General features: G+C 45.6%; 1 protein-coding gene and 1 long non-coding RNA gene across 2 annotated transcripts; both read right to left on the bottom strand.

The window, feature by feature from the left end:
• Positions 1-82,189: 82,189 nt before the first annotated feature.
• LOC106563380 (ephrin-B2) lies at positions 82,190-143,623 on the bottom strand. The gene is made up of 5 exons (XM_014128888.3): positions 142,574-143,623; positions 108,267-108,562; positions 87,797-87,889; positions 87,117-87,173; positions 82,190-87,001 (listed from the first exon to the last, which is right to left on the bottom strand). The coding sequence occupies exons 1-5, from the start codon at positions 142,720-142,722 to the stop codon at positions 86,580-86,582; spliced, it is 1,017 nt and encodes a 338-aa protein (XP_013984363.1). The 5' UTR covers positions 142,723-143,623; the 3' UTR covers positions 82,190-86,579.
• Positions 129,953-138,675, bottom strand: LOC106563381 (uncharacterized). The gene is made up of 3 exons (XR_001319244.3): positions 133,933-138,675; positions 133,312-133,433; positions 129,953-130,845 (listed from the first exon to the last, which is right to left on the bottom strand). It is a non-coding gene; the product is annotated as an uncharacterized LOC106563381 (long non-coding RNA).
• Positions 143,624-144,179: the final 556 nt, after the last annotated feature.

The following is a 144,179-nucleotide window of genomic DNA, read 5'->3' as shown; positions in this document are numbered from 1 at the left end:
CTACCACTACAGTCACTATCTACCCCCCACCACTACAGTCACTATCTACCCCCCACCACCACAGTCACTATCTACCAACCACCACTACAGCTACTATCTAGCCCCCACCACTACAGTCACTATCTACCCACCAACACTACAGTCTCTATCTACCCACCAGCACTATAGTCAGTATCTCACCACCACAACTACAGTCACTATCTTCCCAATACCACTATAGTCACTATCTACCCACCACCACTACAGTCACTATCTACCCACCACCACTACAGTCACTATCTACCCAATACCACTATAGTCAGTATCTACCCCCCCACTGCAACAGTCACTATCTACCCACCACCACTACAGTCACTATCTACCCCCAACCACTACAGTCAGAATCTACCCCCCACCACTACAGTCACTATATACCCACTACCACTAAAGTCAGTATCTACAACCCCACTGCAAAAGTCAGTATCTACACCCCCACTGCTACAGTCACTATCTACCCACCACCACTACAGTCACTAACTACCCACCACCACTACAGTCACTATCTACCCACTACCACTATAGTCAGTATCTACACCCCCACTGCTACAGTCACTATCTACCCACCACCACTACAGTCACTATCTACCCCCAACGTCTACAGTCAGAATCTACCCCCAACCACTACAGCCTCTATCTACCCACCACCACTATAGTCAGAATCTACCCCCCACCACTACAGTCACTATCTACCCACCAACACTACAGTCTCTATTTACCCACCACCATTTCAGCCTCTATCTACCCACCACCACTATAGCCAGAATCTACCCACCACCACTACAGTCACTATCTTCCCACCACCACTACAGTCACTATCTACCCCCCACCACTATAGTCAGTATCTACCCACCACCACTACAGTCACTATCTTCCCACCACCACTACAGTCACTATCTACCAACCACCACTACAGTCAGTATCTACCCCCCCCCCCCCAATACAGTTACTATCTACCCACTACCACGACAGTCACTATCTACCAACCACCACTATAGTCAGTATCTACCCAGTACCACTACAGTCAATATCTACCCCCCAACCCTACAGTCACTATCTACCCACCAAAACTACAGTCACTATCTACCCACCAACACTACAGTCACTATCTACCCACCACCACTACAGTCACTATCTACCCCCAACCACTACAGTCAGAATCTACCCCCCACCACTACAGTCACTATATACCCACTACCACTAAAGTCAGTATCTACACCCCCACTGCAAAAGTCAGTCTCTACACCCCCACTGCTACAGTCACTATCTACCCACCACCACTACAGTCACTAACTACCCACCACCACTACAGTCACTATCTACCCACTACCACTATAGTCAGTATCTACACCCCCACTGCTACAGTCACTATCTACCCACCACCACTACAGTCACTATCTACCCCCAACCACTACAGTCAGAATCTACCCCCAACCACTACAGCCTCTATCTACCCACCACCACTATAGTCAGAATCTACCCCCCACCACTACAGTCACTATCTACCCACCAACACTACAGTCTCTATTTACCCACCACCATTTCAGCCTCTATCTACCCACCACCACTATAGCCAGAATCTACCCACCACCACTACAGTCACTATCTTCCCACCACCACTACAGTCACTATCTACCCCCCACCACTATAGTCAGTATCTACCCACCACCACTACAGTCACTATCTTCCCACCACCACTACAGTCACTATCTACCCACCACCACTACAGTCAGTATCTACCCCCCCCCAATACAGTTACTATCTACCCACTACCACGACAGTCACTATCTACCAACCACCACTATAGTCAGTATCTACCCAGTACCACTACAGTCAATATCTACCCCCCAACCCTACAGTCACTAACTACAGTCACTATCTACCCACCAACACTACAGTCTCTATTTATCCACCACCACTATAGTCACTATCTACCCACCACCACTACAGTCACTATGTACCAAATACCACTATAGTCAGTATCTACCCCCCACCACTACAGTCACTATCTACCCATCAACACTACAGTCTCTATCTACCCACCACCACTACAGCCACTATCTACCCACCACCACTACAGCCACTATCTACCCACAACCACTACAGCCACTATCTACCAACCACCACTACAGTCAGTATCTACCCCCCACCACTACAGTCAGTATCTACCCCAACCACTACAGTCAGTATCTACCCCCCACCACTACAGTCACTATCTACCCACCAAAACTACAGTCAGTATCTACCCCCACCACTATAGACAGTATCTACCCCCACCACTACAGTCACTATCTACCCCCCACCACCACAGTCACTATCTACCCACCACCACCACAGCCACTATCTACCGCCCACCACTACAGTCAGTATCTACCCCCCACCACTACAGCCACTATCTACCCACCACCACTACAGTCAGTATCTACCCCCCACCACTACAGTCACTATCTACCCACCACCACTACAGTCACTATCTACCCACCACCACTACAGTCACTATCTACCCACCACCACTACAGTCACTACCCCCCAACACTACAGTAACTATCTACCCCCCCACCACTACAGTCAGTTTCTACCCCCCACCACTACAGTTACTATCTACCAACTACCACTACAGTCACTATCTACCAACCACCACTATATTCACTATCTACCCACCACCTCTACAGTTACTATCTACCCACTACCACTATAGTCACTATCTACCCACTACCACTACAGTCACTATCTACCCCCCACCACTACAGTCACTATCTACCCCCCACCACTACAGCCACTATCTACCCACCACCACTACAGTCAGTATCTACCCCCCACCACTACAGTCACTATCTACCCACCAAAACTACAGTCACTATCTACCCATCAAAACTATAGTCACTATCTACCCGATACCACTATAGTCACTATCTTCCTAATACCACTATAGTCACTATCTACCCACCACCTCTACAGTCACTATCTACCCCGAACCACTACAGTCAGAATCTACCCCCAACCACTACAGCCTCTATCTACCCACCACCACTATAGTCAGAATCTACCCCCCACCACTACAGTCACTATCTACCCACCAACACTACAGTCTCTATCTACCCACCACCACTACAGCCTCTATCTACCCACCACCACTATAGTCAGAATCTACCCACCACCACTACAGTCAGTATCTACCCACCACCACTACAGCCTCTATCTACCCACCACCACTGAGTCAGATCTACCCACCACCACTACAGTCAGTATCTACCCACCACCACTACAGCCCTATCTACCCACCACCACTAAGTCAGATCTACCCCCACCACTACAGTCACTATCTACCCACCAACACTACAGTCTCTATTTATCCACCACCACTATAGTCACTATCTACCCACCACCACTACAGTCACTATCTACCCACTACCACTATAGTCAGTATCTACCCCCCCACCACTACAGTCACTATCTACCCACCACCACTACAGTCACTATCTACCCCCAACCACTACAGTCAGTATCTACCCCCACCAACACTACAGTCACTATCTACCCCCACCACTACAGTCACTATCTACCCACCACCACTATAGTCAGAATCTACCCACCACCACTACAGTCACTATCTACCCACCACCACTACAGCCTCTATCTACCCACCACCACTACAGTCAGTATCTACCCCCCACCACTACAGTCACTATCTACCCACCAACACTACAGTCACTATCTACCCACCACCACTACAGTCACTATCTACCCACCACCACTACAGTCAGCTATCTACCCCCCACCACTACAGTCAGTATCTACCCACCACCACTACAGTCACTATCTACCCACCACCACTACAGTCACTCACCACTAAGCATATCTACCCACAACCACTACAGTCACTATCTACCCACCACCACTATAGTCACTATCTACCCACCACCACTACAGTCACTATCTACCCCCCACCACTACAGTCACTATCTACCCACCACCACTACAGCCTCTATCTACCCACCACCACTATAGTCAGAATCTACCCCCCACCACTACAGTCACTATCTACCCACCAAAACTACAGTCACTATCTACCCCCCACCACTAGAGTCAGTATCTACCCCCCACCACTACAGTCACTATCAACCCACCAAAACTACAGTCAGTATCTACCCCCACCACTATAGTCAGTATCTACCCCCACCACTACAGTCACTATCTAACCCCCACCACCACAGTCAATATCTACCCACCACCACCACAGCCACTATTTACCCCACACCACTACAGCCATTATCTACCCACTACCACTACAGTCAGTATCTACCCACCACCACTACTGTCACTATCTACCCCCCACCACTACAGTCACTATCTACCCACCAAAACTACAGTCACTATCTACCCACCAAAACTACAGTCACTATCTACCCCCCAACACTACATTCTCTAACTACCCACCAAAACTACAGTCACTATCTACCCACCACCACTATTGTCACTATCTACCCACTAGCACTACAGTCACTATCTTCCCAATACCACTATAGTCACTATCTACCCACCACCAATACAGTCAATATCTACCCACCACCTCTACAGTCACTATCTACCCACTACCACTACAGTCACTATCTTCCCAATACCACTATAGTCACTATCTACCCACCACCACTATAGTCACTATCTACCCACTACCACTATAGTCAGTATCTACACCCCCACTGCTACAGTCACTATCTACCCACCACCACTACAGTCACTAACTACCCACCACCACTACAGTCACTATCTACCCACTACCACTATAGTCAGTATCTACACCCCCACTGCTACAGTCACTATCTACCCCCAACCACTATAGTCAGAATCTACCCACCACCACTACAGTCACTATCTACCCCACACCACTACAGTCACTATCTACCCACCACCACTATAGTCAGAATCTACCCCCCACCACTACAGTCACTATCTACCCACCAACACTACAGTCTCTATTTACCCACCACCATTTCAGCCTCTATCTACCCACCACCACTATAGCCAGAATCTACCCACCACCACTACAGTCACTATCTTCCCACCACCACTACAGTCACTATCTACCCCCCACCACTATAGTCAGTATCTACCCACCACCACTACAGTCACTATCTTCCCACCACCACTACAGTCACTATCTACCCACCACCACTACAGTCAGTATCTACCCCCCCCCAATACAGTTACTATCTACCCACTACCACGACAGTCACTATCTACCAACCACCACTATAGTCAGTATCTACCCAGTACCACTACAGTCAATATCTACCCCCCAACCCTACAGTCACTATCTACCCACCAAAACTACAGTCACTATCTACCCACCAACACTACAGTCACTATCTACCCACCACCACTACGGTCACTATCTACCCCAACCACTACAGTCAGTATCTACCCCCCACCACTACAGTCACTATCTACCCACCAAAACTACAGTCAGTATCTACCCCCACCACTATAGACAGTATCTACCCCCACCACTACAGTCACTATCTACCCACCACCACTACAGTCACTATCTACCCACCAACTCTACAGTCTCTATCTACCCACTACCACTATAGTCACTATCTACCCACCACCACTACAGTCAGTATCTACCCACCACCACTACAGTCACTATCTATCCCCCATCACTACAGTCACTATCTACCCACCACCTCTACAGTCACTATCTACCCACCACCACTACAGTCACTATCTACCCACCACCACTACAGTCACTATCTATCCCCCATCACTACAGTCACTATCTACCCACCACCACTACAGTCACTATCTATCCCCCATCACTACAGTCACTATCTACCCACCACCTCTACAGTCACTATCTACCCACCACCACTACAGTCACTATCTACCCACCACCACTACAGTCACTAACTACCCACCACCAATTCAGTCAGTATCTACCCCCCACCACTACAGTCACTATCTACCCCCCACCACTACAGTCACTATCTACCCACCACCACTACAGTCACTATCTACCCCCCACCACTATAGTCAGTATCTACCCCCCACCACTACAGTCAGTATCTACCCCCCAGCACTACAGTCAATATCTACCCACCACCACTACAGCCACTATCTACCCACCACCACTACAGCCACTATCTACCCACCACCACTACAGCCACTATCTACCAACCACCACTACAGTCCGTATCTAACCCCCACCACTACAGTCAGTATCTACCCCAACCACTACAGTCAGTATCTACCCCCCACCACTACAGTCACTATCTACCCACCAAAACTACAGTCAGTATCTACCCCCACCACTATAGTCAGTATCTACCCCCACCACTACAGTCACTATCTACCCCCCACCACAGTCACTATCTACCAACTACCACTACAGTCACTATCTACCAACCACCACTACAGTCAGTATCTACCCCCCACCACTACAGCCACTATCTACCCACCACCACTACAGTCAGTATCTACCCCCCACCACTACAGTCACTATCTACCAACTACCACTACAGTCACTATCTACCAACCACCACTATATTCACTATCTACCCACCACCTCTACAGTTACTATCTACCCACTACCACTATAGTCACTATCTACCCACTACCACTACAGTCACTATCTACCCCCCACCACTACAGTCACTATCTACCCCCCACCACCACAGTCACTATCTACCAACCACCACTACAGCTACTATCTAGCCCCCACCACTACAGTCACTATCTACCCACCAACACTACAGTCTCTATCTACCCACCAGCACTATAGTCAGTATCTCACCACCACAACTACAGTCACTATCTTCCCAATACCACTATAGTCACTATCTACCCACCACCACTACAGTCACTATCTACCCACCACCACTACAGTCACTATCTACCCAATACCACTATAGTCAGTATCTACCCCCCCACTGCAACAGTCACTATCTACCCCCAACCACTACAGTCAGAATCTACCCCCCACCACTACAGTCACTATATACCCACTACCACTAAAGTCAGTATCTACAACCCCACTGCAAAAGTCAGTATCTACACCCCCACTGCTACAGTCACTATCTACCCACCACCACTACAGTCACTAACTACCCACCACCACTACAGTCACTATCTACCCACTACCACTATAGTCAGTATCTACACCCCCACTGCTACAGTCACTATCTACCCACCACCCCTACAGTCACTATCTACCCCCAACGTCTACAGTCAGAATCTACCCCCAACCACTACAGCCTCTATCTACCCACCACCACTATAGTCAGAATCTACCCCCCACCACTACAGTCACTATCTACCCACCAACACTACAGTCTCTATTTACCCACCACCATTTCAGCCTCTATCTACCCACCACCACTATAGCCAGAATCTACCCACCACCACTACAGTCACTATCTTCCCACCACCACTACAGTCACTATCTACCCCCCACCACTATAGTCAGTATCTACCCACCACCACTACAGTCACTATCTTCCCACCACCACTACAGTCACTATCTACCAACCACCACTACAGTCAGTATCTACCCCCCCCCCCCCAATACAGTTACTATCTACCCACTACCACGACAGTCACTATCTACCAACCACCACTATAGTCAGTATCTACCCAGTACCACTACAGTCAATATCTACCCCCCAACCCTACAGTCACTATCTACCCACCAAAACTACAGTCACTATCTACCCACCAACACTACAGTCACTATCTACCCACCACCACTACAGTCACTATCTACCCACCAACTCTACAGTCTCTATCTACCCACTACCACTATAGTCACTATCTACCCACCACCACTACAGTCAGTATCTACCCACTACCACTACAGTCAATATCTACCCCCCATCACTACAGTCACTATCTACCCACCACCTCTACAGTCACTATCTACCCACCACCACTACAGTCACTATCTACCCACCACCACTACAGTCACTAACTACCCACCACAAATTCAGTCAGTATCTACACCCCACCACTACAGTCACTATCTACCCCCCACCACTACAGTCACTATCTACCCACCACCACTACAGTCACTATCTACCCCCCACCACTATAGTCAGTATCTACCCCCCACCACTACAGTCAGTATCTACCCCCCAGCACTACAGTCAATATCTACCCACCACCACTACAGCCACTATCTACCCACCACCACTACAGTCACTATCTACCCACCACCACTACAGTCACTATCTACCCAATACCACTATAGTCAGTATCTACCCCCCCACTGCAACAGTCACTATCTACCCACCACCACTACAGTCACTATCTACCCCCAACCACTACAGTCAGAATCTACCCCCCACCACTACAGTCACTATATACCCACTACCACTAAAGTCAGTATCTACACCCCCACTGCAAAAGTCAGTCTCTACACCCCCACTGCTACAGTCACTATCTACCCACCACCACTACAGTCACTAACTACCCACCACCACTACAGTCACTATCTACCCACTACCACTATAGTCAGTATCTACACCCCCACTGCTACAGTCACTATCTACCCACCACCACTACAGTCACTATCTACCCCCAACCACTACAGTCAGAATCTACCCCCAACCACTACAGCCTCTATCTACCCACCACCACTATAGTCAGAATCTACCCCCCACCACTACAGTCACTATCTACCCACCAACACTACAGTCTCTATTTACCCACCACCATTTCAGCCTCTATCTACCCACCACCACTATAGCCAGAATCTACCCACCACCACTACAGTCACTATCTTCCCACCACCACTACAGTCACTATCTACCCCCCACCACTATAGTCAGTATCTACCCACCACCACTACAGTCACTATCGTCCCACCACCACTACAGTCACTATCTACCCACCACCACTACAGTCAGTATCTACCCCCCCCCAATACAGTTACTATCTACCCACTACCACGACAGTCACTATCTACCAACCACCACTATAGTCAGTATCTACCCAGTACCACTACAGTCAATATCTACCCCCCAACCCTACAGTCACTATCTACCCACCAAAACTACAGTCACTATCTACCCACCAACACTACAGTCACTATCTACCCACCACCACTACAGTCACTATCTACCCACCAACTCTACAGTCTCTATCTACCCACTACCACTATAGTCACTATCTACCCACCACCACTACAGTCAGTATCTACCCACTACCACTACAGTCAATATCTACCCCCCATCACTACAGTCACTATCTACCCACCACCTCTACAGTCACTATCTACCCACCACCACTACAGTCACTATCTACCCACCACCACTACAGTCACTAACTACCCACCACCAATTCAGTCAGTATCTACCCCCCACCACTACAGTCACTATCTACCCCCCACCACTATAGTCAGTATCTACCCCCCACCACTACAGTCAGTATCTACCCCCCAGCACTACAGTCAATATCTACCCACCACCACTACAGCCACTATCTACCCACCACCACTACAGCCACTATCTACCCACCACCACTACAGCCACTATCTACCAACCACCACTACAGTCCGTATCTAACCCCCACCACTACAGTCAGTATCTACCCCAACCACTACAGTCAGTATCTACCCCCCACCACTACAGTCACTATCTACCCACCAAAACTACAGTCAGTATCTACCCCCACCACAATAGACAGTATCTACCCCCACCACTACAGTCACTATCTACCCCCCACCACCACAGTCACTATCTACCCACCACCACCACAGCCACTATCTACCGCCCACCACTACAGTCAGTATCTACCCCCCACCACTACAGCCACTATCTACCCACCACCACTACAGTCAGTATCTACCCCCCACCACTACAGTCACTATCTACCCACCACCACTACAGTCACTATCTACCCACCACCACTACAGTCACTATCTACCCACCACCACTACAGTCAATATCTACCCCCCAACACTACAGTAACTATCTACCCCCCCACCACTACAGTCAGTTTCTACCCCCCACCACTACAGTTACTATCTACCAACTACCACTACAGTCACTATCTACCAACCACCACTATATTCACTATCTACCCACCACCTCTACAGTTACTATCTACCCACTACCACTATAGTCACTATCTACCCACTACCACTACAGTCACTATCTACCCCCCACCACTACAGTCACTATCTACCCCCCACCACTACAGCCACTATCTACCCACCACCACTACAGTCAGTATCTACCCCCCACCACTACAGTCACTATCTACCCACCAAAACTACAGTCACTATCTACCCATCAAAACTATAGTCACTATCTACCCAATACCACTATAGTCACTATCTTCCTAATACCACTATAGTCACTATCTACCCACCACCTCTACAGTCACTATCTACCCCGAACCACTACAGTCAGAATCTACCCCCAACCACTACAGCCTCTATCTACCCACCACCACTATAGTCAGAATCTACCCCCCACCACTACAGTCACTATCTACCCACCAACACTACAGTCTCTATCTACCCACCACCACTACAGCCTCTATCTACCCACCACCACTATAGTCAGAATCTACCCACCACCACTACAGTCAGTATCTACCCACCACCACTACAGCCTCTATCTACCCACCACCACTGTAGTCAGAATCTACCCACCACCACTACAGTCAGTATCTACCCACCACCACTACAGCCTCTATCTACCCACCACCACTATAGTCAGAATCTACCCCCCACCACTACAGTCACTATCTACCCACTACCACTATAGTCAGTATCTACACCCCCACTGCTACAGTCACTATCTACCCACCACCACTACAGTCACTATCTACACCCAACCACTACAGTCAGAATCTACCCCCCACCACTATAGTCAGTATCTACCCACCACCACTACAGTCACTATCTACCCACCACCACTATAGTCACTATCTACCCACCACCACTACAGTCACTATCTACCCCCCACCACTACAGTCACTATCTACCCACCACCACTACAGCCTCTATCTACCCACCACCACTATAGTCAGAATCTACCCCCCACCACTACAGTCACTATCTACCCACCAAAACTACAGTCACTATCTACCCCCCACCACTAGAGTCAGTATCTACCCCCCACCACTACAGTCACTATCAACCCACCAAAACTACAGTCAGTATCTACCCCCACCACTATAGTCAGTATCTACCCCCACCACTACAGTCACTATCTAACCCCCACCACCACAGTCAATATCTACCCACCACCACCACAGCCACTATTTACCCCACACCACTACAGCCATTATCTACCCACTACCACTACAGTCAGTATCTACCCACCACCACTACTGTCACTATCTACCCCCCACCACTACAGTCACTATCTACCCACCAAAACTACAGTCACTATCTACCCACCAAAACTACAGTCACTATCTACCCCCCAACACTACATTCTCTAACTACCCACCAAAACTACAGTCACTATCTACCCACCACCACTATTGTCACTATCTACCCACTAGCACTACAGTCACTATCTTCCCAATACCACTATAGTCACTATCTACCCACCACCAATACAGTCAATATCTACCCACCACCTCTACAGTCACTATCTACCCACTACCACTACAGTCACTATCTTCCCAATACCACTATAGTCACTATCTACCCACCACCACTATAGTCACTATCTACCCACTACCACTATAGTCAGTATCTACACCCCCACTGCTACAGTCACTATCTACCCACCACCACTACAGTCACTAACTACCCACCACCACTACAGTCACTATCTACCCACTACCACTATAGTCAGTATCTACACCCCCACTGCTACAGTCACTATCTACCCCCAACCACTATAGTCAGAATCTACCCACCACCACTACAGTCACTATCTACCCCACACCACTACAGTCACTATCTACCCACCACCACTATAGTCAGAATCTACCCCCCACCACTACAGTCACTATCTACCCACCAACACTACAGTCTCTATCTACCCACAACCACTACAGTCACTATCTTCCCCTCACCACTACAGTCACTATCTACCCATCAACACTACAGTCTCTATCTACCCCCAACCACTACAGTCACTATCTACCCACCAACACTACAGTCACTATCTACCCAAAACCACTATAGTCAGTATCTACCACCCTACCACTACAGTCACTATCTACCCATCAACACTACAGTCTCTATCTACCCACCACCACTACAGTCACTATCTACCCACCACCACTACAGTCACTATCTACCCAATACCACTATAGTCACTATCTACCCACCACCACTACAGTCACTATCTTCCCAATACCACTATAGTCACTATCTACCCACCACCACTACAGTCACTATCTATCCACTACCCTTATAGTCAGTATCTACACCCCCACTGCTACAGTCACTATCTACCCACCAACACTACAGTCACTATCTACCCAAAACCACTATAGTCAGTATCTACCACCCTACCACTACAGTCACTATCTACCCATCAACACTACAGTCTCTATCTACCCACCACCACTATAGTCACTATCTACCCACCACCACTACAGTCACTATCTACCCACCACCTCTACAGTCACTATCTACCCAATACCACTATAGTCACTATCTGCCCACTACCACTACAGTCACGATCTTCCCAATACCACTATTGTCACTATCTACCCACCACCACTACAGTCACTATCTACCCACCACCACTACAGTCACTATCTACCCACCACCACTACAGTCACTATCTACCCACTACCACTACAGTCACTATCTACCCACCACCTCTACAGTCACTATCTACCCACTACCACTACAGTCACTATCTTCCCAATACCACTATAGTCACTATCTACCCACCACCAATACAGTCAATATCTACCCACCACCTCTACAGTCACTATCTACCCACTACCACTACAGTCACTATCTTCCCAATACCACTATAGTCACTATCTACCCACCACCACTATAGTCACTATCTACCCACTACATCTATAGTCTGTATCTACACCCCCACTGCTACAGTCACGATCTACCCACCACCACTACAGTCACTAACTACCCACCACCACTACAGTCACTATCTACCCACTACCACTATAGTCAGTATCTACACACCCACTGCTACAGTCACTATCTACCCCCAACCACTATAGTCAGAATCTACCCACCACCACTACAGTCACTATCTACCCACCACCACTATAGTCAGAATCTACCCCCCACCACTACAGTCACTATCTACCCACCAACACTACAGTCTCTATCTACCCACCACCACTACAGTCACTATCTACCCCCCACCACTACAGTCACTATCTACCCATCAACACTACAGTCTCTATCTACCCCCAACCACTACAGTCACTATCTACCCACCAACACTACAGTCACTATCTACCCAAAACCACTATAGTCAGTATCTACCACCCTACCACTACAGTCACTATCTACCCATCAACACTACAGTCTCTATCTACCCACCACCACTACAGTCACTATCTACCCATCACCACTACAGTCACTATCTACCCAATACCACTATAGTCACTATCTACCCACCACCACTACAGTCACTATCTTCCCAATACCACTACAGTCACTATCTACCCACCACCACTACAGTCACTATCTATCCACTACCCTTATAGTCAGTATCTACACCCCCACTGCTACAGTCACTATCTACCCACCACCACTACAGTCACTAACTACCCACCACCACTACAGTCACTATCTACCCACTACCACTATAGTCAGTATCTACACCCCCACTGCTACAGTCACTATCTACCCACCACCACTACAGTCACTAACTACCCACCACCACTACAGCCTCAATCTACCCACCACCACTATAGTCAGAATCTACCCACCACCACTACAGTCAGAATCTACACTCCACCACTACAGTCAGTATCTACCCACCACCACTACAGTCACTATCTTCCCAATACCACTATAGTCAGTATCTACCCCCCACCACTACAGTAACTATATACCCACTACCACTATAGTCAGTATCTAACCCCCCACTGCTACAGTCACTATCTACCCCCCACCACTACAGTCACTATCTACCAACCACCACTACAGCTACTATCTACCCCCCACCACTACAGTCACTATCTACCCACTAACACTATAGTCAGTATCTCCCCACCACCACTACAGTCACTATCTTCCCAATACCACTATAGTCACTATCTACCCACCACCACTACAGTCACTATCTACCCACCACCACTACAGTCACTATCTACCCAATACCACTATAGTCAGTATCTACCCCCCCACTGCAACAGTCACTATCTACCCACCACCACTACAGTCACTATCTACCCCCAACCACTACAGTCAGAATCTACCCCCCACCACTACAGTCACTATATACCCACCACCACCACAGTCACTATCTAACCACCACCACTACAGTCAGTATCTACCCCCACCAATACAGTAAATATCTACCCACCACCACTACAGCCACTATCTACCCACCACCACTACAGCCACTATCTACCCACAACCACTACAGCCACTATCTACCAACCACCACTACAGTCAGTATCTACCCCCCACCACTACAGTCAGTATCTACCCCCACCACTATAGTCAGTATCTACCCCCACCACTACAGTCACTATCTAGCCACCACCACCACAGCCACTATCAACCCCCCACCACTACAGCCATTATCTACCAACTACCACTACAGTCAGTATCTACCCCCCACCACTACAGTCACTATCTACCCCCCACCACTACAGTCACTATCTACCCACCAAAACTACAGTCACTATCTACACACCAAAACTACAGTCACTATCTACCCAATACCACTATAGTCACTATCTTCCCAATACCACTATAGTCACTATCTACCCACCACCACTACAGTCACTATCTACCCACCACCTCTACAGTCACTATCTACCCAATACCACTATAGTCACTATCTGCCCACTACCACTACAGTCACTATCTTCCCAATACCACTATTGTCACTATCTACCCACCACCACTACAGTCACTGTCTTCCCCGAACCATTACAGTCAGAATCTACCCCCAACCACTACAGCCTCTATCTACCCACCACCACTATAGTCAGAATCTACCCCCCACCACTACAGTCACTATCTACCCACCAACACTACAGTCTCTATCTACCCACCACCACTACAGCCTCTATCTACCCACCACCACTATAGTCAGAATCTACCCACCACCACTACAGTCAGTATCTACCCACCACCACTACAGCCTCTATCTACCCACCACCACTATAGTCAGAATCTACCCACCACCACTACAGTCACTATCTACCCCACACCACTATAGTCAATATCTACCAACCAAAACTATAGTCAGAATCTACCCACCAACACTACAGTCTCTATCTACCCACCACCACTACAGTCACTATCTACCCCCCACCACTACAGTCACTATCTACCCACCACCACTACAGCCTCTATCTACCCACCACCACTATAGTCAGAATCTAACCCCCACCACTACAGTCACTATCTACCCACCAACACTACAGTCACTATCTACCCCCCAACACTAGAGTCAGTATCTACCCCCCACCACTACAGTCACTATCTACCCACCAAAACTACAGTCAATATCTACCCCCACCACTATAGTCAGTATCTACCCCCACCACTACAGTCACTATCTAACCCCCACCACCACAGTCACTATCTACCCACCACCACCACAGCCACTATTTACCCCCCACCACTACAGCCATTATCTACCCACTACCACTACAGTCACAATCTACCCACCAAAACTGCAGTCACTATCTACCCACCAAAACTACAGTCACTATCTAGCCCCCAACACTACATTCTCTAACTACCCACCAAAACAACAGTCACTATCTACCCACCACCACTATTGTCACTATCTACCCACTACCACTACAGTCACTATCTTCCCAATACCACTATAGTCACTATCTACCCACCACCACTACAGTCACTATCTTCCCAATACCACTATAGTCACTATCTACCCACCACCACTACAGTCACTATCTATCCACTACCCTTATAGTCAGTATCTACACCCCCACTGCTACAGTCACTATCTACCCACCACCACTACAGTCACTAACTACCCACCACCACTACAGTCACTATCTACCCACTACCACTATAGTCAGTATCTACACCCCCACTGCTACAGTCACTATCTACCCACCACCACTACAGTCACTAACTACCCACCACCACTACAGCCTCAATCTACCCACCACCACTATAGTCAGAATCTACCCACCACCACTACAGTCAGAATCTACCCACCACCACTATAGTCAGTATCTACCCACCACCACTACAGTCACTATCTTCCCAATACCACTATAGTCACTATCTACCCACCACCAATACAGTCACTATCTACACACCACCACTACAGTCACTATCTACCCAATACCACTATAGTCAGTATCTACCCCCCACCACTACAGTAACTATATACCCACTACCACTGTAGTCAGTATCTAACCCTCCACTGCTACAGTCACTATCTACCCCCCACCACTACAGTCACTATCTACCCACTACCACTACAGTCACTATCTTCCCAATACCACTATAGTCACTATCTACCCACCACCAATACAGTCAATATCTACCCACCACCTCTACAGTCACTATCTACCCACTACCACTACAGTCACTATCTTCCCAATACCACTATAGTCACTATCTACCCACCACCACTATAGTCACTATCTACCCACTACCACTATAGTCAGTATCTACACCCCCACTGCTACAGTCACTATCTACCCACCACCACTACAGTCACTAACTACCCAGCACCACTACAGTCACTATCTACCCACTACCACTATAGTCAGTATCTACACCCCCACTGCTACAGTCACTATCTACCCCCAACCACTATAGTCAGAATCTACCCACCACCACTACAGTCACTATCTACCCCACACCACTACAGTCACTATCTACCCACCACCACTATAGTCAGAATCTACCCCCCACCACTACAGTCACTATCTACCCACCAACACTACAGTCTCTATCTACCCACCACCACTACAGTCACTATCTTCCCCCCACCACTACAGTCACTATCTACCCATCAACACTACAGTCTCTATCTACCCCCAACCACTACAGTCACTATCTACCCACCAACACTACAGTCAATATCTACCCAAACCCACTATAGTCAGTATCTACCACCCTACCACTACAGTCACTATCTACCCATCAACACTACAGTCTCTATCTACCCACCACCACTACAGTCACTATCTACCCACCACCACTACAGTCACTATCTTCCCAATACCACTATAGTCACTATCTACCCACCACCACTACAGTCACTATCTATCCACTACCCTTATAGTCAGTATCTACACCCCCACGGCTACAGTCACTATCTACCCACCAACACTACAGTCACTATCTACCCAAAACCACTATAGTCAGTATCTACCACCCTACCACTACAGTCACTATCTACCCATCAACACTACAGTCTCTATCTACCCACCACCACTATAGTTACTATCTACCCACCACCACTACAGTCACTATCTACCCACCACCTCTACAGTCACTATCTACCCAATACCACTATAGTCACTATCTGCCCACTACCACTACAGTCACAATCTTCCCAATACCACTATTGTCACTATCTACCCACCACCACTACAGTCACTATCTATCCACTACCCTTATAGTCAGTATCTACACCCCCACTGCTACAGTCACTATCTACCCACCAACACTACAGTCACTATCTACCCAAAACCACTATAGTCAGTATCTACCACCCTACCACTACAGTCACTATCTACCCATCAACACTACAGTCTCTATCTACCCACCACCACTATAGTTACTATCTACCCACCACCACTACAGTCACTATCTACCCACCACCTCTACAGTCACTATCTACCCAATACCACTATAGTCACTATCTGCCCACTACCACTACAGTCACGATCTTCCCAATACCACTATTGTCACTATCTACCCACCACCACTACAGTCACTATCTACCCACCACCACTACAGTCACTATCTACCCACCACCACTACAGTCACTATCTACCCACTACCACTACAGTCACTATCTACCCACCACCTCTACAGTCACTATCTACCCACTACCACTACAGTCACTATCTTCCCAATACCACTATAGTCACAATCTACCCACCACCAATACAGTCAATATCTACCCACCACCTCTACAGTCACTATCTACCCACTACCACTACAGTCACTATCTTCCCAATAATACTATAGTCACTATCTACCCACCACCAATATAGTCACTATCTACCCACTACCACTATAGTCAGTATCTACACCCCCACTGCTACAGTCACTATCTACCCACCACCAATACAGTCACTAACTACCCACCACCACTACAGTCACTATCTACCCACCACCACTATAGTCAGAATCTAGCCACCAACACTACAGTCTCTATCTACCCACCACCACTACAGTCACTATCTACCCACCAACACTACAGTCACTATCTACCCACCACCACTACAGTCACTATCTACCCACCAACTCTACAGTCTCTATCTACCCACTACCACTATAGTCACTATCTACCCACCACCACTACAGTCACTATCTACCCATCAACACTACAGTCTCTATCTACCCACCACCACTATAGTTACTATCTACCCACCACCACTACAGTCACTATCTACCCACCACCTCTACAGTCACTATATACCCAATACCACTATAGTCACTATCTGCCCACTACCACTACAGTCACGATCTTCCCAATACCACTATTGTCACTATCTACCCACCACCACTACAGTCACTATCTACCCACCACCACTACAGTCACTATCTACCCACCACCACTACAGTCACTATCTACCCACTACCACTACAGTCACTATCTACCCACCACCTCTACAGTCACTATCTACCCACTACCACTACAGTCACTATCTTCCCAATACCACTATAGTCACAATCTACCCACCACCAATACAGTCAATATCTACCCACCACCTCTACAGTCACTATCTACCCACTACCACTACAGTCACTATCTTCCCAATACCACTATAGTCACTATCTACCCACCACCACTATAGTCACTATCTACCCACTTCCACTATAGTCAGTATCTACACCCCCACTGCTACAGTCACTATCTACCCACCACCACTACAGTCACTAACTACCCACCACCACTACAGTCACTATCTACCCACCACCACTATAGTCAGAATCTAGCCACCAACACTACAGTCTCTATCTACCCACCACCACTACAGTCACTATCTACCCACCAACACTACAGTCACTATCTACCCACCACCACTACAGTCACTATCTACCCACCACCTCTACAGTCACTATCTACCCAATACCACTATAGTCACTATCTGCCCACTACCACTACAGTCACAATCTTCCCAATACCACTATTGTCACTATCTACCCACCACCACTACAGTCACTATCTATCCACTACCCTTATAGTCAGTATCTACACCCCCACTGCTACAGTCACTATCTACCCACCAACACTACAGTCACTATCTACCCAAAACCACTATAGTCAGTATCTACCACCCTACCACTACAGTCACTATCTACCCATCAACACTACAGTCTCTATCTACCCACCACCACTATAGTTACTATCTACCCACCACCACTACAGTCACTATCTACCCACCACCTCTACAGTCACTATCTACCCAATACCACTATAGTCACTATCTGCCCACTACCACTACAGTCACGATCTTCCCAATACCACTATTGTCACTATCTACCCACCACCACTACAGTCACTATCTACCCACCACCACTACAGTCACTATCTACCCACCACCACTACAGTCACTATCTACCCACTACCACTACAGTCACTATCTACCCACCACCTCTACAGTCACTATCTACCCACTACCACTACAGTCACTATCTTCCCAATACCACTATAGTCACAATCTACCCACCACCAATACAGTCAATATCTACCCACCACCTCTACAGTCACTATCTACCCACTACCACTACAGTCACTATCTTCCCAATAATACTATAGTCACTATCTACCCACCACCAATATAGTCACTATCTACCCACTACCACTATAGTCAGTATCTACACCCCCACTGCTACAGTCACTATCTACCCACCACCAATACAGTCACTAACTACCCACCACCACTACAGTCACTATCTACCCACCACCACTATAGTCAGAATCTAGCCACCAACACTACAGTCTCTATCTACCCACCACCACTACAGTCACTATCTACCCACCAACACTACAGTCACTATCTACCCACCACCACTACAGTCACTATCTACCCACCAACTCTACAGTCTCTATCTACCCACTACCACTAGAGTCACTATCTACCCACCACCACTACAGTCACTATCTACCCATCAACACTACAGTCTCTATCTACCCACCACCACTATAGTTACTATCTACCCACCACCACTACAGTCACTATCTACCCACCACCTCTACAGTCACTATATACCCAATACCACTATAGTCACTATCTGCCCACTACCACTACAGTCACGATCTTCCCAATACCACTATTGTCACTATCTACCCACCACCACTACAGTCACTATCTACCCACCACCACTACAGTCACTATCTACCCACCACCACTACAGTCACTATCTACCCACTACCACTACAGTCACTATCTACCCACCACCTCTACAGTCACTATCTACCCACTACCACTACAGTCACTATCTTCCCAATACCACTATAGTCACAATCTACCCACCACCAATACAGTCAATATCTACCCACCACCTCTACAGTCACTATCTACCCACTACCACTACAGTCACTATCTTCCCAATACCACTATAGTCACTATCTACCCACCACCACTATAGTCACTATCTACCCACTTCCACTATAGTCAGTATCTACACCCCCACTGCTACAGTCACTATCTACCCACAACCACTACAGTCACTAACTACCCACCACCACTACAGTCACTATCTACCCACCACCACTATAGTCAGAATCTAGCCACCAACACTACAGTCTCTATCTACCCACCACCACTACAGTCACTATCTACCCACCAACACTACAGTCACTATCTACCCACCACCACTACAGTCACTATCTACCCACCAACTCTACAGTCTCTATCTACCCACTACCACTATAGTCACTATCTACCCACCACCACTACAGTCAGTATCTACCCACTACCACTACAGTCAAAATCTACCCCCCATCACTACAGTCACTATCTACCCACCACCTCTACAGTCACTATCTACCCACCACCACTACAGTCACTATCTACCCACCACCACTACAGTCACTAACTACCCACCACCAATTCAGTCAGTATCTACACCCCACCACTACAGTCACTATCTACCCCCCACCACTACAGTCACTATCTACCCACCACCACTACAGTCACTATCTACCCCCCACCACTATAGTCAGTATCTACCCCCCACCACTACAGTCAGTATCTACCCCCCAGCACTACAGTCAATATCTACCCACCACCACTACAGCCACTATCTACCCACCACCACTACAGCCACTATCTACCCACCACCACTACAGCCACTATCTACCCCCCACTGCAACAGTCACTATCTACCCACCACCACTACAGTCACTATCTACCCCCAACCACTACAGTCAGAATCTACCCCCCACCACTACAGTCACTATATACCCACTACCACTAAAGTCAGTATCTACACCCCCACTGCAAAAGTCAGTCTCTACACCCCCACTGCTACAGTCACTATCTACCCACCACCACTACAGTCACTAACTACCCACCACCACTACAGTCACTATCTACCCACTACCACTATAGTCAGTATCTACACCCCCACTGCTATAGTCACTATCTACCCACCACCACTACAGTCACTATCTACCCCCAACCACTACAGTCAGAATCTACCCCCAACCACTACAGCCTCTATCTACCCACCACCACTATAGTCAGAATCTACCCCCCACCACTACAGTCACTATCTACCCACCAACACTACAGTCTCTATTTACCCACCACCATTTCAGCCTCTATCTACCCACCACCACTATAGCCAGAATCTACCCACCACCACTACAGTGACTATCTTCCCACCACCACTACAGTCACTATCTACCCCCCACCACTATAGTCAGTATCTACCCACCACCACTACAGTCACTATCTTCCCACCACCACTACAGTCACTATCTACCCACCACCACTACAGTCAGTATCTACCCCCCCCCAATACAGTTACTATCTACCCACTACCACGACAGTCACTATCTACCAACCACCACTATAGTCAGTATCTACCCAGTACCACTACAGTCAATATCTACCCCCAACCCTACAGTCACTATCTACCCACCAAAACTACAGTCACTATCTACCCACCAACACTACAGTCACTATCTACCCACCACCACTACAGTCACTATCTACCCACCAACTCTACAGTCTCTATCTACCCACTACCACTATAGTCACTATCTACCCACCACCACTACAGTCAGTATCTACCCACTACCACTACAGTCAATATCTACCCCCCATCACTACAGTCACTATCTACCCACCACCTCTACAGTCACTATCTACCCACCACCACTACAGTCACTATCTACCCACCACCACTACAGTCACTAACTACCCACCACCAATTCAGTCAGTATCTACCCCCCACCACTACAGTCACTATCTACCCCCCACCACTACAGTCACTATCTACCCACCAACTCTACAGTCTCTATCTACCCACTACCACTAGAGTCACTATCTACCCACCACCACTACAGTCACTATCTACCCATCAACACTACAGTCTCTATCTACCCACCACCACTATAGTCACTATCTACCCACCACCACTACAGTCACTATCTACCCACCACCTCTACAGTCACTATCTACCCAATACCACTATAGTCACTATCTGCCCACTACCACTACAGTCACTATCTTCCCAATACCACTATTGTCACTATCTACCCACCACCACTACAGTCACTGTCTTCCCCGAACCATTACAGTCAGAATCTACCCCCAACCACTACAGTCACTAACTACCCCACCACCACTACAGTCACTATCTACCCACCACCACTATAGTCAGAATCTAGCCACCAACACTACAGTCTCTATCTACCCACCACCACTACAGTCACTATCTACCCACCAACACTACAGTCACTATCTACCCACCACCACTACAGTCACTATCTACCCACCAACTCTACAGTCTCTATCTACCCACTACCACTATAGTCACTATCTACCCACCACCACTACAGTCAGTATCTACCCACTACCACTACAGTCAAAATCTACCCCCCATCACTACAGTCACTATCTACCCACCACCTCTACAGTCACTATCTACCCACCACCACTACAGTCACTATCTACCCACCACCACTACAGTCACTAACTACCCACCACCAATTCAGTCAGTATCTACACCCCACCACTACAGTCACTATCTACCCCCCACCACTACAGTCACTATCTACCCACCACCACTACAGTCACTATCTACCCCCCACCACTATAGTCAGTATCTACCCCCCACCACTACAGTCAGTATCTACCCCCCAGCACTACAGTCAATATCTACCCACCACCACTACAGCCACTATCTACCCACCACCACTACAGCCACTATCTACCCACCACCACTACAGCCACTATCTACCCCCCACTGCAACAGTCACTATCTACCCACCACCACTACAGTCACTATCTACCCCCAACCACTACAGTCAGAATCTACCCCCCACCACTACAGTCACTATATACCCACTACCACTAAAGTCAGTATCTACACCCCCACTGCAAAAGTCAGTCTCTACACCCCCACTGCTACAGTCACTATCTACCCACCACCACTACAGTCACTAACTACCCACCACCACTACAGTCACTATCTACCCACTACCACTATAGTCAGTATCTACACCCCCACTGCTATAGTCACTATCTACCCACCACCACTACAGTCACTATCTACCCCCAACCACTACAGTCAGAATCTACCCCCAACCACTACAGCCTCTATCTACCCACCACCACTATAGTCAGAATCTACCCCCCACCACTACAGTCACTATCTACCCACCAACACTACAGTCTCTATTTACCCACCACCATTTCAGCCTCTATCTACCCACCACCACTATAGCAGAATCTACCCACCACCACTACAGTCACTATCTACCCCCCAACCACTACAGTCAGTATCTACCCACCACCACTACAGTCACTATCTACCCCCCACCACTATAGTCAGTATCTACCCACCACCACTACAGTCACTATCGTCCCACCGACCACTACAGCCACTATCTACCCACCACCACTACAGCCACTATCTACCCACCACCACTACAGCCACTATCTACCAACCACCACTACAGTCCATATCTAACCCCCACCACTACAGTCAGTATCTACCCCAACCACTACAGTCAGTATCTACCCCCCACCACTACAGTCACTATCTACCCACCAAAACTACAGTCAGTATCTACCCCCACCACTATAGTCAGTATCTACCCCCACCACTACAGTCACTATCTACCCCCCACCACCACAGTCACTATCTACCCACCACCACCACAGCCACTATCTACCCCCCACCACTACAGTCATTATCTACCCACCACCACTACAGTCACTATCTACCCACCACCACTACAGTCACTATCTACCCACCACCACTACAGTCACTATCTACCCACCACCACTACAGTCACTATCTACCCACCACCACTACAGTCACTATCTACCCACCACCACTACAGTCACTATCTACCCACCAACACTACAGTCACTATCTACCCACCACCACTATAGTCACTATCTACCCACCACCACTACAGTCACTATCTACCAACTACCACTATAGTCAGTATCTACCCCCCACCACTACAGTCACTATCTACCCACCACCACTACAGTCACTATCTACCCACCACCACTACAGTCACTATCTACCCACTACCACTACAGTCACTATCTACCCACCACCACTACAGTCAGTATCTACCCCCCACCACTACAGTCACTATCTACCCACCACCACTACAGTCACTATCTACCCCCCACCACTACAGTCACTATCTACCCCCACCACTATAGTCAGTATCTACCCACCACCACTACAGTCACTATCTACCCCACCACCACTACAGTCACTATCTACCCACCAACACTATAGTCACTATCTACCCACTACCACTACAGTCACTATCTTCCCAATACCACTATAGTCACTATCTACCCACCACCACTACAGTCACTATCTACCCCGAACCACTACAGTCAGAATCTACCCCAACCACTACAGCCTCTATCTACCCACCACCACTATAGTCAGAATCTACCCCCCACCACTACAGTCACTATCTACCCACCAACACTACAGTCTCTATCTACCCACCACCACTACAGCCTCTATCTACCCACCACCACTATAGTCAGAATCTACCCACCACCACTACAGTCAGTATCTACCCACCACCACTACAGCCTCTATCTACCCACCACCACTGTAGTCAGAATCTACCCACCACCACTACAGTCAGTATCTACCCACCACCACTACAGCCTCTATCTACCCACCACCACTATAGTCAGAATCTACCCACCACCACTACAGTCACTATCTATCCACTACCCTTATAGTCAGTATCTACACCCCCACTGCTACAGTCACTATCTACCCACCACCACTACAGTCACTAACTACCCACCACCACTACAGTCACTATCTACCCACTACCACTATAGTCAGTATCTACACCCCCACTGCTACAGTCACTATCTACCCACCACCACTACAGTCACTAACTACCCACCACCACTACAGCCTCAATCTACCCACCACCACTATAGTCAGAATCTACCCACCACCACTACAGTCAGAATCTACCCACCACCACTATAGTCAGTATCTACCCACCACCACTACAGTCACTATCTTCCCAATACCACTATAGTCACTATCTACCCACCACCAATACAGTCACTATCTACACACCACCACTACAGTCACTATCTACCCAATACCACTATAGTCAGTATCTACCCCCCACCACTACAGTAACTATATACCCACTACCACTGTAGTCAGTATCTAACCCTCCACTGCTACAGTCACTATCTACCCCCCACCACTACAGTCACTATCTACCCACTACCACTACAGTCACTATCTTCCCAATACCACTATAGTCACTATCTACCCACCACCAATACAGTCAATATCTACCCACCACCTCTACAGTCACTATCTACCCACTACCACTACAGTCACTATCTTCCCAATACCACTATAGTCACTATCTACCCACCACCACTATAGTCACTATCTACCCACTACCACTATAGTCAGTATCTACACCCCCACTGCTACAGTCACTATCTACCCACCACCACTACAGTCACTAACTACCCAGCACCACTACAGTCACTATCTACCCACTACCACTATAGTCAGTATCTACACCCCCACTGCTACAGTCACTATCTACCCCCAACCACTATAGTCAGAATCTACCCACCACCACTACAGTCACTATCTACCCCACACCACTACAGTCACTATCTACCCACCACCACTATAGTCAGAATCTACCCCCCACCACTACAGTCACTATCTACCCACCAACACTACAGTCTCTATCTACCCACCACCACTACAGTCACTATCTTCCCCCCACCACTACAGTCACTATCTACCCATCAACACTACAGTCTCTATCTACCCCCAACCACTACAGTCACTATCTACCCACCAACACTACAGTCAATATCTACCCAAACCCACTATAGTCAGTATCTACCACCTTACCACTACAGTCACTATCTACCCATCAACACTACAGTCTCTATCTACCCACCACCACTACAGTCACTATCTACCCACCACCACTACAGTCACTATCTTCCCAATACCACTATAGTCACTATCTACCCACCACCACTACAGTCACTATCTATCCACTACCCTTATAGTCAGTATCTACACCCCCACGGCTACAGTCACTATCTACCCACCAACACTACAGTCACTATCTACCCAAAACCACTATAGTCAGTATCTACCACCCTACCACTACAGTCACTATCTACCCATCAACACTACAGTCTCTATCTACCCACCACCACTATAGTTACTATCTACCCACCACCACTACAGTCACTATCTACCCACCACCTCTACAGTCACTATCTACCCAATACCACTATAGTCACTATCTGCCCACTACCACTACAGTCACAATCTTCCCAATACCACTATTGTCACTATCTACCCACCACCACTACAGTCACTATCTATCCACTACCCTTATAGTCAGTATCTACACCCCCACTGCTACAGTCACTATCTACCCACCAACACTACAGTCACTATCTACCCAAAACCACTATAGTCAGTATCTACCACCCTACCACTACAGTCACTATCTACCCATCAACACTACAGTCTCTATCTACCCACCACCACTATAGTTACTATCTACCCACCACCACTACAGTCACTATCTACCCACCACCTCTACAGTCACTATCTACCCAATACCACTATAGTCACTATCTGCCCACTACCACTACAGTCACGATCTTCCCAATACCACTATTGTCACTATCTACCCACCACCACTACAGTCACTATCTACCCACCACCACTACAGTCACTATCTACCCACCACCACTACAGTCACTATCTACCCACTACCACTACAGTCACTATCTACCCACCACCTCTACAGTCACTATCTACCCACTACCACTACAGTCACTATCTTCCCAATAACACTATAGTCACAATCTACCCACCACCAATACAGTCAATATCTACCCACCACCTCTACAGTCACTATCTACCCACTACCACTACAGTCACTATCTTCCCAATAATACTATAGTCACTATCTACCCACCACCAATATAGTCACTATCTACCCACTACCACTATAGTCAGTATCTACACCCCCACTGCTACAGTCACTATCTACCCACCACCAATACAGTCACTAACTACCCACCACCACTACAGTCACTATCTACCCACCACCACTATAGTCAGAATCTAGCCACCAACACTACAGTCTCTATCTACCCACCACCACTACAGTCACTATCTACCCACCAACACTACAGTCACTATCTACCCACCACCACTACAGTCACTATCTACCCACCAACTCTACAGTCTCTATCTACCCACTACCACTATAGTCACTATCTACCCACCACCACTACAGTCACTATCTACCCATCAACACTACAGTCTCTATCTACCCACCACCACTATAGTTACTATCTACCCACCACCACTACAGTCACTATCTACCCACCACCTCTACAGTCACTATATACCCAATACCACTATAGTCACTATCTGCCCACTACCACTACAGTCACGATCTTCCCAATACCACTATTGTCACTATCTACCCACCACCACTACAGTCACTATCTACCCACCACCACTACAGTCACTATCTACCCACCACCACTACAGTCACTATCTACCCACTACCACTACAGTCACTATCTACCCACCACCTCTACAGTCACTATCTACCCACTACCACTACAGTCACTATCTTCCCAATACCACTATAGTCACAATCTACCCACCACCAATACAGTCAATATCTACCCACCACCTCTACAGTCACTATCTACCCACTACCACTACAGTCACTATCTTCCCAATACCACTATAGTCACTATCTACCCACCACCACTATAGTCACTATCTACCCACTTCCACTATAGTCAGTATCTACACCCCCACTGCTACAGTCACTATCTACCCACCACCACTACAGTCACTAACTACCCACCACCACTACAGTCACTATCTACCCACCACCACTATAGTCAGAATCTAGCCACCAACACTACAGTCTCTATCTACCCACCACCACTACAGTCACTATCTACCCACCAACACTACAGTCACTATCTACCCACCACCACTACATTCACTATCTACCCACCACCTCTACAGTCACTATCTACCCAATACCACTATAGTCACTATCTGCCCACTACCACTACAGTCACAATCTTCCCAATACCACTATTGTCACTATCTACCCACCACCACTACAGTCACTATCTATCCACTACCCTTATAGTCAGTATCTACACCCCCACTGCTACAGTCACTATCTACCCACCAACACTACAGTCACTATCTACCCAAAACCACTATAGTCAGTATCTACCACCCTACCACTACAGTCACTATCTACCCATCAACACTACAGTCTCTATCTACCCACCACCACTATAGTTACTATCTACCCACCACCACTACAGTCACTATCTACCCACCACCTCTACAGTCACTATCTACCCAATACCACTATAGTCACTATCTGCCCACTACCACTACAGTCACGATCTTCCCAATACCACTATAGTCACTATCTACCCACCACCACTACAGTCACTATCTACCCATCAACACTACAGTCTCTATCTACCCACCACCACTATAGTTACTATCTACCCACCACCACTACAGTCACTATCTACCCACCACCTCTACAGTCACTATATACCCAATACCACTATAGTCACTATCTGCCCACTACCACTACAGTCACGATCTTCCCAATACCACTATTGTCACTATCTACCCACCACCACTACAGTCACTATCTACCCACCACCACTACAGTCACTATCTACCCACCACCACTACAGTCACTATCTACCCACTACCACTACAGTCACTATCTACCCACCACCTCTACAGTCACTATCTACCCACTACCACTACAGTCACTATCTTCCCAATACCACTATAGTCACAATCTACCCACCACCAATACAGTCAATATCTACCCACCACCTCTACAGTCACTATCTACCCACTACCACTACAGTCACTATCTTCCCAATACCACTATAGTCACTATCTACCCACCACCACTATAGTCACTATCTACCCACTTCCACTATAGTCAGTATCTACACCCCCACTGCTACAGTCACTATCTACCCACCACCACTACAGTCACTAACTACCCACCACCACTACAGTCACTATCTACCCACCACCACTATAGTCAGAATCTAGCCACCAACACTACAGTCTCTATCTACCCACCACCACTACAGTCACTATCTACCCACCAACACTACAGTCACTATCTACCCACCACCACTACATTCACTATCTACCCACCACCTCTACAGTCACTATCTACCCAATACCACTATAGTCACTATCTGCCCACTACCACTACAGTCACAATCTTCCCAATACCACTATTGTCACTATCTACCCACCACCACTACAGTCACTATCTATCCACTACCCTTATAGTCAGTATCTACACCCCCACTGCTACAGTCACTATCTACCCACCAACACTACAGTCACTATCTACCCAAAACCACTATAGTCAGTATCTACCACCCTACCACTACAGTCACTATCTACCCATCAACACTACAGTCTCTATCTACCCACCACCACTATAGTTACTATCTACCCACCACCACTACAGTCACTATCTACCCACCACCTCTACAGTCACTATCTACCCAATACCACTATAGTCACTATCTGCCCACTACCACTACAGTCACGATCTTCCCAATACCACTATTGTCACTATCTACCCACCACCACTACAGTCACTATCTACCCACCACCACTACAGTCACTATCTACCCACCACCACTACAGTCACTATCTACCCACTACCACTACAGTCACTATCTACCCACCACCTCTACAGTCACTATCTACCCACTACCACTACAGTCACTATCTTCCCAATACCACTATAGTCACAATCTACCCACCACCAATACAGTCAATATCTACCCACCACCTCTACAGTCACTATCTACCCACTACCACTACAGTCACTATCTTCCCAATAATACTATAGTCACTATCTACCCACCACCAATATAGTCACTATCTACCCACTACCACTATAGTCAGTATCTACACCCCCACTGCTACAGTCACTATCTACCCACCACCAATACAGTCACTAACTACCCACCACCACTACAGTCACTATCTACCCACCACCACTATAGTCAGAATCTAGCCACCAACACTACAGTCTCTATCTACCCACCACCACTACAGTCACTATCTACCCACCAACACTACAGTCACTATCTACCCACCACCACTACAGTCACTATCTACCCACCAACTCTACAGTCTCTATCTACCCACTACCACTATAGTCACTATCTACCCACCACCACTACAGTCACTATCTACCCATCAACACTACAGTCTCTATCTACCCACCACCACTATAGTTACTATCTACCCACCACCACTACAGTCACTATCTACCCACCACCTCTACAGTCACTATATACCCAATACCACTATAGTCACTATCTGCCCACTACCACTACAGTCACGATCTTCCCAATACCACTATTGTCACTATCTACCCACCACCACTACAGTCACTATCTACCCACCACCACTACAGTCACTATCTACCCACCACCACTACAGTCACTATCTACCCACTACCACTACAGTCACTATCTACCCACCACCTCTACAGTCACTATCTACCCACTACCACTACAGTCACTATCTTCCCAATACCACTATAGTCACAATCTACCCACCACCAATACAGTCAATATCTACCCACCACCTCTACAGTCACTATCTACCCACTACCACTACAGTCACTATCTTCCCAATACCACTATAGTCACTATCTACCCACCACCACTATAGTCACTATCTACCCACTTCCACTATAGTCAGTATCTACACCCCCACTGCTACAGTCACTATCTACCCACCACCACTACAGTCACTAACTACCCACCACCACTACAGTCACTATCTACCCACCACCACTATAGTCAGAATCTAGCCACCAACACTACAGTCTCTATCTACCCACCACCACTACAGTCACTATCTACCCACCAACACTACAGTCACTATCTACCCACCACCACTACAGTCACTATCTACCCACCACCTCTACAGTCACTATCTACCCAATACCACTATAGTCACTATCTGCCCACTACCACTACAGTCACAATCTTCCCAATACCACTATTGTCACTATCTACCCACCACCACTACAGTCACTATCTATCCACTACCCTTATAGTCAGTATCTACACCCCCACTGCTACAGTCACTATCTACCCACCAACACTACAGTCACTATCTACCCAAAACCACTATAGTCAGTATCTACCACCCTACCACTACAGTCACTATCTACCCATCAACACTACAGTCTCTATCTACCCACCACCACTATAGTTACTATCTACCCACCACCACTACAGTCACTATCTACCCACCACCTCTACAGTCACTATCTACCCAATACCACTATAGTCACTATCTGCCCACTACCACTACAGTCACGATCTTCCCAATACCACTATTGTCACTATCTACCCACCACCACTACAGTCACTATCTACCCACCACCACTACAGTCACTATCTACCCACCACCACTACAGTCACTATCTACCCACTACCACTACAGTCACTATCTACCCACCACCTCTACAGTCACTATCTACCCACTACCACTACAGTCACTATCTTCCCAATACCACTATAGTCACAATCTACCCACCACCAATACAGTCAATATCTACCCACCACCTCTACAGTCACTATCTACCCACTACCACTACAGTCACTATCTTCCCAATAATACTATAGTCACTATCTACCCACCACCAATATAGTCACTATCTACCCACTACCACTATAGTCAGTATCTACACCCCCACTGCTACAGTCACTATCTACCCACCACCAATACAGTCACTAACTACCCACCACCACTACAGTCACTATCTACCCACCACCACTATAGTCAGAATCTAGCCACCAACACTACAGTCTCTATCTACCCACCACCACTACAGTCACTATCTACCCACCAACACTACAGTCACTATCTACCCACCACCACTAGAGTCACTATCTACCCACCACCACTACAGTCACTATCTACCCATCAACACTACAGTCTCTATCTACCCACCACCACTATAGTTACTATCTACCCACCACCACTACAGTCACTATCTACCCACCACCTCTACAGTCACTATATACCCAATACCACTATAGTCACTATCTGCCCACTACCACTACAGTCACGATCTTCCCAATACCACTATTGTCACTATCTACCCACCACCACTACAGTCACTATCTACCCACCACCACTACAGTCACTATCTACCCACCACCACTACAGTCACTATCTACCCACTACCACTACAGTCACTATCTACCCACCACCTCTACAGTCACTATCTACCCACTACCACTACAGTCACTATCTTCCCAATACCACTATAGTCACAATCTACCCACCACCAATACAGTCAATATCTACCCACCACCTCTACAGTCACTATCTACCCACTACCACTACAGTCACTATCTTCCCAATACCACTATAGTCACTATCTACCCACCACCACTATAGTCACTATCTACCCACTTCCACTATAGTCAGTATCTACACCCCCACTGCTACAGTCACTATCTACCCACCACCACTACAGTCACTAACTACCCACCACCACTACAGTCACTATCTACCCACCACCACTATAGTCAGAATCTAGCCACCAACACTACAGTCTCTATCTACCCACCACCACTACAGTCACTATCTACCCACCAACACTACAGTCACTATCTACCCACCACCACTACAGTCACTATCTACCCACCAACTCTACAGTCTCTATCTACCCACTACCACTATAGTCACTATCTACCCACCACCACTACAGTCAGTATCTACCCACTACCACTACAGTCAAAATCTACCCCCCATCACTACAGTCACTATCTACCCACCACCTCTACAGTCACTATCTACCCACCACCACTACAGTCACTATCTACCCACCACCACTACAGTCACTAACTACCCACCACCAATTCAGTCAGTATCTACACCCCACCACTACAGTCACTATCTACCCCCCACCACTACAGTCACTATCTACCCACCACCACTACAGTCACTATCTACCCCCCACCACTATAGTCAGTATCTACCCCCCACCACTACAGTCAGTATCTACCCCCCAGCACTACAGTCAATATCTACCCACCACCACTACAGCCACTATCTACCCACCACCACTACAGCCACTATCTACCCACCACCACTACAGCCACTATCTACCCCCCACTGCAACAGTCACTATCTACCCACCACCACTACAGTCACTATCTACCCCCAACCACTACAGTCAGAATCTACCCCCCACCACTACAGTCACTATATACCCACTACCACTAAAGTCAGTATCTACACCCCAACTGCAAAAGTCAGTCTCTACACCCCCACTGCTACAGTCACTATCTACCCACCACCACTACAGTCACTAACTACCCACCACCACTACAGTCACTATCTACCCACTACCACTATAGTCAGTATCTACACCCCCACTGCTATAGTCACTATCTACCCACCACCACTACAGTCACTATCTACCCCCAACCACTACAGTCAGAATCTACCCCCAACCACTACAGCCTCTATCTACCCACCACCACTATAGTCAGAATCTACCCCCCACCACTACAGTCACTATCTACCCACCAACACTACAGTCTCTATTTACCCACCACCATTTCAGCCTCTATCTACCCACCACCACTATAGCCAGAATCTACCCACCACCACTACAGTGACTATCTTCCCACCACCACTACAGTCACTATCTACCCCCCACCACTATAGTCAGTATCTACCCACCACCACTACAGTCACTATCTTCCCACCACCACTACAGTCACTATCTACCCACCACCACTACAGTCAGTATCTACCCCCCCCCAATACAGTTACTATCTACCCACTACCACGACAGTCACTATCTACCAACCACCACTATAGTCAGTATCTACCCAGTACCACTACAGTCAATATCTACCCCCAACCCTACAGTCACTATCTACCCACCAAAACTACAGTCACTATCTACCCACCAACACTACAGTCACTATCTACCCACCACCACTACAGTCACTATCTACCCACCAACTCTACAGTCTCTATCTACCCACTACCACTATAGTCACTATCTACCCACCACCACTACAGTCAGTATCTACCCACTACCACTACAGTCAATATCTACCCCCCATCACTACAGTCACTATCTACCCACCACCTCTACAGTCACTATCTACCCACCACCACTACAGTCACTATCTACCCACCACCACTACAGTCACTAACTACCCACCACCAATTCAGTCAGTATCTACCCCCCACCACTACAGTCACTATCTACCCCCCACCACTACAGTCACTATCTACCCACCACCACTACAGTCACTATCTACCCCCCACCACTATAGTCAGTATCTACCCCCCACCACTACAGTCAGTATCTACCCCCCGGCACTACAGTCAATATCTACCCACCACCACTACAGCCACTATCTACCCACCACCACTACTGCCACTATCTACCCACCACCACTACAGCCACTATCTACCAACCACCACTACAGTCCGTATCTAACCCCCACCACTACAGTCAGTATCTACCCCAACCACTACAGTCAGTATCTACCCCCCACCACTACAGTCACTATCTACCCACCAAAACTACAGTCAGTATCTACCCCCACCACTATAGACAGTATCTACCCCCACCACTACAGTCACTATCTACCCCCCACCACCACAGTCACTATCTACCCACCACCACCACAGCCACTATCTACCGCCCACCACTACAGTCAGTATCTACCCCCCACCACTACAGCCACTATCTACCCACCACCACTACAGTCAGTATCTACCCCCCACCACTACAGTCACTATCTACCCACCACCACTACAGTCACTATCTACCCACCACCACTACAGTCACTATCTACCCACCACCACTACAGTTACTATCTACCACCTACCACTACAGTCACTATCTACCAACCACCACTATATTCACTATCTACCCACCACCTCTACAGTTACTATCTACCCACTACCACTATAGTCAATATCTACCCACTACCACTACAGTCACTATCTACCCCCCACCACTACAGTCACTATCTACCCCCCACCACCACAGTCACTATCTACCCACCACCACCACAGCCACTATCTACCGCCCACCACTACAGTCAGTATCTACCCCCCACCAATACAGTCACTATCTACCCACCACCACTACATTCAGTATCTACCCCCCACCACTACAGCCACTATCTACCCACCACCACTACAGTCAGTATCTACCCCCCACCACTACAGTCACTATCTACCCACCAAAACTACAGTCACTATCTACCCATCAAAACTATAGTCACTATCTACCCAATACCACTATAGTCACTATCTTCCTAATACCACTATAGTCACTATCTACCCACCACCTCTACAGTCACTATCTACCCCGAACCACTACAGTCAGAATCTACCCCCAACCACTACAGCCTCTATCTACCCACCACCTCTACAGTCACTATCTACCCCGAACCTCTACAGTCAGAATCTACCCCCAACCACTACAGCCTCTATCTACCCACCACCACTATAGTCAGAATCTACCCCCCACCACTACAGTCACTATCTACCCACCAACACTACAGTCTCTATCTACCCACCACCACTACAGCCTCTATCTACCCACCACCACTATAGTCAGAATCTACCCAGCACCACTACAGTCAGTATCTACCCACCACCACTACAGCCTCTATCTACCCACCACCACTATAGTCAGTATCTACCCACCACCACTACAGCCTCTATCTACCCACCACCACTACAGTCTCTATCTACCCACCAACACTACAGTCTCTATTTATCCACCACCACTATAGTCACTATCTACCCACCACCACTACAGTCACTATGTACCAAATACCACTATTGTCAGTATCTACCCCCCACCACTACAGTCACTATCTACCCATCAACACTACAGTCTCTATCTACCCACCACCACTACAGTCACTATGTACCAAATACCACTATAGTCACTATCTACCCACCACCACTACAGTCACTATCTACCCACTACCACTATAGTCAGTATCTACACCCCCACTGCTACAGTCACTATCTACCCACCACCACTACAGTCACTATCTACCCCCAACCACTACAGTCAGAATCTACCCCCCACCACTATAGTCAGTATCTACCCACCACCACTATAGTCACTATCTACCCACCACCACTATAGTCACTATCTACCCACCACCACTATAGTCAGAATCTAGCCACCAACACTACAGTCTCTATCTACCCACCACCACTACAGCCTCTATCTACCCACCACCACTATAGTCAGAATCTACCCCCCACCACTACAGTCACTATCTACCCACCAAAACTACAGTCACTATCTACCCCCCACCACTAGAGTCAGTATCTACCCCCCACCACTACAGTCACTATCAACCCACCAAAACTACAGTCAGTATCTACCCCCACCACTATAGTCAGTATCTACCCCCACCACTACAGTCACTATCTAACCCCCACCACCACAGTCAATATCTACCCCACACCACTACAGCCATTATCTACCCACTACCACTACAGTCAGTATCTACCCACCACCACTACTGTCACTATCTACCCCCCACCACTACAGTCACTATCTACCCACCAAAACTACAGTCACTATCTACCCACCAAAACTACAGTCACTATCTACCCCCCAACACTACATTCTCTAACTACCCACCAAAACTACAGTCACTATCTACCCACCACCACTATTGTCACTATCTACTCACTACCACTACAGTCACTATCTTCCCAATACCACTATAGTCACTATCTACCCACCACCACTACAGTCACTATCTACCCACCACCTCTACAGTCACTATCTACCCAATACCACTATAGTCACTATCTGCCCACTACCACTACAGTCACGATCTTCCCAATACCACTATTGTCACTATCTACCCACCACCACTACAGTCACTATCTACCCACCACCACTACAGTCACTATCTACCCACCACCACTACAGTCACTATCTACCCACTACCACTACAGTCACTATCTACCCACCACCTCTACAGTCACTATCTACCCACTAGCACTACAGTCACTATCTTCCCAATACCACTATAGTCACTATCTACCCACCACCAATACAGTCAATATCTACCCACCACCACTACAGTCACTATCTTCCCAATACCACTATAGTCACTATCTACCCACCACCACTATAGTCACTATCTACCCACTACCACTATAGTCAGTATCTACACCCCCACTGCTACAGTCACTATCTACCCACCACCACTACAGTCACTAACTACCCACCACCACTACAGTCACTATCTACCCACTACCACTATAGTCAGTATCTACACCCCCACTGCTACAGTCACTATCTACCCCCAACCACAATAGTCAGAATCTACCCACCACCACTACAGTCACTATCTACCCCACACCACTACAGTCACTATCTACCCACCACCACTATAGTCAGAATCTACCCCCCACCACTACAGTCACTATCTACCCACCAACACTACAGTCTCTATCTACCCACAACCACTACAGTCACTATCTTCCCCCCACCACTACAGTCACTATCTACCCATCAACACTACAGTCTCTATCTACCCCCAACCACTACAGTCACTATCTACCCACCAACACTACAGTCACTATCTACCCAAAACCACTATAGTCAGTATCTACCACCCTACCACTACAGTCACTATCTACCCATCAACACTACAGTCTCTATCTACCCACCACCACTACAGTCACTATCTACCCACCACCACTACAGTCACTATCTACCCACCACCTCTACAGTCAGTATCTACCCCCCACCACTACAGTCACTATCTACACACCACCACTACAGTCAGTATCTACCCCCCACCACTACAGTCACTATCTTCCCAATACCACTATAGTCACTATCTACCCACCACCACTACAGTCACTATCTTCCCAATACCACTATAGTCACTATCTACCCACCACCACTACAGTCACTATCTATCCACTACCCTTATAGTCAGTATCTACACCCCCACTGCTACAGTCACTATCTACCCACCAACACTACAGTCACTATCTACCCAAAACCACTATAGTCAGTATCTACCACCCTACCACTACAGTCACTATCTACCCATCAACACTACAGTCTCTATCTACCCACCACCACTATAGTCACTATCTACCCACCAACACTACAGTCACTATCTACCCACCACCTCTACAGTCACTATCTACCCAATACCACTATAGTCACTATCTGCCCACTACCACTACAGTCACGATCTTCCCAATACCACTATTGTCACTATCTACCCACCACCACTACAGTCACTATCTACCCACCACCACTACAGTCACTATCTACCCACCACCACTACAGTCACTATCTACCCACTACCACTACAGTCACTATCTACCCACCACCTCTACAGTCACTATCTACCCACTACCACTACAGTCACTATCTTCCCAATACCACTATAGTCACTATCTACCCACCACCAATACAGTCAATATCTACCCACCACCTCTACAGTCACTATCTACCCACTACCACTACAGTCACTATCTTCCCAATACCACTATAGTCACTATCTACCCACCACCACTATAGTCACTATCTACCCACTACCACTATAGTCAGTATCTACACCCCCACTGCTACAGTCACGATCTACCCACCACCACTACAGTCACTAACTACCCACCACCACTACAGTCACTATCTACCCACTACCACTATAGTCAGTATCTACACCCCCACTGCTACAGTCACTATCTACCCCCAACCACTATAGTCAGAATCTACCCACCACCACTACAGTCACTATCTACCCACCAACACTACAGTCTCTATCTACCCACCACCACTACAGTCACTATCTACCCCCCACCACTACAGTCACTATCTACCCATCAACACTACAGTCTCTATCTACCCCCAACCACTACAGTCACTATCTACCCACCAACACTACAGTCACTATCTACCCAAAACCACTATAGTCAGTATCTACCACCCTACCACTACAGTCACTATCTACCCATCAACACTACAGTCTCTATCTACCCACCACCACTACAGTCACTATCTACCCATCACCACTACAGTCACTATCTACCCAATACCACTATAGTCACTATCTACCCACCACCACTACAGTCACTATCTTCCCAATACCACTATAGTCACTATCTACCCACCACCACTACAGTCACTATCTATCCACTACCCTTATAGTCAGTATCTACACCCCCACTGCTACAGTCACTATCTACCCACCACCACTACAGTCACTAACTACCCACCACCACTACAGTCACTATCTACCCACTACCACTATAGTCAGTATCTACACCCCCACTGCTACAGTCACTATCTACCCACCACCACTACAGTCACTAACTACCCACCACCACTACAGCCTCAATCTACCCACCACCACTATAGTCAGAATCTACCCACCACCACTACAGTCAGAATCTACACTCCACCACTACAGTCAGTATCTACCCACCACCACTACAGTCACTATCTTCCCAATACCACTATAGTCAGTATCTACCCCCCACCACTACAGTAACTATATACCCACTACCACTATAGTCAGTATCTAACCCCCCACTGCTACAGTCACTATCTACCCCCCACCACTACAGTCACTATCTACCAACCACCACTACAGCTACTATCTACCCCCCACCACTACAGTCACTATCTACCCACTAACACTATAGTCAGTATCTCCCCACCACCACTACAGTCACTATCTTCCCAATACCACTATAGTCACTATCTACCCACCACCACTACAGTCACTATCTACCCACCACCACTACAGTCACTATCTACCCAATACCACTATAGTCAGTATCTACCCCCCCACTGCAACAGTCACTATCTACCCACCACCACTACAGTCACTATCTACCCCCAACCACTACAGTCAGAATCTACCCCCCACCACTACAGTCACTATATACCCACTACCACCACAGTCACTATCTAACCACCACCACTACAGTCAGTATCTACCCCCACCAATACAATAAATATCTACCCACCACCACTACAGCCACTATCTACCCACCACCACTACAGCCACTATCTACCCACAACCACTACAGCCACTATCTACCAACCACCACTACAGTCAGTATCTACCCCCCACCACTACAGTCAGTATCTACCCCCACCACTATAGTCAGTATCTACCCCCACCACTACAGTCACTATCTAGCCACCACCACCACAGCCACTATCAACCCCCCACCACTACAGCCATTATCTACCAACTACCACTACAGTCAGTATCTACCCCCCACCACTACAGTCACTATCTACCCCCCACCACTACAGTCACTATCTACCCACCAAAACTACAGTCACTATCTACCCACCAAAACTACAGTCACTATCTACCCAATACCACTATAGTCACTATCTTCCCAATACCACTATAGTCACTATCTACCCACCACCACTACAGTCACTATCTACCCACCACCTCTACAGTCACTATCTACCCAATACCACTATAGTCACTATCTGCCCACTACCACTACAGTCACTATCTACCCAATACCACTATTGTCACTATCTACCCACCACCACTACAGTCACTGTCTTCCCCGAACCACTACAGTCAGAATCTACCCCCAACCACTACAGCCTCTATCTACCCACCACCACTATAGTCAGAATCTACCCCCCACCACTACAGTCACTATCTACCCACCAACACTACAGTCTCTATCTACCCACCACCACTACAGCCTCTATCTACCCACCACCACTATAGTCAGAATCTACCCACCACCACTACAGTCAATATCTACCCACCACCACTACAGCCTCTATCTACCCACCACCACTATAGTCAGAATCTACACCCCACACCTACAGTAACTATCTACCCACCAACACTACAGTCTCTATTTATCCACCACCACTATAGTCACTATCTACCCACCACCACTACAGTCACTATGTACCAAATACCACTATAGTCAGTATCTACCCCCCACCACTACAGTCACTATCTACCCATCAACACAACAGTCTCTATCTACCCACCACCACTACAGTCACTATGTACCAAATACCACTATAGTCACTATCTACCCACCACCACTATAGTCAGTATCTACACCCCCACTGCTACAGTCACTATCTACCCACCACCACTGCAGTCACTATCTACCCCCAACCACCACAGTCAGAATCTACCCCCACCACTATAGTCAGTATCTACCCACCACCACTACAGTCACTATCTACCCCACACCACTATAGTCAATATCTACCAACCACCACTATAGTCAGAATCTACCCCCCACCACTACAGTCACTATCTACCCACCACCACTACAGCCTCTATCTACCCACCACCACTATAGTCAGAATCTAACCCCCACCACTACAGTCACTATCTACCCACCAACACTACAGTCACTATCTACCCCCCAACACTAGAGTCAGTATCTACCCCCCACCACTACAGTCACTATCTACCCACCAAAACTACAGTCAATATCTACCCCCACCACTATAGTCAGTATCTACCCCCACCACTACAGTCACTATCTAACCCCCACCACCACAGTCACTATCTACCCACCACCACCACAGCCACTATTTACCCCCCACCACTACAGCCATTATCTACCCACTACCACTACAGTCACAATCTACCCACCAAAACTACAGTCACTATCTAGCCCCCAACACTACATTCTCTAACTACCCACCAAAACAACAGTCACTATCTACCCACCACCACTATTGTCACTATCTACCCACTACCACTACAGTCACTATCTTCCCAATACCACTATAGTCACTATCTACCCACCACCACTACAGTCACTATCTTCCCAATACCACTATAGTCACTATCTACCCACCACCACTACAGTCACTATCTATCCACTACCCTTATAGTCAGTATCTACACCCCCACTGCTACAGTCACTATCTACCCACCACCACTACAGTCACTAACTACCCACCACCACTACAGTCACTATCTACCCACTACCACTATAGTCAGTATCTACACCCCCACTGCTACAGTCACTATCTACCCACCACCACTACAGTCACTAACTACCCACCACCACTACAGCCTCAATCTACCCACCACCACTATAGTCAGAATCTACCCACCACCACTACAGTCAGAATCTACCCACCACCACTATAGTCAGTATCTACCCACCACCACTACAGTCACTATCTACCCAATACCCCTATAGTCACTATCTACCCACCACCAATACAGTCACTATCTACACACCACCACTACAGTCACTATCTACCCAATACCACTATAGTCAGTATCTACCCCCCACCACTACAGTAACTATATACCCACTACCACTGTAGTCAGTATCTAACCCTCCACTGCTACAGTCACTATCTACCCCCCACCACTACAGTCACTATCTACCCACTACCACTACAGTCACTATCTTCCCAATACCACTATAGTCACTATCTACCCACCACCAATACAGTCAATATCTACCCACCACCTCTACAGTCACTATCTACCCACTACCACTACAGTCACTATCTTCCCCACACCACTACAGTCACTATCTACCCACCACCACTATAGTCAGAATCTACCCCCCACCACTACAGTCACTATCTACCCACCAACACTACAGTCTCTATCTACCCACCACCACTACAGTCACTATCTTCCCCCCACCACTACAGTCACTATCTACCCATCAACACTACAGTCTCTATCTACCCCCAACCACTACAGTCACTATCTACCCACCAACACTACAGTCACTATCTACCCAAACCCACTATAGTCAGTATCTACCACCCTACCACTACAGTCACTATCTACCCATCAACACTACAGTCTCTATCTACCCACCACCACTACAGTCACTATCTACCCACCACCACTACAGTCACTATCTTCCCAATACCACTATAGTCACTATCTACCCACCACCACTACAGTCACTATCTATCCACTACCCTTATAGTCAGTATCTACACCCCCACTGCTACAGTCACTATCTACCCACCAACACTACAGTCACTATCTACCCAAAACCACTATAGTCAGTATCTACCACCCTACCACTACAGTCACTATCTACCCATCAACACTACAGTCTCTATCTACCCACCACCACTATAGTTACTATCTACCCACCACCACTACAGTCACTATCTACCCACCACCTCTACAGTCACTATCTACCCAACACCACTACAGTCACTATCTGCCCACTACCACTACAGTCACGATCTTCCCAATACCACTACTGTCACTATCTACCCACCAACACTACAGTCACTATCTACCCACCAACACTACAGTCACTATCTAGCCCCCAACACTACATTCTCTAACTACCCACCAAAACTACAGTCACTATCTACCCACCACCACTATTGTCACTATCTACTCACTACCACTACAGTCACTATCTTCCCAATACCACTATAGTCACTATCTACCCACCACCACTACAGTCACTATCTTCCCAATACCACTATAGTCACTATCTACCCACCACCACTACAGTCACTATCTATCCACTACCCTTATAGTCAGTATCTACACCCCCACTGCTACAGTCACTATCTACCCACCACCACTACAGTCACTAACTACCCACCACCACTACAGTCACTATCTACCCACTACCACTATAGTCAGTATCTACACCCCCACTGCTACAGTCACTATCTACCCACCACCACTACAGTCACTAACTACCCACCACCACTACAGCCTCACTATCTACCCACCACCACTACAGTCAGAATCTACCCACCACCACTATAGTCAGTATCTACCCACCACCACTACAGTCACTATCTACCCAATACCACTATAGTCACTATCTACCCACCACCACTACAGTCACTATCTACCCACCACCACTACAGTCACTATCTACCCAATACCACTACAGTCACTATCTACCCCCCACCACTACAGTAACTATATACCCACTACCACTGTAGTCAGTATCTAACCCTCCACTGCTACAGTCACTATCTACCCACCACCACTACAGTCACTATCTACCCACTACCACTACAGTCACTATCTTCCCAATACCACTATAGTCACTATCTACCCACCACCAATACAGTCAATATCTACCCACCACCTCTACAGTCACTATCTACCCACTACCACTACAGTCACTATCTTCCCAATACCACTATAGTCACTATCTACCCACCACCACTATAGTCACTATCTACCCACTACCACTATAGTCAGTATCTACACCCCCACTGCTACAGTCACTATCTACCCACCACCACTACAGTCACTAACTACCCACCACCACTACAGTCACTATCTACCCACTACCACTATAGTCAGTATCTACACCCCCACTGCTACAGTCACTATCTACCCCCAACCACTATAGTCAGAATCTACCCACCACCACTACAGTCACTATCTACCCCACACCACTACAGTCACTATCTACCCACCACCACTATAGTCAGAATCTACCCCCCACCACTACAGTCACTATCTACCCACCAACACTACAGTCTCTATCTACCCACCACCACTACAGTCACTATCTTCCCCCCACCACTACAGTCACTATCTACCCATCAACACTACAGTCTCTATCTACCCCCAACCACTACAGTCACTATCTACCCACCAACACTACAGTCACTATCTACCCAAACCCACTATAGTCAGTATCTACCACCCTACCACTACAGTCACTATCTACCCATCAACACTACAGTCTCTATCTACCCACCACCACTACAGTCACTATCTACCCACCACCACTACAGTCACTATCTTCCCAATACCACTATAGTCACTATCTACCCACCACCACTACAGTCACTATCTATCCACTACCCTTATAGTCAGTATCTACACCCCCACTGCTACAGTCACTATCTACCCACCAACACTACAGTCACTATCTACCCAAAACCACTATAGTCAGTATCTACCACCCTACCACTACAGTCACTATCTACCCATCAACACTACAGTCTCTATCTACCCACCACCACTATAGTTACTATCTACCCACCACCACTACAGTCACTATCTACCCACCACCTCTACAGTCACTATCTACCCAATACCACTATAGTCACTATCTGCCCACTACCACTACAGTCACGATCTTCCCAATACCACTATTGTCACTATCTACCCACCACCACTACAGTCACTATCTACCCACCACCACTACAGTCACTATCTACCCACCACCACTACAGTCACTATCTACCCACTACCACTACAGTCACTATCTACCCACCACCTCTACAGTCACTATCTACCCACTACCACTACAGTCACTATCTTCCCAATACCACTATAGTCACTATCTACCCACCACCAATACAGTCAATATCTACCCACCACCTCTACAGTCACTATCTACCCACTACCACTACAGTCACTATCTTCCCAATACCACTATAGTCACTATCTACCCACCACCACTATAGTCACTATCTACCCACTACCACTATAGTCAGTATCTACACCCCCACTGCTACAGTCACGATCTACCCACCACCACTACAGTCACTAACTACCCACCACCACTACAGTCACTATCTACCCACTACCACTATAGTCAGTATCTACACCCCCACTGCTACAGTCACTATCTACCCCCAACCACTATAGTCAGAATCTACCCACCACCACTACAGTCACTATCTACCCACCACCACTATAGTCAGAATCTACCCCCCACCACTACAGTCACTATCTACCCACCAACACTACAGTCTCTATCTACCCACCACCACTACAGTCACTATCTACCCCCCACCACTACAGTCACTATCTACCCATCAACACTACAGTCTCTATCTACCCCCAACCACTACAGTCACTATCTACCCACCAACACTACAGTCACTATCTACCCAAAACCACTATAGTCAGTATCTACCACCCTACCACTACAGTCACTATCTACCCATCAACACTACAGTCTCTATCTACCCACCACCACTACAGTCACTATCTACCCATCACCACTACAGTCACTATCTACCCAATACCACTATAGTCACTATCTACCCACCACCACTACAGTCACTATCTTCCCAATACCACTATAGTCACTATCTACCCACCACCACTACAGTCACTATCTATCCACTACCCTTATAGTCAGTATCTACACCCCCACTGCTACAGTCACTATCTACCCACCACCACTACAGTCACTAACTACCCACCACCACTACAGTCACTATCTACCCACTACCACTATAGTCAGTATCTACACCCCCACTGCTACAGTCACTATCTACCCACCACCACTACAGTCACTAACTACCCACCACCACTACAGCCTCACTATCTACCCACCACCACTACAGTCAGAATCTACACTCCCCACCACGTACAGTCACTATCTTCCCAATACCACTATAGTCAGTATCTACCCCCCACCACTACAGTAACTATATACCCACTACCACTATAGTCAGTATCTAACCCCCCACTGCTACAGTCACTATCTACCCCCCACCACTACAGTCACTATCTACCAACCACCACTACAGCTACTATCTACCCCCCACCACTACAGTCACTATCTACCCACTAACACTATAGTCAGTATCTCCCCACCACCACTACAGTCACTATCTTCCCAATACCACTATAGTCACTATCTACCCACCACCACTACAGTCACTATCTACCCACCACCACTACAGTCACTATCTACCCAATACCACTATAGTCAGTATCTACCCCCCCACTGCAACAGTCACTATCTACCCACCACCACTACAGTCACTATCTACCCCCAACCACTACAGTCAGAATCTACCCCCCACCACTACAGTCACTATATACCCACTACCACCACAGTCACTATCTAACCACCACCACTACAGTCAGTATCTACCCCCACCAATACAGTAAATATCTACCCACCACCACTACAGCCACTATCTACCCACCACCACTACAGCCACTATCTACCCACAACCACTACAGCCACTATCTACCAACCACCACTACAGTCAGTATCTACCCCCCACCACTACAGTCAGTATCTACCCCCACCACTATAGTCAGTATCTACCCCCACCACTACAGTCACTATCTAGCCACCACCACCACAGCCACTATCAACCCCCCACCACTACAGCCATTATCTACCAACTACCACTACAGTCAGTATCTACCCCCCACCACTACAGTCACTATCTACCCCCCACCACTACAGTCACTATCTACCCACCAAAACTACAGTCACTATCTACCCACCAAAACTACAGTCACTATCTACCCAATACCACTATAGTCACTATCTTCCCAATACCACTATAGTCACTATCTACCCACCACCACTACAGTCACTATCTACCCACCACCTCTACAGTCACTATCTACCCAATACCACTATAGTCACTATCTGCCCACTACCACTACAGTCACTATCTACCCAATACCACTATTGTCACTATCTACCCACCACCACTACAGTCACTGTCTTCCCCGAACCACTACAGTCAGAATCTACCCCCAACCACTACAGCCTCTATCTACCCACCACCACTACAGCCTCTATCTACCCACCACCACTATAGTCAGAATCTACCCACCACCACTACAGTCAGTATCTACCCACCACCACTACAGCCTCTATCTACCCACCACCACTATAGTCAGAATCTACACCCCACACCTACAGTAACTATCTACCCACCAACACTACAGTCTCTATTTATCCACCACTACTATAGTCACTATCTACCCACCACCACTACAGTCACTATGTACCAAATACCACTATAGTCAGTATCTACCCCCCACCACTACAGTCACTATCTACCCATCAACACAACAGTCTCTATCTACCCACCACCACTACAGTCACTATGTACCAAATACCACTATAGTCACTATCTACCCACCACCACTATAGTCAGTATCTACACCCCCACTGCTACAGTCACTATCTACCCACCACCACTGCAGTCACTATCTACCCCCAACCACCACAGTCAGAATCTACCCCCACCACTATAGTCAGTATCTACCCACCACCACTACAGTCACTATCTACCCCACACCACTATAGTCAATATCTACCAACCACCACTATAGTCAGAATCTACCCCACCACACACTACAGTCACTATCTACCCACCACCACTACAGCCTCTATCTACCCACCACCACTATAGTCAGAATCTAACCCCCACCACTACAGTCACTATCTACCCACCAACACTACAGTCACTATCTACCCCCCAACACTAGAGTCAGTATCTACCCCCCACCACTACAGTCACTATCTACCCACCAAAACTAAAGTCAATATCTACCCCCACCACTATAGTCAGTATCTACCCCCACCACTACAGTCACTATCTAACCCCCACCACCACAGTCACTATCTACCCACCACCACCACAGCCACTATTTACCCCCCACCACTACAGCCATTATCTACCCACTACCACTACAGTCACAATCTACCCACCAAAACTACAGTCACTATCTAGCCCCCAACACTACATTCTCTAACTACCCACCAAAACAACAGTCACTATCTACCCACCACCACTATTGTCACTATCTACCCACTACCACTACAGTCACTATCTTCCCAATACCACTATAGTCACTATCTACCCACCACCACTACAGTCACTATCTTCCCAATACCACTATAGTCACTATCTACCCACCACCACTACAGTCACTATCTATCCACTACCCTTATAGTCAGTATCTACACCCCCACTGCTACAGTCACTATCTACCCACCACCACTACAGTCACTAACTACCCACCACCACTACAGTCACTATCTACCCACTACCACTATAGTCAGTATCTACACCCCCACTGCTACAGTCACTATCTACCCACCACCACTACAGTCACTAACTACCCACCACCACTACAGCCTCAATCTACCCACCACCACTATAGTCAGAATCTACCCACCACCACTACAGTCAGAATCTACCCACCACCACTATAGTCAGTATCTACCCACCACCACTACAGTCACTATCTACCCAATACCACTATAGTCACTATCTACCCACCACCAATACAGTCACTATCTACACACCACCACTACAGTCACTATCTACCCAATACCACTATAGTCAGTATCTACCCCCCACCACTACAGTAACTATATACCCACTACCACTGTAGTCAGTATCTAACCCTCCACTGCTACAGTCACTATCTACCCCCCACCACTACAGTCACTATCTACCCACTACCACTACAGTCACTATCTTCCCAATACCACTATAGTCACTATCTACCCACCACCAATACAGTCAATATCTACCCACCACCTCTACAGTCACTATCTACCCACTACCACTACAGTCACTATCTTCCCAATACCACTATAGTCACTATCTACCCACCACCACTATAGTCACTATCTACCCACTACCACTATAGTCAGTATCTACACCCCCACTGCTACAGTCACTATCTACCCACCACCACTACAGTCACTAACTACCCACCACCACTACAGTCACTATCTACCCACTACCACTATAGTCAGTATCTACACCCCCACTGCTACAGTCACTATCTACCCCCAACCACTATAGTCAGAATCTACCCACCACCACTACAGTCACTATCTACCCCACACCACTACAGTCACTATCTACCCACCACCACTATAGTCAGAATCTACCCCCCACCACTACAGTCACTATCTACCCACCAACACTACAGTCTCTATCTACCCACCACCACTACAGTCACTATCTTCCCCCCACCACTACAGTCACTATCTACCCATCAACACTACAGTCTCTATCTACCCCCAACCACTACAGTCACTATCTACCCACCAACACTACAGTCACTATCTACCCAAACCCACTATAGTCAGTATCTACCACCCTACCACTACAGTCACTATCTACCCATCAACACTACAGTCTCTATCTACCCACCACCACTACAGTCACTATCTACCCACCACCACTACAGTCACTATCTTCCCAATACCACTATAGTCACTATCTACCCACCACCACTACAGTCACTATCTATCCACTACCCTTATAGTCAGTATCTACACCCCCACTGCTACAGTCACTATCTACCCACCAACACTACAGTCACTATCTACCCAAAACCACTATAGTCAGTATCTACCACCCTACCACTACAGTCACTATCTACCCATCAACACTACAGTCTCTATCTACCCACCACCACTATAGTTACTATCTACCCACCACCACTACAGTCACTATCTACCCACCACCTCTACAGTCACTATCTACCCACTACCACTACAGTCACTATCTACCCACTACCACTACAGTCACTATCTACCCACCAACAGTCACTATCTACCCACCAACACTACAGTCACTATCTACCAAAACCACTATAGTCAGTATCTACCACCCTACCACTACAGTCACTATCTACCCATCAACACTACAGTCTCTATCTACCCACCACCACTATAGTTACTATCTACCCACCACCACTACAGTCACTATCTACCCACCACCTCTACAGTCACTATCTGCCCACTAACACTACAGTCACGATCTTCCCAATACCACTATTGTCACTATCTACTCACCATCAACACTACAGTCTCTATCTACCCACCACCACTATAGTTACTATCTACCCACCACCACTACAGTCACTATCTACCCACCACCTCTACAGTCACTATCTACCCAATACCACTATAGTCACTATCTGCCCACTAACACTACAGTCACGATCTTCCCAATACCACTATTGTCACTATCTACTCACCACCACTACAGTCACTATCAACCCACCACCACTACAGTCACTATCTACCCACCACCACTACAGTCACTATCTACCCACTACCACTACAGTCACTATCTACCCACCACCTCTACAGTCACTATCTACCCACTACCACTACAGTCACTATCTTCCCAATACCACTATAGTCACTATCTACCCACCACCAATACAGTAAATATCTACCCACCACCTCTACAGTCACTATCTACCCACTACCACTACAGTCACTATCTTCCCAATACCACTATAGTCACTATCTACCCACCACCACTATAGTCACTATCTACCCACTACCACTATAGTCAGTATCTACACCCCCACTGCTACAGTCACTATCTACCCACCACCACTACAGTCACTAACTACCCACCACCACTACAGTCACTATCTACCCACTACCACTATAGTCAGTATCTACACCCCCACTGCTACAGTCACTATCTACCCCCAACCACTATAGTCAGAATCTACCCACCACCACTACAGTCACTATCTACCCACCACCACTATAGTCAGAATCTACCCCCCACCACTACAGTCACTATCTACCCACCAACACTACAGTCTCTATCTACCCAATACCACTATAGTCACTATCTGCCCACTAACACTACAGTCACGATCTTCCCAATACCACTATTGTCACTATCTACTCACCACCACTACAGTCACTATCAACCCACCACCACTACAGTCACTATCTACCCACCACCACTACAGTCACTATCTACCCACTACCACTACAGTCACTATCTACCCACCACCTCTACAGTCACTATCTACCCACTACCACTACAGTCACTATCTTCCCAATACCACTATAGTCACTATCTACCCACCACCAATACAGTAAATATCTACCCACCACCTCTACAGTCACTATCTACCCACTACCACTACAGTCACTATCTTCCCAATACCACTATAGTCACTATCTACCCACCACCACTATAGTCACTATCTACCCACTACCACTATAGTCAGTATCTACACCCCCACTGCTACAGTCACTATCTACCCACCACCACTACAGTCACTAACTACCCACCACCACTACAGTCACTATCTACCCACTACCACTATAGTCAGTATCTACACCCCCACTGCTACAGTCACTATCTACCCCCAACCACTATAGTCAGAATCTACCCACCACCACTACAGTCACTATCTACCCACCACCACTATAGTCAGAATCTTCCCCCCACCACTACAGTCACTATCTACCCACCAACACTACAGTCTCTATCTACCCACCACCTCTACAGTCACTATCTACCCAATACCACTATAGTCACTATCTGCCCACTACCACTACAGTCACGATCTTCCCAATACCACTATTGTCACTATCTACCCACCACCACTACAGTCACTATCTACCCACGACCACTACAGTCACTATCTACCCACCACCACTACAGTCACTATCTACCCACTACCACTACAGTCACTATCTTCCCAATACCACTATAGTCACTATCTACCCACCACCAATACAGTCAATATCTACCCACCACCTCTACAGTCACTATCTACCCACTACCACTACAGTCACTATCTTCCCAATACCACTATAGTCACTATCTACCCACTACCACTATAGTCAGTATCTACACCCCCACTGCTACAGTCACTATCTACCCACCACCACTACAGTCACTAACTACCCACCACCACTACAGTCACTATCTACCCACTACCACTATAGTCAGTATCTACACCCCCACTGCTACAGTCACTATCTACCCCCAACCACTATAGTCAGAATCTACCCACCACCACTACAGTCACTATCTACCCACCACCACTATAGTCAGAATCTACCCCCCAGCACTACAGTCACTATCTACCCACCAACACTACAGTCTCTATCTACCCACCACCTCTACAGTCACTATCTACCCAATACCACTATAGTCACTATCTGCCCACTACCACTACAGTCACGATCTTCCCAATACCACTATTGTCACTATCTACCCACCACCACTACAGTCACTATCTACCCACCACCACTACAGTCACTATCTACCCACCACCACTACAGTCATTATCTACCCACTACCACTACAGTCACTATCTACCCACCACCTCTACAGTCACTATCTACCCACTACCACTACAGTCACTATCTTCCCAATACCACTATAGTCACTATCTACCCACCACCAATACAGTCAATATCTACCCACCACCTCTACAGTCACTATCTACCCACTACCACTACAGTCACTATCTTCCCAATACCACTATAGTCACTATCTACCCACCACCACTATAGTCACTATCTACCCACTACCACTATAGTCAGTATCTACACCCCCACTGCTACAGTCACTATCTACCCACCACCACTACAGTCACTAACTACCCACCACCACTACAGTCACTATCTACCCACTACCACTATAGTCAGTATCTACACCCCCACTGCTACAGTCACTATCTACCCCCAACCACTATAGTCAGAATCTACCCACCACCACTACAGTCACTATCTACCCACCACCACTATAGTCAGAATCTACCCCCCACCACTACAGTCACTATCTACCCACCAACACTACAGTCTCTATCTACCCACCACCACTACAGTCACTATCTACCCACCAACACTACAGTCACTATCTACCCATCAACACTACAGTCACTATCTACCCACCAACACTACAGTCACTATCTACCCAAAACCACTATAGTCAGTATCTACCACCCTACCACTACAGTCACTATCTACCCATCAACACTACAGTCTCTATCTACCCACCACCACTACAGTCACTATCTACCCACCACCACTACAGTCACTATCTACCCAATACCACTATAGTCACTATCTACCCACCACCACTACAGTCACTATCTTCCCAATACCACTATAGTCACTATCTACCCACCACCACTACAGTCACTATCTATCCACTACCCTTATAGTCAGTATCTACACCCCCACTGCTACAGTCACTATCTACCCACCACCACTACAGTCACTAACCACCCACCACCACTACAGTCACTATCTACCCACTACCACTATAGTCAGTATCTACACCCCCACTGCTACAGTCACTATCTACCCACCACCACTACAGTCACTAACTACCCACCACCACTACAGCCTCAATCTACCCACCACCACTATAGTCAGAATCTACCCACCACCACTACAGTCAGAATCTACACTCCACCACGACAGTCAGTATCTACCCACCACCACTACAGTCACTATCTTCCCAATACCACTATAGTCAGTATCTACCCCCCACCACTACAGTAACTATATACCCACTACCACTATAGTCAGTATCTAACCCCCCACTGCTACAGTCACTATCTACCCCCCACCACTACAGTCACTATCTACCAACCACCACTACAGCTACTATCTACCCCCCACCACTACAGTCACTATCTACCCACTAACACTATAGTCAGTATCTCCCCACCACCACTACAGTCACTATCTTCCCAATACCACTATAGTCACTATCTACCCACCACCACTACAGTCACTATCTACCCACCACCACTACAGTCACTATCTACCCAATACCACTATAGTCAGTATCTACCCCCCCACTGCAACAGTCACTATCTACCCACCACCACTACAGTCACTATCTACCCCCAACCACTACAGTCAGAATCTACCCCCCACCACTACAGTCACTATATACCCACTACCACCACAGTCACTATCTAACCACCACCACTACAGTCAGTATCTACCCCCACCAATACAGTAAATATCTACCCACCACCACTACAGCCACTATCTACCCACCACCACTACAGCCACTATCTACCCACAACCACTACAGCCACTATCTACCAACCACCACTACAGTCAGTATCTACCCCCCACCACTACAGTCAGTATCTACCCCCACCACTACAGTCAGTATCTACCTCCCACCACTACAGTCACTATCTACCCACCAAAACTACAGTCAGTATCTACCCCCACCACTATAGACAGTATCTACCCCCACCACTACAGTCACTATCTAGCCACCACCACCACAGCCACTATCAACCCCCCACCACTACAGCCATTATCTACCAACTACCACTACAGTCAGTATCTACCCCCCACCACTACAGTCACTATCTACCCCCCACCACTACAGTCACTATCTACCCACCAAAACTACAGTCACTATCTACCCACCAAAACTACAGTCACTATCTACCCAATACCACTATAGTCACTATCTTCCCAATACCACTATAGTCACTATCTACCCACCACCACTACAGTCACTATCTACCCACCACCTCTACAGTCACTATCTACCCAATACCACTATAGTCACTATCTGCCCACTACCACTACAGTCACTATCTTCCCAATACCACTATTGTCACTATCAACCCACCACCACTACAGTCACTGTCTTCCCCGAACCACTACAGTCAGAATCTACAGACAACCACTACAGCCTCTATCTACCCACCACCACTATAGTCAGAATCTACCCCCCACCACTACAGTCACTATCTACCCACCAACACTACAGTCTCTATCTACCCACCACCACTACAGTCACTATCTACCCACCAACACTACAGTCTCTATCTACCCACCACCACTACAGCCTCTATCTACCCACCACCACTACAGTCAGTATCTACCCACCACCACTACAGCCTCTATCTACCCACCACCACTATAGTCAGAATCTACCCACCACCACTACAGTCAGTATCTACCCACCACCACTACAGCCTCTATCTACCCACCACCACTATAGTCAGAATCTACCCCCCACCACTACAGTCACTATCTACCCACCAACACTACAGTCTCTATCTACCCACCACCACTACAGCCTCTATCTACCCACCACCACTATAGTCAGAATCTACCCACCACCACTACAGTCAGTATCTACCCACCACCACTACAGCCTCTATCTACCCACCACCACTATAGTCAGAATCTACCCACCACCACTACAGTCAGTATCTACCCACCACCACTACAGCCTCTATCTACCCACCACCACTATAGTCAGAATCTACCCCCCACCACTACAGTCACTATCTACCCACCAAAACTACAGTCACTATCTACCCACCAAAACTACAGTCACTATCTACCCAATACCACTATAGTCACTATCTTCCCAATACCACTATAGTCACTATCTACCCACCACCACTACAGTCACTATCTACCCACCACCTCTACAGTCACTATCTACCCAAAAACACTATAGTCACTATCTGCCCACTACCACTACAGTCATTATCTACACCCAACCACTACAGTCAGAATCTACCCCAAACCACTACAGCCTCTATCTACACACCACCACTATAGTCAGAATCTACCCCCCACCACTACAGTCACTATCTACCCACCAACACTACAGTCTCTATCTACCCACCACCACTACAGCCTCTATCTACCCACCACCACTATAGTCAGTATCTACCACCCTACCACTACAGTCACTATCTACCCATCAACACTACAGTCTCTATCTACCCACCACCACTACAGTCACTATCTACCCACCACCACTACAGTCACTATCTTCCCAATACCACTATAGTCACTATCTACCCACCACCACTACAGTCACTATCTATCCACTACCCTTATAGTCAGTATCTACACCCCCACTGCTACAGTCACTATCTACCCACCAACACTACAGTCACTATCTACCCAAAACCACTATAGTCAGTATCTACCACCCTACCACTACAGTCACTATCTACCCATCAACACTACAGTCTCTATCTACCCACCACCACTATAGTTACTATCTACCCACCACCACTACAGTCACTATCTACCCACCACCTCTACAGTCACTATCTACCCAATACCACTATAGTCACTATCTGCCCACTACCACTACAGTCACGATCTTCCCAATACCACTATTGTCACTATCTACCCACCACCACTACAGTCACTATCTACCCACCACCACTACAGTCACTATCTACCCACCACCACTACAGTCACTATCTACCCACTACCACTAAAGTCACTATCTACCCACCACCTCTACAGTCACTATCTACCCACTACCACTACAGTCACTATCTTCCCAATACCACTATAGTCACTATCTACCCACCACCAATACAGTCAATATCTACCCACCACCTCTACAGTCACTATCTACCCACTACCACTACAGTCACTATCTTCCCAATACCACTATAGTCACTATCTACCCACCACCACTATAGTCACTATCTACCCACTACCACTATAGTCAGTATCTACACCCCCACTGCTACAGTCACTATCTACCCACCACCACTACAGTCACTAACTACCCACCACCACTACAGTCACTATCTACCCACTACCACTATAGTCAGTATCTACACCCCCACTGCTACAGTCACTATCTACCCCCAACCACTATAGTCAGAATCTACCCACCACCACTACAGTCACTATCTACCCACCACCACTATAGTCAGAATCTACCCCCCACCACTACAGTCACTATCTACCCACCAACACTACAGTCTCTATCTACCCACCACCTCTACAGTCACTATCTACCCAATACCACTATAGTCACTATCTGCCCACTACCACTACAGTCACGATCTTCCCAATACCACTATTGTCACTATCTACCCACCACCACTACAGTCACTATCTACCCACCACCACTACAGTCACTATCTACCCACCACCACTACAGTCATTATCTACCCACTACCACTACAGTCACTATCTACCCACCACCTCTACAGTCACTATCTACCCACTACCACTACAGTCACTATCTTCCCAATACCACTATAGTCACTATCTACCCACCACCAATACAGTCAATATCTACCCACCACCTCTACAGTCACTATCTACCCACTACCACTACAGTCACTATCTTCCCAATACCACTATAGTCACTATCTACCCACCACCACTATAGTCACTATCTACCCACTACCACTATAGTCAGTATCTACACCCCCACTGCTACAGTCACTATCTACCCACCACCACTACAGTCACTAACTACCCACCACCACTACAGTCACTATCTACCCACTACCACTATAGTCAGTATCTACACCCCCACTGCTACAGTCACTATCTACCCCCAACCACTATAGTCAGAATCTACCCACCACCACTACAGTCACTATCTACCCACCACCACTATAGTCAGAATCTACCCCCCACCACTACAGTCACTATCTACCCACCAACACTACAGTCTCTATCTACCCACCACCACTACAGTCACTATCTACCCACCAACACTACAGTCACTATCTACCCACCAACACTACAGTCACTATCTACCCATCAACACTACAGTCTCTATCTACCCCCAACCACTACAGTCACTATCTACCCACCAACACTACAGTCACTATCTACCCAAAACCACTATAGTCAGTATCTACCACCCTACCACTACAGTCACTATCTACCCATCAACACTACAGTCTCTATCTACCCACCACCACTACAGTCACTATCTACCCACCACCACTACAGTCACTATCTACCCAATACCACTATAGTCACTATCTACCCACCACCACTACAGTCACTATCTTCCCAATACCACTATAGTCACTATCTACCCACCACCACTACAGTCACTATCTATCCACTACCCTTATAGTCAGTATCTACACCCCCACTGCTACAGTCACTATCTACCCACCACCACTACAGTCACTAACTACCCACCACCACTACAGTCACTATCTACCCACTACCACTATAGTCAGTATCTACACCCCCACTGCTACAGTCACTATCTACCCACCACCACTACAGTCACTAACTACCCACCACCACTACAGCCTCAATCTACCCACCACCACTATAGTCAGAATCTACCCACCACCACTACAGTCAGAATCTACACTCCACCACGACAGTCAGTATCTACCCACCACCACTACAGTCACTATCTTCCCAATACCACTATAGTCAGTATCTACCCCCCACCACTACAGTAACTATATACCCACTACCACTATAGTCAGTATCTAACCCCCCACTGCTACAGTCACTATCTACCCACCACCACTACAGTCACTATCTACCCCCCACCACTACAGTCACTATCTTCCCAATACCACTATAGTCAGTATCTACCCCCCACCACTACAGTAACTATATACCCACTACCACTATAGTCAGTATCTACCCCCCACCACTACAGTCACTATCTACCAACCACCACTACAGCTACTATCTACCCCCCACCACTACAGTCACTATCTACCCACTAACACTATAGTCAGTATCTCCCCACCACCACTACAGTCACTATCTTCCCAATACCACTATAGTCACTCTCTACCCACCACCACTACAGTCACTATCTACCCACCACCACTACAGTCACTATCTACCCACCACCACTATAGTCAGTATCTACCCCCCCACTGCAACAGTCACTATCTACCCACCACCACTACAGTCACTATCTACCCCCAACCACTACAGTCAGAATCTACCCCCCACCACTACAGTCACTATATACCCACTACCACCACAGTCACTATCTAACCACCACCACTACAGTCAGTATCTACCCCCACCAATACAGTAAATATCTACCCACCACCACTACAGCCACTATCTACCCACCACCACTACAGCCACTATCTACCCACAACCACTACAGCCACTATCTACCAACCTTCACTACAGTCAGTATCTACCCCCCACCACTACAGTCAGTATCTACCCCCACCACTACAGTCAGTATCTACCTCCCACCACTACAGTCACTATCTACCCACCAAAACTACAGTCAGTATCTACCCCCACCACTATAGTCAGTATCTACCCCCACCACTACAGTCACTATCTAGCCACCACCACCACAGCCACTATCAACCCCCCACCACTACAGCCATTATCTACCAACTACCACTACAGTCAGTATCTACCCCCCACCACTACAGTCACTATCTACCCCCCACCACTACAGTCACTATCTACCCACCAAAACTACAGTCACTATCTACCCACCAAAACTACAGTCACTATCTACCCAATACCACTATAGTCACTATCTTCCCAATACCACTATAGTCACTATCTACCCACCACCACTACAGTCACTATCTACCCACCACCTCTACAGTCACTATCTACCCAAAAACACTATAGTCACTATCTGCCCACTACCACTACAGTCACTATCTTCCCAATACCACTATTGTCACTATCAACCCACCACCACTACAGTCACTGTCTTCCCCGAACCACTACAGTCAGAATCTACAGACAACCACTACAGCCTCTATCTACCCACCACCACTATAGTCAGAATCTACCCCCCACCACTACAGTCACTATCTACCCACCAACACTACAATCACTATCTACCCACCACCACTACAGTCTCTATCTACCCCCCACCACTACAGTCACTATCTACCCACCAACACTACAGTCTCTATCTACCCACCACCACTACAGCCTCTATCTACCCACCACCATTATAGTCAGAATCTACCCACCACCACTACAGTCAGTATCTACCCACCACCACTACAGCCTCTATCTACCCACCACCACTATAGTCAGAATCTACCCCCCACCACTACAGTCACTATCTACCCACCAACACTACAGTCTCTATCTACCCACCACCACTACAGCCTCTATCTACCCACCACCACTACAGTCAGTATCTACCCACCACCACTACAGCCTCTATCTACCCACCACCACTATAGTCAGAATCTACCCCCCACCACTACAGTCACTATCTACCCACCAACACTACAGTCTCTATTTATCCACCACCACTATAGTCACTATCTACCCACCACCACTAGTCACTATGTACCAAATACCACTATAGTCAGTATCTACCCCCCACCACTACAGTCACTATCTACCCATCAACACAACAGTCTCTATCTACCCACCACCACTACAGTCACTATGTACCAAATACCACTATAGTCACTATCTACCCACCACCACTATAGTCAGTATCTACACCCCCACTGCTACAGTCACTATCTACCCACCAACACTACAGTCTCTATCTACCCACCACCACTACAGCCTCTATCTACCCACCACCACTACAGTCAGTATCTACCCACCACCACTACAGCCTCTATCTACCCACCACCACTATAGTCAGAATCTACCCCCCACCACTACAGTCACTATCTACCCACCACCACTACAGTCACTATCTACCCACCACCACTAGTCACTATGTACCAAATACCACTATAGTCAGTATCTACCCCCCACCACTACAGTCACTATCTACCCATCAACACAACAGTCTCTATCTACCCACCACCACTACAGTCACTATGTACCAAATACCACTATAGTCACTATCTACCCACCAACCACTACAGTCAGAATCTACCCCCACCACTATAGTCAGTATCTACCCACCACCACTACAGTCACTATCTACCCCACACCACTACAGCCATTATCTACCCACTACCACTACAGTCACTATCTTCCCAATACCACTATAGTCACTATCTACCCACCACCACTACAGTCACTATCTACCCAATACCACTACAGTCACTATCTACCCAATACCACTACAGTCACGATCTTCCCAATACCACTATTGTCACTATCTACCCACCCCCACTACAGTCACTATCTACCCACCACCACTACAGTCACTATCTACCCACCACCACTACAGTCACTATCTACCCACTACCACTACAGTCACTATCTACCCACCACCTCTACAGTCACTATCTACCCACTACCACTACAGTCACTATCTTCCCAATACCACTATAGTCACTATCTACCCACCACCAATACAGTCAATATCTACCCACCACCTCTACAGTCACTATCTACCCACTACCACTACAGTCACTATCTTCCCAATACCACTATAGTCACTATCTACCCACCACCAATACTGTCACTATCTACCCACCACCACTATAGTCACTATCTACCCACCACCACTACAGTCACTATGTACCAAATACCACTATAGTCAGTATCTACCCCCCCACCACTACAGTCACTATCTACCCATCAACACAACAGTCTCTATCTACCCACCACCACTACAGTCACTATGTACCAAATACCACTATAGTCACTATCTACCCACCACCACTACAGTCACTATCTACCCACTACCACTATAGTCAGTATCTACCCCCCCCACTGCTACAGTCACTATCTACCCACCACCACTACAGTCACTATCTACCCACCACCACTACAGTCACTATCTACCCACCACCACTACAGTCACTATCTTCCCAATACCACTATAGTCACTATCTACCCACCACCAATACAGTCAATATCTACCCACCACCTCTACAGTCACTATCTTCCCAATACCACTATAGTCACTATCTACCCACCACCACTATAGTCACTATCTACCCACTACCACTATAGTCAGTATCTACACCCCCACTGCTACAGTCACTATCTACCCACCACCACTACAGTCACTAACTACCCACCACCACTACAGTCACTATCTACCCACAACCACTATAGTCAGTATCTACCCCCTACCACTACAGTCACTATCTACCCCCAACCACTACAGTCAGAATCTACCCACCACCACTACAGTCACTATCTACCCACCACCACTATAGTCAGAATCTACCCCCCACCACTACAGTCACTATCTACCCACCAACACTACAGTCTCTATCTACCCACCACCACTACAGTCACTATCTACCCACCAACACTACAGTCACTATCTACCCACCAACACTACAGTCACTATCTACCCATCAACACTACAGTCTCTATCTACCCCCAACCACTACAGTCACTATCTACCCACCAACACTACAGTCACTATCTACCCAAAACCACTATAGTCAGTATCTACCACCCTACCACTACAGTCACTATCTACCCATCAACACTACAGTCTCTATCTACCCACCACCACTACAGTCACTATCTACCCCCACCACTACAGTCACTATCTACCCACCACCACTACAGTCACTATCTACCCAATACCACTATAGTCACTATCTACCCACCACCACTACAGTCACTATCTTCCCAATACCACTATAGTCACTATCTACCCACCACCACTACAGTCACTATCTATCCACTACCCTTATAGTCAGTATCTACACCCCCACTGCTACAGTCACTATCTACCCACCACCACTACAGTCACTAACTACCCACCACCACTACAGTCACTATCTACCCACTACCACTATAGTCAGTATCTACACCCCCACTGCTACAGTCACTATCTACCCACCACCACTACAGTCACTAACTACCCACCACCACTACAGCCTCAATCTACCCACCACCACTATAGTCAGAATCTACCCACCACCACTACAGTCAGAATCTACACTCCACCACGACAGTCAGTATCTACCCACCACCACTACAGTCACTATCTTCCCAATACCACTATAGTCAGTATCTACCCCCCACCACTACAGTAACTATATACCCACTACCACTATAGTCAGTATCTAACCCCCCACTGCTACAGTCACTATCTACCCACCACCACTACAGTCACTATCTACCCCCCACCACTACAGTCACTATCTTCCCAATACCACTATAGTCAGTATCTACCCCCCACCACTACAGTAACTATATACCCACTACCACTATAGTCAGTATCTACCCCCCACCACTACAGTCACTATCTACCAACCACCACTACAGCTACTATCTACCCCCCACCACTACAGTCACTATCTACCCACTAACACTATAGTCAGTATCTCCCCACCACCACTACAGTCACTATCTTCCCAATACCACTATAGTCACTCTCTACCCACCACCACTACAGTCACTATCTACCCACCACCACTACAGTCACTATCTACCCACCACCACTATAGTCAGTATCTACCCCCCCACTGCAACAGTCACTATCTACCCACCACCACTACAGTCACTATCTACCCCCAACCACTACAGTCAGAATCTACCCCCCACCACTACAGTCACTATATACCCACTACCACCACAGTCACTATCTAACCACCACCACCACAGTCAGTATCTACCCCCACCAATACAGTAAATATCTACCCACCACCACTACAGCCACTATCTACCCACCACCACTACAGCCACTATCTACCCACAACCACTACAGCCACTATCTACCAACCACCACTACAGTCAGTATCTACCCCCCACCACTACAGTCAGTATCTACCCCCACCACTACAGTCAGTATCTACCTCCCACCACTACAGTCACTATCTACCCACCAAAACTACAGTCAGTATCTACCCCCACCACTATAGTCAGTATCTACCCCCACCACTACAGTCACTATCTAGCCACCACCACCACAGCCACTATCAACCCCCCACCACTACAGCCATTATCTACCAACTACCACTACAGTCAGTATCTACCCCCCACCACTACAGTCACTATCTACCCCCCACCACTACAGTCACTATCTACCCACCAAAACTACAGTCACTATCTACCCACCAAAACTACAGTCACTATCTACCCAATACCACTATAGTCACTATCTTCCCAATACCACTATAGTCACTATCTACCCACCACCACTACAGTCACTATCTACCCACCACCTCTACAGTCACTATCTACCCAAAAACACTATAGTCACTATCTGCCCACTACCACTACAGTCACTATCTTCCCAATACCACTATTGTCACTATCAACCCACCACCACTACAGTCACTGTCTTCCCCGAACCACTACAGTCAGAATCTACAGACAACCACTACAGCCTCTATCTACCCACCACCACTATAGTCAGAATCTACCCCCCACCACTACAGTCACTATCTACCCACCAACACTACAGTCTCTATCTACCCACCACCACTACAGTCTCTATCTACCCCCCACCACTACAGTCACTATCTACCCACCAACACTACAGTCTCTATCTACCCACCACCACTACAGCCTCTATCTACCCACCACCACTACAGTCAGTATCTACCCACCACCACTACAGCCTCTATCTACCCACCACCACTATAGTCAGAATCTACCCCCCACCACTACAGTCACTATCTACCCACCAACACTACAGTCTCTATTTATCCACCACCACTATAGTCACTATCTACCCACCACCACTAGTCACTATGTACCAAATACCACTATAGTCAGTATCTACCCCCCACCACTACAGTCACTATCTACCCATCAACACAACAGTCTCTATCTACCCACCACCACTACAGTCACTATGTACCAAATACCACTATAGTCACTATCTACCCACCACCACTATAGTCAGTATCTACACCCCCACTGCTACAGTCACTATCTACCCACCACCACTGCAGTCACTATCTACCCCCAACCACTACAGTCAGAATCTACCCCCACCACTATAGTCAGTATCTACCCACCACCACTACAGTCACTATCTACCCCACACCACTACAGCCATTATCTACCCACCACCACTACAGTCACTATCTTCCCAATACCACTATAGTCACTATCTACCCACCACCACTACAGTCACTATCTACCCACCACCTCTACAGTCACTATCTACCCAATACCACTACAGTCACAATCTTCCCAATACCACTATTGTCACTATCTACCCACCCCCACTACAGTCACTATCTACCCACCACCACTACAGTCACTATCTACCCACCACCACTACAGTCACTATCTACCCACTACCACTACAGTCACTATCTACCCACCACCTCTACAGTCACTATCTACCCACTACCACTACAGTCACTATCTTCCCAATACCACTATAGTCACTATCTACCCACCACCAATACAGTCAATATCTACCCACCACCTCTACAGTCACTATCTACCCACTACCACTACAGTCACTATCTTCCCAATACCACTATAGTCACTATCTACCCACCACCAATACTGTCACTATCTACCCACCACCACTATAGTCACTATCTACCCACCACCACTACAGTCACTATGTACCAAATACCACTATAGTCAGTATCTACCCCCCCACCACTACAGTCACTATCTACCCATCAACACAACAGTCTCTATCTACCCACCACCACTACAGTCACTATGTACCAAATACCACTATAGTCACTATCTACCCACCACCACTACAGTCACTATCTACCCACTACCACTATAGTCAGTATCTACCCCCCCCACTGCTACAGTCACTATCTACCCACCACCACTACAGAAACTATCTACCCCCAACCACTACAGTCAGAATCTACCCCCCACCACTATAGTCAGTATCTACCCACCACCACTACAGTCACTATCTACCCCACACCACTATAGTCACTATCTACCCACCACCACTATAGTCAGAATCTACCCACCAACACTACAGTCTCTATCTACCCACCACCACTACAGTCACTATCTACCCCCCACCACTACAGTCACTATCTACCCACCACCACTACAGCCTCTATCTACCCACCACCACTATAGTCAGAATCTACCCCCCACCACTACAGTCACTATCTACCCACCAACACTACAGTCACTATCTACCCCCCACCACTAGAGTCAGTATCTACCCCCCACCACTACAGTCACTATCTACCCACCAAAACTACAGTCAGTATCTACCCCCACCACTATAGTCAGTATCTACCCCCACCACTACAGTCACTATCTAACCCCCACCACCACAGTCACTATCTACCCACCACCACCACAGCCACTATTTACCCCCCACCACTACAGCCATTATCTACCCACTACCACTACAGTCAATATCTACCCACCAAAACTGCAGTCACTATCTACACACCAAAACTACAGTCACTATCTAGCCCCCAACACTACATTCTCTAACTACCCACCAAAACTACAGTCACTATCTACCCACCACCACTATTGTCACTATCTACCCACTACCACTACAGTCACTATCTTCCCAATACCACTATAGTCACTATCTACCCACCACCACTACAGTCACTATCTTCCCAATACCACTATAGTCACTATCTACCCACCACCACTACAGTCACTATCTACCCACCACCTCTACAGTCACTATCTACCCAATACCACTATAGTCACTATCTGCCCACTACCACTACAGTCACGATCTTCCCAATACCACTATTGTCACTATCTACCCACCACCACTACAGTCACTATCTACCCACCACCACTACAGTCACTATCTACCCACCACCACTACAGTCACTATCTACCCACTACCACTACAGTCACTATCTACCCACCACCTCTACAGTCACTATCTACCCACTACCACTAAAGTCACTATCTTCCCAATACCACTATCAGTCACTATCTCCCACCCAGCCACCCCACCACCTACAGTCACTATCTACCCCACCACCACTACAGTCACTATCTACCCAATACCACTATAGTCAGTATCTACCCCCCACCACTACAGTAACTATATACCCACTCCCACTATAGTCAGTATCTAACCCCCCACTGCTACAGTCACTATCTACCCCCCACCAATACAGTCACTATCTACCCCCAACCACTACAGTCAGAATCTACCCCCCACCACTACAGTCACTATATACCCACCACCACTACAGTCGCTAACTACCCACCACCACTACAGTCACTATCTACACACTACCACTAAAGTCAGTATCTACACCCCCACTGCTACAGTCAGACCACCACTACAGCCTCTATCTACCCACCACCACTACAGTCAGTATCTACCCACCACCACTACAGCCTCTATCTACCCACCACCACTATAGTCAGAATCTACCCCCCACCACTACAGTCACTATCTACCCACCAACACTACAGTCTCTATTTATCCACCACCACTATAGTCACTATCTACCCACCACCACTAGTCACTATGTACCAAATACCACTATAGTCAGTATCTACCCCCCACCACTACAGTCACTATCTACCCATCAACACAACAGTCTCTATCTACCCACCACCACTACAGTCACTATGTACCACAATACCACTACAGTCACTATCTACCCACCACCACTGCAGTCACTATCTACCCCCAACCACTACAGTCAGAATCTACCCCCACCACTATAGTCAGTATCTACCCACCACCACTACAGTCACTATCTACCCCACACCACTACAGCCATTATCTACCCACTACCACTACAGTCACTATCTTCCCAATACCATTATAGTCACTATCTACCCACCACCACTACAGTCACTATCTTCCCAATACCACTATAGTCACTATCTACCCACCCCCACTACAGTCACTATCTACCCACCACCACTACAGTCACTATCTACCCACCACCACTACAGTCACTATCTACCCACTACCACTACAGTCACTATCTACCCACCACCTCTACAGTCACTATCTACCCACTACCACTACAGTCACTATCTTCCCAATACCACTATAGTCACTATCTACCCACCACCAATACAGTCAATATCTACCCACCACCTCTACAGTCACTATCTACCCACTACCACTACAGTCACTATCTTCCCAATACCACTATAGTCACTATCTACCCACCACCAATACTGTCACTATCTACCCACCACCACTATAGTCACTATCTACCCACCACCACTACAGTCACTATGTACCAAATACCACTATAGTCAGTATCTACCCCCCCACCACTACAGTCACTATCTACCCATCAACACAACAGTCTCTATCTACCCACCACCACTACAGTCACTATGTACCAAATACCACTATAGTCACTATCTACCCACCACCACTACAGTCACTATCTACCCACTACCACTATAGTCAGTATCTACCCCCCCACTGCTACAGTCACTATCTACCCACCACCACTACAGAAACTATCTACCCCCAACCACTACAGTCAGAATCTACCCCCCACCACTATAGTCAGTATCTACCCACCACCACTACAGTCACTATCTACCCCACACCACTATAGTCACTATCTACCCACCACCACTATAGTCAGAATCTACCCACCAACACTACAGTCTCTATCTACCCACCACCACTACAGTCACTATCTACCCCCCACCACTACAGTCACTGTCTACCCACCACCACTACAGCCTCTATCTACCCACCACCACTATAGTCAGAATCTACCCCCCACCACTACAGTCACTATCTACCCACCAACACTACAGTCACTATCTACCCCCCACCACTAGAGCTCAGTATCTACCCCCCACCACTACAGTCACTATCTACCCACCACCACTACAGTCAGTATCTACCCCCACCACTACAGTCAGTATCTACCCCCACCACACAGTCCTATCTACCCGCCACCACTACAGCCCTATCTACCCACCACCACTACAGCCTCTATCTACCCACCACCACTATAGACAGAATCTACCCCCCACACCTACAGTCGCTATCTACCCACCAACACTACAGTCTCTATTTATCCACCACCACTATAGTCACTATCTACCCACCAACACTACAGTCACTATGTACCAAATACCACTATAGTCAGTATCTACCCCCACCACTACAGTCACTATCTACCCATCAACACTACAGTCTCTATCTACCCACCACCACTACAGTCACTATCTTCCCAATACCACTATAGTCACTATCTACCCACCACCACTATAGTCACTATCTACCCACTACAACTATAGTCAGTATCTACACCCCCACTGCTACAGTCACTATCTACCCACCACCACTACAGTCACTAACTACCCACCACCACTACAGTCACTATCTACCCACTACCACTATAGTCAGTATCTACACCCCCACTGCTACAGTCACTATCTACCCCCAACCACTATAGTCAGAATCTACCCACCACCACTACAGTCACTATCTACCCCACACCACTACAGTCACTATCTACCCACCACCACTATAGTCAGAATCTACCCCCCACCACTACAGTCACTATCTACCCACCAACACTACAGTCTCTATCTACCCACCACCACTACAGTCACTATCTATCCCCCACCACTACAGTCACTATCTACCCATCAACACTACAGTCTCTATCTACCCCCAACCACTACAGTCACTATCTACCCACCAACACTACAGTCACTATCTACCCAAAACCACTATAGTCAGTATCTACCACCCTACCACTACAGTCACTATCTACCCATCAACACTACAGTCTCTATCTACCCACCACCACTACAGTCACTATCTACCCACCACCACTACAGTCACTATCTAACAATACCACTATAGTCACTATCTACCCACCACCACTACAGTCACTATCTATCCACTACCACTATAGTCAGTATCGACACCCCCACTGCTACAGTCACTATCTACCCACCACCACTACAGTCACTAACTACCCACCACCACTACAGCCTCAATCTACCCACCACCACTATAGTCAGAATCTACCCACCACCACTAAAGTCAGAAACTACCCACCACCACTACAGTCAGTATCTACCCACCACCACTACAGTCACTATCTTCCCAATACCACTATAGTCACTATCTACCCACCACCAATACAGTCACTATCTACTCACCACCACTACAGTCACTATCTACCCACCACCACTACAGCTACTATCTACCCCCCACCACTACAGCTACTATCTACTCACCACCACTACAGTCACTATCTACCCAATACCACTATAGTCAGTATCTAACCCCCCACTGCTACAGTCACTATCTACCCCCCACCACTACAGTCACTATCTACCAACCACCACTACAGCTACTATCTACCCCCCACCACTACAGTCACTATCTACCCACCAACACTACGGTCTCTATCTACCCACCACCACTACAGTCACTATCTACCCACCACCACTACAGTCACTATCTACCCAATACCACTATAGTCAGTATCTCCCCACCACCACTACAGTCACTATCTTCCCAATACCACTATAGTCACTATCTACCCACCACCACTACAGTCACTATCTACCCACCACCACTACAGTCACTATCTACCCACCACCACTACAGTCACTATCTACCCAATACCACTATAGTCAGTATCTACCCCCCTATTGCAACAGTCACTATCTACCCACCACCACTACAGTCACTATCTACCCCCAACCACTACAGTCAGAATCTACCCCCCACCACTAGAGTCACTATATACCCACTACCACTAAAGTCAGTATCTACACCCCCACTGCTACAGTCAGTATCTACACCTCCACTGCTACAGTCACTATCTACCCACCACCACTACAGTCGCTAACTACCCACCACCACTACAGTTACTATCTACACACTACCACTATAGTCAGGATCCACACCCCCACTGCTACAGTCACTATCTACCCACCACCACTACAGTCACTATCTACCCCCAACCACTACAGTCAGAATCTACCCCCAACCACTACAGCCTCTATCTACACACCACCACTATAGTCAGAATCTACCCCCCACCACTACAGTCACTATCTACGCACCAACACTACAGTCTCTATCTACCCACCACCACTACAGTCACTATCTACCCACCAACACTTCAGTCACTATCTACCCCACACCACTACAGTCTCTATCTACCCACCACCACTACAGCCTCTATCTACCCACCACCACTACAGCCTCTATCTACCCACCACCACTATAGTCAGAATCTACCCCTCACACCTACAGTCTCTATTTATCCACCACCACTATAGTCACTATCTACCCACCACCACTACAGTCACTATGTACCAAATACCACTATAGTCAGTATCTACCCCCCACCACTACAGTCACTATCTACCCACCACCACTACAGTCACTAACTACCCACCACCACTTCAGCCTCAATCTACCCACCACCACTACAGTCAGAATCTACCCACCACCACTATAGTCTCTATCTACCCACCACCACTACAGTCACTATCTACCCACCAACACTACAGTCTCTATCTACCCCCCACCACTACAGCCTCTATCTACCCCCCACCACTACAGTCACTATCTACCCACCACCACTACAGCCTCTATCTACCCCCCACCACTACAGTCTCTATCTACCCACTACCACTACAGTCACTATCTACCCCCCCACCACTACAGCCTCTATCTACCCCCCACCACTACAGTCACTATCTACCCACCAACACTACAGTCACTATCTACCCCACACCACTACAGTCACTATCTACCCACCAACACTACAGTCTCTATCTACCCACCACCACTACAGCCTCTATCTACCCCCCACCACTACAGTCTCTATCTACCCACTACCACTACAGTCACTATCTACCCCCACCACTACAGCCTCTATCTACCCCCCACCACTACAGTCTCTATCTACCCACTACCACTACAGTCACTATCTACCCACCACCACTACAGCCTCTATCTACCCCCCACCACTACAGTCACTATCTACCCACCAGCACTACAGTCACTGTCTACCCACCAGCACTACAGTCACTATCTACCCACCAACACTACAGTCTCTATCTACCCACCACCACTACAGCCTCTATCTACCCCCCACCACTACAGCCTCTATCTACCCACCACCACTACAGCCTCTATCTACCCACCAACACTACAGTCTCTATCTACCCACCACCACTACAGCCTCTATCTACCCACCAACACTACAGCCTCTATCTACCCACCAGCACTACAGTCACTGTCTACCCACCACCTCTACAGTCACTATCTACCCCCCACCACTAAAGCTACTATCTACCATCCACCACAACATTCACTATCTACCCCCACCACTACAGTCAGTATCTACCCACCACCACTACAGTCACTATCTACCCACCACCACTACAGTCAGTATCTACCCACTACCACTTCAGTCACTATCTACCCACCACCACTACAGTCTCTATCTACCCACCAAAACTACAGTCACTATCTACCCACCACCACTACAGTCAGTATCTACCCACCACCACTACAGTCCATATCTACCCCCCACCACTACAGCCTCTATCTACCCAATACCACTATAGTCAGTATCTACCCACTACCAATACAGTCAATATCTACCCACCAACACTACAGTCACTATCTACCCACCAACACTACAGTCTCTATCTACCCACCAAAACTACAGTCACTATCTACCCACCACCACTACAGTCAGTATCTACCCACCACCACTATAGTCACTATCTACCCACCACCACTGCAGTCACTATCTACCCACCACCACTACAGTCACTATCTACCCCCCACCACTACAGCCACTATCTACCCACCACCACTACAGTCACTATTTACCTCCACCACTACAGCCACTATCTAACCACCACACCTACAGCCACTATCTACCCACCAACACTACAGTCACTATTTACCTCCACCACTACAGCCACTATCTACCCCCCACCACTACAGTCAGTATCTACCCCCCACCACTACAGTCACTATCTACCCATCAACACTTCAGTCTCTATCTACCCCCAACCACTACAGTCACTATCTACCCACCAACACTACAGTCACTATCTACCCAAAACCACTATAGTCAGTATCTACCACCCTACCACTACAGTCACTATCTACCCACCAACACTACAGTCTCTATCTACCCACCAACACTACAGTCACTATCTACCCACCACCACTACAGTCACTATCTTCCCAATACCACTATAGTCACTATCTACCCACCACCACTACAGTCACTATCTATCCACTACCACTATAGTCAGTATCTACACCCCCACTGCTACAGTCACTATCTACCCACCACCACTACAGTCACTAACTACCCACCACCACTACAGTCACTATCTACCCACTACCACTATAGTCAGTATCTACACCCCCACTGCTACAGTCACTATCTACCCCCCACCACTACAGCCTCTATCAACCCACCACCACTACAGCCTCTATCTACCCACCAACACTACAGTCTCTATCTACCCACCACCACTACAGCCTCTATCTACCCACCACCACTACAGCCTCTATCTACCCACCAGCACTACAGTCACTGTCTACCCACCACCTCTACAGTCACTATCTACCCCCCACCACTAAAGCTACTATCTACCATCCACCACAACATTCACTATCTACCCCCACCACTACAGTCAGTATCTACCCACCAACACTACAGTCTCTATCTACCCACCAAAACTACAGTCACTATCTACCCACCACCACTACAGTCAGTATCTACCCATTACCACTACAGTCAATATCTACCCCCCACCACTACAGTCAGTATCTACCCCCCACCACTATAGTCACTATCTACCCACCAACACTACATTCTCTATCTACCCAATACCATTATAGTCAGTATCTACCCCCCACCACTACAGCCGCTATCTTCCCACCACCACTACAGCCACTATCTACCCACCACACCTACAGCCACTATCTACCCACCAACACTACAGTCACTATTTACCTCCACCACTACAGCCACTATCTACCCCCCACCACTACAGTCAGTATCTACCCCCCACCACTACAGTCACTATCTACCCATCAACCCTTCAGTCTCTATCTACCCCCAACCACTACAGTCACTATCTACCCACCAACACTACAGTCACTATCTACCCAAAACCACTATAGTCAGTATCTACCACCCTACCACTACAGTCACTATCTACCCATCAACACTACAGTCTCTATCTACCCACCACCACTACAGTCACTATCTACCCACCACCACTACAGTCACTATCTTCCCAATACCACTATAGTCACTATCTACCCACCACCACTACAGTCACTATCTATCCACTACCACTAAAGTCAGTATCTACACCCCCACTGCTACAGTCACTATCTACCCACCACCACTACAGTCACTAACTACCCACCACCACTACAGTCACTATCTACCCACTACCACTATAGTCAGTATCTACACCCCCACTGCTACAGTCACTATCTACCCACCACCACTACAGTCACTAACTACCCACCACCACTTCAGCCTCAATCTACCCACCACCACTATAGTCAGACTCTACCCACCACCACTACAGTCACTATCTACCCACCACCACTACAGTCACTATCTACCCACCACCACTATAGTCAGAATCTACCCCCCACCACTACAGTCAGTATCTACCCCCCACCACTACAGTCACTATCTACCCATCAACACTTCAGTCTCTATCTACCCCCAACCACTACAGTCACTATCTACCCACCACCACTACAGTCAGAATCTACCCACCACCACTACAGTCACTATCTACCCACCACCACTACAGTCACTATCTACCCACCACCACTACAGTCACTATCTACCCACCAACACTACAGTCACTATCTACCCCCCACCACTACAGCCACTATCTACCCACCACCACTACAGTCACTATCTACCCACCAACACTACAGTCTCTATCTACCCACCACCACTACAGCCTCTATCTACCCCCACCACTACAGTCTCTATCTACCCACTACCACTACAGTCACTATCTACCCCCCACCACTACAGCCTCTATCTACCCCCCACCACTACAGTCACTATCTACCCACCACCACTACAGCCTCTATCTACCCCCCACCACTACAGTCTCTATCTACCCACTACCACTACAGTCACTATCTACCCCCCCACCACTACAGCCTCTATCTACCCCCCACCACTACAGTCACTATCTACCCACCAACACTACAGTCACTATCTACCCCACACCACTACAGTCACTATCTACCCACCAACACTATAGTCTCTATCTACCCACCACCACTACAGCCTCTATCTACCCCCCACCACTACAGCCTCTATCTAACCAATACCACTATAGTCAGTATCTACCCACTACCAATACAGTCAATATCTACCCACCAACACTACAGTCTCTATCTACCCACCAAAACTACAGTCACTATCTACCCACCACCACTACAGTCAGTATCTACCCATTACCACTACAGTCAATATCTACCCCCCACCACTACAGTCAGTATCTACCCCCCACCACTATAGTCACTATCTACCCACCACCACTACAGTCACTATCTTCCCAATACCACTATAGTCACTATCTACCCACCACCACTATAGTCACTATCTACCCCCCACCACTACAGTCAGTATCTACCCCCCACCACTATAGTCACTATCTACCCACCACCACTACAGTCACTATCTTCCCAATACCACTATAGTCACTATCTACCCACCACCACTACAGTCACTATCTACCCACTACCACTACAGCCTCTATCTACCCAATACCATTATAGTCAGTATCTACCCCCCCACCACTACAGCCGCTATCTTCCCACCACCACTACAGTCACTATTTACCTCCACCACTACATCCACTATCAACCCACCACACCTACAGCCACTATCTACCCACCAACACTACAGTCACTATTTACCTCCACCACTACAGCCACTATCTACCCCCCACCACTACAGTCAGTATCTACCCCCCACCACTATAGTCACTATCTACCCACCAACACTACATTCTCTATCTACCCAATACCATTATAGTCAGTATCTACCCCCCACCACTACAGCCGCTATCTTCCCACCACCACTACAGTCACTATTTACCTCCACCACTACAGCCACTATCTACCCACCAACACTACAGTCACTATTTACCTCCACCACTACAGCCACTATCTACCCACCACACCTACAGCCACTATCTACCCACCAACACAATAGTCTCTATCTACCCACTACCACTACAGTCACTGTCTACCCAATACCACTACAGGCAATATCTACCCCCCACCACTACAGTCACTATCTACCCACCAACACTACAGACTCGATCTACCCACTATCTTCCACTATCTTCCACTATCTTCCCCCACCACTATATTCAGTATCTACCCCCCCACCTCTACAGTCACTATCTACCACCACCTCTACAGTCAGTATCTACCCACCACCACTACAGTCCATATCTACCCCCCACCACTACAGCCTCTATCTACCCAATACCACTATAGTCAGTATCTACCCACTACCAATACAGTCAATATCTACCCCCCACCACTACAGTCACTATCTACCCCCACCACTATAGTCAGTATCTACCCCCCTCCACTACAGTCACTATCTACTGTGGCGGATGAATCAGAATTAGTTGGGTAACATAGATAATTAAGATGTTTTATTTGCATAATATGCTTATGTGTTATACTTGTTATTAGAATGTATCCCTTTGGACTCTGGTGTTGGCAGTTGTACTTCTTCCCTCAGCTGGGGCTCAGTCACTTGGGGCCCAGAGAGGGGAGAGGTCAGAATGGAACATTGTCTTCATATGTGAATGTGTCTTTACCTATTCTTAAACCATGTGAATGGATGGCATGATTAATGGGGAACCAATTACTTGTCTCCACAATGTCTGTGCGCAAGTCACTCCCTCCTTTGGCATTGGGGGAAGATGTATGGCAGTGTCTGGACATTGTATGTCCCCTCTGATGTTGCACTTATCCTGGGATAGTGTATAACCTAGAGGCTCACTCCCCTCAGTGAGCTTGTCCAGGAGTGGGGTCAAGAGGGGGTTTACTTGAGATGGGAGTATCTAGAGTTGACAATTGATATATGCCATTGGATGAGCTAATGGTTCTGTTCTATACCGTACCAGGGAGAGACGATTCCAGTTTGGGGTAGGAGGACCAGACACTGGTCTATACAATGAACACTGTTGATACAGCAGTTGCTGTCTGCTATGTTTTATAGATATCTTTCATACAAAACTTAACCTTTGTGAACAGTTCCTAAGATCTGTGGTTCGTCATGTACGTTGAGAGGGGTGCATCTTGGCTATAAAAGCTCTTTGTACTTTTGTGTAGTCACTTTTTCAATGGTTCATTAGAGATAGCGCATCATTGAAAGTCAAGTGCATTTTGCAAAAGCATCTTAATTATTAAAGATGTAGTTTTAAGTATAACTCTGACTGGTGTGTGAAGTTTGTAACTCTCCTCATTTGGTAATGCAGAAATTAGCCTCCACACTACCCACCAACACTACAGTCTCTATCTACCCACTACCACTATAGTCACTATCTACCCACTATCTACCCACCACCACTACAGTCAGCATCATTGAAAGTCAAGTGCTTTTGCAAAAGCATCTTAATTATTAAAGATGTAATTTTAAGTATAACTCTGACTGGTGTGTGAAGTTTGTAACTCTCCTTATTTGGTAATGCAGAAATTAGCCTCCACACTACCCACCAACACTACAGTCTCTATCTACCCACTACCACTATAGTCACTATCTACCCAACCCCACTACAGTCAGTATCTACCCCCACCACTACAGTAACAATCTACCAACCACCACTACAGTCAATATCTACCCCCCCACCACTACAGTCACTATCTACCCACCACCACTACAGTCAATATCTACCCCCCACCACTACAGTCACTATCTACCCCCCACCACTCCAGTCAGTATCTACCCCCCACCACTACAGTTACTATCTACCCACTACCACTACAGTCACTATCTACCAACCACCACTATAGTCACTATCTACCCACCACCTCTACAGTTACTATCTAACCACTACCACTATAGTCACTATCTACCCACTACCACAACAGTCACTATCTACCCCCCCACCACTACAGTCACTATCTACCCACCAAAACTACAGTCACTATCTACCCACCACCACCACAGTCACTATCTACCCACCACCACCACAGTCACTATCTACCCACCACCACTACAGCCACTATCTACCCACCACCACTACAGTCACTATCTACCCACCACCACTACAGCCACTATCTACCCCCCACCACTACAGTCAGTATCTACCCCCACCACTACAGTCAGTATCTACCCCCCACCACTACAGTCACTATCTACCCACCAAAACTACAGTCAGTATCTACCCCCACCACTCTAGTCAGTATCTACCCCCACCACTAAAGTCACTATCTACCCCCCACCACCACAGTCACTATCTACCCACCACCACCACAGCCACTATCTACCCCCCACCACTACAGCCACTATCTACCCACTACCACTACAGTCAGTATCTACCCCCCACCACTACAGTCACTATCTACCCCCCACCACTACAGTCACTATCTACCCACCAAAACTACAGTTACTATCTACCCACCAAAACTACAGTCACTATCTACCCACCAAAACTCCAGTCACTATCTACCCACCACCACTACAGTCACTTTCTACCCAATACCACTATAGTCACTATCTACCCACCACCACTACAGTCACTATATACCCACTACCACTATAGTCAGTATCTACCCACCACCACTACAGTCACTATATACCCACTACCACTATAGTCAGTATCTAACCCCCACCACTATAGTCACTATCTACCCACCACCACTATAGTCACTATCTTCCCAATACCACTATAGTCACTATCTACCCACCACCACTACAGTCACTATATACCCACTACCACTATAGTCAGTATCTAACCCCCCACTGCTACAGTCACTTTCTACCCACCACCACTACAGTCACTATCTACCCACCACCACTACAGTCACTATCTACCCAATACCACTACAGTCACTATCTACCCCCCACCACTACAGTCACTATCTACCCTCCACCACTACAGTCACTATCTACCCTCCACCACTACAGTCACTATCTACCCACCACCACTACAGTCACTATCCACCCACCACCACTACAGTCACTATCTACCCCCACCACTACAGTCACTATCTACCCACGACCACTATAGTCACTATCTACCCACCACCACTACAGTCACTATCTACCCCCCACCACTACAGTCACTATCTACTCCCCACCACTACAGTCACTATCTACCCACCACCACTACAGTCACTATCTACCCCCAACCACTACAGTCAGAATCTACCCTCCACCACTACAGTCACTATCTACCCACCGCCACTACAGTCACTATCTACCAACCACCACTACAGCTACTATCTACCCACCACCACTACAGTCACTATCTACCCACCACCACTACAGTCATTATCTACCCCCCACCACTACAGTCACTATCTACCCCCCACCACTACAGTCACTATCTACCATCCACCACTACAGTCAGTATCTACCCCCCACCACTACAGTCAGTATCTACCCCCACCACTACAGTCAGTATCTACCCCACCACTACAGTCAGTATCTACCCACCACCACTATAGTCACTATCTACCCACCACCACTACAGTCACTATCTACCCACCACCACTACAGTCAGTATCTACCCACCACCACTATAGTCACTATCTACCCACCACCACTACAGTCAGTATCTACCCACCACCACTAAAGCCGCTATCTTCCCCCACCACTACAGTTACTATCTACCCACCACCACTACAGCCGCTATCTTCCCCCACCACTACAGTTACTATCTACCCACTACCACTATAGTCACTATCTACGACATCCGGACAGACAGACTCCTCCACACGGCCATGTCATTAGCTGGTCATTAGAGCTGGGCAGTTTAGACCTGATCTATCTCTCTCATGTTGTATCATAGATAGCAACGATGGTAAACCATCAATGTTACTGTGTATCTATATACTTGAACATGATGCGTATGCTAAGAGAAGCAAATCCAATGATAACTAAAATAGAACAATTAACTCCTGCTGGGTAAACAAACATCTGTTGTTATCAGCAGCTTCATGACAGACGCTACATGACAAGTGTTTGGGAGTGTTTGATGGAGTTCCTTCTGGTGTCTCAGACCGTTGTGTTGTTGGAGAGATGCCGTTCTGTTCTGAGATGTTATTAATAGTCTGACAGACAGCTCAATTACAGCACTGCCAGTCAGATGTTGCCTATCCACAAGCCTCTGTGCTGCTGATTATGGAAGAAGACAGCAAGGACTGAGAGTGGTGCGGATGCATCGTTTCAGGTCATCCTAGTTTTGTTAGCGCTGATTTTAACTGTCCCCTGTCAACATGCCCACTTGATTTAGTATTTAGACTTGACAGGGCGCTAGACACCAACTGTTGAGGCAGGCTAGCATGCGATGTGTGTGTGTGTGCGAGAGAAAGGATGCATACACTCACGCACCGACACACACGGACAGGGGAAGGAAAAATAACGAGACATTGGACAAATCGAATAGCAATAATGTCACCCTTCTTATTGCCTAGCAGCATCCAACCAAATGACACTGCAGATCAAACAAACTGTGAGAACAAAGACCAAATGTGTGTGTGTGTGTGTGTGAGGGTGGCATACTGAGACAGAGATGCAGTGTGTGAGAGGGGAGAACAGGAGCCCCAGAATAACATTAATTTGTGTCAACATGAACGCTCAAAAAGAAACACACTTGAGACAAGGATTTTATAACATACTTACGTTTTTATGTATTTTTTTCCCCCCAAAACTGGAATGTACAGGAGAAAAGAGAGGCCAGGGAGGTAACATAAACCATCTTATAGTGTCCTACAAAGTCTGCACTTAATCATCTCACAACACTCCTGGCAATCTCGCAACAGTCAGCCTTATCAATCTCAAAAAGGTCTCCTTTACAATCTACCTAGCACATCTTGTCTCATCCACGTCTCATGACAGTATTCCTCGTCTCAACAACATCTCATGACAGTATCCCTCGTCTCATGACAGTATCCCACGTCTCATGACAGTATCCCTCATCTCAACAACGTCTCATGACAGTATCCCTCGTCTCACGACAGTATCCATCTTCTCACCAGCGTCTCATGACAGTATCCCTCGTCTCACCAACATCTCATGATAGTATCCCTCATCTCACCAACGTCTCATGACTGTATCCCTCGTCTCACCAACGTCTCATGACAATATCCCTCGTCTCACCAATATCTCATGACAGAATCCCTCATCTCACCAACGTCTGATCTGTCTCTCCTCAGTTCTGAAGTGAAAAGCAGAGCCCCTCCTTCTCTGGATTAGGTTATTGCCACAAAATAACTGAGTGGAAAAAAGCAGGTGAGAAAGACAGTGAAACCAAATGAAACACTACAGTATATGGAAAATGGTACAGAGTATGGTAGAATGGACCACAGAATTACACTGGCCTTACTGAGTCCAGCTGGTCCCTGTGAAAGTTGAATGTCTTGAAAGGAACACAAGGACATGACGTGATTATTCAAGCAATCAAAAAATCTATATTTTCCTCTCTTATGAGAGGCGTCTGTCAGTCTCAGGTAGTGTGCTGTTGCTCGTAGTCCAATCAGAGTCCAATATTATTGAAGGGTTGTGATGTCAATATGAGGTCCAGAATGTCCCAGAGTGATGATGAAATATCGCAGAGAGATGATATCAGACCCAGCGGGAGATGATCTGTGATGTTTCTCATCACGCTGTCACTACCTTCAACACTCTGACTATGAACCTCAACATCATAGAAACCATCATACAACATAAAAACAACTACAGTGGAAATCAGTTACTTTATATGAAAACATTTATGAAACAATACATCTATGTCTGTGTATGAGGTGTGGTCCTGAGACCTGAGGACTGAGTTTAAAAGCCACAGAGATGTTTAAAGAGATGTTTCACCTATAGCAGTCATTATGTGCACATTGTGTTGAAAGGGTCCAGTAGACAAAGGAAGTTCTAAATCACATTGACAGGTGGACTTTAACATGGTCTCAGTTGAAGTCGGAAGTTAACATACACCTTAGCCAAATACATTTAAACTCAGTTTTTCACAATTCCTGACATTTAATCCTAGTAAGAATTCCCTGTTTTAGGTCAGTTAGGATCACCACTTTATTTTAAGAATGTGAAATGTCAGAATAATAGTAGAGAGAATGATTTATTTCAGCTTTTATTTCTTTCATCACATTCCCAGTGGGTCAGAAGTTTACATACACTCAATTATTATTTGGTAGCATTGCCTTTAAATTGTTTAACTTGGGTCGAACGTTTCGAGTAGCCTTCCACAAGCTTCCCACAATAAGTTGGGTGAATTTTGGCCCATTCCTCCTGACAGAGCTGGTGTAACTGTGTCAGGTTTGTAGGCCTCCTTGCTCGCACACGCTTTTTCAGTTCTGCCCACAAATTTTCTATAGGATTGAGGTCAGGGCTTTGTGATGGCCACTCCAATACCTTGACTTTGTTGTCCTTAAGCCATTTTGCCACAACTTTGGAAGTATGCTTGGGGTCATTGTTCATTTGGAAGAACCATTTGCGACCAAGCTTTAACTTCCTGACAGATGTCTTGAGATGTTGCTTCAATATATCCACATAATTTTCCTCCCTCATGATGCCATCTATTTTGTGAAGTGCAACAGTCCCTCCTGCAGCAAAGCACCCCCACAACATGATGTTGCCACCCCCGTGCTTCACGGTTAGGATGGTGTTCTTCAGCTTGCAAGCCTCCTCCTTTTCCCTCCAAACATAATGATGGTCATTATGGCCAAACAGTTCTATTTTTGTTTCATCAGACCAGAGGACATTTCTCCAAAAAGTACGATCTTTGTCCCCATGTGCAGTTGCAAACCGTAGTCTGGCTTTTTGATGTCGGTTTTGGAGCAGTGGCTTCTTCCTTGCTGAGCGGCCTTTCAGGTTATGTCAATATAGGACTTGTTTTACTGTGGATATAGATACTTTTGTACCTGTTTCCTCCAGCATCTTCACAAGGTCCTTTGCTGTTGTTCTGGGATTGATTTGCACTTTTCGCACCAAAGTACGTTCATCTCTAGGAGACAGAACGTGTCTTCTTCCTGAGCGGTATGATGGCTGCGTGGTCCCATGGTGTTTATACTTGCGTACTATTCTTTGTACAGATGAACGTGGTACCTTCAGGCATTTGGAAATTGCTCCCAAGGATGAACCAGACTTGTGGAGGTCTACAATATTTTTTCTGAGGTCTTGGTTTATTTATTTTGATTTTCCCATGATGTCAAGCAAAGAGGCACTGAGTTTGAAGGTAGACCTTGAAATACATCCACAGGTACACCTCCAATTGACGCAAATGATGCCTACCAGAAGCTTCTAAAGCCATTACCTCCTTTTCTGGAATTTTCCAAGCTGTTTAAAGGCACAGTCAACTTAGTGTATGTAAACATCTGACCCACTGGAATTGTGATAGTGAATTATAAGTGAAATAATCTATCTGTAAACAATTGTTGGAAAAATTACTTGTGTCATGCACAAAGTAGATGTCCTAACCGACTTGCCAAAACTATAGTTTGTTAATAAAAATGTGAGGAGTGGTTGAATTTTTTTTTTTAATGAATCCAACCTAAGTGTAAGTAAACTTGCGAATTCAACTGTATATGTTGACTATTGCCTGTGTCATTTCAACAATGAACTCCGACCGTTTCACCTTTTTTAATTCCTGCAGCCAACCACAGGTCATCAGTTACCAGCGCAGTGTGGGAAACAAAACCGAACAGATAATTCCCCTCTAAAAAAAAACTTTCAGCCGGCGTAGAGGAGCAACATGAACAATACAGTGTGTTAAGGTTTCTGTTCTGTAGCTATGGATGTGCATCTGGAGGCACAGTATGGGAGAATCACAGTGTTTGTGGCTTCATCTGTTCAAACACTTTCCCAATACTTTGTCATTTTTCTTCCTCTTATTGAGTACACCTCTTTGTACTGTTGTACTATCCTCCTTCCTCTGTGAAACTTTATATACAGAAAAGTGAACTATTTCAATGCTAAGGCATTGTAGAGTGAGAGAGAGAATGGGATAACGGAAGAGAAGATCCTTCATTTCGAAGACAAACACAAACACTGAAATAAATAAGTACCTAGATCTCATCCAGACTCTAAAACAGAGAACATACAGTACAATACATACAAGAAAAACTGTGTCTAACAGAAATCTGAATGGAAATATAAAAATCTACAAATGAGTTATGAAATAATGATTTTATATAATCTGTAAATGGTGACAGTGGGTAGAAATCAGAATCTTGCTTTGATATTTGTTCTTGTGGTACTGGTTTTACGCACCAAACACAAGCAGACATACAGGTTACGCGTAGGCACGCACACACACACACACACACACACACACACACACACACACACACACACACACACACACACACAACACACACACACACACACACACACACACACACACACACACACACACACACACACACACACACACACACACACACACACACACACACACACACACACACAAACACTTTGAAAAGGTTTGACATTTCATATCCAGTGTCCTCACTTTGAGTGAGAGGTGGGGACTGAGTCGCTGCCACAGTCCGTCAGCTTAATGGCCCACATGTCCAGGACTCACAGCCTCCATCATTGGGTTCACAGCAGGGAACAGATCAATATCTCCACCCAGACACAACCACCCCTCCATCCATCCATCCATCCATCCATCCATCCATCCATCCATCCATCCATCCATCCATCCATCCATCCATCCATCCATCCACCCCTCCATCCATCCATCCATCCATCCATCCATCCATCCATCCATCCATCCATCCATCCATCCATCCATCCATCCATCCATCCATCCATCCATCCATCCATCCATCCATCCATCCACAGTGTCAGAGCACTGTACAGCACAGTCCATGGTGCAGGAGGTTGAGGATAGCCATCCCAAACAGTCAGCCATAGAGAGGGAGGTGGGGCGAGTGAGGGAGTGGAGGGAGCTAGAGGGACAGTTGTATTTCTAAGTTGAAAACAGCAGTCTATGTGTTGGTACACCTGTATGTCTATGTCAGCCGGGCTGTGTGGCTGTCCATCTCTCATACTTTGTAGTAGATGTTGGCTGGGCTCTGGGGGGGCATCTCCTGGACGATATAGACGGGGTGGCCGTAGTCCCCGCTCACCTTCTCATAGTGCGGGCAGTAGGCCGAGTCTGAAGTCCGTAGCGGGATGATGATGTCACTGGGCTCTGAGCCGTTGTTGCCTCCGGCGGAGCAGCCGGCCCCGCTGGTGCTGCCCCTCTTGGGGGTGAGGGTGGTCAGGGTCAGGGTGGGGTGGTGAGTCTCAGAGTGCTTGTTCTGTCGCCAGCGGTAACACACCACACAGATGACTGCGGTCACGATGAGGAGGAAGACTCCCCCCCCTACCGCTCCAGCGATCACCGCCACACTAGAGGAGGGTGGAGGGTTGTTCCCGTTGTTTCCTTCGCCCTCGCCACCTACCTTGGGTGTCGTCCCATTCCCTGTAAGGGTAGAGGGGTCAGGATCAATGACTTGCTAATACTGTAGATACTGTATCATTAAACCAGTGAAGTGAGTTTCCTCTCCCTCTGGATACTGTACTGTAGACTGACTTACCTTTGGGGTTGAAGCGGTTTGGGTCTGGTTTGGGTTTGGGTGGGAGGCCATAAGCAGCTATGGGAAATCATACAGTTGGTTTAGGGTTGTAAACATTTTTAAGAATTTGCTTTTCTGTAAAGTGTATTGACAATTGAGCCTTTTGTTAAAGGACAATTCACTTTTCTCTAACCAAATCTGTATATAACAATGTTATATTCCATTATGTTGGAAAGTGCACACAGAAAATATTGCTTGAGTCCAACAAAATGGAATATAACGTTGCGGATAAAGTTTGTAATGACATATTTTCATGTGTTTTTATTTTTAATTGTTTTATTTAACCTTTATTTAACTAGGCAAGTCAGTTAAGAACAGTAAAGATGCCGTTTCAAAAGTTGTGGTTTTTTGTGCGCTTTTGTTCATGTTTTATCTGTGACCCTGCAACTGCAGAACGAGCATGAGGAAGTATATTGCTGGTGGGGTAAGTTCGTTCCAAAAAAGCGAACTTGTTCTTTAAATGCACTTAAAATAAATTGTGATTTGATTTGGCATATGGCAGTTTCATGAATATTATGAATATAAGGCCTTTACAAGAATATTGAAGACCCCCATGCACATTCATCTATATGAGGATGATAACTATTGAATGACTGATATGAAACCAAATCAAGGACAATATATCTGATGAAGATACTCACTCTGTCCCACTTTGAGAATCACCTTCATCCCACGTGTCACACACACTCCTCCTCTCATGCTGTCCAGTCCCTGCCTTGTCCCATCTGAGGTAGCTAAGAGAGGAAGAGGAGGGGAGGAAGACTACAGTTAGAGAGATACCTTACATCAGGGATGTGCAACTTTGATGGGGTTGGGGCCTACAACATTGCGAACAAAACATTTTACCAGCTCCCTGTTTGACAGCGGAGATACATGTTTTAGAGTTAATTTTGTGCAATTCTACATGTTTTGCCATGGGGCAGAGAGAAGAATTTGCAATTTTACAACGAATTTCAAGCAATTCTACAAATTTTGCCATAGGTTGGAGAGAAATGTTTGCAGTTTTGAATATGATATCTGAGTAAGACTGACTAACAAAATCAATGGGGGTCCCCCGGTTGATAATTCGACCATGATTAATAAGTTTAGATAGCTGGCGGGCTAATTGAGTGACTATAAGTAACTGACATAACGAGAAAAACTGCTAATGCATAATCAAATTTCAAAATTACACCTTGTGTATTCTACTATTCTAACTTGCAACAGTAAGTTGAGACCCCGACTGAGTTAAAAAAAACAAAAAAAACACGTGGGGCCGTCTGGCCAGGGGAACTAGGTCACAGCAGGGAGCCAGAAGTATTGCCCTGTCAGAAACACTGAACTCAATCCCACAACCATGCCTATGACATGACCCATATCGCCCACACAGTTCCCCAGATACAGTCAGAATAACAACCCAGCCACATCCCCTGACCGTTTAAATACCAACCCAGTCATATTAATCCAAACCAAGACTAGTGGCCATTTAAAGCCACATCAGTCATAATCACATCACATGACCACATGACACCCTACTACAGTATCAACCACCCCTTCTATTTACCGCTTGAGGCTCTAGATTACATAACACCAGCGGGTAAGATGTAAGGAAAGGTATTAAATATCCCCACAAAATACCACAGTTTACAATAGAATTCTGTAGTAAGCGGTAGTATACTGTAGAATACCACAACAGTGGTAGGCCTGATCAACGACAATGATGAGACAGCCTATAGGGAGGAGGTCAGAGAACTGGCATAGTGGTGCCAGGATAACAACCTCTCCCTCAATGTGATCAAGACAAAGGAGCTGATCGTGGACTACAGGAAAAGGCGGGCCGAATAGGCCGCCATTAACATCGACGGGGCTGTAGTGGAGCGGGTCGAGAGTTTCAAGTTCCTTGGTGTCCACATCACCAACGAACTGTCATGGTCCAAACATACCAAGACAGTCGTGAAGAGGGCACGACAAAACCTTTTCCCCCTCAGGAGACTGAAAAGATTTTGCATGGGCCCCCAGATCCTCAAAAGGTTCTACAGCTGCACCATCGAGAGCATCCTGACCAGTTTCATCACCGCCTGGTATGGCAACAGCTCGGCATCTGACCGTAAGGCGCTACAGAGGGTAGTGTAAATGGCCCAGTACATCACTGGGGCCAAGCTTCCTGACATCCAGGACCTATATAATAGGCGGTGTCAGAGGAAAGCCCAAAAAATTGTCATAGACTCCAGTCACCAAAGTTATAGACTGTTTTCTCTGCTACCGCATGGCAAGCGGTACCGGAGCACCAAGTCTAGGACAAAAAGTCTCCTCAACAGCTTCTACCCCCAAGCCATTAGACTGCTGAACAATTCATAAAAATCTCCATCGGTAAAATTTACTTTGACCCCCCCCCCCCCACCCTTGTACACTGCTGCTACTCGCTGTTTGTTTGTTACCTATGCATAGTCACTTCGCCCCCACCTACATGTACAGATTACATAGCCTGTACCCCTGCACACTGACTCGGTATCAGTGCCCCCTGTATATAGCCTCGTTATTCTTATTCTTATTGTGTTACTTTTCATTGGTACTTTTTATTTTAGCCTACTTGGTAAATATTTTCTTCTTCTTGAACTGCACTGTTGGTTAAGGGCTTGTAAGTAAGCATTTCACGGTAAAGTCTACACTTGTTGTATTCGGCACATGTGGCCAATAAAGTTTGTTTTCATTTGGAATACTATACTACATACACACTGTAATATCCCTCGAACATGTGTAGTACTTACTATATCATTTTGTAGTATACTGTAGAATACTATAGTAAATACTACAGTATACTGCAGTCCGCAAAATTACTATAGGTAATACTACAGTATACTACAGTCATGTCCACAACTCTACAGTAAATACTTCAGTATTCTACTACAGTATTCAATGTAGTGATTTTGCAGACTTGAATCAGTTTACTGTAGAATACTGCAGTACTTATTATAGAATTCTGTAGTAAACTGTATTATACTGTAGAATACTATATTACACACTGTAGTATCCCTCGATCATGTGTAGTACTTAGTATAGAATTTCGTAGTATACTGTACAATACTATAGTTAATAAATACTACAGTATTGTCTGCAACAAACACTGTAGTAAATACTATTGTGTACTACAGACCACAAAAACACTACAGTAAATACTGCAGTCTGCAAAATCACTACATTAATTACTATAGTTTACTATAGTTGATTTTAAAGTCAAAATCGTGTTGCAAGTCATCATATTTGTGACTCGAGTCAGAGTCAAGTCTAAGTAATGTGACTCGAGGCCACACCTCTGGTAAATACTACAATATACTACAATCCGCAAAAGCACTACAGTAAATTCTGCAGTCCGCAAAATCACAACATTAATTACTATAGTTTACTATAGTTTTTTTTACTACAGTATTTACTGTATACTATAGTAAATTGTTAATACTACAGTATACTGCAGTCATGTCAGCAACACTACAGTAAATACTACAGTATACTACAATCTGCAAAAGCACTACAGTAAATTCTGCAGTCCGCAAAATCACTACATTAATTACTATAGTTTACTATAGTTGTTTTTACTACAGGATTTACTGTATAATATAGTAAATTGTTAATACTACAGTATACTGCAGTCATGTCAGCAACACTACAGTAACTACTACAGTATTCTACAACAGTATTTAGTATTCGCGACAGTATTAGTCCGCAAAAACACTACAGTGAATACCCAAAGAGGAAGAGAAGGAGAGGTGTAAGAACAATATATAAACAGAAAAGCGATAAATAATGAGAAATAGAGAGGGTGAGAATGAGAAATAAAGAATGAAATAGAGAGGGTTTATTAGAGAGGGAGGGTGAGGGAGGGTGGCTTTCATGGTGTATGGTATTTGAGTTGAGCAGACTCTCTCGCATGTCTCAGTTTAAAGGTTCACTGGTTTACTGAACAGATATGACAAAGTGCTAATGACATGATTGTGTATGTGACAGACACACACGCACACAGGAGTACATAGACACACATATATACATGCATGCATGCACAATCGAGATGTAATTGAGATGATGACCAACTTTGGAGAGAGACAGAGAAGAAGAACGGAGAGAAAGAGCAAAGGAGAAAGAGAGAAAAGAAGGAATGAGTAATTGAGATGATGATCTGTGGCGAAGGAGAGAAAGAGAGAGAGCGGGATGCACAGCCACGGACAGAAACAGGCGGAAGTCTGCCCCGAAAAACCCCAACAGAAGACAAAAGGGAAAAAATGTTCATGCATTTAACAAGGAGACTGACCCATTAACACATGAGCACACCCATTCTGTTGTACAGGGGATTTATTCACAAACAAGAGACAGGAGGGGAGGGCTGTTTTCGTCTCTGGCACATCCTAAATTGACCCAGCGAGTGACCCACTTAGCCCTAACCCCTACCCCTCCCCTCACCAAACCTCCCCTCTCTCCTAAGTGAGACAGCAGCTAAGGGATTGACCCATCTTGACCAAGGATAGAGGAAGCAGCGAAACTCCCAAAGATGGGTTTACCGCGCCTCTAACGGGGCTAAGTCTAATGAACCGTTTAACCCATCCCATGTGAAATTAAATACATCTGTGAGCCTTGAATAAAACCCCCTCCCAACATACTAATTCAGTTGAGCCCAAGTCAGCTGTCACTCTGTCTTATGGGCCGGGCTCCATCAGCATTAGCAGCTACACTACTGGGGGACTCTCAGCCCACTCTGTCCAACAGGGTGTTAAAACAGGGACACTGTCCAACGGGAGGTCACTGAACTCAAACACTCTGCTGCACTCGTTTGCCAGCATGCGCCTTGCAACGTGCAGGGAACATAGCGCCATATCTGAACTTTTTTTTACAGAAAGGACGTCAATAATTCCCACTGTAAGGGAAGTGGACAGGTATGGCTAGACATGGCTGTAAATCTAGACTGCAGTTTGTCTGGAAGTTGTTAAAGTACAGTAGCCCAATATCAGCCCATTGTTAACGAGCCCGTTATCTCAATCAAATTGATTTATAAAGCCCTTCTTACATCAGTTGATGTCACAAAGTGCTGTACAGAAACCCAGCATAAAACCCCAAACAGCAAGCAATGCAGGTGTAGAAGCACAGTGGCTAGGAAAAACTATGAGGGGTGGCCAGTCCTCTTTTGGCTGTGCCAGGTGGAGATTATAACAGAACATGGCCAAGATGTTCAAATGTTCATAGATGACCAGCAGGGTCAAATAATAATAATCACAGTGGTTGTCGAGGGTGCAACAGGTCAGCACCTCAGGAGTAAATGTCAGTTGGATTTTCATAGCCGATCATTCAGAGTATCTCTACCGCTCCTGCTGTCTCTAGAGAGTTGAAAACAGCAGGTCTGAGACAGGTAGCATGTTATCTGTTGCTGTCCATGTGTCAGGGTGTGGTTGGCAGACGTGTGTAACCTACGTTCTAAATGGGACTCAGCGGAGCTCCATGCAGTACAGTGCTGCTCTATCAGTGGTCGGTGTAGTAGTGTTGGACTCTGACCTCTGACCCAGATGAAGTTATGTCGTGGCTGAGGGGCACATTAACAAGTGCCAGGCTTCAACTTCCCCTAATGCAAAATCTGCTCATCTCGCAGAGATGCAGCTTTACACTTGGCTGGCTGTTACAGTAGGTGGAAAGATGTTAAAATGTATACATTTAGGATGGACAATAAACCCATTGCAATGATGTATTGATGGTAAAATACTTTTCTGTATGCAAGACATTGGGTCCTATTCTATGTAAACTCAGTAACCAGATATATGGTCTAAAACACATTTTGTAATGTGCTACAAGAATGCACATTTACATTCACACTCACCAATCCCATTCCACTGCAAGAAGTTCCACTGCATATTGATTTAAACCTGCTTTCTAGCTAGGCAAGAATCTGGTAACTGGGTTGGATTGGTTCCTTGTATCGCTACTCAAACACTCCAATTCTTCCCTCTCTATTCTCCGTTCTATCTCTTTCCATGCATGCTTCAAATAATTTGTTTACAGGTTAACACACACTATATTTCCTCTCTCAAATCGAATTTGAGTTGTAAATTGTGCTTAAACAATTTTCCCCAATCTGTGTGGGCAGCAGTGTCTCCAGAGCCAAATAGCAGTGGCCCTGCCTCAGTGCACTAATCTGTAATTGGTGGAGTCACTGAGGACACCGCCTGATTGGACACCAATTGAAACAGATGATGCTTCACCTCTCTTTGATTGGATGAGGTCAGGGGTGGACTGGCCATCTGGCATTTCGGGCAAATGCCAGATGGGCTGGTACAATTTTAACCTAGTGGGCCTGTCTAACTTGGGTTTCTTGCACAAAATGACAATTTTCTGGCTAATAATGGCAGCTCCAATAAACAAAATGGGCAGGTGTGGGGGCCTCAAGGGGAAAAAATGGTCTGGTTTGTCAGAAATGCTAGAGCCGATTTCTGATCCCAGTCCTGAATACTAACTGTGGTTATTAGCCAATAGAAGGCTTGGCAGTTGAAGCAGGTACTCAGACTTAGGGTTAGGGTTCACTTTAGTTGAATAGTCAGATGCACATCTGTGACTTAACATCCATGTCCTTCCTTGTCTTTTCTCTCTCACTGTTCCGCTCTGGTCAACACACTTTCTGTCTCTGCAACCATCTGTGCCTGTGTCTACATCATCAGCACAGAAACGTCCCCCTCGTTAGCATAATACTTCAGGTACTTTATGTACATCATCACATTGCAGAGTACCTCTCTCCACATAGACTAGTTCTATAGATATAAGGCATGATGCTGAAGGCCGAACCACAGAGACTTCCAACACAGTAAAATAAGGACAGACCAAAAGAGTGCAGGGAGGATGGGTTAGAAAATGGTGAAACGATGGTCGAAATAAGATAGAAGTTAGAGAGAACGGGGAAACGGAGAAAGAAGAGGAGAGAGGAAGGGAGAGCTACATTAAGAAACAAGGAATATGTAACGTGAGGAGAGATGAAGCGGGACTAGAGGGCTGGAAGAGAAGAGGAAAAAGAGTGGAAGAGAAAAAGAGAGAGAGAGAGAGAGAGAAAGAGAGAGAGCGAAAAAGAGAGCGAGAGAGAGAGAGGGAGCGAGAGAGAGAGAGAGAGAGAGAGAGAGAGAGAGAGTGAGAGTGAGTGAGTGAGTGAGGCGATGTAGAGGCCCTATCGGAGTCTGAAATCAGAAAGGGTTTTCTGGGTCATGTTCCTGTCAGCTCCAGTGAGGAGATAGGGAGAGATAAGGCGCTGGAGGAGGAGAGAGATAACACACAGGATGAGGAAACACACACAGGCACATTGTCAGACAGGCAGACAGTTGAAAGAGAAAACTGTGGGCTCCATCAGCTCGGTAATGGCTGCTTATGCTCTACCTGGATCACTCTGACAGATACACACTACCTGGGACAGATTACCAAACACACCTAAACGCCATGTATTATTATCCAACTGTCGAACACACAAGGACGCACACGCACAACCTCCAAAACCTATGATATGAAGATAAACAGAATCCTAGCCACCTACACACACTGGCACAAGTGCTCACACGCATTCTCCAATGCCTACTTAAGTGTCCCTTATCATCCATGTTCCATCCAATTGAGCATGTGTAAAGTTAATCATGTTTGTTCATTATGTGAGGCGAATCGTTGTTCCAGCCCGGCATAGGTGTATTATTGACAGGAGAGCGGGGTGAAATGTTGAACATGGAAAGGGGATCTGAGATAGCTCTACATCAGTTAAGGCTCTTTCCCTTAGAGAACAATCAAAAAGCCAGAGCCCGCCCCCACACTGCAACCCCATTTCACAAAGAGGAGAACAAATAAAGAGACATTATAGAGAGCTATCCAGCCAAACTAACCCAGTCTGACAACCGAGTCAGAGCACAGCCAAGGGGAAAACGAGAGAGAGAGAGAGAGAGAGAGTGAGTGATGGAAAGAGCGAGCAAGTGAGAGGGAGAGAGAGAGGGAGGGAGAAAGACAGAGAGAGAGAGAGAAAGAGAGAGATAGAGAGAAGGAGTGAGGGGGGAGTGCGGGAGAAACGGAGGGAGAGAGAGACAGAGAGAGAGAGAGAGAGAGAAAGAGAGACAGAAAGAGAGAGAGAGTGGGGGGAGTGAGAGAGGGTGTAGACATGTTAGCTGTGCTACTTCTGTTTGTGTTACTTATGTCAATGATAGGTCCCTGTGTGGCTGTGTGTGTGGCAGCAGCATTACATGTGTTAGCTGTGTGAATGTGTGTGTTGCAGCAGCATTACATGTGTTAGCTGTATGTGTGTGACTGTGTGTGTGGCAGCAGCATTACATGTGTTAGCTGTGTGACTGTGTGAGTGGCAGCAGCATTACATGTGTTAGCTGTGTGACTGTGTGAGTGGCAGCAGCATTACATGTGTTAGCTGTGTGTGTGTGACTGTGTGTGTTGCAGCAGCATTACATGTGTTAGCTGTATGTGTGTGACTGTGTGTGTGGCAGCAGCATTACATGTGTTAGCTGTGTGACTGTGTGAGTGGCAGCAGCATTACATGTGTTAGCTGTGTGACTGTGTGTGTGGCAGCAGCATTACATGTGTTAGCTGTGTGACTGTGTGAGTGGCAGCAGCATTACATGTGTTAGCTGTGTGACTGTGTGAGTGGCAGCAGCATTACATGTGTTAGCTGTGTGTGTGTGACTGTGTGTGTGGCAGCAGCATTACATGTGTTAGCTGTGTGACTGTGTGAGTGGCAGCAGCATTCCATGTGTTAGCTGTGTGACTGTGTGAGTGGCAGCAGCATTACATGTGTTAGCTGTGTGTGTGTGACTGTGTGTGTGGCAGCAGCATTACATGTGTTAGCTGTGTGACTGTGTGAGTGGCAGCAGCATTACATGTGTTAGCTGTGTGACTGTGTGAGTGGCAGCAGCATTACATGTGTTAGCTGTATGTGTGTGACTGTGTGTGTGGCAGCAGCATTACATGTGTTAGCTGTGTGACTGTGTGAGTGGCAGCAGCATTATATGTGTTAGCTGTGTGTGTGTGTGTGGCAGCAGCATTACATGTGTTAGCTGTATGTGTGTGACTGTGTGTGTGGCAGCAGCATTACATGTGTTAGCTGTATGTGTGAGCTGTGTGTGTGTGACAGCAGCATTACATGTGTGAGCTGTGTGTGTGTGACAGCAGTATTACATGTGTTAGCTGTGTGTGTGTGTGTGTGTGTGGCAGCAGCATTACATGTGTGAGCTGTGTGTGTGTGTGACAGCAGCATTACATGTGTGAGCTGTGTGTGTGTGACAGCAGTATTACATGTGTTAGCTGTGTGTGTGTGTGTGTGTGTGTGTGTGTGTGTGTGTGTGTGTGTGTGTGTGTGTGTGTGTGTGTGTGTGTGTGTGTGTGTGTGTGTGTGTGTGTGTGTGTGTGTGTGTGTGTGTGGGCAGCAGCATTACATGTGTGAGCTGTGTGTGTGTGTGTGTGTGTGTTTTCTCTCTGTGTTGTGTGAAGCTCTACAGTATCATCACAGTGTGATGGTGGGTGTCTTTTGTGTGTGTGTGAGGCGAGAGGATACGGCCTGTTACGTTACAAAACCTGGGAAAAGAAGATGGGCCTCCCCCTCTCTCTGTTCATTATCCTAATTAGTTTCTTAATGGCATACATTAAAAGTATGTCACTGGTTGGAGGAGGGTAGCAGGACAGATGGGAGAAAAGAAAGGAATGGATATACTGTATCTACAGTATCTGTACAAAAACAAATATGTCCTATATCTTCTATACGTTTCAAATATCAGATATGAGTATAAAGGCCAACATCTAAAAATACTTCAGACACGCTAATATAAAAGCTAACATTTTATGGTTGGAGACATGTTATAACACTTTTGCTCACAGACCACATAAACTAAGCATGACCCTCTGTCAGGCCTTAGATGCCAACTCAGCAGGTTGACTGGCACCTGACAGGGCTCGGTTCATCTCTAGTACCTGAAGAGAGGAGACAGTCTGACTGGCATCTGACAGGGCTCGGTTCATCTCTAGTACCTGAAGAGAGGAGACAGTCTGACTGGCACCTGACATGTCTCAAGTTTTATTAGTCATATGTACAGGATGCACATGGTGTACACCAGACTTCCCCAACTGGTGGCTCGCTGGCCCGAATTTGGCACCCGGGTAATTTTATTTGGCCCTCCAAGTTTTCTGAGCAAAATTCGAACATAAAATGTTAATTTTATTTTGGGACATAAATGACTGTAAAAACACCAGCATATCAGCTCAAAGTGATTTTAATTTGGAAATCTGTTCAAAAGTATTCCCACACATAATAGAGAGATATATGTGATTGTATACAAATAAATGTAAGCAAGGTTTGAAATGATTATGTTTTCATCAAATGTTATATCTGTTTGGGCTTCTTGCGGTCAATTTGCAGTATATAAATTATTTGTAATTGTGTTACGGCCCCCTGACCATTCGCTCAAGAAAAAGTAAGCCCGTTTGTCAAATTTCTGCCCTGGTCAACTGTAAATGCTGTTATTGTGAAGTGGAAACGTCTAGGAGCAACAACGGCTCAGCCGCGAAGTGGTAGGCCACACAAGCTCACAGAACGGGACTGCCGAGTGCTAAAGCGCACAGCAGGTAAAAATCGTTTGTCCTCGGTTGCAACACTCCAAACTGCCACTGGAAGCAACGTCATCAAAATAACTGTTTGTCGGGAGCTTCATGAAATGGGTTTCCATGGCCGAGCAGCCGCACACAAGCCTAAGATCACCATGAGCAATGCCAAGCGTCAGCTGGAGTGGTGTAAAGCTCGCCGCCATTGAACTCTGGAGCAGTGGAAACACGTTCTCTGGAATGATGAATCTCGCTTCACCCTCTGGCTGTCCGACGGACGAATCTGGGTTTGGCGGATGCCAGGAGTATGCTGCCTGCCTCAATGCATAGTGACAATGATTTGGGCTAGGCCAAGGGGGGGCAAAGTACGGCCCGTGGGCCGTATCCAGCCCGCCGGGCACTTCAATCCGGCCCGCGAGACATAAAAAAAAGTACCCCTTTTTTCTCCCCAATTTTGTGGTATCCAATTGGTAGTTACAATCTTGTCCCATCACTGCAACTCCCATACGGACTCAGGAGAGGCGAAGGTCGAGAGCTGTGCGTCCTCCGAAACGTGACCCAGCCAAGCCGCACTGCTTCTTGACACAATGCCCGCTTAACCCGGAAGCCAGCCACACTAATGTGTCGGAGGAAACACCATACACCTGGTGACCGTGTCAGCGTGCATGCGCCCGGCCCTTCACAGGAGTCACTAGAGCGCAATGGGACAAGGAAATCTCGGCCTGCCAAACTCTCTCCTAACCCGGACGACGCTGGGTCAATTGTACGCCGCCTCATGGGTCTCCCAGTCACGGCCAGCTATGACACAGCCTGGGATCAAACCCGGGTCTGTAGTGACACCACAACCCCCTCGATGCAGTGCCTTAGACTGCTGTTTTTGGGCCGAGTGTGGTTCCCAATCAGAGGCAGCTGTCTATCGTTGTCTCTGATTGGGAATCATACTTAGGCAGCCTGTTTTCCACCTGTGTTTGTGGGAGGTTGTTTTCTGTTTAGCACCTGAGCCTGATAAAACTGTGCGCTTTCGTTTTTTTCACCGTTTGTTATTTTGTTTGAGTGTGTTGTGAAATAAATTATCATGAACACTTACCACGCTGCGCCTTGGTCCACTTCTCCTTCTAATGACAAGCGTTACAGGGATAGATAATAAACAGTAACAGTAGCGTATGTGATGAGTCAAAAATAGTTAGTTCAAAAAGGGTCAATGCAGGTATTCCGGGTAGCTATCGGTTAAGTATTTAACAAACTATTTAGCAATCTTATATCTTGGGGATAGAAGCCGTTCAGGGTCCTGTTGGTTCCAGACTTGCTGCATCGATACCGCTTGCCGTGCGATAGCAGAGAAAACAGTCTATGACTTGGGTTGCTGGAGTCTTTGACAATTTTTATGGTCTTCCTCTGACACCGCCTAGTATAGAGGTCCTGGACTGCAGGGAGCTCGGCTCAAGTGATGTACTGGGTAGTACGCACTGCCCTCTGTCATGCCTTGTGGTCAGATGCCAAGTAATTGCTATACCAAGCGGTGATGCAACCAGTCAAGATGCGCTCAATGGTACAGATGTAAAACTTTTTATCTGAGGGCACATGCCGAATCTTTTCAGTCTCCTGTGGGACAAGAGGCGTTGTGTTGTGTTTAAAGTTCTTACATCGGCTACTGAGAGCGTGATCACACAGTCATCCAGAACAGCTGGTGCTCTCATGCATAATTCAGTGTTGCTAGCCTTGAAGCGCGCATAGAAGGTATTTAGATCGTCTGGTAGGCTTGCGTTAATGGACAGCTCGCGGCTGTCTATTAATGCAAGCCTACCAGACGCAAGCCTACAAGCCTAGATATTTTATTTTTATTTTTTGTATTCACTCTTTGGAGAGTTTGCACCTGGTCATCCGGAGCAGCAAGACAGCGTTCCTGGATGGCTCGGTATTGTCTGCCTCGAAGCGAGCATAGAATGTGTTAAGCTCGTCTGGGAGGGAGGCTTCGGTGGGCACCACACAGTTGGATTTGCCTTTGTAGTCCGTGATAGCCTGTTGTCCTTGCCATTTGTCATGAGTCTGAGTTGTCGAACATCAATTAAAGTTTGAGTTTGTATTGTCCTTTTGCGCCCCTAATGGATTTGCGGAGCTCGTACCTGCTTGCCTTGTACAAGTCGCGCAGTCTGCCAGTCTGTCTCTAGTACCTGAAGAGAGGAGACATAGTCAGATTATAGTGATGGTGATGACTACAAAGATCCTCTTCCTGAAGCCATTACATCATCACCATCATGCTCCACGCTCCACACGGGCAGATTGTTGGGCATTTTCTACGTCTATTAAAGAATTAGCTGCTTGGGGACTGAGGACCATACCGTAAATTAAGCCTCTGGCATAACATCAAATCCCATAGAGACAACAATGCCAAAGCCTCAAGGGTGGTAGGAGAATGTGTGTGTGTGTGTGTGTGATCATTTGTGAAAGAGTGTATGGCAGCCTATGAGTACAGTATTTAGCTCTACAAGTGCATGTTATATTGAATACCCCAGTTACAGAGATCAACTCTATATTATGCTGGTATCCTCTCTCTCCTCCCTCCCTCTATCTGTCTGCCTGTCTGTCTTTCACCATCCCTCTCTATTTCTCTCCCTCCATCCTCCATTCCTCCATCCCCCTCTGTCCTAGTCTCTAGTTAACAGCTGGTGGAGAGAATTTCCCCAATCCCCTGACCACTGTAATCTCTCTCTGCTCACACAGCTGTCTGTAAAAATAGCCTTTATTCAAAGTGTGTGTGTATGAGAACGAGAGATAGAGAGAGATAGCTAGAGAGAGAAAGAGAGAAAGAAATTCCCTGCGGAATTCCTGCCTCCATGTAAAAAAGTTTTCTATTTGAAACTTCTTTCAGCGAAGAGATCCAGAATGCTCAGCAATATGCTTCTGTGTGTGTGTGTGAGAGAGAGTGTTTGTGTGAGAGAGAGTGTGTGTTAATACGAGTTGCTGCCAGAGCCAGAAGGTTAATGAATCACTGTGTTAAACTTCCTCAATCCAATTAGTGTGGGAGTCTTACATCATGACCTTTATCAGTGAAGAAATCACACACGGACACACACACACACGGACACACACACACACACACACACACACACACACACACACACACACACACACACACACACACACACACACACACACACACACACACACACACACACACCACAGTGTGGTGCGGTTTCGATTGTTGACCTAGATCGGGGAGGCCACATGTCACTTTGTGTTATTCACAGTAATCACATAGCCCCCTCCTCCTTCACCACACACACACACACACACACACACACACACACACACACACACACACACACACACACACACACACACACACACACACACACACACACACACACACACACACACACACACACACACACACACACACACACACACACACACACACACTGGGTACAGTGACTGGACTGTCACTAGCGAGTGGCCCATGTTCTCTCACAGTCTCTGCCCAATCTGCATCTCTCCTTAACCCTCTCTCTTTCTCTGTCAGACTCTCTCTCTGTCTGTGCCTTTGAGTTTATCACCCCCAAAAAATCTATGCCAAAACATATTTACGGCATACACAGACGTATGCACTCACATTTAAGCACACACACACACACGCACTGAGCGAGCAAACTGTCTATTCCTTTTTTGTTATTTCAGTTTAACACTGATAAATAATACAACAAGCTCCTCAATTATTAACCTCTCTAAACAGCACAGGCTGATGCACCATGACACCATGAAACACAAACGGTCACAGGCCAACCTACCAACAGCCAACACACTCATATATGCACACAGAAAAATGCACAGTCAAGCAAAACACACACACACGCACGCACACACACACACACACACACACACACACACACACACACACACACACACACACACACACACAAACACACACAGTCACACGTGGAACATCAGAATGAGAAACGTCCAAACACACAGTAACCCTGGGGCGGCAGGTAGCCTAGTGGTTAGAGTGTTGGGCCAGAAACCGAAAAGTTGCTGGATCGAATCCCCGAGCAAGGCACTGTTCCCCGGATGCTGATGACGTGGATGTGGACTAAGGCAGCCCTCCGCACCTCTCTGATTCAGAGGGGTTGGGTTAAATGCGGAAGACACATTTCAGTTGAATGCGTTCAGTTGTACAACTGACTAGGTATCCCCTTTCCTCCTCTCATGCATTGTGTTGTTTGACTGCCACTTTCATCACTCATGTTGTCTTGGCTGAAGTGAAAAGAGCCACATGACTGCAGAGCAATCAAACCAAGTTGTCAGAGCTATTATAAACGCAGCGCAGGAGAACCGCTCACTGAATACGCTAATCTGACAGTAAAACATGACTGTGTCTACCACTCTTACAATATATACTGCTCAAAAAAATAAAGGGAACACTTAAACAACACATCCTAGATCTGAATGAAAGAAATAATCTTATTAAATACTTTTTTCTTTACATAGTTGAATGTGCTGAATGGAAATCCAATTTATCAACCCATGGAGGTCTGGATTTGGAGTCACACTCAAAATTAAAGTGGAAAACCACACTACAGGCTGATCCAACTTTGATGTAATGTCCTTAAAACAAGTCAAAATGAGGCTCAGTAGTGTGTGTGGCCTCCACGTGCCTGTATGACCTCCCTACAACGCCTGGGCATGCTCCTGATGAGGTGGCGGATGGTCTCCTGAGGGGTCTCCTCCCAGACCTGGACTAAAGCATCCGCCAACTCCTGGACAGTCTGTGGTGCAACATGGCGTTGGTGGATGGAGCGAGACATGATGTCCCAGATGTGCTCAATTGGATTCAGGTCTGGGGAACGGGCGGTCCAGTCCATAGCATCAATGCCTTCCTCTTGCAGGAACTGCTGACACACTCCAGCCACATGAGGTCTAGCATTAGGAGGAACCCAGGGCCAACCGCACCAGCATATGGTCTCACAAGGGGTCTGAGGATCTCATCTCGGTACCTAATGGCAGTCAGGCTACCTCTGGCGAGCACATGGAGGGCTGTGCAGCCCCCCAAAGAAATGCCACCCCACACCATGACTGACCCACCGCCAAACCGGTCATGCTGGAGGATGTTGCAGGCAGCAGAACGTTCTCCACGGCGTCTCCAGACTCTGTCACGTCTGTCACATGTGCTCAGTGTAAACCTGCTTTCATCTGTGAAGAGCACAGGGCGCCAGTGGCGAATTTGCCAATCTTGGTGTTCTCTGGCAAATGCCAAATGTCCTGCACGGTGTTGGGCTGTAAGCACAACCCTCACCTGTGGACGTCAGGCCCTCATACCACCCTCATGGAGTCTGTTTCTGACCGTTTGAGCAGACACATGCACATTTGTGGCCTGCTGGAGGTCATTTTGCAGGGCTCTGGCAGTGCTCCTCCTGCTCCTCCTTGCACAAAGGCGGAGGTAGCGGGTTGTTGACCTCCTACGGCCTCCTCCACGTCTCCTGATGTACTGGCCTGTCTCCTAGTAGCGCCTCCATGTTCTGGACACTACGCTGACAGACACAGCAAACCTTCTTGCCACAGCTCGCATTGATGTGCCATCCTGGATGAGCTGCACTACCTGAGCCACTTGTGTGGGTTGTAGACTCCGTCTCATGCTACCACTAGAGTGAAAGCACCGGCAGCATTCAAAAGTGACCAAAACACAGCCAGGAAGCATAGGAACTGAGAAGTGGTCTGTGGTCATCACCTGCAGAACCACTCCTTAATTGGGGGTGTCTTGCTAATTGCCTATAATTTCCACCTGTTGTCTATTCCATTTGCACAACAGCATGTGAAATTTATTGTCAATCAGTGTTGCTTCCTAAGTGGACAGTTTGATTTCACAGAAGTGTGATTGACTTGGAGTTACATTGTGTTGTTTAAGTGTTCCCTTTATTTTTTTGAGCAGTGTATATATATATTTACCTTTATTTAACTAGGCAAGTCATTTAAGAACAAATTCTTATTTACAATGACGGCCTACCAGGGAACAGTGGGTTAACTGCCTTCTTCAGGGGCAGAACAACAGATGTTTACCTTGTCAGCTCAGGGATTCAAATCCAGCAACCTTTCATTTGCTGGCCCAACGCTCTAACCCCTAGGCTAGCTGCCTCTAACCACTAGGCTAGCTGCCTCTAACCCCTAGGTTAGCTGCTTCTAACCCCTAGGCTAGCTGCTTCTAACCCCTAGGCTAGCTGCCTCTAACCCCTAGGCTAGCTGCCTCTAACCCCTAGGCTAGCTGCCTCTAACCCCTAGGCTAGCTGCTTCTAACCCCTAGGCTAGCTGCCTCTAACCCCTAGGCTAGCTGCCTCTAACCCCTAGGCTAGCTGCCTCTAACCCCTAGGCTAGCTGCTTCTAACCCTTAGGCTAGCTGCCTCTAACCCCTAGGCTAGCTGCCTCTAACCCCTAGGCTAGCTGCATCTAACCCCTAGGCTAGCTGCTTCTAACCCCTAGGCTAGCTGCCTCTAACCCCTAGGCTAGCTGCCTCTAACCCCTAGGCTAGCTGCCTCTAACCCCTAGGCTAGCTGCCTCTAACCCCTAGGCTAGCTGCCTCTAACCCCTAGGCTAGCTGCTTCTAACCCCTAGGCTAGCTGCCTCTAACCCCTAGGCTAGCTGCCTCTAACCCCTAGGCTAGCTGCCACCCCCTGCATCAACTGCCTCAACTGCATCAACATACCTGCATCAACTTGTCTGACTTTATCTAACCGGATGCCGGATGCAACATCACTACTGAGCACAATACGTGAAACCCAAAGCTAAAAAAGCTGACATACCCACACACCTAGACACACACACACACACACACACACACACACACACACACACACACACACACACACACACACACACACACACACCTAGACACACACACACCTAGACACACACACACACACACACACACACACACACACACACACACACACACACACCACACACACACACCTAGACACACACACCTAGACACACACACCTAGACACACACACACCTAGACACACACACACACACACACACACACACACACACACACACACACACACACACACACACACACACACACACACACACACACACACACACACACACACACACACACACCTGCAGCTTTGGCCCTGAGTGCCATGTTTGCTGGCTAGGCTGGTCTAGTGTGGCTGTGGTATGGCTAGCTGCCTGACTCTGAGCTGTGGGCTGGAGTCCCAGTCGACTGGGTCATTCCCCCACTGTGTCCTTGAGCTCTCCATGGTGCATTACGGTCAATTAAACACCAGTGCTCAAATGACCTCAACATGTTTATGCAAATATGTAAAACAGCAGGCCGGTGAGTGAATTCCCTCTCCTCGCCCAGCTTTCTGTCTCTCAGTGCTCCAACTCATTACTGCCATATTGGAAAAATTAACAAATGCCAAGATAGGTTAATTAAATGTGATTTCCCCATGGTTAGGTTCACACACGTACGCACGTACACACACACACACACACACACACACACACACACACACACACACACACACACACACACACACTAACACACACACACGCCACACGCGCCTGTCCATCTAGCATCTGTCATAAAGGTAGAAGACAAAACTATGCCAGAATGCCCACATCAGAATATACAACCATTTCATAACCTTTGTAAAGATTCAATTGAAGAAAAATATGCATCTGGTCTACATGCAGTGAGCATATTTTCCAAGCACTCTTGTTTGGATTTACAATACAAGAGTGTATCATCATTCCTTTCCTTATTTCCCCAGTGTGGGGAGTGGATCCGATGTGAGTGACACTGTGTCTCGTCGCTGTCTGTCATGGCTGGATCAGAGCAGGCCCATATAGAGATCTGCTGACATGCTCCTGTCATGCAGAGGAGTACACACACTCCTGAGCCCCAGACATCACACACACACACACACACACACAGACACACACACACACGTGCACAAGTACACGTGCACACACATACACACGCACACACATACACGTGCACACACACACACACGTGCACAAGTACACGTGCACACACATACACACACACACACGTATACACATACACATGCACGTGCACACACGCACACATTCTGCCACCCCGAGGGGCTGATCTGTTGTCATCCTTGTTGTGAGAGACATATGGAAATTCTTTCTCATAGAGACACAGAAATGCATGACAAACTGGAATGTTAAGGAGCACAAACATAAATGTACAGCATAACTTTTTCCTGAAATGTTCTGTAACGATAGTGTTTCCATGGTGTTCTGTAACGATAGTGTTTCCATGGTGTTCTATAACGATAGTGTTTCCATGGTGTTCTATAACCATAGTGTGTCCATGGTGTTCTGTAACGATAGCGTTTCCATGGTGTTCTGTAATGATAGTGTTTCCATGGTGTTCTGTAACAATAGTGTTTCCATGGTGTTCTGTAACGATAGTGTTTCCATTGTGTTCTGTAACGATAGCTCTTCCATGGTGTTCTGTAACGATAGTGTTTCCATGGTGTTCTGTAACGATAGTGTTTCCATGGTGTTCTATAACCATAGTGTCCATGGTGTTCTGTAACGATAGCGTTTCCATGGTGTTCTGTAACGATAGTGTTTCCATTGTGTTCTGTAACGATAGCTCTTCCATGGTGTTCTGTAACGATAGTGTTTCCATGGTTTTCTGTAATGATAGTGTTTCCATGGTGTTCTGTATTGATAGTTCTTCCATGATGTTCTGTAACGATAGCGATTCCATGGTGTTCTGTAACGATAGCGATTCCATGGTGTTCTGTAATGATAGTGTTTCCATTGTGTTCTGTGACGATAGTGTTTCCATTGTGTTCTGTGACGATAGTGTTTCCAATGTGTTCTGTAACGATAGTGTTTCCATGGTGTTCTGTAACGATAGTGTTTCCATGGTGTTCTGTAACAATAGTGTTTCCATGGTGTTCTGTAACAATAGTGTTTCCATTGTGTTCTGTAACGATAGTGTTTCCATTGTGTTCTGTAACGATAGTGTTTCCATGGTGTTCTGTAACGATAGCGTTTCCATGGTGTTCTGTAACGATAGCGTTTCCATGGTGTTCTGTAACAATAGTGTTTCCATTGTGTTCTGTAACGATAGTGTTTCCATTGTGTTCTGTAACGATAGTGTTTCCATGGTGTTCTGTAATAATAGCTCTTCACTGGTGTTCTGTAACGATAGTGCTTCCAATGTGTTCTGTAAAGATAGTGTTTCCATGGTGTTCTGTAACGATAGTGTTTCCATGGTGTTCTGTAAAGATAGTGTTTCCATGGTGTTCTGTAAAGATAGTGTTTCCATGGTGTTCTGTAATGATAGTGTTTCCATGGTGTTCTGTAATGATAGTGTTTCCATGGTGTTCTGTAATGATAGTGTTTCCGTGGTGTTCTGTTATGATAGCGTTTCTATGGTGTTCTGTAACGATAGCATTTCCATGGTGTTCTGTAATCATAGCGTTTCCATGGTGTTCTGTAACCATAGTGTTTCCATGGTGTTCTGTAACCATAGTGTTTCCATTGTGTTCTGTAATGATAGTGTCTTCATGGTGTTCTGTAACGATAGTGTTTCCATGGTGTTCTGTAACTGTCATAAGTGTCGATGAAAGGGGACCAAAGCGCAGAGGGTATAGTGCTCATCTTCTTTTATTATCGTAATAACGTGAACACTTAGACAAAAATAACAAACCGACAATCAACAGTTCCGTAAGGTTCTCAGACTGTACAGGAAACAACCACCCACAACCCACAGGAAACAAACAAGCTGCCTAAGTATGGCTTCCAATCAGAGACAACCAACGACACCTGCCTCTGATTGGAAACCATACTCGGCCACACAAAGAAAAACGAACATAGAAAATGAAAACTAGAACATATCCCCTGGAAACAAACAAACCCCAAAACACACAAAAACAACACCCCCTGCCACGCCCTGACCAACTACAATGATAAATGACCCTTTTTACTGGTCAGGACGTGACAGTAACAATAGTATGTCCATGGTGTTCTGTAACGATAGTGCTTCCATGGTGTTCTGTAATGATAGTGTTTCCATGGTGTTCTATAACGACAGTGTTTCCATGGTGTTCTGTAATTATAGTTTTTCCATGGTGTTCTGTAATGATAGTGTTTCCATGGTGTTCTGTAACAATAGAGCTTCCATGGTGTTCTGTAATTATAGTTTTTCCATGGTGTTCTGTAATGATAGTGTTTCCATGGTGTTCTGTAACAATAGAGCTTCCATGGTGTTCTGTAATGATAATGCTTCCATGGTGTTCTGTAATGATAGTGTTTCCATGGTGTTCTGTAATGATAGTGTTTCCATGGTGTTCTGTAATGATAGTGTTTCCATGGTGTTCTGTAACGATAGTTCTTCAATGGTGTTCTGTAACGATAGTGTTTCCAAGGTGTTCTGTAATGACAGTGCTTCCATTGTGCATACCAGACATTTCTAAAACGTGTGCCTTTTCACACACACACATCCGATCCTCTCTCTCACATGCAGACATACACATGCACACACATCCCCTCACCTATGATGTAGTAGTCCTGCAGGGTCTTGAACTCATGTCCCCACAGGTTGGGGGAGAACTCCTGGAACTTGATGGTGAAGCGCATGTCACTGTTGGGCTTGTCACAGGTGAGCAGCAGGTTTGGCGCGCCCATCACCTCACAGCGGTCAGCCTGCTCGCGCGTGGACACCAGGTACAGCTTGTAGTACTCATACTCACTGGGGGAGCGGGGGCCTTGGGGGTTGGAGGCTGGGCAGATCAGGTCTAGACGATCCCCTATCTGGGGGTACAACACATACCCCCTGTCATCCTGAAACCTGCAGAGAGAGAGAGAGGAAGAGAGACAGAGGTGAGAATGGTATCCATGGCAACCAGTGATTGGCAGTGTGATATTTACCCATCTTTGTGTCTGACAGCTTGTGTTTGGAGAGGAGGCCTCTCATTTATTCATGGCACATTTTTGAGGCACAGACAGGTGCCTGTGGGAGCACTGGGTGTGAGGGTACATGCATGCCTGTGAGAGTTGTACATGTATGTGTGTTTCTTTCTGTAGATGAATGTGTGTGTGTTGTGTTGCATGGCCAATCCCCAGGGACCACTTCAGTCGCAACACACATTACCCTGTCATTTAGAGGATGCCCTTATGGAAATAATTTCCCAGTGAATACAAATCAAATCACAGCCTCATATCAGCACCGCATCAACAACATTAACAAGACGTTTAACAAGACTGCAATTTGCAGCCGACCATTAGACAGGCAGAGTCAACTCTGCAATACAGAGCAGATTCAGGGAAGGAATGAAGACCACAAACTTGGATGTGTCCTTTGTCTGGGTAATTCTGCATTCTTTCACAATGTTTGCCAGCAAGCTGGAGTAAAATGTTTTTAAAAACAAATTCATGGACAACCAAACTCTCTAATTGTCTCCCTAATAATCCTAAAGTCAATTATGCTGCCATGGTTTCCTGTTCATGGTTGTTTTTAATACAACTTCTTAGACTTGTGGGACTTCGCGGTGGTCTTTGTAGTCTGTTGGGCATTCCACTGTAAATTCCCCATAATTCCTGCTAAATCCAACAACGCCAGCTGACAGTCTCTAGACTCTAGAGGACACATTTCATTCCCTGTGAATTCATGGTCATTTCAGGGTGAAACCATTCTAAACTCCCCACCTTGAGTCTAACATCAGAGTATATTTCACCACCTGATGACTAGAGCTCTGTGTAGAAGAACCCTTGAGTCTAACATCAGAGTATATTACACCACCTGATGAATAGAGCTCTGTGTAGAAGAACCCTTGAGTCTAACATCAGAGTATATTACACCACCTTATGACTAGAGCTCTGTGTAGAAGAACCCTTGAGTCTAACATCAGAGTATATTACACCACCTGATGAATAGAGCTCTGTGTAGAAGAACCCTTGAGTCTAACATCAGAGTATATTACACCACCTGATGACTAGAGCTCTGTGTAGAAGAACCCTTGAGTCTAACATCAGAGTATATTACACCACCTGATGACTAGAGCTCTGTGTAGAAGAACCCTTGAGTCTAACATCAGAGTATATTACACCACCTGATGACTAGAGCTCTGTGTAGAAGAACCCTTGAGCAGATGAAGGCGCAGAGAGCTCTCCATTAAGTGCTTAGTTCCCTGAGAGCCTGGTGACATTTCAGCACAGGGAGGGATAAGCAGACAAATAAAACATGGTCCTACAGGCTCCTTTTCTCTCTCCTTCTCTTCATCTCTCTTTCCTTCTCTCGGATCACGGTATTTTGGGAGAGAGGGAAACAAGGGTTTGGGGAGTTTGACAGAGCATGATAATAAATCATTGGCTGTTACGTTCACTTTGAGGTTTTCCTGTGACATAGGCTACAGTAGGAGACACTATGAAGGATACAGTATGTACCATGTAGTGGCTTTGACCTGGACCATAATGGACAACTAAAACTAGGTCCTGGTCCTGCATGATCACACTTACACGGGCCTGAGCTTCACAGTGAGCTGATCTGCACAGATAGAACAGATAATGAGAGAAACTGACCTTTTCATTTGTCAGGACACATCTCACAGAGACATCTTCCACTCAGCACACACATCACATCCATGCTATCACATGGGATCCTACACTAGTTATTCTACACACACATTTAGCAATGTAAGTAGATAATTATTGTGCAGGCCTTTGAGTTTTGAGCCAGCTCCTCCCTATGTTGAGTAATCAAATAATGTCTATCACTAGCTAGGTTTCCATCCAATTGGCGACAGATTTTCATGCAAATATTCTAAAATCTGCATAAAGACGATATGCGAATTTTCCCACCAGTGGCGTTTTCACCAAACTCACTTGTTGCAAATAAAAATTAGGGCGTGATGACATAGTGCACACAAAATGTATTTTTTTGCAAAAGTTTTCATATACCGAATAAAAATCAAAAGTTTCATGCGTTTGTAACAGTATAGCTTCCGTTCCTCTCCTCGCCCCAACCTGGGCTTGAACCAGGGACCCTCTGCACACATCAACAACTGACACCCACAAAGCATCATTACCCATAGCGCCACAAAAGCCACGGCCCTTGCAGAGCAAGGGGAACAACTACTTCAGGTCTCAGAGCGAGTTACGTCACCCGATTGAAATGCTATTAGCGCGCACCACCGCTAACTAACTAGCCATTTCACATCGGCTACACGTTTCCATTGCATTTTCAACTACCGATAGTTTTGTCACAAAATCTGTTAGATTAAATAACAAATGTTCCTACTCTGGTCTTGGCACGTGCGCTCTAGCCAACAGCTCGCAGATACAGTGCGGGTAGGCTGTGTGGATAGGCTAGCCAACATCAAATCAAATGTATTTATAAAGTTCTTATACAGAAACACAGCCTAAAACCCCAAACAGCAAACAACGCAGATGTAGAAGCACGGTGGCTAGGAAAACATACCTAGAAAGGCAGGAACATAAGAAGAAACCTAGAGAGGAACCAGGCTCTGAGGGGTGGCCAGTCCTCTTCTGGCTGTGCCGGGTGGCGATTATAAGAGTACACGGCCATTAAGGCCAGATCATTCTTCAAGATGTTGAAACGTTCATAGATGACCAGCAGGGTCAAATAATAATCACAGTGGTTGTAGAGGGTGCAACAGGTCAGCACCTCAGGAGTAAATGTCAGTTGGCTTTTCATAACCGAGCATTCAGAGGTCAAGACAGCAGATGCAGTAGAGAGGGAGAGATAGAGAGCGAGACTGAGAGAGAGAGAGACAGAGAGCGAGAGAAGGAGAGGGAGGGTCGCAGGCAGAACAGTTGAAACTGGATCAATAGCACAACCAGGTGGACTGGGGACAGGGAAAGCCAGGAGTAATCAGGCTAGGTAGTCCTGAGGCATGGTCCTAGGGCTCAGGTCCTCCGCGAGGGGGGAGAGAGAGAGCGAGAAAGAGAGATGGGAGAATTAGAGGGAGCATACTTAAGATCACACAGGACACCAGATAAGACAGAAGAATTTCACCAGATAGGACAGACTGACCCTAGGCCCACGGCACATAGACTATTGCAGCATAGGGCCAACCAGGCAGGATATAACCCCACCCACTTTGCCAAGGCACAGCCTCCACACTACTAGGCGGATATCAACAGACCACCAACTTACTACACTGAGGTAAGGCTGAGTACAGCCCACGAAAATCTCCTCCACCGCACAAGCCCGAGGGAGCGCAAAACCGGACAGGTTGATCACGTCAGTGACTCAACCCACTCAAGTCAAGTATAGCGAAAAAAGCCTAGCACGACGTGACGCACCCCTCCCAGGAACGGCACGGAAGAGCACTAGTAAGCCAGTGACTGAGCTCCCGTAATAGGTTCAGAGGCAGAGAATCCCAGTGGAGAGAGGGGAGCCAGGCAGAGACAGCAAGGGTGGTTCGTCACTCCACTGCACCCCTGGGACACACTACACTCAATCATAGGACCTACTGAAGAGATGAGTCTTCTGTAAAGACTTAAAGGCCGAGACTGAGTCTGTGTCTCTCACATGGATCGGCAGACCATTCCATAAAAATGGAGCTCTATAGGAGAAAGCCGTGCCTCCAGCTGTTTTCTTATAAATTCTAGGGACAATAAAGAGGCCTGCGTCTTGTGACCATAGCGTACATGTAGGTATGTACGGCAGGACCAAATCGGAAAGATGGTAGGAGCAAGTCCATGTAATGCTTTGTAGATTAAGAGTAAAACCTTGAAATCAGTCCTAGCCTTAACAGGAAGCCAGAAAGGCTAGCACTGGAGTAATATTCAACATTTTGGGGGTTTTAGTCAAGATTCTAGCAGCCGTATTTAGCACTAACTGAAGTTTATTTAGTGCTTTATCCGGATAGCCGGAGAGTATCGCATTGCACTAGTCTAATCAATAAGTGACAAAAGCATGGATTAGCTTTTCTGCATAATTTTTTGACAAAATGTTTCAGATTTTTATGAAGACGGACAAAAGCTGCCCATGAAACATTCTTGATACAGTGCCTTCAGAAAGTATTCAGACCCCTTGACATTTTCCAAATTGTGTTATGTTGCAGCCTTACTCTAAAATGGGTTGAATAAAAATAATCCTCAGCAATCTACACACAGGTTTTTAGAAATATTTGCTGATTTATCAACAGAAATACCTTGTTTACATAAGTATTCAGCTCCTATGCTATGAGACTCGAAAGTGAGCTCAGGTGCATCCTGTTTCCATTGATCATCCTTGAGATGTTTCTACAACTTGATTGGAGTCCACCTGTGGTAAATTCAATTGATTGGACATTATTTGGAAAGGCACACACCTGTCTATATAAGGTCCCAGTTGACAGTGCATGCCAGAGCAAAAACCAAGCCATGAGGTCGAAGTAAATATCCGTAGAACTCCGAAACAGGATTGTGTCGAGGCACAAATCTGGGGAAGCGTAGTCAATTCTGCAGCATTGAAGGTCCCCAAGAATACAGCGTCCTCCATCATTCTTAAATGTAAGATGTTTGGAACCGCCAATACTCTTCCTAGAGCTAGCCGTCCCGACCAAACTGAGCAATCTGTGGAGATGGGAGAACCTTCCAGAAGGACAACCATCTCTGCATCACTCCACCAATCAGGCCTTTATGGTAGAGTGGCCAAACGGAAGCCACTCCTCAGTAAAAGGCACATGACAGCCCACTTGGAGTTTGCCAAAAGGCACCTAAAGACTCTAAAGATGTTTTTCATCTGCAGGGACTGGGAGACTAGTCAGGATCGAGGGAAAGATGAACGTAGCAAAGTACAGAGAGATCCTTGATGAAAACCTGCTCATGAGCGCTCAGGACCTCAGACTGGGGCAAAGGTTCACCTTCCAACAGGACAACAACCCTAAGCACACAGCCAAGACAATACAGAAGTGGCTTCGGGACAAGTCTCTGAATGTCCTTGAGTGGCCCAGCCAGAGCCCGGACTTGAACCCGATCGAACATCTCTGGAGAGACCTGAAAATAGCTGTGCAGCAACGCTCCCCATCCAACGTGACAGAGCTTGAGAGGATCTGCAGAGAAGAATGGGAGAAACTCCCCAAATACAGGTGTGCCAAGCTTGTAGCGTCATACCCAAGAAGGCTCAAGGCTGTAATTGCTGCCAAAGGTGCTTCAACAAAGTTCTGAGTAAAGGGTCTGAATACTTATGTAAATGTTATATTTCAGTGTTTTATTTTTAATACATCAGCAAAAATTTCTCAACCTGATTTTGCTTTGCCATTATGGGTTATTGTGTGTAGATTGATTAGGATATGTTTTATTTTTATTTATACGTTTTAGAATGAGGCTGTACCGTAACAAAATGTGAAAAAAGTTGAGTCAAGTCAATACTTTCCGAAGGCACTGTATCTTTTGTCAAAAGAGAGATCAGGGTCGAGAGTAATGCAGAGGTCCTTCACTGTTTTACTTGAGACGACTGTACAACCATCAAGGCTAATTAATTGTCAGATCAAACAGCAGATCTCTTTGCTTCTTGAGACCTAGAACTAGCATCTCTGTTTTGTCCGAGTTAAAAGTAAAACATTTGTCACCATCCACTTCCTTATGTGTGAAACACAGGCTTCCAGGGTAAGCAATTTTGGGGCTTCACCATGTTTCATCGAAATGTACAGCTGTGTGTCGTCCGCATAGCAGTGAAATTAACATTGTGTTTCCGAATGACATCACCAAGAGGTAGAATATATAGTGAAAACAACATAGTGAAAACAATAGTGGTCCTAAAATGGAACCTTGAGAAACACCAAAATGTACCATTGATGTGTCATAGGATGAGATTATGATGAGATTATGGATAACAGTGAAAATATTTGTATTTGTCAAACGGCAGTCAAGCAGCAATCATCATGTCACCAAAATAAGACCATCAATATTTATTGGAAAGGTGCATCAAGATCATAGAGCAATTAAACTGCATGGTTTCCAGAGTCCTAGTGGGAGGACCACACACCACATCATCGCGTGACTCCATGTTTACTTCGATATGATGGTTATTATATCAATATTTGTGCATAATGACATTTCCACTGCTATTTGTCACATAATACATTTTACAGACACTATAAGATGTACAACGATCAAATTATCTGTCAACATTCATAAAATTGTACCGAAACTTCCTGTTTCCATCACAGCTGTTGTGATTTTGTTTATACAGTATGTCTTTACTCACATAAAACTGTGGACAGAGACGTGGTTACTGGCTAGCTTTCCATCCAATTGCCGACAGATTTTTATGCAAATATTCAAAAAATGTCCCACCAGATGTATTTACATCAAATTGACTAGTTGCAGATAAAAGTGATGACGTAGTGCACATAAAAATTACTTTTGCGGTTAAATTCCCAATAAACTAATAAAAAATACAAGTTAAATGGGTTTCCATCGCATACGTTCCCGAGTCGTAGAGGGAGGACCACATAACATGTCATCGCGTGACTCAAAGTTTACTTCGCTATGATGGTTATTATATCAATATTTGCGCCATTTGTTGCATAATTAATTATATAGACACGTAAAGATCCCACCTTGTCTAGCGTATTTTGTTTTGTTGACAATTGGAACATTTACTGGCAAATTTGCTGTTTCCATCAGGCCTGTAGTGAAAATGTTTTTCCGACATGTACTTTACTCGCATAAAAAGGTTGGATGAAAACCTGGTTACTGTTTATCTTTTCACTTCTGCACTTTACGTGCATTATATTGTGGCATACAGTATTGGTTTGCTACAGAGCTATTTAAGTCTCCTTACTGAGACAATCCAAAAAGTATTTATATCTGTCCTCCTAATTTCAACATTCCCATGACTCAACATCCCCATCATACACTGCTGTGTTCAAGTAGCCAATCAAGAGTGTCTGTGACATTTCTACACGTGACATCAGTGATTACAACAGGTCCAACACTGTCAACCTCCTGTCATAACTTTAGCCTGAGGTCACATCCTGGCACTAGAAGCCTGATGCCATTCACATCTACACACCATTGACCTTGTTAAGTCAATTCAAAGTTACAGCACACTGTTGAAGGCTAGGATTGGAGTCTGCAAATGGACCTCGGAGACTGCTGAAGGTCCTCCAAGTATTAGTGGGATTAGATGGAAAGCATGGTTGAACATAGCTACGGAGCATGGACCGTGGCCATATTCAACATAGTTGTGGGCCTTATAAAGAACAGTGGGCTCCTTTAAACTTCTGCTTGATGCTCATCTGGGGGAACTTCCATTCATCTGATCTTACATTGACGCTGAAGCGAACTACATGAATATTGAATTTTCTCTTTCAACTTCTCTTTATAAAACAACAGAGCTGATGATGAAACACATTCTGATGCCACATTCATGGTAGAGTTTTAAAATCGTGCCATAAATGATGCATCAGGATTGCATGCATAATCTGAACTATTAATATCAAATGAAAACTGGTCAGTATGAATCAGTCAGTCGTTGTTTGACAACACACAGGTCAAAGGAAGGGCAACCATAGCTTACTTGACTTTTTAATCTATGCGTGTGAGTGCATATCTGCTAGATTGTGTTTACCATTGTGTTTACATTACAGTCTCTACTTGTGGTGTATGTGATGCTACAGAGGATTCAGTGTGTTGCTCCCACGGCCTTATTACCCCTGTGGGCAGATTGTAATGGCCTCTGGCCGCCTTCATGGCCCAGTGTTTATGGGAATGAGGGTGTTTGCTTAATTGCCTGCCTGTACCCTTCTCCTCTTATTTCACACCCACTGCACTCAACTAGCTGTAGTTCTAGCTGTAACCCCACCTCATGTGAATACACTTCAAGCTCCATGTTTGCCCACACCATTCTGCCTCAATGCTCTGTTGAAGATGTTTTCAGGCAAACTTCCCCTGTAATCTCCCTTGCAGCTCCATGCTACTGCCCCTGTCCCGGTCTGGAGGTCCTGTATAGAGAAGGACCGTACCAGGAGGCACCAGGGCCTGCAGCCCACTCAGCCAGCCTCAGCCTATCTGCCCACCCAGTGTGAACACGTTGGTAGGTGGCCTGGTTCATTAGACCACGGTTTTCACTGGCATGAGGTGGAACATGGTTTAGCATTTGAATGGTGTACAGGCCAGCCAGTAACAAGGCCAGCCATTAAACCAAACAAGCTAGAATAGTGAAAGTGGGCAGTCAGATCACAGAAGTCCAGCAGAGTAGTCTGTCTGATCTGTACAGCAGACAAGTGGTGAGTTCCAGGTCACTATTAGTTTCAGGTCCTACCCTCTGGCTCCTGGTTTAGATTCCCCACTGTTAAGACAAACAGGAACAACAGTGGAGGCTCCTCCTCAGAGGAAGGGGAGGAACATCCTCCTAAGTGAATTTCATAATAATAGTGCAACATTTTTAAAAAGTTGTCATTTTTAGATAAAACTATACTAAATATATTCACGTCACCAAATCATCTATTAAAACACACTGTTTTGTAATGAAGGTCTACAGTAGTCTCAACAGCACTCTGTAGGTTAGCGCCATGGTGTAGCCAGAGGACAGCTACTTTCCCTTCTTCAATACAAAACCTAGGAGGCTCGTGGTTCTCACCCCTTTCCATAGATGTACACAGAAATGATGACAACCTCCGGAGGACATCCTCCAAACTATCAGAGCTCTTGCAGCATGAACTGAAATGTTGTCCACCCAATCAAAGGATCAGAGAATTAATCTAGTACTGAAAGCATAAGCTACAGCTAGCTGGCACTGCAGCGCATAACATGTGGTGAGTAGCTGAGTCAAAGAGAAGACAATAGTTGAACAGTTTTGAACAAAATAATTTATTAAAAATGAAGGATAAGCAAGAGAGAGACAGAGAGTGAGCTACCTATATTTCATATTTTTTTCACTTTCAGTTTCTTACCAAGCGAATGCAGCTAGCTAGTTTAGCCTACTCAAACACCTGGCTCAAACAGAGATGGATGCTATGTTAGCTAGCTAGCTATGGTTATCCAACACCAGAACTCTTCCAAGTCAAGGTAAGCTTTTAGTTTTATACATTTATTGCCACTGGGGTCCGCCGGTGTAAATGCTAAACTGTTTGCTAACTGTACATTGTACTGCATGATTGTAGTCGGTTTACTAATGCGTTAGCTACTAGAACTATGTTGACTTGACGTTAGCTAATATGGTGACAACGATTTAGGCTGTGTGTAGCAGTTAGTGGTTATGATATGAAGCTTTTGCTTGGAAAGGTTTTTTGGCAAAGGGAAAAGGTGAGAGGAGGAGAGTACATAGACGCAAGAAGGAATTATCCAACAATAAAAGGGATCGTGCTGTTTATATGTGGCTGCTATGAAAGTGAACTGTGTTTGCATGTGATCAGGGGTGTATTCATTCTGCCGATTCTGTTGAAAAACGTTTCTTAAATGGAAGAAAATGGAACGAAACGAGGATAAACATACCTGAATGTGTCCAATATAAACTCTAATTTGCAACTAATAATTACACCCTAGATCAACTAGATGCAGGCAAGATTGTGCAAGGCGGGATTGAATGTGTCAATGTCTGTCACCTTAATTACTCAAATTTCTCTCGACCTGTACACGTAAAATTGTCACGCCCTGATCTGTTTCACCTATCCTTGTGCTTGTCTCCACCCCCTCCAGGTGTTGCCTATATTATTCCCCTGGGTATTTATACCTGTGTTTTTTATACCTGTGTTTTCTGTTTGTCTGTGCCAGTTTGTCTTGTTTGTTCAAGTCAACCAGTGTTTTGTCTCAGCTCCTATTTTTCCCCACTCATCCTCCTGGTTTTGACCCCTGCCTGTCCTGACCCCATACCCGCCTGCCTGACCACTCTGCCTGTCCCTGAGCCTGCCTGCCGTCCTGTACCTTTGCTCCACCTCTGGATTACCGACCTCTGCCTGACCTGAGCCTGCCTGCCGTCCTGTACCTTGGCCCCACTACTCTGGATATTTGACCCCTGCCTGCCTTGACCTGTCATTTGCCTGCCCCTGTTGGTTAAATAAACATTGTTACTTCAACACAGTCTGCACTTGGGTCTTACCTTGATTCCTGATAACACTACCGTTCAAAGGTTTGGACTCCGGGATGCTGGCCTTCTAGGCAGATTTCCTCTGTCCAGTGTCTGTGTTCTTTTGCCCATCTTAATATTTAATTTTTATTGACCAGTCTGAGATATGGCTTTTTCTTTGCAACTCTGCCTAGAAGACCAGCATCCCGGAGTCGCCTCTTCACTGTTGACGTTGAGACTGGTGTTTTGCGGGTACTATTTAATTAAGCTGTCAGTTGAGGACTTGTGAGGCACCTGTTTCTCAAACTAGACACTCTAATGTACTTGTCCTCTTGCTCAGTTGTGCTCCGGGGACTCCCACTTCTCTTTCTATTCTGGTTAGAGACAGTTTGCACTGTTCTGTGAAGGGAGTAGTACACAGCGTTGTACGAGATCTTTAGTTTTTTGGCAATTTCTCGCATGGAATAGCCGTTTCTCAGAACAAGAATAGACTGACGAGTTTCAGAAGAAAGGTCTTTGTTTCTGGCCATTTTGAGCCTGTAATCGAACCCACAAATGCTGATGCTCCAGATACTCAACTAGTCTAAAGAAGGACAGTTTTATTGCTTCTTTAATCAGGACAACAGTTTTCAGCTGAACTAACATAATTGCAAAGGGGTTTTCTAATGATCAATTAGCCTTTTAAAATGATAAACTTGGATTAGCTAACACAACATGCCATTGGAACACAGGAGTTATGGTTGCTGATAATGGGCCTCTGTACGTCTATGTAGATATTCCATAAAAAATCTGCCGTTTCCAGCTACAATAGTCATTTACAACATTAACAATGTCTACACTGTATTTCTTACCAATTTGATGTTATTTTAATGGACAAAAAATGTACTTTTATTTCAAAAACATAAGTTACCCCAAACTTTTGAACAGTAGTGTACGTTGTACACTTTCATTCATAGGCTAGGTTGTAGCAACCTCATGATGGGTATAGGGAGCGTTTGAATATCATGTAGTAGCCTAAACCTATCGATGTTACATTGAGCTGAGTGAATGGAATATGAATGACAGTCATCCAATATGCTGTAATAGAAATAAGGCCATGCTCATAAAAAAAATTGCGTCCTCCCTCATCTTACTGACCGCCACTGAGGTACAAGCACTCCTTCACCCCTATAGCCATTTCCCTTTTCAATACAGGGAAGGCTAGGGATGATGATGTTGAGGAAGACGATGATAATATGTTGTTGATGAGGATGATGAAGGTGATGTTGACAATGTTTTTTTGTTTTTGTCAGCACATTGTTGATATGTTGTTGACGAGATGATCTAAGAATGCACAGAGCATTTACTTATGGGCTCCTGAGTAGCGCAGCGGTCTAAGGCACTGCATCTCAGTGAAAGAGGTGTCACTACTGTCCCTGGTTCAAATCCAGGCTGTATCCCATCCGGCAGTGATTGGGAGGCCCATAGGGTGGCGCACAATTGGCCCAGCGTCGTCCGAGTTTGGCTGGGGTAGGCTGTCATTGTAAATAAGAATTAGTTCTTAACTGACTTGCCTAGTAAAATAAAAAAGAAGAATAATTAGGCAGCTTTGGCTTGCTATACAGTTGTATGTTGATCACTAGTGTGCCTACTGTATAAATGTGTATTGATGGCTGTCAGACCTATGACTTGATGGACCAGCTCATTGTAGTCACTGTGATCCATTTGATATGATCACTGTTTTTTATGCTCCTTTGCTGCAAAACCAATTGCTCTCTGGGACAAATAAAGTTGAAACTTGAAAAGTATTTTATACACAGCTCTTAGGGTTTCACACCATAGTTAATTACATGCCAATAAATCAAATCAAATCAAATAGTATTTGTCACATGCGCCGAATACAACAGTGAAATGCTTACTTACAAGCCCTTAATAACCAAGAACGCGGTTTTAAGAAAATATAGTTCAGAAAATATTTACTAAATAGACTAAAGTAAAATAAATACAAATTAACACAAAATAACAATAACGAGGCTATATACAGGGGGTACCGATACCTAGTCAATGTGCGGGGAACAGGTTAGTCGAGGTAATTTGTACATGTAGGTAGGGGTAAAGTGACTATGCATAGATAATAAACAGCGAGTAGCAGCAGTGTAAAAACTACTGTACAAACACCATAATTGAGTGCAATCGGAGCTGGGAAGGCTCTGCTGGTTAACACATCATTTTCAGGTCTAGGAAGGTGTATAAATGTGAACTTTGTGGCGTCAGTCCCCTAAAACAGCCATTTGGTGAAATGCTACTAGCGTGCCCTTCCAGGAGCCTTCCCCCAGACCTACTAAGTGAGTGCTGCTTTATCTGAAGTGTTTTGTGAGTGTTGTTTTGAACCTTTATCGGTGTTATTTAATGAGTTAAGGACTGAGATATAGCACCCGCAATCCTACCTCATGACTCAGTCCCCATCAGACGATGCCCTTAACATAGACCAGCCATGACACACCCAGAGCTCAGACGCAACAACGGCATTCCACTCTAAGGTTGGTTCCTTACAAGTTGCCGTTTTCTAAACGTTGTGGAGTGGAGCTGCGTTTGTCTGACTCTCAGTTGTATCAGGCTGTGAAAGGTAGACATGCACCCTGAGGCCCCGGACTCTAACCACACATGAAAAGGCTCATCAAACCCAAATCACATGGTTGATTAGAGATGAGCAGACTACAAATACCCCTTCTCTTTGTTTGGAGGATGAGTGCAGAAGAAAGTCGGAGAGTGCCGAGGAGAGAGAGAACTCCCTAGACCCTTCTCGCCATCCTCAACTCCCTTCTCTCCCTCCTGCTTTTCACTTTGCCTTCTTCATTCCTGTCTCCCTCACACATACAAGCAAGCCAGGGAACATCTAGGTTTTCATTCTTTGTAAAAAAAAAAATTGAAAAAAGTTTCATAAGAGAGAAGTGTGTGTATTTGAAGCAGAAAGATGGAGATATTGAATATCCAACGTCAGAGACAAAGAAAGAGACAGAGCTAGAGAGCGAGTTGGTTTCAATTAGGTGGATGTTGAAAGGAAAATCTGTCTCTGGTTTGTTAAAACAACTACATGTCCTTTGCCAGATTAGTTTGTTTAGGTTTTTTCTTATTGCTGACATGGCTCTTGGACCTTGTTCTCCATTCAATGGTTCCCCAATTACCCATAATGCTCTGCGAGGCATACAGAAAATATTATTTATGCCACTTAACCTTTATGAAAGAGAGGGAGGAGCAGGCAGAGACGGAGAGAGAAGGCAGGGATAGAGAAAAACATGAGGGAGAGAGGCACATGGAAAGATGGGAGGGAAAATGAGCAAAAAGGGTTGAAAGAGAATTCAGATCAAACAAGCACAAAAAAACACGGTAAAAGCCAAGCATGTGTTTTTACTATAGTGATGCACTGTTTTGAGAATTCATTTCATATTGGAGGGAACGTCATCAGACACCCCCCACCACCTCACAGTGAAACCATCATCAGTGCAATCTTAAGACTGCAATTACTCCATTCTCCACAGCACGCTCTCATGCTCTGCCAAGGCTTTGAAGGCCTGCCAGAGAAGCACCTTTGAAACAGAAAATTAAAAATGAGAAGGACGGTGAAAGGGGATTTGAAAATAATACTGGCAGGTAGCTACGAGGGTGTGTAAAATGAAAAAAGCAAATGTTAGTGTGTGGAGGTAAGCCATACATGTACAAAACATGTGAAAGGGAGAAAAGTCCTTTATGTCATGCACCCTTTAACTGATTCCTGTCCATATCCTTAGGCAAGATTTAATGAAACCATTGGATTACTGAAGAGATTTCAACAGATTAGTCTTCTGCCAAGAATCCCAAACAACACTCCAAATGCAGCTTCCACCACTAGTCCCTTTTCTGACTGGTAACATTCTCACTGGTCATGTGTTAATAATAAATCAGTTCCAGATAGATCTGTCACTGTCCCTGATCTCAGGTAACAACAGTGGTAACATTCCCCACAAATTTGCTCACATTTCAACGGAACGTGATGAAGGACGAGAAAGTGGTTGATAGGGAAAAAAGAGGATACATGGAGAGATCGAGCTACTGAGTAAGTGATGAAAGGGTGAATCCACTAATGAAGAGTTGACAGAGGGAAGGAGAGAGAGAGAGGAGAGAGAAAGAGAGAGTAATCCCCTCACAGACTGCTTTGTTGTCTGACTGACAGTGGAGCACTCCACAAGAGGGCTGGGTGTGTGTTGTGTTGTGTAGGATTATCCTCCCTTACTTGCACACCCCTAATCCGAGGTCAAGTGGTACAGCCCATTTGGTGCTTTTTCCAAAGTCACTTTCACAAGACTATGGAAAACTTTTGTTTTGTCTCACAAGCAGCATTTCACTGCAAGTTTGCCCATATACAGACAGCTCGCCCATTCACACACATACACAACATACCCACTGCACTTTCCATTGCCCCTCTTCATTTGACACTGTTTAATCTCCCCAATCTAAACTATTTATCTGTTAAATATTTAGATTGGAAAACACACACAGACACACACACACACACACACACACACACACACACACACACACACACACACACACACACACACACACACACACACACACACACACACACACACACACACACACACACACACACACTTCTGTCAGAGAGGGAGGTGTCACCAAACCCAGCGCCAGGATAAAGTGACTAAGGGGACAGTTGAAATCGGTGAGGGGGCACAATTTTGGGTTGTTCTTGCACTGGAATTATATACCACAATAAACATAAAGTTCAAATGCTGAGACTCTGAGATCATTGAGTGCTTTGGAAGTGACAGGTTGGCGCGAAATCTGCAACCCATCTGCGCTATGTCAGCTCAATGGACAGCGCCCTACACACTAAAGCAAGGCCATTTTGGTAATGAATATAGGCTACAAGATAGATAGGGTAATTCACCTATTACAAACTGCCTATGTGAATGCAGCCGAATACAACTTATTTTTCTTTCCACAGTGCAGTGCATTTCAAAAGCTCCTTGCTTCATGCGTGCCTAGCGAATCCTTTGGTTGTATCAATAGCATGCTTCCAGTTAGAATACCCAGCTTGGGTGAAGGACTTGTCTGTGTTAGCACTGGACCCAACACAGAACTTTCGACATGGGAACTAAAATGCAGCATCTGCAGTAACTGAGTATTCCAGCCACTCTCTTCCTATAAACCAGTTGCTATTAAATTAACTTTTTAGACAGAAAACCTGTGACTAGGGTACAAACCTGGGCTGGCTCCTCTGTTCCAAGATTGTCAGGGATAGTCAGGGGTGGATTGGGCTGTTGAGCCATTATCCTGGCGGCGCATCGTGGCAGTGGCATATTAGCTGGTTAGAGCTAATAACACTAACGCCTTTTACAGCTAGCTAAACTTTGTAGTGGTGGGGCGTGAGTGAAGCAGCTTTAACTGCAGGCTAAACTTGACTTGACCCCATCCTTATAAATCCAAATCCAATATTACAGGTGGAGGCATATATCTCGTTATTCACGTAACCTACAACGCTATTCATGTAGCCCACAGATAAGCAGCGTTTTCCAACGCTTTTTATGGAAAAACAAAGGAGTCATACATAACCACCCCAGTGGCTTTCCATAGTCCCCAACACACAAACACACACTCCGCCGTGCGCTCTGTCTATAGTGTTGATACAGCGCAGTGGAGATACTGTCATTCAATCATTTTCATTTAGCTATTTTTATATAGAGACATAAAACTTAAACTGAGGTGGCACAAGTTTCAAATGAAGGGGCGAAGACCCCTTTTGTCCCCTCGTGGAGCCAGGCCCGGGTGTCACAGGAGTATAGGACAGGGTGGATTGTTCCTCAGCACTGGATGTGTAAACAAGGTGAGTCTTATGAAGTCAAATCCGATTCCAAAGTTGAACTGGCGCGAGATGGTACACACGAGCAAGATGAAACATCATATTGCATGAGCAAACACTGAGTTAAGAGAGAACAATGTGGTCAAGGGAGCAGGGGATGGGTCCAGCGGGTGCATTGGCTAGTTGAGAGCACAAATTCAACTTGAGAGCTTGCAAGTGTGACTTTGAGCGAGCAAAACGTCATTATCACAGATCCATAAATGCAGGAAGAGGTTTTGAGTTGGGGGGATCCCCTTTATAATAAATCATTGCATGCATCTATAATCGCATTTGCGTAGTGGCATACAGTTGAGCAGTTACGTTTTTAGGATTTCCACACATGGACCCAAAAAATGTGCATGTAGATTTTTTTTGCCTTTTATAAATGCATTGCATGCAATTCTACGTCATTAACATGGTAGAAGACATTAGCAGAATATTTTTTAATACCACACAAATGGCCAAATGCAGGCTACTGTGCAGCATGCTATTCAGGTAGAATACAATTCCAAATCAAATCACATTTTATTTGTCACATGTGTCTAACAGGTGAATTGCTTACTTACGGTAAGGTTGTATTCGGCGCATGTGACGATAAAAATTTGATTTGATTTGGAATTGCGTTGTAAATTCTAGATTTTTTTCTTATTTATAATAATTTGTTTGATCATTTTATTATTGTATATCATTGTTATTATTGTGGACTATTTATTAATACAAACCAAATCTTTAAATATGAAAAACATTTTTATTGGCTAAATTAAGTTCAATCTGTCTTTTTAAATTCTGTGCTCCATATTTAGGTTATATAGTGTCTTCAGAAAGTATTCACACCCCTTGATTTTTTCCCACATTTTCTTGTGTTACAGCCTGAATTAAACATTTATTACATTGACATTTTGTGTCACTGGCCGACACACAATACCCCATAATGTCAAAGTGGAATTATGTTTTTAGACATTTTTTTGTATTCATTTAAAATGAAAAGCTGAAATGTCTTAAGTCAATAAGTATTCAACCCCTTTGTTATGGCAAGCCTAAATAGGTTCAGGAGTAAAAATGTGCTTAACAAATCATATAATAAGTTGCATGGACTCACTCTGTGTGCAATAATAGTGTTCAACATTATTTTTAATGACTATCTCCTCTCTGTATCTCACACATACAGTTACAGTTGAAGTAGAAGTTTACATACACTTAGGTTGGAGTCATTAAAACTAGTTTTTCAACCACTCCACAAATTTCTTGTTAACAAACTATAGTTTTGGCAAATCGGTTAGGACATCTACTTTGTGCATGACACAAGTAATTTTGTCCAACAAATGTTTACAGACAGATTATTTTACTTATAATTCACATAATTCACTTCCAGTGGGTCAGAAGTTTACATACAGTAAGTTGACTGTGCCTTTAACCAGCTTGGGAAATTCCAGAAAATGATGTCATGGCTTTAGAAGCTTCTGATAGGCTAATTGACATAATTTGAGTCAATTGGAGGTGTACCTGTGAATGTATTTCAAGGCCTACCTTCAAACTCAGTGCCTCTTTGCTTGACATCATGGGAAAATCTAAATAAATCAGCCAAGACCTCAGAAAAAAAATTGTAGACCTCCACAAGTCTGGTTCATCCTTGGGAGCAATTTCCAAATGCCTGAAGGTGCCACGTTCATCTGTACAAACAATAGTACGCAAGTATAAACACCATGGGACCACGCAGCCATCATACCGCTCAGGAAGGAGATGCGTTCTGTCTCCTAGAGATGAACGTACTTTGGTGCGAAAAGTGCAAATCAATCCCAGAACAAGACTTGAAAATGGCTGTCTAGCAATGATCAACAACCAACTTGACAGAGCATGAAGAATTCTAAAAAGAATAATGTGTAAATATTGTACAATGCAGGTGTGCAAAGCTCTTAAAGATTTACCCAGATAGACTCACAGCTGTAATCGCTGCCAAAGTGATTCTAACATGTATTGACTCAGGGGTGTGAATGAGGTATTTCTGTAATTAATTTTCAATAAATGTGAATAGATGTTTTTTTAAACATGTTTTAAGAAAAATAAGTGTTAAGTAAAAAATAGATAAGTAATTAAAAAATATATATAAATAACAAATAATTAAAGAGCAGCAGTAAAATAACAGTAGCGAGGCTATATACAAGGGGTACCGGTACAGAGTCAATGTGTGGGGACACAGGTTAGTCGAGGTAATTTAGGTAATATGTACATGTAGTTAGAGTTAAAGTGACTATGCATAGATAATAAACAGAGAGTAGCAGCAGTGTAAAAGACATTTACACTGTAGAATTTTTATTAGCTGTTCAGGAGTCTTATGGCTGTTAAGAAGCCTTTTGGGCCTAGACTTGGCACTCCGGTACCTCTTGCCGTGCGGTAGCAGAGAGAACCCCTGTGACAACACTTTTGGACCCCCTTTTCCTGTAAAGATTAGAAAAAAATTGTGAACAAAAATTAAAAATACAATTCCATGTACAGATAAATAGTTAAGCAGTTAGATTAAACCACTCCTTAGCAAGATAAATATATTACAATGAAACATGTATGCAAACAGGTGAATTAACACTCCTCAGTTAGCAGGCTCAAGCAAGCTAAAACCCACATGGTAGCAAAAACTAACAAACAGAAATTGTTAACATCTTAGAAATTATTTAAACACACTTTGCTGTAGGCTACTATTTACTAGTTAACAAAAAGTAATATGTCATATAAAATATATTCACCCCACCCGGTATTGTAATCAAAACGTACCAGAAAGCATGTAGTCCTTGGCTCAGACAGTGTAGAAGTGTGGGCTCAATAGCATTTCATTAGTGTGCAAGATCTTGAGAATCAGCTGTACATGTGATGGAAGAGTGCACTGGACATGTGATGGCAGAATGCACTGTGCATGCAGAGGGTTGCAATTCCATTGAATTGGGGAGTTTATTCCACAAGACCTAGAATTGTCTTATGTGTATCCCACAAAAAGGTTCACTGTTATAAGCTAACTTTTTTGATGAATTTAAGCAAAATTCCCCAAATTCCCGGCCTTAACTTCCCGTGGAAAATTTCCGACCCTTTGCAAACCTATTTTGGACCATGATAGTTTGTTGGTGATGTGGACACCAAGGAACTTGAAGCTCTCAACCTGCTCCACTACAGCCCCGTCGATGAGAATGGGGGCGTGCTCAGTCTTCCTTTTCCCGTAGTCCACAATCATCTCCTTTGTCTTGATCACGTTGAGGGAGAGGTTGTTATCCTGGCACCACACGGCCAGGTCTCTGACCTCTTCCCTATAGGCTGTCTCATCGTTGTCGGTGATCAGGCCTACCACTGTTGTGTTTTCGGCAAACTTAATGATGGTGTTGGGAGTTGTGCCTGGCCATGCAGTCATGGGTGAACAGGTAGCACAGGAGAGGACTGAGCATGCACCCCTGAGGGGATCAGCGAGGCAGATGTGTTGTTGCCTACCCTTACCACCTGGGGGCAGCCTGTCAGAAAGTCTATGATCCAGTTGCAGAGGGTGGTGTTAAGTCCCAGGGTCCTTAGCTTAGTGATGAGCTTTGAGGGCACTATGGTGTTGAACGCTGAACTGTATTCAATGAATAGCATTCTCACGTAGGTGTTCCTTCAGGCTACAAAATAAACGTTCTAGTGACACTGACTCATCCAATGATGAAGATGAAGCATAGGCTACTCACCGGTGATGGCCAATGCGCTCTAGCCAATATCTCAAGATAAGCTACTTTGAAAAACACTGTTGTTCAATCAAAATTGCTGAAAAGCTGTTGAGATTTTTTTTAAATCCTCTACACACAGATTAGCCTTCTCTTTTTGGCATTAGGTGTTTACTTTCCAAATGGTAGGCCTGTAAAATGTGTTTTCCTTTTTCATAGGCCTACTGTAGATTAGATGGTTACAGACAAGGTCGTTTTTATTGATCTGTTTGTCAGTGTCAGCAGTAGCCTATAGGCCTATACTACCCTGTAATTTTTGTCATATTAAAAAATATTATTCTACCGTAATTTCCGGACTATAAGCCGCAACTTTTTTCCCATGCTTTGAACCTCGCGGCTTAAATAATGACATGGCTAATATATGGATTTTTCCCGCTTAAAAAAAGCACATTCTGGTCCCGTGTGGCTCAGTTGGTAGAGCATGGTGTTTGCAACGCCTGGGTTGTGGGTTCGATTCCCACGGGGGACCAGTACGGGAAAAAATGTATGAAATGTATGCATTCACTACTGTAAGTCGCTCTGGATAAGAGCGTCTGCTAAATGACTAAAATGTAAAAATGTAAATGTGACGTGCTCAGTTTTTTAGCGGCATGAAGCTTTCATTAGACCAATGAAATTGCCGAACGGGTTAAGGTCAAACAACTTTTTTTGTTTACTGTTTAGATTAAATCGAGAGCGCTCAAACTTCCCATCATTCTGATTACGGTAGTCATTTTGTCACCCTGATTCCTGGGGGCACAAAGTATTTGCAGCCACTCGACATCAGTGTAAATCGTGCATTTAAGGTGGCGCTCCGTGTTCAGTGGGAGGCTTGGATGACAAGTGGGGAGAAATCCTTCACTAAAACGGGCCGCATGCGAAGAGCAACTTATGGTCAAGTCTGCCAGTGGGTCCTGACAGCGTGGAGCATTGTCAAAAAACCACTATCATCAACGGGTTTCAAAAGGCTGGACTGCTGCGAGTTGAAGAGGGCTCAGCGGGGGATTTGCCCCCAGATGAAAGTGACGAGAGCGACAATGAAAACGATCCAATATCGGATGAAGCAATTCTGAGGATATTCAACTCCGAGTGGTTTCAGTGGTTTCAGTGCACAGGAGGAGGAAGATAGTGACCAATGACTTTCTTGGTAGGCTACTGTTTACTGCTAATTCTTTATTTTTTGTTACAAGCCGTGTTTCGTTAAAGCCTATTTATTTTTGTTACAAGCCGTGTTTCATTAAAGCCTATTTATTTTTGTTACAAGCCGTGTTTCGTTAAAGCCTATTTATTTTTGTTACAAGCCGTGTTTCGTTAAAGCCTGTGTAAAGTTAATTTGTTTCAATGTACCGGTAGGCACCTGCGGCTTATAGACATGTGCGGCTTATTTATGTTAAAAATATTTTTTTGTTTTTAATTCAGTGGGTGCGGCTTATATTCAGGTGCGCTTAATAGTCCGGAAATTACGTAATGTCTCATATCAAGTGTAGTATAATTGCATGAAATGTGTTTATAAAAACAAGAGAAGAAATGTATCTGATAAAGCCTAGGCCTACTATACGCCACTACGCCATGCATTGAACAGTAGTTTTTTGTTATATTATTAGCCTAAATAATGACTATCTTACATAAGTCTGCAAATGCTTTATTATAAATGCATTTTTATGGTGTGCATTTTTATGGTGAAAATGTGGTTCCTCAAACTGTGAAATGGTGCTACCACAATAAACAGAATATAGAGACAGACGATAAACATAATATAAAGACATTATACACAGAATTTCACAGATCCACATACAGTATGAACACTAAGCTAAAAAACTACAGCCTAAATGATGAATGTAAGAGTCGTGCAGGTCTGGGATGAATAGTGCAGGGTGCATAGTTGGTGGATGAATAGTGCAGGGTGCATAGTTGGTGGATGAATAGTGCAGGGTGCATAGTTGGTGGATGAATAGTGCAGGGTGCATAGTCGGTGGATGAATAGTGCAAAGTCCATGCGGAGTGAGAGGATCATTGTGAACCAGGTGGCCGGTTGGTGAGGGCCACAGCGCGGGGGGAAGAAATTGTTCAGGTGGTGGGAGATTTTGATCGTGATTGACCTGAACCGTTTGCCAGAGGGGGTGGAAGAGGTCAGCGATGATCTTTCCTGCATGCTTCCTTGCCTTGGAGTTATGCAGTACCACGATGGAGAGCAGGTGGTAGCCAATGACCCTCTCAGCAGACCGGACAATCCATTGCAGTAATAGAAGAGGTGAGGATGGACTCAAAGGTCGTTTAGAACTGAATCAATACACACAGCATTCAAAAGGAGGACTGAGAACAAAACAATGCCATGCATTCACCAAACATTGAACTGAGGAAAACAGATTTGTTTTATAGTAATTGTCTGATTGGGAACTACCATTGTCTATCAATTACAGAATCTCAAATGAAGATTTATTGAATCCAGTCAGTAATACAGGAGTCAAATCGCATCGGGAGTCTCATCACATCAGATGTTATCAGCAAGCCAGAGCCATCTGTGGAAAGAGCACAAGTAGAACAAAGATAAGTGCAAACAGATAATAAATGTATCATTCAACATAAGATTCCACCTAAAACAATGACATGAGCTCTGTCCCCATTCATCCCTGCTCAACTCCTCACTTCCTCTCTACTCGCATCCTTCTGAAGAGCCATTGGAGGAGATCTGAGGCGAGGAACCCTTGGGTCGTCTCTTCCAATGGGGTTTTAGAACATTAGGAACACCTTCCTAATATTGACTTGCACACCCTTTTGCCCTCAGAACAGCCTCAATTCGTCGGGACATGGACTCTACAAGGTGTCGAAGTGTTCCACAGGGATGCTGGCCCATGTTTAATCCAATGCTTCCCACAGTTGGCTGGATGCTTTTTCGGTGGTGGACTATTCTTGATACACACAGGAAGCTGTTGAGTGTGAAAAACCCAGCAGTGTTGCAGTTCTTACACTAAAATGGTGTGCCTGGCACCTACTACCATACCCCATTAAAAGGGATTCAAATCTTTTGTCTTGCCCATTCACCTTCAATGGCACACATACACAATCCATGTCTCGGAACTTCTCGGAAGTTTGCACACACTGTACATAGACTTTTCTATTGTGTTATTGACTGTACGTGTGTTTATCCCATTTGTAACTCCATGTTGTTTTTGTTGCACTGCTTTGCTTTATCTTGGCCAGGTCGCAGTTGTAAATGAGAACTTGTTCTCAACTGGCCTACCTGGTTATATAAAGATGAAATAAAAATAAAATAAATGTCTCAGTTGTCTCAAGGCTTAAAAATCCTTCTTTAACCTGTCTCCCCTTCATCTACACTGATTGAAGTGGATGTAATAAGCAAGGGATCATACCTTTCACCTGGTCAGTATACAGTTGAAGTCGGAAGTTTACATACACCTTAGCCAAATACATTTACACTCCGTTTCACAATTCCTGACATTTAATCCTAGTAAAAAATTCCCTGTCTTAGGTCAGTTAGGATCACCACTTTATTTTAAGAATGTGAAATAGTAGAGAGAACGATTTATTTCAGCTTTTATTTCTTTCATCACATTCCCAGTGGGTCAGAAGTTTACATACACTCAATTAGTATTTGGTAGCATTGCCGTTAAATTGTTTAACTTGGGTCAAACGTTTCGGGTAGCCTTCCACAAGCTTCCCACAATAAGTTGGGTGAATTTTGGCCCATTCCTCCTGACAGAGCTGGTGTAACTGAGTCAGGTTTGTAGGCCTCCTTGCTTGCACACGTTTTTCAGTTCTGCCCACAAATCTTCTATAGGTTGAGGTCAGGGCTTTGTGATTGCCACTCCGATGCCACTCCGATACCTTGACTTTGTTGTCCTTAAGCCATTTTGCCACAACTTTGGAAGTATGCTTGGGGTCATTGTCCATTTGGAAGACCCATTTGCGACGAAACTTTAACTTCCTGACTAATGTCTTGAGATGTTGCTTCAATATATCCACATCATTTTCCTTCCTCATGGTGTTCTTCGGCTTGCAAGCCTCCCCATTTTTCCTCCAAACATAACGATGGTCATTATGGCCAAACAGCTCTATTTTTGTTTCATCAGACCAGAGGACATTTCTCCATGTGCAGTTGCAAACCGTAGTCTGGCTTTTTTTATGGCAATTTTGGAGCAGTGGCTTCTTCCTTGCTGAGCGGCCTTTCAGGTTATGGCGATATAGGACCTGTTTTACTGTGGATATAGATACTTTTGTACCTGTTTCCTCCAGCATCTTCACAAGGTCCTTTGCTGTTGTTCTGGGATTGATTTGCACTTTTCGCACCAAAGTACATTCATCTCTAGGAGACAGAACGTGTCTCCTTCCTGAGCGGTTTGAAGGCTGCATGGTCCCATGGTGTTTATACTTGCGTACTATTGTTTGTACAGATGAACGTGGTACCTTCAGGCGATTGGAAATTGCTCCCAAGGATGAACCAGACTTGTAGAGGTCTTGGCTGATTTATTTTGATTTTCCCATGATGTCAAGCAAAGAGGCACTGAGCTTGAAGGTAGGCCTTGAAATACATCCACAGGTACACCTCGAATTGACTCAAATGATGTCAATTAGCCTATCAGAAGCTTCTAAAGCCATGACATCATTTTCTGGAATTTTCCAAGCTGTTTAAAGGCACAGTCAACTTAGTGTATGTAAACTTCTGACCAACTGGAATTATGATACAGTTATTATAAGTGAAATAATCTGTCTGTAAACAATTGTTAGATTAAATTACTTGTGTCATGAACAAAGTAGATGTCTTAACCGACTTGCCAAAACTATAGTTTGTTAACAAGAAATTTGTGGAGTGGTTGAAAAACGAGTTTTAATGACGAGTTTTAATGACCTAAGTGTATGTAAACTTCCAACTTCAACTGTATGTCATGGAAAGAGTAGGTGTTCCTAATGTTTTGTACAGTGTACGTGCTGAGTTGTGTAAGGCCTTAGATGAGTTGGTGACTCACTGGTCCAAAGTTGGTGTCCTCTGCCTCGTTGGTGTAGTGGTCCAGGGCGATGACGTAGAAGCCTGACTCCACCTGGTCGAACATGTTCTCTCTATGCACACTGACCCATCTCCTGAGAACAACTGGAGTGAGAGAGAAAGGAAAATAAGAGGTTGGGAAATGTCGTAGACAGAGTTCAATTGGCGTTCAAGGTAACAGTCCATTTTATGACTGCTGTGGCTGTATCAAAAGAGCCAACTATGGATAATAATTTAGCCAAATAAGTGATCGCACATGATTTGGGACTGGATTGAGCCAAACTGTACCAATCCAGAACACGTCAGTCAGTATGGCTCAGTATTGAACAGCCTGCTGTCATTTCATGCCCAACCCTCCTCGTAGAGAGCTATCCTCCTATTGGTTTTCACTTTATCCCTTATTTACACTATTCATATTGTTTAGCAATGACTATCACATACATTCAGTAGACCCATCCTCCGAATAGAACCATCTGGTCATCATCCTCTCTATGTGACATATGTCCTATGCACAATGCCTTCATACAGTTTCAAAGAAATTCGAGGAAGTCTCAGTACCATTAATGATTAAGTTACGGGAGTGATTGGTGGATGTCATAGTTACCTGCTGGAAGTCCCCAGAGTGCTGTAGGTAGAGGAGAGCCAAGGTAAGCTACTTGGAACCGAATGGGCTCCTGTATCTCCGGTCTGTCAGCTGAGCAAAGAACAACTCCACTTGGCACACACTGGTTGAATCAACGTTGTTTCCACGTCATTTCAATGAAATTACGCTGAACCAACGTGGAATAGACGTTGAATTGACATCTGTGCCCATTGGGACTTCACCACCACATATTAGTGACAGTGGACCTGCATGGAAAGAGGTATGGAGAGAAAATTGTTTTTGACGTCATTCTCATTTACTGTAACTGCACAAAAACTGACAGATTAAAAGTGATCAAATCTATTCAATCATTTTAAAGTATGCGCTTAGCATTTTACAATATTAGCTATTATTTGGTTCGGAGCCTGACCTCTCGACTTCCCCTCCTCAATCATAGCCCTCTCCCACCGTGAGTGCTCACTGTCTGTTCTTATACTTCAGTGGTCTGTTTTCACCATGCCTCTCCCCGCTCTTCTGCCACTTCTTCCCAGTCATACTATTCTTCCAAGTCCTCTTCCTCTACTAATCCACTCGTTGACTTACAATGCTCTTAGTTAAACCAGAGACGGTATAGAAAACGAAACCATCTTTGGTTAAACCACAGAGTTAAATGTTAGCTAGATGGTTAGCTAGTTAGCTTCCTACCTACTATCGTTAACCTAATAACCTGCTATTAAAACAGAATACCAAATAACTACCTACTTCAATTTCAATATTGAAATGATAGTTGATTAGCTAAGCTAGTTGGTTTAGTAGTTTCTCTACTGAAAAACGATCAAACTTACCTCTTTATTGTCAGCCATCGTTCACCCTTTCCTCTTCTGTGCTCAAAAATAGGTGGTTACTAGTTAGCACAGCCAAAGTCATTAACCCTGCCTATTTAATCTGATTTTAAACCTAAACATAAAAGGTGTTACATTTTTTTTAAATTCATTTGTGCATTCTAATTTCCAAAAATGTCGATAATATATCTGCAGTAATATTGGAACTTATCTGCCAGTGTTGTGATTGGCTGTGATATTTGCCTATTGATTTCTCCCTCCGGAGTGGCATCTGTTGTCAAAATGGGAAAGCTGTTTTGACTTTATGGCTGTGTATCTAGTGGAATCGCTCTGTCATTTCCTGGTTGCAAAATTCTACACTGTTTGCTCAATGTCAGTTTTTGTGAGAGATCAAGCACTGAATAGTGTAGGGAATTATTGTATCATCAGTAAAATATTTTCAATAAAATAAAAATAAACATTTTTACAGCTGTTTGAAGCTGGTGGACCAAAACCAAAAGTTTTGGTTTGCGTCCACCAGCTTCAAAAGCGGTTTTGGAAGTGACAAAGCAATTTCCACTAGATAACAAAGCCACAAAGTCAGAACCCATTTTGATGCCACTCCGGGGGGAGAAATCAATAGGAGAATATCAGCGAATCACAACACTGGCGGGTAAGAAATACTATCACTCCATTATTACTGCAGATATATTATGCACATTTTCTGAAATTACAATGCAAAAATAAATCCTATGTGTAGCACGTTTAACCCTAACCTTATGGAAACCTCTAAAATCTGGTTAGAGCATTCGTGATTGATCCAAAAACATGACCAATTGCGTTTCAGTAGACCGCTACATGCTATGTTCATTGGGTAGAATTTTCCTGTTATAAAACGATAGTATGAAGTTCCGAGCGCAAGGTGGATTTTGGAGAGCAAACTGGAAAATTGGGGTGAAATGGGGAGGAGACATCCGTGTGGGGATGCAGCGTATTTGTGAGTGCAGTAATTTGAGTCTTGACATGTAGTCAGGGGAATAAAAATCCCTGCTCTCCAATTAATTTATTGCGTGCGACAATGCAGTTCTGTTCGCTCAAAGTCATACTCGCAAGCTCTCAAGTTTAATTTGCGTGCACCACGCTGGCCTGCGCTGGCGGGACCCGTCCTCTGCTCCCTCGACCACACTGATTCTCTCTCAACTCAAGTGTTTGCTCACACAATGATCTTTCATCTTGCTCGCCGCTAAACACCCCAACTAAGTCAGATGCTGAGTGACTGATTGGGAATGCACACACACACAACAACGATACCCACACCCCTGGGAACAACATGCACAAACACAAAAAAATACACAAGCAAATAAACACACACTTACTCCTTTCTCATACACAAATCACACGCACTCCTACTTTGGGGGTGTAACACTCTGGCTATATAAGGCAGTGTAAGGGGGTAATAAGGATGAACATGTGAAGATGCAGAGAGCTCAGTCTCCTGACACTGTGTATCGGTGTTTCCTTTCTTTTCCCAATCTTTAAAATGTTTTAATCTGAAACGCTTAGCCCAGTTAAGCAGGCTTTTATCCTCAGCCAATTAGCAGACGATTCATTAAATATTGAGCAGCCTGTGAAGGATGAATTTTTAATGCCCATTTGAGGGGGAGAGTTGTACAACAACTTCCCCTGGAGCGATGACAGACTGCACTCAGAACTGTTTATAGTCGTTTACCAAGCATACACGACTCTGCTTTAGATGTCAGAAGCCCCCTGCAATCCCTAACCCCACACACACTCACTCACACCCACCAACCACACAGACAAGACAGAGACAGCAACAGGAGAGTAGCATATGATGGAGGGACACCAGACAAGACAGAGACCGCAACAGAAGAGTAGCATATGATGGAGGGACACCAGACAAGACAGAAACAGCAACAGAAGAGTAGGATATGATGGAGGGACACCAGACAAGACAGAGACAGCAACTGAAGAGTAGGATATGATGGAGGGACACCAGACAAGACAGAGACAGCAACTGAAGAGTAGGATATGATGGCGAGACACCAGACAAGACAGAGACAGCAACAGAAGAGTAGGATATGATGGAGGGACACCAGACAAGACAGAGACAGCAACAGAAGAGTAGGATATGATGGAGAGACACCAGACAAGACAGAGACAGCAACAGAAGAGTAGGATATGATGGAGAGACACCAGACAAGACAGAGACAGCAACAGAAGAGTAGGATATGATGGAGAGACACCAGACAAGACAGAGACAGCAACAGAAGAGTAGGTTATGATGTAGTGACACCAGAATTACGGGAATGTGGGGGTGCATGCTACGACACTGCTTATAACTAACTATAAGTTAAGTATAACTATATCATTAATGAGCGCGAGGAGAACAGAGGAGTTGATCCTGATTTGATGACCCTCAGAGCTATTTTTTTATTTAACGAGGCAAGTCAGTTAAGAACAAATTCTTATTTACAATGACGGCCTATCCCAGCCAAACCCGGTCCAATTGCGCAGCGCCCTATGGGACTCTTAATCACGGCTGGATGCGATACAGCCTGGATTCGAACCAGGGATTGTAGTGACGCCTCCTGCACTGAGATGCAGTGCCTTAGACCGCTGCGTCACTCGGGGGGCCCAAAAAGCTATACTCTAATAAAAACAATTATCAAAATACAGGAACTTTTTCTCCACAGAACACGTTGGTATGTGGTTTTTGTTTGTCCAGACAAAACCAGTCTGTCAAAGGTTGCTAACTCACGTCTGAATTCTCAAACTAAATACATCCTGCAATTCCAACCTCAAAAAGATTTTCTAAAAATAAAATAACTTGTCTATCTAAACGCTAAATGGTTGTTTTTGACTTTATAATTCTATTTGAGGTTCCACATGTTGTCATGGAAAATAAATGTTATTTCCAACAACCAATGAGCAGCTCCGCCGTAAAACCAGCTGCATATTGAACGTTGAGATTGTCTTATGGCCAGTCTCTTTGGCAATGACATCAAGTGGCATGTTAGCTAAAAAGACTGGTACCCAGATTAGAGACATTCAATACCCTCCTGGATCAACATCCATGTTGCTTAAATGGTTTTGTGCGTAAAAAGAATGCAGAGAAAAAAAATTGTATACACACACACTGAATAAAAAATATAAACACAATATGTAAGTTGTTGGTCCCAATATTTCCTGAGCTGAAATAAAAGATCTTAGAAATGTGCCATTTGCACAAAAAGCTTATTTCTCTTAAATTTGTTAACCTCCTTGTTAGTGGGCATTTCTCCTTCGCGAAGATAATCCATCCACCTGACATGTGCGGCATATCAAGAAGCTTATTAAACAGCATGATCATTACACAGGTGCTGGGGACAATAAAAGGCCACTCTTAAAATGTGCAAGTTGCACATTTAAGAGTGCAATTTTGTCACACAACACAATGCCACAGATGTCTCAATTTTGAGGGAGTGCGCAATTGGCATACTGACTGCAAGAATGTCCACCAGAGCAGTTGCTACAGAATTTAATGTTAATTTCTCTACCATAAGCCGCCTCCAATGTAATTTTGGAGAATTTGGCAGTAGGTCCAACCGGCCTCACAACCGCAGACCACATGTAACCACACCAGTCTAGGACCTCCACACCCGACTTCTTCACCTGCGGGATCGTCTGAGACCAGCCACCCGGACAGCTGATGAAACTAAGGGGTATTTCTGTCAGTAATAAAGCCCTTTTGTGGGGAAAAACTAATTCTGATTGGTTGGTCCTGGCTCCCAAGTGGGTGGGCCTATGCCCTCCCAGGCCCAGCCATGGCTGCGCTCCTGCCAGTCATGTGAAATTCATAGATTAGGGCCTAATGAATTTATTTCAATTGACTGATTTCCTTATGAACTGTACCTCCATAAAATCGTTGAAATAGATGCATGTTGCATTTATATTTTTGTTCAGTATGTATGTAAGTATATATATATATATATATATATATATATATATATATATATATATATATTAGAGGTCGACCGATTAATCGGAATGGCCAATTAATTGGGGCCGATTTCAAGTTTTCATAACAATCGATAATCGGTATTTTTGGCCACCAATTTAATTTTTTAACATTTTTATTTTTTATTTTTTTTATTTTTTTTAAACCTTTATTTAACTAGGCAAGTCAGATTAAGAACACATTCTTATTTCCATTGACGGCTTAGGACCGGGGGTTAACTGCCTTGTTCAGGGGGGATTCGTTTTTGCAACCTTCCGGTTACTAGTCCAACGCTCTAACCACTTGCCTTACATTGTACTCCACGAGGAGCCTGCATGGCAGGCTGACTACCTGTTACGCGAGGGCAGCAAGAAGCCAAGGTAAGTTGCTAGCCAGCATTAAACTTATCTTATAAAAAACTATCAATCTTAACATAATCACTAGTTAACTACACATGGTTGATGATATTACTAGTTTATCTAACGTGTCTTGCGTTGCATATAATCGATGCGGTGCCAGTTAATTTCTCATCGAATTACAGCCTACTTCGACAAACGGGTGATGATTTAACAAGTGCATTTGCGAAAAAAGCACTGTCGTTGCACCAATGTACCTAACCATAAACATCAATGCCTTTCTTTACAATCAATACACAAGTATATATTTTTAAACCTGCATATTTAGTTAATATTGCCTGCTAACATGAAATTGTGTCACTGCTCTTGCGTTCATTGCCTGGCTCGTTGCGAACTAATTTGCCAGAATTTTACGTAATTATGACATACCATTGAAGGTTGTGCAATGTAACAGGAATATTTAGACTTAGGGATGCCACCCGTTAGATAAAATACGGAACGGTTCCGTATTTCACTGAAAGAAAAAAACATTTGTTTTCGAGATGATAGTTTCCGGATTTGACCATATTAATGACCTAAGGCTCGTATTTCTGTGTGTTATTATGTTATAATTAAGTCTATGATTTGATATTTGATAGAGCAGTCTGACTGAGCGGTGGTAGGCACCAGCAGGCTCGTAAGCATTCATTCAAACAGCACTTTCGTGCGTTTTGCCAGCAGCTCTTCGCTGTGTTTCAAGCTGTTTATGACTTCAACCTGGGTGGGTATAATTTGTGGAACGTTCCAACAGGAATCTATTCCAAAAACTTTGTAAATAACAAGGTTGCCAAAAAACAACGCATACAAAGTTGTATAGCGGCAGAATAAGATACCGGGTAGGGAGTGGTCTATTTCAGAGCGTTTTTCACTCATCACGTTTATTCCGAAAAATGTCTGTCCTCCCTCTGGTTGCCTATGGACAAACATTAAGAATAAGCTACGTGGTGAGTTGATGCCTATTCGGCAGCTAGTTAGCTAGGTTTGTATGCATTGCTACTTTGTATGCATTGTTGGTTGGCAACCTTTTACTTTACGTTTTTTGGAACAGATTCCTGTTGGAACGTTCCACAAATAATACCCACCCCTTCAAGCCTATCAACTCCCAAGATTAGGCTGGTGTAACCGATGTGAAATGGCTAGCTAGTTAGCCGGGTGTGCGCTAATAGCGTTTCAAACGTCACTCGCTCTGAGACTTGGAGTGGTTGTTCCCCTTGCTCTGCATGGGTAACGCTGCTTCGAGGGTGGCTGTTGTCGATGTGTTCCTGGTTCGAGCCCAGGTAGGAGCGAGGAGAGGAACGGAAGCTATACTGTTACACTGGCAATACTAAAGTGCCTATAAGAACATCCAATAGTCAAAGGTATATGAAATACAAATCATATAGAGAGAAATAGTCATATAATTCCTATAATAACTACAACCTAAAACTTCTTACCTGGGAATATTGAAGACTCATGTTAAAATGAACCACCAGCTTTCATATGTTCCCATGTTCTGAGCAAGGCACGTTACCTTTCTTACATGGCACATATTGCACTTTTACTTTCTTCTCCAACACTTTGCTTTGCATTATTTAAACCAAACTGAGCATGTTTCATTATTTATTTGAGGCTAAATTGATTTTATTGATGTATTATATTAAGTTAAAATAAGTGTTCATTCAGTATTGTTGTAATTGTCATTATTACAAATAAAAAAATGTTTTAAATCGGCCGATTAATCGGTATCGGCGGGTTTTGGTCCTCCAATAATCGGTATCGGCATTGAAAAATCATAATTGGTCGACCTCTAATATATATATATATATATAAATAAACCGTCCAACCCTACACGAGACAGTAACAGACAAGACAGAGAAAGTGACAGAAGAGGGCAGATTGTTCTCTCTCCGAGGTGGGTTGAGCACAGAGACTGTATTCCCTTCTAGCTGATCTATACATTCTAATTAGTTGTATTTACTTGCACAAATTACAACAGGTGAAATACAAACAGTGAAAAGGTAAAACACGGTTAACAAAGAACTATCAGGTGAGGTGAAAAAGCCTGTGAAATTACTATTTAAACAATTGTTTACTTTTACACTTAACAACCAGGACAGGACAAGAAAGGAGTCTAGACAAAAGAGACAGCAACAGACAACACAGAGAAAGTAGACTACCACTTAAAGCTGCTCTATGGATTCTAATTACTGTTAAGTGTCTCTCTCTCTCTGTGTGTGTGTGTGTGTGTGTGTGTGTGTGTGTGTGTGTGTGTGTGTGTGTGTTAGGGTACTGTGGGATTCTTCAATCAGTTTGGCTCGTTGGCCAGGTCCAGAGTATGTTTGAAGTTGTCGAGTGGTATGGTCGTTTTTGGCAATATACTGTAGACGTATGTGCTCCAGTGTAGAGAGACCCACAGTAGCTATTGTAATTGAGTACTGGAAGTGTCTGCTGTGGCAGGTGGGAAGGTGCAAGTTACCTGAAAAATATTTCTCTAATATCTCAATGTGCACCAAATCCATGCATTTAAGCTGTCGAAATTCCTATTTTGTTGTTAATTGAGGATGACCCGGACCCCCCTACTTGCATTGGGCTAAACCCCCAATATCTTAAAATGAATCGATACGGAATTACCGCATGCTTGCCAGAATATGTGAGAGTCTGAGCTTTGATAAAAGAGGAACAGTGTGGGCCAAATCCAGGCCAGGTTCTCACTGGCTTTCATTGTGTCCATTTCGCGTGGATTCCAACCTTAGCATGAGTCTGCACAGGCGGGAGGGGATCGAGGAACGAACGAGCGGACTACACTCAAGCGACCTTTTATGAGGGTGCAATCATGCGTGAAGACCACCCCCTCTCTCACGCAACCCTGACATAATAGCAGTCTGCCAAAAACAGGCATTCCCACGCATAACAACTCCATTGCCATCTCCTTGCTCTCTCTATGGCCAGAAAGGGTATGCTATGGTTTTACACTGGTCTATATTTAACTATAGGAGAGGACACCTATCTGTTGAATAGGACCGGTTGCCAGTAAACTCCAGGCACAGTCTTCCTCGACCGTAATCCTCTCCAACGAAGTCAGTATCCACACCACCACTCACCTCCACCAGCAACAACTAGGCCTAGGCTAGCCTAGTCTACAGTTGGATATTGAGTGAACCCATGTAATTCGAGACCTGAAATCGAAGCTCACAAAATAATCATTCAGTGTCCCAAAGGCATGTTCCCCATGAGGTGGTAATTGTAAAGCGTTCAATATCTGTCTTCAAATGCCACTCTGCCGGACTGCATGCAATGTCACCAATATAACCTACAGTTCTTCATGCTTTGATCGGCAGTCAAGGAACGGTGTCCTCTGCATTATCTATTCAGTCAGTCATAATCGGACAGCAATGTGTTTTGGGGGGAATTTATGACAAATCTAAAGTACGGTATGCTAGCCTATATGTAATTAAAGTTTAACCACTTACCTCTTGTTCAATGTATTCCAATAAATAGGTTCCATGTTACTTGCAGTTATTCCCAGTAAATCCACAAGAAAAATCAAAATAAATCCCAAACCATTACAGCCGTCCCAAAACGCGAGAGCCATTCCTGCTCCTTGGCTCTCTACTGCCATTTTACCTCCGAAAAAAGAAGGGACGGGGAATCGAGTTAGACAAAGAGTGCGAACGAAGTTCACTAAATCCCTCAGAGTGCACAGCTATAGCGTGACTTGGGCAAACACCTAGGGAAAAACTTCAACAACAAAAACAATCAACCAGAGACAACACTCACAGTAGTTGGAATGTGTGAGGGGATAGAATGTGTCGACCTCTCTAGTCTTGCGTTTAAAGTGCATCAGCGGCCACATGTAGGTTTCTGGTTTGAAACGTGTCCTGCAATATGGGACATTGCATGCTGATAAGGCCACTGTCCACCCACTCTCCAAATGTCACCACCCCGGACAAATGAATATGCACCGATTGTCCGGATTATCAGTGTAAATGTCTACCAATAGGCTACCTTGAAAGGATAATTTTGGATAGTGGGCGTTTATCTATTATTTTGCAAAGTGCCATAGACTACCTGCCATCCGGATGCACGGGCTTGCTCTCTCCAATTTCCCTCTGCACGCATACAACATTGGACTATGGTATATAAGCGAACATTCACTGACCCAAATTGATAATTGCCTGTCCTCTGTGCTCTTATAAACACTGCAGCACTTGAATGCTTAACGCGTTATTGCTTTCAGAGTTGTCTCCATTATTTTATCCCTTTGAGTCTTAGCGGACAAAAATAGCCCCTTCCATCCGTCCGTTATCTTTTATTATGGCACAATATCGGTTAAACTTCGTCTAGCAAACTTGAATGACAGGCGAAGTGTCGGTGTGAAAATTGGCGCATTCAAAAATAATGCATCCCGGTTAACTTATTCTGGTCTCTTCTCCTGTTCACAATACCGCTTTGGGTTCGTTGCATCCTTCTCCAACGCTCTGCACTCCAAATATCGTACCATGGTTCACACTGATAGAGAACAGCTAGGAGAAGGGGGAGGGATGGACTGGAGTGGTCTATGCCAACCTATATGTGTGTGTTCCAGAGTGTAGCTCTATTGTCAACCTGGTCTCAGAGCATTTCGTATTATTATGTACGTATATCTAATATCCTCCATTTAGTAGGATATATGTTACGTTATGTAAGACAGATGGTTACTTAAGGCTCACTTTGGCTAACCATGTCCCAGGGATTTTTTTGAAGGGCTATGTCCATAGAGTTGGAAAATGTGTGATTGCTGCACTGCTATGGTAGCTTTCTATGTGTTATCATTCTCATTCCTCCATCCCATACATTTTTCCAATAGGGATTTTATCCTATGACAAACAATGGTCAGTATACAACAAGTTATTGCTCACTTATACACTTTAATAATATACTGCTCCAAAAAATAAAGGGAACACTAAAATAACACATCCTAGATCTGAATGAATGAAATAATCTTATTAAATACTTTTTTCTTTACATAGTCGAATGTGCTGACCACAAAATCACACAAAAATAATCAATGGAAATCCAATTTATCAACCCATGGAG

This window comes from Salmo salar, chromosome 11 (genome assembly GCF_965601325.2).
Source record: "Salmo salar chromosome 11, fSalSal1, whole genome shotgun sequence".
Classification (NCBI taxonomy): domain Eukaryota; kingdom Metazoa; phylum Chordata; class Actinopteri; order Salmoniformes; family Salmonidae; genus Salmo; species Salmo salar.
Note: the sequence above shows the minus strand (reverse complement) of the source record. Positions and strands in the feature narration are given on the sequence as shown.

Bases quoted from the DNA above. Each gene is read 5' to 3' on its own strand.
- LOC106563380 (XM_014128888.3), bottom strand. From the start codon at position 142,722: ATGGCAGTAGAGAGCCAAGGAGCAGGAATGGCTCTCGCGTTTTGGGAC. The intron at 108,563-142,573 runs GTAAGTGGTTAA...CTCTCTCTGCAG, and splicing joins TGGAATACATTGAACAAGAG to GTTTCAGGATGACAGGGGGT. The intron at 87,890-108,266 runs GTGAGGGGATGT...TTCCTCTCTTAG, and splicing joins GCAGGACTACTACATCATAG to CTACCTCAGATGGGACAAGG.